General features: G+C 41.9%; 2 protein-coding genes and 1 long non-coding RNA gene across 7 annotated transcripts; 2 read left to right on the forward strand and 1 right to left on the reverse strand.

Moving 5' to 3' along the window:
• Positions 1-9,367: 9,367 nt before the first annotated feature.
• On the reverse strand, positions 9,368-14,031 carry LOC128350156 (uncharacterized). The gene is made up of 3 exons (XR_008319183.1): positions 13,954-14,031; positions 11,340-11,660; positions 9,368-9,773 (listed from the first exon to the last, which is right to left on the reverse strand). It is a non-coding gene; the product is annotated as an uncharacterized LOC128350156 (long non-coding RNA).
• Positions 14,032-14,135: 104 nt separating this feature from the next.
• On the forward strand, positions 14,136-28,256 carry ARGLU1 (arginine and glutamate rich 1). Of its 4 annotated transcripts, none has more exons than XR_008319181.1 (5): positions 14,136-14,728; positions 23,699-23,924; positions 25,718-25,829; positions 26,207-26,290; positions 27,437-27,454. XR_008319181.1 is itself a non-coding variant. In XM_053307886.1 (4 exons), the coding sequence occupies exons 1-4, from the start codon at positions 14,151-14,153 to the stop codon at positions 27,599-27,601; spliced, it is 1,053 nt and encodes a 350-aa protein (XP_053163861.1). In that variant the 5' UTR covers positions 14,141-14,150; the 3' UTR covers positions 27,602-28,256. The 4 variants fall into 4 exon arrangements, 1 of the variants encoding a protein (XP_053163861.1); XR_008319182.1 differs by having other exon boundaries at positions 14,137-14,728; positions 25,718-25,775; positions 27,437-27,576; XR_008319180.1 differs by having other exon boundaries at positions 14,137-14,728; positions 25,718-26,290; positions 27,437-27,502.
• A 9,370-nt stretch (positions 28,257-37,626) lies between these two features.
• EFNB2 (ephrin B2) lies at positions 37,627-106,558 on the forward strand. 2 transcript variants are annotated; one of them, XM_053311833.1, is made up of 5 exons: positions 37,631-38,707; positions 71,633-71,916; positions 99,203-99,295; positions 100,073-100,186; positions 102,891-106,558. In XM_053311833.1, exons 1-5 carry the CDS (start codon positions 38,580-38,582, stop codon positions 103,271-103,273), a joined length of 1,002 nt encoding a protein of 333 aa, XP_053167808.1. In that variant the 5' UTR covers positions 37,631-38,579; the 3' UTR covers positions 103,274-106,558. The 2 variants fall into 2 exon arrangements, with proteins under 2 accessions (XP_053167809.1, XP_053167808.1); XM_053311834.1 differs by lacking the exon at positions 100,073-100,186 and having other exon boundaries at positions 37,627-38,707.
• The last annotated feature ends 22,788 nt before the right edge of the window (positions 106,559-129,346 follow it).

Genomic DNA, 129,346 nt, shown 5'->3' on the forward strand with positions numbered 1-129,346 from the left:
TTGGTGTCCCTAGGACCTACCCATGGGAAACAATGGGGTGTTTCAAGTTCCCCATTGTTCCCTATGGCCAAAACAAGCAGAGTGCACAAATTTTGAAATCCTGCCTTGGAAAACATTGCAGAACAGAAGCACATACAGTCCCTCCCAACACAGAATACCACATTTTGCCGAACACACAGTCCAAAAATGGCCAAAAAAAGAATCACTGAATCCAATGCCAGCCACAGTGCCTTCACTACAGTAACATCATTGGCACAAGTTGCTCTCTCTCACACAAGTATGATTCCTTACTTACTAGCATTGCAACAGCTGCCACAGCAGCACCCTTAGCAGCCAGCAAAAATAGACATAAGCTCAACTAGGACAATGTCTTCAGCCACATTTTGATTGAGTACACCTTGCAATGCAAAATGCAGAATGTAAAGCAGAGCAGTGAGTGAAGCACAAGTTAGTCTCAAGGCCAGACATAGAGCTCATCACAGCAATCACCAAGAAATATTACACACGCATACACAGAGCTGAGCTGCCAGTGTCCATTTCTCACCACAACACCATCTCACAAACAGACAAAATCACAACTAAAGGCAAGTAGGCAGGCAGGCAAGTTCTGCCTTTGTCAGTCTGAGATTCAGCAAAACCAGATAGTTAACAATATAGCAGCAATAGCACAGATTGTTATATTCAGTGCTGAAAAAAGAAAATCACACAGTTATATCTTCCTTGATTCCTTCCTTCCTCCTCTCCTGATGTATCCTCTTCAAAGGCAGACTAAGGGCTCTCTCTGCATCCCCTTCCCAGGCCCTTTGAAAACACTTTTGTTCCCTCTCCCTCCACCCAGCCAACGGGGGCACAGTTGCCTATGACAACAGTTGATTTGTATGATAACAAGCTAACCAAGAAGCAAGGAGATCTCAAGCTAATTGGAAGCTAGTGCCAGAAAACCAATCGTCAAGGGGGGAAGCCCAGCAGAATGGCACTTGAATCAATTTAAACTTGAATCAGGGACCTTAATTCTAATTGAACCCAATTCGAGCTTGAATCTATTAGACTCAAATCAATTTGCACATCTTTAATGTGTACATCATGGGAAGTGGAAAATTCTTTCAAATAATTTTGACTTTCTTAAAAACTATCATTTGTCTCTAGCCTGAGTAATCCTTACAACAACCCAGTAAGGTTCATCTATATTATTCTACTCAGTTATACCCAATTGTTGACAGAGAGTGGCTCTCAACCACATTTCCTATTTTCTGATAATAGTTGAAGGAGAAATATTGTAAGAATATAAAATAAAACAAGAGGGATCAAACCAAATGTCCAACTAGTCCAATATCCTGTTTCCAATTGGTATGTCTGAGGTGAGATATGCCTGCTCATATTTTTAGACTCTATAGCAGAGCAGCTAGAGCTTCTCAAACTGACAAACTCTTAAGAATATTAATGCACCATAAAAGCTGCTTTAGCTTTATAATAATAATAATAATAACAACAACAACAACAACTGAAGTCTAACTATGATCTTTTAAACAGAAACATACAAGATAGGTCACATATTTTCCTTCCACCTGATTTCTACATCATTTTTTAATTTACAGAAGAAAGAAAACAATTCAATTGTTGTTGTACTGATTTTCCAGTCACCCTCAAACATTTAATAAATTACTCTCAAATATTTCAGCTCATTTCCAACCATATTTACTCAGAAATGAGTATGTTTTGAATAACAGCCTTTCATGAAGTTCTGCTTTTCTCTCCTTCTCTCTCTCTAAGATTCATAGAGTTAATTTTCATATCAAATATTCCAGATTTTGATCATCCACATTTCAATAGCTTATTTTGTCACATTACCCATGCCATGAAATGATAATTATGGAAGTGTTTCCTGTAATGTCCTACATCTGAGCACCACAACAATTACCTTAAGATTTAAATCTTTACTTGGGAGTTATCTCTACTGAATACTTACTTAAGTAAACATAGGCTGTAGCATTGGAACAAACTCCATAACAAATTTTGTTATGTGACCATTCCTAGCAGTAATGTATTTTTCTTTCAAAAAAATTTTTTAAACATCTAACCTGAGCTCTGATCAACCATATGTGCCACATTGTGACTAAGGTATCTTTTTCCTACTCCCAGGAACTTAACTCATTTTATGTGTCACCGTATTATTATTCTTTACTTTTAAAGGGGATGTAAAACAAGGCATCTGAAACTAGAAAAGCCTTGCTAGAAGTCTGACTTCTCTGAAGCATTAAAATGCCCCAAATCACCCTTGTTTCAAAATGCATACAAAATCAGTGGATTTTGAAACATTGCATGCCAAACCCTCCTTGGGAAGAAACTATAGAAGCTGTTAGTATATGAGACACTGAAAGGGAAGACTCCTTGTGGAAATGCTGACAGACAGCTCCTAACCATAACTGCTGCCTAAATACAAACACATGCTCATGCTTTGAGGACAATACAGCTCAACCTTTCATATAGCATACACAATCCCACAAGCCTTGCCAGGCAATTCAGGTATTGCCTGGACCTGTATTGGAGTCAATATATAAGCATATTTGGCCACATGGCATGTTTCCTCTTTCCTGAGAATAATTGCAAGGAGAAACATTGTAAGAATATAAAATGAGTCCAGGGGGAATCAGACCAAAGGTCCGACTAGTCCAACATTCTGCTTCCAATAGGTATGATCCAGATGCTTCGTATGATTCATGAAGCTAATAAGCAGGACACATATAGCCCTCTCCTGTTGCTTGTCCCCAGTGTGTGGATCTCTGAACACAGAGTCTCCATTTAGCAATCATGGCTAATAGCTATTGATAGATCCATCCTTCACAATATACTACAAGTGATATGTATACTAAAATGTGTTCAAGGAGACAAACATTCTTTTTTGGGGGGGAACAAGGAACTGTTTTCTAAGAAAGCCTATGTGACTGAAGTGACACGGTGCTAACTTTATTTTCTCTTTTCAACACTTATTTTAAAATGAACTGTTTATTTCCCCAGTGCTGAAACCATATGGCATTCAAAAACTTTCTATCTGATAAGAAAACAACACAACACAGAAATATATCTATCAAACATGGTTTCCATTAGACTTTGGCAGAACCTCATCCTCTTATAGATTAATCAGGACATTCATACAGTAGCAGAATCAAGCCAAGAGGAAATTCGTAGTTACAAAGATGCTGGTTGTTTTTTGTTTTTTAAAGGCCATGCTGTTCCTAAAAGTCTTCTCCTGGGAGTGACCCATAAGAAACCTGACCTCCTTGATTTAGATCATGTTCTTTCTTTTCTGGGAGTGGTTTCCAAAACCTTAATCTCTGCCAAGGAGACCAAATCACATTACTTTCAGGAACAATTTCTAGAATCAAGCTCTGCTGTCCCAACCACCATGTGGTTTTTAAAGGGGGGAAAGTCTCTCTTGTGAAAAAGATGTTTGTTTCCAAGTGCACACATTAGGGTTGTCAACCAATTAACTATTTTACTTGATTAATTATCTGGCTTTTAATAGATTACATTTAAATAAATGTATATGTTGCAGAAAGTTCACTGAGGCAAGGCAAAGGATAGCATGTCACTAACTAATAAAATTGATAGGATGATTGATTTAATATTATTAACTATAGGCTTTTTAAATTTGGAGTCTGGAAGCTTCCTATAAACAGTAACATAACAGAGATAAATATATAACATTAAAAGTCTGGGGTTATGAAGGCTTGCTGGCCAAGACTTTGTTATGCAGATAACTGATGAAGGCTCAGGATCTATGTGATAAATAAATCAGAGATAATAAATAAATTGGAGATAATCAGGCATAGTTTATCTATGTTCTGAATGCAGGGCATAATAAAATGTTGTATGGTGACAAATCATACCCGCCCGCCCCCTGCACGCGCACACACATACACCTCTAAATCATGAGAGGGGCTGATGTGTGAATGAACAAAAGAGGTGTTTTGAGGCTGAGAGGGAGAAACTGAGCTGAAGGTTAATAGAAGGCAACCTTAGCATGCAGGGATATGTATAAAGGTAAAGTGTATCATCAAGTCAGTGTTGACTCCTGGTGCCCACAGATACCTGTGGTTTTCATTGGTAGAATACAGGAGAGGTTTACCATTGCCATCTCCCGCGCAGTATGAGATGATGCCTTTCAGCATCTTCTTATATCACTGCTGCCTGATATAGGTATTTCCCCATAGTCTGGGAAACATACCAGCAGGGATTCAATCAAACCAACAACCTCTGGCTTGCTAGTGATTGCTGTGAGCCATTAGGTGGCTCACGGGGATATGTATATCTAGATATAAATAGCCGTAGTAGTAGTAGCAGCAGTAGTAGTATCTGATGTAATATTTTGCTGACTTGTAGCAGTGCACTTGCTGCTTGCCTTCACCTGATGCTCAGCTTGTACAAATGAATCCAATATTACAAAGACACCTACGTCTCCAAGGATCTCTCCTCTAAAAGATCTAGATAGTACTGCCTCCCTGAAATCTGCCCCATTTGCAGAAGTGGAGAGCACATCATAAAAAATTAAACAATCCTGCTTCACTACCACCACCTTATATGTAGAGTAGGAGAAGCTGATGATGAGAGGCAGCTGACAAGACATGAAGAGGAGCTGAACAACATACTCAAGCATCTGCTACTAACATATTCACTGAGGGCCACTTTGGACAGTACAGAGAGATAAATTCAAGCATGCCACAGAATGTACATTCAATAAGGAGCTGCAAACAATGATGATTCTCAGATACCTACATGATATATGTATTTGCAAGCCTATTTGTCACATGTATACTTCATATGTAAATTTTCAAGTGTACAATGGAAACATTAAGTGTATACCTAAAAACATCAAGTATAAAGTGGCTTTGAGTGTCTCAGTTATTAGAACTGTACCTAAAATGCTATCTATAAAGTGGATCAGTTATTTCTCAAACCTGTGCATAATGCTAGAATATACAATCCAACTAAGCCCATTTGGGAGGTGGAATACTATGTAGCTAATTTAAACAGCTAATATATTCTAACCTTTGACGTTTTGAAGATTTTATCATTTGGTTTGGGTGGATGAGATGCTGAGGCAATAGAAACTACAGCTTTTCGACATCTAAATGTCAAAGCTGAATGTTAATATTTCCTATGTTCTTTAGGAAGCCAAAACATACCACTAGACCCTGTGGAAGTAGCTCACCACCGCAATGTGAACTGTTTTGTAATAGTCTGGACCTGTTAAATGCTGGTGCAACCATTCAGTGGCAGAGTAACAGATCACTAAAGATCTGAAGTGCCAATCTTGGATACATTCAAGCTCAAAACATGGTAAGGGGGGAAATAAATACATTTTATGGGTATCTTTTGTGACTTTAGTCTAATAAGTAAGTATAGCAATGTTATCAGCACTAAACTAACAGGAAACAAGAAATAGGAATTTGAAACAAAGGAATGTGTCTCTTTTGTAGCATACTTAGTAGATAGTCTTGTTAATAGTAGCAATTTCAATGTGTAGAACTTGTAAGATGGCCAGAAATATAGATCCTCCTGAGCAGTGTTCCCTGTAACAGGGATTCCCAGATGTTGTCGACTACAATTCCCATAAACCCCAGCTGAAGGCCATCGCAGCTGGGATGATGGGAGCTGTTGTCAACATCTGGAGATCCCTGTTACAGGGAACACTGCCCCGAGATGTTATATTTTGGGAAACCTGGTACTACTGCTTCTGCGTTGTAGTATTATGATATTGTTGCTTCTGCCTTGCTTATGAAATAATCTGCTCACACGCATAACAATGATCAGGCAAGGGGAGACAGTTGTCTAGGGGGCCCACTGCCTGGAGGAGCCCCCCAGGGGCACCTCACGTGACTCCCCATTGCCCCCTGCCCAGCCCCTCAGCCACTTGCCCTGTTCGGCATCTCTCCTGCTTGTTCTCCTGGCCTGCAATGGAGGCAGCAGACAAGCTGCAAAGAGCTCCTTTTCTCCCGCCTCTCAGCTGATTGGCGGGTGGGCGGGGCTTCCACAGAGGCCTCCTGTAGGCCTCTGTGAAGCCTGAACTCGAGTAGGGCCCAAGCCAGCCAGGAAGGAGGAGGCAGCCAGAGTGGCCACCACTGGTCTCTGCAGCAGAAGACCCCTTGCTGCCAGTTAGAGTGTGAACTCCTTTTTGTGGTTACCTTTCCCGCCCCCTCCCCCCAGATATATAGACATCTGCCTGCCATAGGGCTTTGATATGGGGGGGAGGGACTGAGAAGTCTCTGAATATTTATTTTAAAACAGCTTGGAAATTTTGCTGGCTTAAAAAAAAACTATCTAAAAAGTCCTATAAGTGGCTTGTTTCATAGCAGAAAATTACAAAAACTATTGGAACAAACAGTATTATATTTATTTTATTCATTCATTTATAAATACACTTATGTTCAAGTTGTTTTGCAACCCAGAAGGTCTGAGTGAGAAGCATGTGTTGTGCTTTTATTTTATTTTATTTTTCTTGTGTGTGAACTGCTCCCCAATAACTTGCAGGGACTTCAGGGTAAATCTGGCCAACATGTGAATGCAGCACCTCCATTCCGGAAGAGAGGTGTGTTAAAGGGCTTTAAAAGCCTCCTGTGAAAAACCTCCTGGAATCAAACTTGACTGAATTTGTTCAGAATTCTGGGAAAACAAACATAGGCTCACCCTGCATGGTTGAAAGTCTCCTTTGCTAATCTGCAGCGAGGGGGCCATTTTAATAATTTGTCTTTCTAGTGTGTTCTAGGCATTAAAAGTAGCACAGATGTATAGTACTCAATGTATATCACTATATATTGTGACGTGTGCGTGTGTGTATTCAGTGAAATGTATTTCCAGGCAGCATACTTATTTTGGAATATCAGACTTAAATCCTTGGGGGCCTGGGGTGTGCGGAGGCCCTGGACTTTGAGTGGGGGGGGCATTTTAAAATCTCGTCTCTGGGCCCACTCCAACCTTGCTACACCCCTGAATCTGCTATTTTGATGATATTTTCTTAGTGTATTCTTAGTTATATATGGTGGCTGTCCTACCTTATACAGTATATTGATGTCTTTAAAAAAGAAACAAACCCCAAATAACGTGGTTTTATTGTTGTTCACCACCCTCAGCACTTTTTGCATGAAAACGTGGTAAAGAAATTACAAAAATAAAATAAATAATCCCTCTTTAATAGTAAAATGTCTCCTGCTACATCTCTAGGATTGTAGTCACTGTTTTTACAGCATTTTCATTTATAAATGTTTAGGGAAGGTTCACACAACCACCTGTAAGTGATCCACCACCTCACTTTCCTCTCATACCTACAAAGGTATGAGAGGAAATGGAGGCACAGGGTGTGTGTGCTCCCATCAAGAGTGATGTGTAAACCCACCCAAGTCTTGTTCCTGATCCTGCTTACTCACTTCCACCTTAGACTTTACCAACTTTGTTAAAGCAAATTCAAATCCTGGTTTCAAGTGAGTGCATAAAATCAATATAATCTAAGGCAGAAGTGGGTCAACAGGATCAGGAACTGGACTTCAGGCGCCAAGCTCGATGGAAGCATGTGCTCCCTGTGACCTCTGGTTCCTCTCATACCTACTCTGTAAGTACTTACAGGTGGCTGTGTGAGGCCATCCTTAACTTTAAAAAATCTTGTTCATCCTCACAACAGTGCTGGAAGGCTGCAGTCTCATACATTCCCCCACCCTGCATAAATTAAGCCCTATGCAGATATTTTGACTTCTGTGGAAAGTGTACATGTGGTAGGGGCAGTGGCAGTGTGTCTGCAATGTACCTTGTCTCACACACCAACATGCTCATTGGCCATACCCCCAAGTCTCTGCACATTTGGTACAGAAAACAGCACCAAGCACTGAGAAGGTTTCTTCTCTCTGTTCAATGCTGCTCTCTGTAGACAAACACCAAACACACAGAGGCCTGGGAGATGTGACCAGCAAGCACGGAAGGCATGGCTTGTCAGCATGCTCTCATTTGTCTCCCTCATATGTTGGCTCTAAACAACAGGCATGATACCTTCCAAAGCCACAGATTGTGAAGCTGCATCCCTAGTGGTGGATTTGGTGGCAAACATGTCTCTAAAGAAAATGAAGGACTCTATAAGCAGGGGGAAGCAGCTCTAAAACTGTGAGGAGTTGTGTCTGTGGAACCGGCCATATTTTGGCTGCAAGAGTGACTGACTCTTCTACCTAGAAACAGTAGTGGGGACTTTCCAGTACTGTGTCTAGGGAGAAGAGGCACCCTGGAGGTCTAGCCAAAAGGCTGCAGCCTCCCCAGACACAGGATGTATTCATATGTAATCACAAACCAGTGTTCATTATAAGCACAACCTTTGGACTTGTATGTGCCACAAACTCCCATCGGGGGAGGAAATAAGCAGCTTCTGTTCTGATTTTGCAACAAATCACAGTTTCTTATTTCATCAAAATATGGGGAATTGTGGTTTTGTTCACAGAGATATCAAATCAGAATCGGATTCTAGTTTGATCCTGATTTGTGACCAAACTATCATTTGCACAAACCAGTTTCCCATGTTTGGAGATTTATCTTAATTATCTATCTATCTATCTAAAATACACACTCTGAATTGTGTTGCAAACTATAAACTGCAGGTGCTGGATTCCTCCTTCTGGATAGTAAACAGGAGGGAATTCTGTGAATCCAAGGCTCATGCCCGTGGCATGTGGGTAAGATGGGCATGCTCAACCCACATTCAGTTCCCAGCATTTTATTGAGGGTGGACTAAACACTGTCCTACCCAGCTCCCAGCTCCCAATAATCAATCTCCCCTCTCCCTCCCTTGATCTCTGGATTCATTCCACTGCTGATTGGGGGCATGGGTGGCTCTCCTACCCTGGCTGGGTGTTCCTCCTACCCTGTTTATTTACCATGTGAATGATCCTACTACCTCTACTGCTTATGCCAGCAGTGGAGTTTAGGAGGAGGAGATGGAGAAGCACAGATAGGCAGACACTCATAGACGTAGTTAGAACTACTACGTTACTACAGAAAAATCAGAAGATGACATTGACAATGTTTTAAAACCACATGGTCCCAGTCTCTTCAAGAACATAAGGTGACAATCTGTGCGTGTTTTCCATCTTCAAGATGAGAATTAGGAAATACATTGTACTGTCAACCCATCCAAATTATCACTTGGTCCCTTACAGATCAGCTGACTGGGTTTTGATTTGCCACCCAATCATTGTGTTAAATTTCTATGCTATACAAATTTTAATTTTAAGTTTTATCTAAATCTCAGCAAAATTTTATTTTGAAAAGCGTGGTAGTCCTTGATTTAATCACATTATAAATAAGGTGTCTGCCTTCAAAATAAATACCTGCAATTGCTTGTCACACAAATGTTTCATTTTTACTTCTCTTCCGTTTCATCACAACTTCTTGGCAGTAAGGTCAGTATTGGCATTTGCTGGTGTGATAATTTGCACAGTCAAGTTACTCAGATATTCTCAAGTAAGGATGCTATGCAGTACATGAAATTGTTACTGAAGTGAGTTTCTCCCTGACCAATTAAACATTTTCCCCCTTTTGATGAATCCTTCAGTAGTTTAATGCCTCATGAGTGTTTTCCCAACAAGTTCTAAAGATAAAACAATTGCTTCCTACATCACCACCTGTTCTGTATGTCTGCTGAAAATTTTATCCAGATGCTCTCCTGATCTCACAGATGTTACACTCCTCTTGTGCTTGTGGAGAAGCCAATCAACACATTCATTGCCACAATTATAAAACAGCTGCAAGAAAACACCAGTTCTGGAATTAGGAAATAGTAAATGTTAGGAACAAACCTAACGTAAATAGTCATGTATGCAGCTTGATCCTATGCATTTACTAGGAAGGATGTCTCACCTTGTTCAGTGGGGCTTCCTCTCATAGAAGGGCAATATTTATTTGGTTTTGTTCTTTATAATTGTTCTGGGGTTCTTTGTTCCAGTTTGTAACATATTGAGGCTTTTGCGGATACTGCAGGGAGAGCAGGCTAAGCCTGCTCTCCCCGCAGACAATCTCTGCAGAAGCCCTGAGTGGCTGTATTGGCCGTCCACATGATTGCCAGCTCCATGACGGAGCTGGCGGGGGCTGGGGCCGATTGGCTCCTGCAAGCTTCAGCATGCCATGTGTGAGCGCGCAGGGCATGCTGGTGAGACTTCTGGAGCCAGGAGGCGGCTTTTTGCCTCCCCTCCGGGGGTCTCCTCGTGAGTAGGCGTGGCACGAAGCCACACCACAGCTACTCACAATCTAGAAAACCTGGTTTGCGGAGCGCTTGCTCCACAAACCTGGTTTTAGGGCAGGGGTTCTTGAGCGGGTTACCCGCTCTAGAACCACCAGGCTCGCATCCAAGCCCGGTGGTTCTTACAATCTGCAAAAATCGGGCTAGGCTCTCCTAGCCCAATTTTTGCAGATTGTGAGGATAGCCCCATTGTCTTCTTTTAACATTGTAAGATGTATTCTACCAGTTTGCAAAAAAGCAAGATATATATATTAAAAATTAATGGCATTTCAAATTAGATCATTCAGTAGATGACTACTTATTTCTACATTTTAACAATATTTATTGTAAAGAGGGCTCATAACTTGAGATGTTTTGAAATTAATCTTAGTATTGCCTTGTTCTTATGTGTAAGTCCCAGGGTCCGTTGGCTGCCCGCATCAACCCTACATGAGGCTCCCTGACTAATTGTCCATTGGGCCTGTATGAAGTTTCACCCAAAGCCTAATACTCTGCACAGTCCCCCTGGCACTATGTGGAGACATTTTCACCCTGCAGTGCTGCACTTTTCACAGTGCCAGAAGGCTCCTTTAAGCTAAATGGAGCCCTCTTGAACCCCTGCACCATCTTGGAAGGTGTTCATAGAGTACTGGGAGCTTTTGCCTTTCCCAGTGCTTTCCTCCTAGAGCTCTTAAGAAAGGGGGAAGCACAATACTATACAGAGCTTAGCACAGTGGGAAGTGGCCCTCACATAGAAGGTCTGGTGTTTTGTTTTGTTTTGTTTTGGCCAGTGGCTCCCACTTGGAAAAGAGAGAAGATCACTGCAGTACTGTATCCTAGAAGCTGGTCATTGCTGCAGCACTGTTGCCTCATTTATCTATTCCCCTGCCACCAAGATCTTAAGGTCCCTTCTGTTCTTAGACCTTAGCCACCTTTGCACATAATGCCAAACCAGAAATGAACATGCCAGAGGTTCCATTTCATGTTTATCTGAATGTGTGAAACCATGGTTTCATCACAAAAGTGGCCTGAGGTTTTGGTGCTGAAACCATAATCTGACCCTTTGGTTTGTAGTGAGTTTTGATGCTCCAACCTGAGGTTTGAAGGCAGTGTCATGTTGTCCAAATTCGGCCACCACCATAACCTGGCTTTTGTGCTGTGGCTGCTGCCAAAACCATAGAGAAGGGGGCTCAGCCCAGCCCAGAAATGTGCCAACATTTTGCCTGCTGTGCTTCTCTCTGGGCACCTCTCTGACCACTTGCCCTGCCTCTGCTGTGTCCGCACTCCTCCAGCCATTGCCAGGTAACAGGGATGCCACATTGCCACAAACCAAGCTTCAAAGCATGCAAAAGGGAAACGCTGCACTGGGGCATGCCCACTTTCCGTTGTGTCTCATGTTCTCCCCTTTGGCAATCTGCAGAAAAAGAGGATGGAATAACAAGGCAGGCATTTTGTGGAGAGGTCTCCACAAATCAAATGATTAAGAAGTATTTGCACAAGCACATGGAGTCCCGGTGGCACCATAAACTGAGCAACCCTGTTGTTTCTAACAGAGATAACACATGCCAGGGAAGTAAAACCCGGGGTCTGGGTTGAAAGGAAGCCCCTGGAATTCTTAAGTGTTTCTGCTCGATTTATTTTGGGGGGGTACCAATTAGTAGGGGAAGAGGGGCTGAGCCCCTTCTGCTTGGGTGCAAGCATGCAGTCTCTGGCATACTCATGAGAAGAACCATCTTGAGGTACACTGGGGTGATGTTTCAAGGGCTGGATTGCTAATAATGTGTGATGAAGTCCCTTCTCCCAAGGACTGTTCTCTCATGAGAGTGGCAGTCCATAGAGACACATATGTGGGCCAGAGGGCTGTCACCACCCAGCACCATTGCTAGATCCATGCAAGCCCCGAGCAAGGGTACCATATCAACACCTTTCCAGGTCGTGCGACTGGCAGACAGCAGGAGTGAAAGTGCTCACTCTGGCAGTCTGGTCATCCCTTGACACATATGTATGTTGATTTTTGCCCAGCATGGCCACTTGGCTTTCCAGGGAACGTGGAAAACAGGGGCTCCCATCACCAGTGATTCCCCACAGTGGCTGATCTGCATACACCAGAATACTGGTCCCAGCATGGGAATTTTGAATGTGTACTTGGAGCCATCCCTGATCTTGCCAGACTAAGCCCACAGGGAAACAGCTGGACACATGGAGTGGCCTGGACTCCTTGGGAGTCCGTAAGGGTTGAGTGTAGAGGGGGAGGCAAGGAATATGAGTTATATTTTTAAACAGCTATACCACACCAGCAGGTCCCCCCCCCTGTTGTTGGATTGTGTCATGGCACAGTCCGACAGAGACCCAAAGCTCATGGAGCCTCTGGTCCTCCCCAGTGTACTGGCCCTCTCATCAGAGGGCTAATCTGTGGCCAGCAAGCCCACATGGGAGCCGAAGAGTGTTGAGAGTTCCTGACTTGCCATTACAAGAGCATCCTTTGTCACAGTGGACCAGACCCCAGGATCCTTTGCTTGCCCTCATATACATATTCCCTCCTAGGGAGTCATCATGATCCCTTCCTGGAGTAACAGAAAAATAGTGCCCCTCTCTATTCTCCATTTGCAAGTAATTTTGCTTATGTGAGACTGTTTGGCTGCAGGGCTCTTGCTAAGGTGGCAGTGCAAATGGTGTGAGGAAAAGGATTTAAATTCCATTTAAAAGGGTTTAGATGCCCTTTCACTACCAAGGGCGGGGTGGTCCAGGCTGTAAAGGCACAATTGTACTGGGCACGCCCCCTTAAAGATGGTGGCCAATGGCTGCCACCCTGCTGATGCCTTGCCCACAGTCTGGCATTGCGAGTGGTACAGAGCTTTCTGGGATGCCGCCTCAGCAGGCCAAGAAGAGGGAAGGGCTCCTCTGTCCTGAAACTGGAGGTTGCCTGGCCTGGGTTGAAAGATGGTCTGTGGGACAATTCAAGGGTTCAGGGATTAACCCTGGGTTCATCAACCTGCAGTATTGCACTATGTCCGAAAGGGCCGTTTGTGCTGGCAGTCTAACTCCTTAGAATACTCATAAACATGCCTTGACATAAGTAGCCCTGGGGGTGATCACCTCAGTAAAATGAAAGCAGAGCTCTTGCAGCCAATAACTATGAAGGGATACATTTGCCGCCAGAGTTCTGTTTCATTCCCTCCCCACCACCCGTAGTTTGAAGGCAAATTGGGACACCTGCTATTTCTGTGCAAATCTAAATATGATATACTCTGATATCAGAATATGATATACGTCTCTACAACCAGGGTAACTGTTATTTATTTATTCGATTTATATACCGCCCTTCCAAAAATGGCTCTAACAGATCGTTTAGATGCTGCTTTTGATTTCGCTGTTAGTATACAAATAATAATCTTTTAAATTGCCCTCCACATGTTGCATCATGTTCCTTTTTGAATGAAATCGACGAGTCTAAAAATAGCCTAGAACACACGAGTGCCATAGGACCAAGGGGCTGCTCATCGCTGTTACAGAGCATTGATTCCAAAACGTGACACTGTATGACTCCAACATTAAGGGACACCGGAAGTTTGTTACAGCGTGTGCTGTTCGCACTCTATTTCTCCGGCTGCATGTAAACTCCACGCACGCTCTCTCCGGGTTCCACCCACTTCCCAAAGAGGCACGAATGGCTTCGCCCACACTCGGGCATTTCCGTCACCACTCACTTCGTTCGCACAGCCATCGCGGAGATTTCCGTGAAGACCCGAGCTGTTTCCCCATCCCTGAACAGCCCTAAATCGCAATTTCGGGCATTTCCGGAAAAGACAACGAGAGCTTCTTCGGGTATTTCCGTACAGGACTGCGGCGCTTTCATTTTCCAAGGCGCGACGTTGCGGTGCATTGTGGGCTTGCGCGAGGCATTATGGGACGGGAGGGAGGAGGCGATTCTTCGTCTTGGGAGTCGGGTAGCCGCCATCTTGTCTGGCTGCCGCTGGGCCTCGGGCCTGCTCAGTTGGAAGAGCCGGCGAGGTTACCCTGGTGCGCGGAGTGGGAGAGGGTGGATGCCGGAGGTGCTCTCTCGGCTGCGCTGAGGGCCGCAAAGCCGAGGTTCGCGGAGCCAGGCGAGGCGCTCGGGATGGGCCGCTCCCGGTCGCGGAGCTCGTCCCACTCCAAGCGCGTCAAGAGCTCCAAGCACAACAAGAAGAACCGGAGCCGCTCGCGGTCCCGCTCTCGGGAGAAGGAGCGGGCGCGGAAACGCTCCAAGTCCCGGGAGAGCAAGCGCAGCCGGCGGCGGGAGTCCCGCTCCAGGTCCCGCTCCAACACCGCCCCGTCCCGCCGCGACAGGGAGCGGGAACGCGACCGGGACCGAGAGCGCGCCTCCTCCCCGCCCGACCGCATTGACATTTTCGGCCGAACTGTCAGCAAGCGCAGCAGCCTGGATGAGAAGCAAAAGCGGGAGGAGGAGGAGAAGAAGGCCGAGTTCGAGCGGCAGCGGAAAATGTGAGCTGGCAGGGGAGGGGGAAACGGAGGGGGAGCCGCGCGGGGAGGCGAGCTTTGAAGTGCGGGGGGGGGGCTCCTCCTCCTCCTCCTCGGGATGAAGAGGAGGAGGCCGCAGAGAGGGATGGGCTGCGAGCATCGTCGTTCTCTGGCGGAGGGGCTAATGAGGAAATGGGAGAGCGAGAGGGAAGCCTGTCTTTGGCAAGGAGGCTGTGGGGGAAATCAGCCTTTGGGCAAAAGGCTATTCTCCAAAGAGACACTGGGGAGGGGGTGATGACGGAGGCTGTTAATGGATGCTGGGAATACGCGGAGGGGGCTCTAACTAACACCTGTGAGGACACTGTTCCTGACTGGTCACCTGTCTGATGTACAGGTGTTCATCCTTCTGCACACTATCTTCATGTGACCAGAAACCACCCCCTTAATTCTCCCATTTAGCTTTTCTAGTGAAGGCCTTTTCTGTTACTCAGGATTGACATGCCACTCCTGCACTCTGCTCTGCTCTCAGGAGGAGTTGCTGTCCTCTCTCATGCAAGCATGATCCTTCGTCATTTGCTTTGCTTCCCTTGAACACTTAGTTGTTTAAGTTCTTGTAGGACTCCGTTTTATTCATTAACTTTACATTAGGGCTGTCATAGCTAGGTGAATTTTATTTGAAAGATAGTTATGAAACTGGGGGTAAATATTTTGCTTTTTCTGCCCTAGTTTGCAGAAGTCCTTTTACAAATATATTATTCACAGTATGATCTGTTATACACTTTGAGCTTAATGCCACTGTTGTTTCTATAATGTTCATAGCATATTAGATATTGAAATGGAAATCAAAAGAGATGTGGCCATGCATACTTGGTGTGCAGAGCATGGAGTAGCTCCTGTTGGACGCCAAGGTAGCCCTTCCCCTTTCACTTTGTTTTTAAATAGATTACTCACTGTACGGGAGGTTGCCTGTTGGACCATTCAGTAGCCCATTTCTCTCATGGCATGCAGGCTGGCTTAGCAGGAGTAATGCTGCATATAAGGCCTGGTGAGGAGTGCTTTGCTAAAAGCTTCAGTATAATAAGCTTCAGTCCAGTAGTAGTGTATCATTCTGAGAGCAATATCAGCATAGTGGGACAGGGCTGTACTGGCCACTGAAAGAATCTCTCTGAGCATTTCTAATGGGAATGGGGCTATAGCTCAGGAGCAAGCAAATGCTTTGCATGCAGATGGACCCTGGTTCAATCCCTGGCATTTCCATCCCTGGCATTTCCAGGTAGGGTTGGGGAAAACCCCTAGTTGCTGCCAGTCAGTGTAGACAATACTGAGTGGTTACGGTTCAGAAGCTTCCTGCAGTTTACAAAAGCTGTTGAGTGCTGTGTGTAAGCAAGATGAATAGTTCAAAGAATATAGTAAGAAATAACTCAGACCCTAAAGACCGAAGGCAATAAAACGTTTTTTGTGCAAAGAAAGCTTATAGGTATCTTACTCTGTTTAGCAGATTTATAACCCACCTTTCAAACTAAAAGCTTTACAAGGTGACCAACAACAAAATTTATAACAATAGGCTAATAAAACAAAAATAAAAAAACAGCAGTGAAGTAGCCGTAAACATTTTAAAAATGAGTGGCACAATGGATGTCAAAATATTTAACAGGTAAGATTGTGAGCCCTCTGGGGACAGGGTTCCATCTTATTTATTTATTATTTCTCTGTTTAAACCGCCCTGAGCCATTTTTGGAAGTGCAGTATAGAAATCAAACTAACTAACTAAATACATATTTTAATTAAAAACAGAATAGATATCTTGGCCACACATCTAAATGTGAAAAGGGTAGCAATCTGCAAGCTTTCTTTGGGAGAGAATTTCAGAGCTGTAACACTACCACAGAGACTTTGAGTCTTAGTGTGGGCCAAAGAGCGGAGCTTGCAAGGCTGGTAAGGCCCAAATAGGCTCACATGAGCGTTTAAGTTTTCTAACTTGCATTATTCTAGTGTATTCAGAGTTCCATGCCCAGTTAAATACACATGAGCACTAGAGTTAAATAAGCAATATGAAATAGATTATATGTGCTCAACATTTTGGACAATGGTTGCGTTAACACTATATCAGATGTTATTTCCAGTAACCTACTTGTCTGTACTTTCATGTAAACAGTATATTGTGGGGTAAAGGGTGGGTCAGGAGACGACACCTACTCAACAGTACAACCAACTAATCAAATGGTAGGCAGCAGTAATTTCCATGAGTAGAGATTTCCTCATCTCCACTGTGCCCTGCTCATGGAAGCTACCACTGTTTCCTGTGAGTGTGTAGACCACTCTCACATGTAGTTATTTATATGAATAAGCCAACATATGTAAAATCTGAACTGACTTTGACATGCTAGTAAAGAAACATGTAACTAAAGAAAGTAGTTATAGTACATTATTCAATGGGGTTGTATTATTTGTTGTCTTTGCAAATATACTCATGTTCATTTTAGTTCACTTATCCTTTTTTAGTGAGCTTTACATATTCACACACACACTTACTTTCTCTCTCACTCACACTCTAAGTGTTTGACAGAAGGCCCGCATCAGTCTTATGACTTGTGAAGTGTATTGATAAATGAAATGAAATGCTTGCACTGAAAGGTCAGTGGGTATTATGTCTTAATGAGGAGTAAAGTTTGATCTCTAACCTAAACTGAAATGTGGAATTTGAAAGTGCTTGAGGTGATCTGTTGCTGCTAGATAATTGAAGACTTGAATTACAAAACTGGCTCCAGTTATTCAGGAAGCAATAGTTAGGAGCCAAAATCTATTAATATCTTGATATTGTACAAAGTAGTATATTATGGAGATTGTAGAACACTTTGGTTTATGTAATAAAAACATTTTTAATGAACTGATACTCAGGAGTGAAAAGGGCCTTAGAACATATAATTAGCATTTTAATCAGTTTTAAAATAATGTGCATGTATTATACATACTTGTACAAGTGAATGAGGTCCCAAGCTGACCTCTGGTACTGAAATTTAAAAAGGTTCTCTGGTGGTAGACCTACCCCTCTACCATTAGAGAGCTGCTGTGAGTCAGAATGGATAGTGCCTGCTTGAATTCCCACTCGTTCAGAAGGATGTAATTTCCTACATCATTTCCTTTTGTTTTATTTTTGTTTGCGTACTGTCACTCAATGAATATCACAGCAGTTAACAATATCAACAATTAAAAACAGTTAAAATGATTAACTTGCAACTAAAAGCCTGATACTCCTGCTAACTGGGCAAAGAGGAACCTTTTTAACATGGTGATTTTCTTTATTTAGCAGCGGGAGAGTAACTGACCCTATCCACCCCCAGCACAGTACTTCTAGTGACGGTTGCTGGTATCTATCATGGTTTCTTTTTAGACTGTGAGTCCTTTGGGGACAGGGATCCATCTTAGTTATTTATTTATTATTTCTCTATGTAAATTGCTTTGTAAACCTTTGTTGAAAAGTGGTATATAAATATTTGTTGCTGAAAAAGATGTGTTTGTAAGATCTTGAAAGCCACTAAATATGTTGAACATCTTATTTCAAAAGGGAGCACATTCCAAAGCTTGTATGTTTTCATATATTGGTATTACAAGTGTTTGGGTAGTATATAGGAAAAAAACTGCTCATGAGTTAAGGTTAGATGAGCAGCCGCATTAATTTGTTTAGTGTGCAGGCTTGTCCTTACAAGTTTAAAAGGTCTTGTCTCAATGAGGCACATGACACTCACCCCTTTCATTTAATGTCAGAGTGCTGAATCTACATATTGGGGTGTGAAACACTTCCCCACCCCCAGGCTGTTTTTTTTCACCCTTGCAGTTCCAGTTTTGGAGTAAGAGACTAAACTTGGAGTGTGTTTGTAATCAACCTATATTTTATGCTGGACCATGACCGTAATAAAGATTTATTTGACTTGGAGTGTGTATAGGTGCTTTGTGTTTGTCCCCTTAGAATCCTAATTCTTTTCAACAAAGGCACCCTCAAGCAGAAACTAATCACTTTTAAGTACAATTTATTTCAGTGGGCAAGATTTAACCACATGCCTAACTCTTCTGCTGAAAATAAGTAAAAAGTAAAATGTGCTATTGAGTTGCTGTCGACTCCTGGCAACCACAGAGCCCTGTGGTTGTCCTTGGTAGAATACACATTGCCATCTCCCTCATAGTATGAGATGATGCCTTTCAGCATCTTCTTATATTGCTGCTGTCCAATATAGGTGTTTCCCATAGGAAACATACCAGCAGGGATTTGAACTGGCAACCTCTGGCTTGCTAATCAAGTCATTTCCCTGCTGCGCCATTAGGTGGCCTGGGCAAACCTCGGGTGAAGCAAGCGTGGTGTAGTGGTTAGAGTGCTGGACTAGGACTGGGGAGACCCAGGTTCAAATCCCCATTCAGTCATGACACTAGCTGGGTGACTCTGGGCCAGTCACTTCTCTCTCAGCCAAACCTACTTCACAGGGTTGTTGTGAAAGAGAAACTTAAGTGTGTAGTACAACGCTCTGGGCTTCTTGGAGGAAGAGCGGGATACAAATGTAGTAGTAGTTGTAGTAGTAGTAGTAATAAATAGAACATTACAAATACTTGGGCATTCTCCAGGCTGATAACATTACACACGCTGAAGTTAAAAGAAAAATTGGAAGTATATCGTGTATATTCAGTAGCAATATAGCAATGGAGTTTGGACTAGACAAGTGTGCTGCATTAATAATGAACAGAAGGAAAATAAGAAAAACAGAAGGAATAGAACTGCCCAATGGAAGCAACATCAAGAACCTGGAAGAGAAAGAACACTACAAATACTTGGGCATTCTCCAGGCTGATAACATTGCACACACTGAAGTTAAAAGAAAAATTGGAAGTGAATACATCAGGAGAGTTAGAAAAATCCTAAAGTCCAAACTTAGTGGCGAGAACACCATACACGCCATAAACACCTGGGCTACACCTGTTATCAGATACACTGCAGGAATAATAGACTGGAACCAAGCAAAGCTAGAGACGCTGGATCGTAAGACCAGGAAAATAATGACCATCAATCATGCTCTGCACCCCCACAGTGATGTAGATAGGCTATACCTCCCTTGCAGCTCAGGTGAAAGAGGAAAGCTGCAAGTCCATCAAACAGTAGAGGAGGAGAAAAGAGGCCTTGAAGAATATATCGACAGTGAAGAAGATGCACTTAAAATGGTCAATAACGAGAAACTGTTCAACACCAGTGAAACAAAGCAGGCCTACAAGAAAGAACAAGTCAAGAACCGAGCAGAAAAATGGAGAAATAAGCCACTGCATGGTCAATATTTGTACAATATAAGTGGAAAATCAGACATCACCAAGACCTGGCAATGGCTTAAGAATGGCAACTCGAAGAAAGAAACAGAGGGTTTAATACTGGCTGCACAAGAACAAATGCAATAAGAGCAAAAGTCAAAAAGTCAACAACAAACAGCAAGTACCGCCTTTGTAAAGAAGCAAATGAAACCATGGACCACGTAATCAGCTGTTGTAAAAAGATCGCACAGACTGACTACAAACAAAGGCATGACAAGGTAGCAGGGATGATACACTGGAACATCTGCAAAAAATACAAGCTACCTGTAGCCAAAAATTGGTGGGACCATAAAATTGAAAAAGTTGAAGAAAATGAAGATGCAAAAATATTATGGGACTTCCGACTACAAACAGACAAACATCTGCCACACAATACACCAGATATAACTGCAGTCGAGAAGAAAGAAAAACAAGTGAAAATAATCGACATAGCAATACCAGGGGATAGCAGAATAGAAGAAAAAGAAATAGAACAAATCACCAAATACAAAGATCTACAAATTGAAATTGAAAGGCTGTGGCAGAAAAAGACCCAAATAATCCCAGTGGTAATTGGTGCCCTGGGTGCAGTTCCAAAAGACCTTGAAGAGCACCTCAACACCATAGGGGCCACAGAAATCACCATCAGCCAATTACAAACAGCAACAACAATGACAATAAAATTCAGGGATCCCAGGTCCTTGGGAAGGACTCGATTTCTGGATAAAACAAACCAGTCAATAACACCTTTCTGACTGTGTAAATAAATAAATTAATAATAAAAATTAAAAGATGCTTAATTTGGATAGAATTGTGTCCAAAATATCTGCCCTTCATATTTGCAGAAAAAAGATTGAAAATGTAATGACAGTCCTGTGCTTAAAATTACAGTAGATAAGATCTACATTAATCATTGCATTTGTAAAACTAGATTGCAGTCTGCTAAGAAGGGCAGATATCGCCCCCCCCCGCTCATGATAGACTTCTCATGCTACTGTTTAGTCCACTGCAGCAGTGTTCCCTCTAACAGGGATTCCCAGATGTTGTTGACTACAACTTCCATAACCCCCAAGCAAAAGCCATTGCAGCTGAGGATTCTGGGAGTTGTATGGTGTTTGACCTATTTATACAAGATTGTGTTGTTGTTTTTAAAGTCCATTGTATTAATTTGCCACACTGTATTTCAAAGGTTTTTCAAGCAACCGAATAGTTGAACTGAGATATTTGATTGGGGGTGGGTGGGGAGATCAATAAAGATACTTCTTGGGCTTTAACTGTTATCCTGAAAACAGATTCAAAGTTTTATGTGGGAAGAATTTTTAGGAACATAGTCACCTTAAGTAGTACAGTGGGGAAATGCTTGACTAACAAGCAGAAGGCTGCTGGTTCCAATCGCTGCTGGTACTATATTGGGCAGCAGCAATATAGGAAGATGCTGCAAGGCATCATCTCATACTGCGTGGCAGGAGGCAATGGTAATCCCCTCCTGTATTCTACCAAAGAAAACCACAGGGCTCTGTGGGTGCCAGGAGTCAAAATCAACTTAATGGCACACTTTACCTTTAGGTAAAGCATAGGAAACCTAGGAAGCTGCCATATACTGAGTCAGACCATAGGTCCATCTAGCTCAGTATTGCCTGCACAGACTGGCAGTGGCTTTTTCAAGGTTGCAGTCAGGAATCTGTCTCAGCCCTATCTCGGAGATGCCAGGAAGGGAACTTGGAACCTAGATGTTCTTCCCAGAGCGGTTCTATCCCCTAAGGGTAATATCTTACAGTGCTCACACATCTAGTCTCCCATTCATATGCAACCACGGTAGACCCTGCTTAGTAAAGCGGACAAGTCATGCTTGCTACCACAAGACCAGCTCTCATCCCTAAGAGGACTTCTATTGGTCTACTCAATAAATCAATATAATGTACGCTCTCACATACTTCATAGGTATAATTGCCTAAAAATACTCATCACAGCTTTGAAATACCTCTGTAGCCTGCTTTGTGTCACTAAAATATGTCACTGAGGGTCATGCAACACACAGTGGACTTGAGAGGGAAGAGAAGATTGCTGAAAGTCACCCCTTGCCTCACTCAAGTGAGAGCACAACAGTAGTCTGGAACTTGTACTGCTGCACATCTGTAACTCTAGCCTGAATGTCAGTGAATGTAGTTTTTGAAATGGACACTTTTTGCACCCCACATCACTTTTTAAACAAATTTTTAGTATGCATATACACAGTGTGCACTATCCCTTCTGAAAAATAAATCGTTTACACAGACAACATACTTGACCCTTGATTGTCAGTGTTTATTTCATCCTGACAGTCATCCATAATCAACCTATCTCTCAGGTAGATTCCAGATGGTGTCTCTCGGATATAGGTGTTCTCCGAAACGAGAGCTATTGTATGGTGTCACTCAGCATCCTATCTCCAATGCAACATCTACATGAAACTGCTGGTTGAGATCATCAGGAGATTTGGAGCTGGGTGTTATCAATATGCTGATGACACTCAAATCTATTTCTCCATGATATCATCAGGAAATGGCATAACTCCTTTCTTCTGCATAATTCCAAAAATGCCTGCCTACAGGCTGTAATGGACTCGATGAGGGATAATAAACTGAAGCGGAATCAAAGCAAGATGAAGGTACTCGTGGTAAGGGGTCATACTTCGAGGGACATGATAGACCTTCCTGTTCTGGATGGGGTTGCACTCCCCCTGAAGGAACTGGTACAGACCTTGGGAGTGCTTCTGGACACAGGCCTCACTCTAGTTTCTCAAGTTGTGGCTATGGCCAGGAGTGCTTTCTATCAACTTAGTTGATACGACAGATATGTCCACTCCTTGAAGATAGTGATCTCAGAACTGTGGTAGACTCTCTGGTAACCTCTAGGCTTAACTACTGCAATGCGCTCTATGTGGGGCTGCCCTTGTATGTGGTTCAGAAACTTCCGTTGGTTCAAAATGCAGCGGCTAGATTGGTCTCTGGGGAGTCTTGGAGAAACCATATTATGCCTGTCTTACAGCAATTGCATTGGCTACCAATAGGTTTCTGGGCAAAATCCAAAGTGCTGGTGATTACATTTAAAGCCCTAAACTGCTTGGGACAGGGTTACCTAGGAGAGCACCTTCTTCTGCATGATCCCCACCGCACATTGAGATCAAGAGAGGTCCATCTCTGTATGCTGCCGGCTCCTCTGGCAGTGACTTGTGGGCAGGCCTTCTCCGTAGTCACTCCTGGGCTATGGAATACTCTCCCTATAGATAGTTGTGGTTTAACAACTTTGCCAGCCTTCAAAAGAGCCCTTAAGACACATTTTTTCAGCCAAGCTTTAGTAATCTCTGAATGATTTAAATTTTTAAATTGCTGTTTTTAATATAGTGTGTTGTTTTTCTTGCTTTTTGTTTTTTTTGAACTGCCTAGAGCCTTTGGACTTAAATTAAATAAATATTAATAATAAAGCATTTCTGTGTGTTGTAATTGCTGTAATTGAGGACAGAAAGCAATACATGCATTTCAAATCCCATATTTCTATGTTATTTATTCATATATACATCCACACACATCAGTATAATAATAAAGTAATGCTGAATAAGTGTGCTATGAATGCTAATTGACTGGTTGGCAGTGATGACAATTCTTGATTTTGTACTTCTTGTCTCTATAGTCGGCAACAAGAAATAGAAGAAAAGCTTATAGAGGAAGAGACAGCCCGAAGAGTGGAGGAACTTGTAGCTAAGCGAGTAGAAGAAGAATTGGAGAAACGGAAAGATGAGATTGAGCGGGAGGTTCTCCGCAGGGTGGAGGAGGCTAAGCGCATCATGGAAAAACAGTTGCTCGAAGAACTCGAGCGACAGCGACAAGCTGAACTTGCTGCACAAAAGGCTAGAGAGGTAACGCTCGGTCGTTTGGAAAGTAGAGACAGTCCATGGCAAAACTTTCAGTGTCGCGTTGTGCCTCCTGTTGCGTTCAGAAGGAGATGGAATACAGCAAATCTAATTCCCTTCTTGTGTAAACTTGCATTGCTGCGAAACCTAATTTCTAACTTATTCAGAGGAGCTCACTGATACCAAAAACAGTTACTCTCCTAAAACCTGTGCAAGGATACATGATTTTAATGGAACTGATCTACATATTTGAGAATTGTTTGAAACTTTTGCCATGGCTGCAGGATATATCCACAGTCCTTTCTTACGGGGGGAAGGGGTTAAACAATCTGTGACTATGTATCCCTCATTTGTTTTGTTTTACCTAGACTGTAAGAGGCTCCATGCCTTCAGTCAGGGGGAAACTAGGATCCAGCGCTGAGCTGCAGTACCTCTTAAATAAATACATATTCTTACTTTCCCTTTAAAGCAAACATGCATTCTTCTTGAACACACAGTGGACTAATCCTGGAATGCTGGTTCCGTTCACTTTCTTCACAAAAAAACTTATGCCAAATTCATGAGACCAGTTTTTTCAGTGACTACTAACAACTCCTTCTTTTTCTCTAGACTAGAGAGTTGTAAAAGAGCAGGTTGTCCTTGTCTGAAGTTGAGCTAAACATGTGACTTCTTCTGTCAGCAGCTGGAGCAGAAGCTGAAAATGTCTTTCTGTGAGACAGTAATTTGCTACTGGAGGTTTTAATGCTTGCCAGCACTAATCACTCCAGGATCCCAAAATTTCAATTTAGATTCCTTTAAACTTTACTGTAAATAGTGTTGAGTATCAGACCATTCTCACTCCATACTCTTCCCCCGCCCTTGATGATTTGACTGAGCATGATTAGTTGGTAATAGGAGAAAGGCTTCAGTTAGCCTTTCAAAACCGTTTCCTTCAGGATTTTTGTTACAGTACAGCATATTTAAAATAAGTTAATTGCATGTGCTGTAAATTTAGCTTAATTTTTCATAAATCCAACATTTGGCTTTAAACAGCTGAATTATTTAAGATTACAAAATTTTTAAAAAATCTTTGTTCAATGGATATTGACTGAAATAGTTGACACTTCCCAAAGCGTAGATAATCAAATAGTAGTGGGTCCATATGATAGCGACCAAACTCATCAGGACTTTTACTACACAACATAATCTTGAATTCCTGGAGTGAAGGGTGCCAACCTGTAGCTGGTTACTAGACATAGCAAGAAGTACTTTATTCACATACTTGCTTTGTTTCCTATTAACTATTTTTTTTGTGCGGACCTCAGGCTGATTATAAAAACTTTCACATATTAAAATCCTGAATATTTATTATGGTAACTGAAATTACTTTTGAACCTTCTTGCAATATTTTTTGCTTATGGTTTGCATAACAAAGTTTCTTTAAACCTATAAAGGAAACTCAGTTTCAGATTTTATTTCCATATCATACTTTCCCTGGACTCCTGAATTCCAGTTTAAATTGTAGAAAGACAGTTTGATACTGTCTTTAAGCTTGTCACACTATAGGATGTTCAGTCCATTTCCCCATGAAGGAAGCCCATAGTTCCATGGAGTATGGATTACCATTTGTACTTTTCGCTAACAGTAAATGTATTTTTCTTATTAATTGTTTGCCTTAGGAATGTTTTACATATTTTTGTTCCTTCTTACCGTAAACATCTGCATTCCTCAGCTCAGCCTTCCTTGTATGTTGTTTCTTTATAAATGGTTGAGCTGCTGATGCAGGCATTGCCAAGCTAACAGTACAAATCATTTTAAAGAGGAAGCTGGCGCGTATGGCAGCCGAGGAGCACACTCTGCAGGACACTGGACAAGACAGTAAATATTCAACTTTTAATGCTGATTAAAGGAGTATAGGTAAAGAATACGTAGGTATACATGATTGGTGAGACAAACTATTCACTTTATTTATATTTTATATATTACTCTTTTAATTTGGTAAATACTATCCAGTTTTTGTAGTTGTCCTTGTTGATTTGTGTGATATTAAGATACTAGTAATAAATGGCTAGGCTGCTCTGACTAGGGAGGGTTTAGTTGGTTGCTGTTTGGACTGGGAGGGATGATTTAAATTTAGAGTTAGAGACCAATTTTAGTGGCTGCACAGATTGCTGTTTTGAAAGACAAAGACGGTGGCTATAAAGCTGCCCCTTTAAGTCAGTTCACAGAAGGAATTCCTAGGAAGACTAGTGCAGATGGGTGAGTGAGTATTTTACTTTTCTAACATCTTACCCTGTCCTCCCCTTTAGGAGGAAGAGCGTGCAAAGCGTGAGGAACTTGAGCGAATACTAGAAGAGAATAATCGAAAAATTGCAGAAGCACAAGCTAAATTGGTAAGTAGAAGTATAATTTGGAGATGTATAAATAATAGACTAGAACCAAAGTTAAGTGAGTTTGATCTGTTGGATTGTGGCCCTAGGGGTCCCTGTTGTGCCAGTAGAAGGAACATGTGTGTGTCCGTCCGTTGGAGTTCTGTTTCCCCTCTTCCCACAAGTCCCCAAAACCTGGCTCTAGAGATTCTCCCGAGCTTCGTTGGGGTCAGAGCATGGGGGCTGGAGATAAGGGGGTGGTGATCTGAGATACACAAGCATATTAAGAACAGCATTAATGGCTGTTTTTTCACTCTGGTCAGTGTAAGTGCTGGTAGAAGAGTTTGTTCAGTGATTTAATAGGTAGATCTTTGTGCTTGTGCACAAATTTGTGTAAGCGCTATAAAAGCTCTTTTTGATCCAGAAGGGCACTTTTAGATCAAGTCTGTAGTTCTTACTTCCTGAGATCTTGCCCAGTAAGGCTAAAAATAAAACCATGGTCTCAGTCTTTTAAAAAAACCTGAGAGTTTGAAGGAAAGCAACTTGCTAACTTTGCAAGTGCTTTACTACATTTGTGAAACATGCTGTATCTTTAAGTGTTCAGCTTTTTTTAAAAAAAGTCACTTCATTCTTTGCAATGTGGAAATTCCTTCATTGTTTCCATAAAGTAATGAGAACATATTACCTGTAAAAGTAAGAGCATCTCCATCTCTGTTTACTTTTAGGAAGACCCTCAAGACACACCTGTTTTCTCAGGCTTTTAACTGAAACTAATTTTTAAACTGTTTAATTGTGTTTATCCCATAAAATTGTCTTACTATTTTAGTCTGTGAAATTGATTTAATTGTTTTTACTTTTATATTTGTTTTAAATTGATATCAATTTAAATAAAATGAATAAATAAAATAGCGATACACATGTTTTATATATCATATAAATATGATAGATAAAACATGGACAGTTTTAAGAACATAGGCTTATAATAGAAATATACATCCTGAGGATTTGATCTCTGAACATGGAAATGCATGCTCAGCCATTTAGTTTTCACCTAAGCTTGAAGAATTCAGTGGTCAGTGTTTGACTTTTCTTGGCAAATGTATAAGAGCCTGTACAGTAATGCTGAAGCAACCAATACTAAATCTAAATCCCACTGTTTTCATTTTATAGGCTGAAGAACAATTGAAAATTGTTGAAGAACAAAGGAAAATTCATGAGGAGAGGATGAAACTAGAACAAGAGAGACAACGTCAGCAAAAGGAAGAGCAAAAAATTATCCTAGGCAAGGGAAAGTCTAGGCCAAAACTGTCATTCTCACTAAAGAGTCAGGATTAAATTTCAGCTCTGAACTCTAATGGAAAATGAAACAAACTTTGTATAGTAGCTTCATGTTGAAGTGGGTTTTTTTTGTTTTTGTTTTTTAAGTTTCTTTCGTGGTTTTTTTTTCCCTTTTTGGACATCTGAAAAGTTAAGCTTGTTCTAATAGGGGCTGTGCTCTGCATCTCTTATTTTAACTTCTATTGAGTTAAATCCTTATCAGATCATTGTCTCTTTAAATAATAAATCTATTCTCATCTACTTGATTCTGTGATAAAGTGGCTTATACAGATCAGGTCACTTTATGAATTATGTATGGTCTGATAAGGTTTTTACTGACCCACTGATCTCAGAGTTATACTCTGATGTTAACTATTAATGCTGGTTTTGCTGACTTTTTAAAAAAAAGCTCGGCAAAAATATTGGTAAACTCCCACAGTGTACTGGATCCTCAGTGGTTTGTTATATTGGTGTCTTATGATACTATCCCACTATTGTGCTTGATGTTCCTGATACAGGTAAGGAAAAAGTTGGTCAGTGTTGCTGGAGATGTGTAAAGGGAATTCAGTATTGTCTCTGCTAGAATTGTTTTTATTCCACTGATAAAATTCAACCAGCATTCCCAATTGTGTAAATAAACCAATATGCCGAATAAAGTGAAGTCTTAAATTCATACGTTCTAAGTAAATTTTTTTAGTCCATGTATATTTGTTATTAAATAGCAAATTGTGTTGGGTTTTTTTCCAATCATCAAAAGCACTCTAGTTTTAAGATCACCACTAAACATTTTCCAGCACTGTTCATACTTTCAGTGTCAAGCTTGAACATACAACTGAAACTACTATAGTTGTACTGTTAAGTGTCTGTTGCTGGCTGTTAATGATCGTTTTGTTTTGATCTCATCTTATTTTAGCTGCATCTCCTTTTCTGGCTGGGATCCAAACAATTCATGCTAGCCCAATGGAATTATTGACCGACATTTTCCACAGGGTAACATGGACAATTCAGCATTGCTATCACCCCTGCCTGTGTCACAAACACCACCCACAGTGTTGTGGAAAAGCCTTGTTGCAGTTGCAAGACACACTGCCCATTATTTCTAATGGACATTGTGAAATTGTGACTACACAATTTTAAGTCATACTGGAGCAGGGCTGCTCTGCAGTAATGTGGGCAGTTAGACACATACAGGGGTGCAGGAGATGCTAAACTGTTCTCATTACTCTGTGGAGAGGACACCGTTTTTTTATTTTATCTTTTACTCCTCAGTTTCCGTGTGGCATATTTGAGAACAAGAAGTCTTACCTCCCATGGGCCCATGAAACTAGTTTCACAGTTCTTTGGATCTTTGCCTTTTAGTTTTTTTAACTATAGCATGATGCACAAAAATCACCACACAAAATATTTATCTCTGCTACCATGATCCCAAAATTATTCGCTGGCATATCTGCCTGCATAAAATTTGTGGTTTGTGATATTATGCTGGTAAAATAGTTAATATACTCCATTTGAAGCACTTTTCTGATATAGCAATGGATCATTAGGCTAACTCTGTAACCTTTTATTTGTAATATTGTAATGATGAACAATGGAAAGTTAAGTTGAAAGCAAATAGTTAACATGCTCTTTATTTCAGGTCCAGAGTATTTGGATGCTGCATGCTTTTGTCAATTCAGGAATATTTTTACAACTAGAGTGCAAATTAATCCAACTAGCATAACTGTTCTCATGGAGTTGGGTTTTTTTTTTAATTGGCATGTACTTTGTTTCTACTAGAACTGCAGCATCCATAGTGCATTTTTAATGTCAACAGATTATGATAAAAATGGGTGCTAACCCTTCTTAGTTTTGCAAGTATGTAACATCTTTTGTGTCAGATTTTCAGTATGTAGCCCAGAACTGGAATGGCCTCGTGTCTTGCTTGCCCAGAATACAGGATGAAAAGATGACAGTGAAATACACAGTTGAACAGTCAATATCTTTGAGAATGTTTGTAATAAATTAATACTGTTGTAAGCATTGTGCTGTTCTTACTTCCACCCACATAGTCTAAGATGTAGCAGAACTTCAGAGGAAAGAACCTAGTATTTAAGTAACAGTGTTTTTGCTTTAAACTAACTGCATTGATATTGTAACTTGTAGCACTGGGAAGCTCCTGAGTTGCAGTTGGAATAGAGAATTTTAACAAAACAATTTCTATGCCATTTAAGTATGGTTCAGTGCTTTTTAATGACTTGAGCATCTGACTTTTGTGTTGCATTTGATACATTTTGCTAAGTGATATCTGCCTATCTTAACGCTTTTGTGTGGGAAACCAAAGTCACTGGCTGACATCCTGATTAACAAAGCACTGTTGCTTCTGAAAAGTCCAACTAACTCCAGATCCACTTGGCAATGGGGCAAATTTTGGTCACCTCCATTTCTCTGAGAAGCACTCTGGACCACCCAAAACTATATCCCTGTGAGAATCCTCAGGGACACATTTTCAGGTTACACAGAAGGCTCCCTGCAGAAAGGGAAGGTCATCAAAATACTTGATCACTCTCTAGCGTTGGTGCAGCATTGGTCTGGAAATCTTCATTAGTCAGAAAGTCAGCCAATGCATTTTAACATGTAAAGTAAAATGTATGTCCTCATTATCAAATTAGTTGGAGCATGGGGAAAAACCCCAAGTAGTGAGCAAAAATATTTCACAAAGAGGTTTAGAATCTGCCTCTTGTAGTTACTAGTCCTGGTCTAGAAAAGTAGTTCTCCATCTTTGTGGCTTTTGTTACTGAGATAAGTAGGACCTTGTTTGTTGCTTAGCACTTCTTATGGTGTGTCAAGCTCAGAGAACTAGTAGGTACAGCACTCTGCTGTACTGCTGAGTTGATGGGTGGGTGCCCATGAATGGACACAGTTGAATACAATTTCAGATGTCTACATCAAGTAAAATTTATGCAGAAAGAAGTGTTAACCTGGTTTTACTGTGTGCCAAACATTTTACTTAATTCCTCCGTACATAAAATACCTTCAGCTCTCAAAGTGTATGAAGATAGCACTAGAACAAATGAACGTTTATAATTGGAGAAACTGTGCCACAGGCCCAGTGCCAAAAATGGCACTGATTTAGCTCCATTTTTGTTTAAATTTTTAATTTATTGGTTTTTGTTTTTCCCTAAATCAGTATTCTAATAAAATGCACTCTTTACATATCAGGACAGTAAAACACGTTTACTGTCCTGAGTGAACACGTGAGTGTTCACTCTTGTGTCTGCTGTACACAGTTCAGTGTCAAAGGAAACAGGGTGGAGAGTGGGTCTTGTGGTAGCAAGCATGACGTCCCCTTAGCTAAGCAGGGCCCACCCTGGTTGCATATGAATGGGAGACTAGAAGTGTGAGCACTGTAAGTATTCCCCTCAGGATGGAGCCGCTCTGGGAAGAGCAGAAGGTTTCAAGTTGTCTCCCTGGCTTCTCCAAGATTGCCTGCGACCTTGGAAAAGCCACTGCCAGTCTGTGAAGACAATACTGACCTAGATAGACCAATGGTCTGACTCAGTATAGGACAGCTTCCTATGTTCCTATAAGCATGCTGCTAAACCCTACCCTGAAGCAATGTACATGACAGCTGTGCTCCTGCCCTCCATAGAGGGCACATGTATTTATTATTATTATTAATTCGATTTCTATACCGCCCTTCCAAAAATGGCTCAAGGCTGTTTACACAGAGATAATAAATAAATAAAATGGCTCCCTGTCCCCCAAGGGCTCACATTCTAAAAAGAAACACAAGATAGACACCAGCAACAGTCACTGGAGGTACTGTGCTGGATGTGGATAGGGCCAGTTACTCTCCCCCTGCTAAATAAAGAGAATCGCCATGGTAAAAGGTGCCTCTGCCCAGTTAGCAGGGGTTGTGTTGGCATTGTAACAGTATGCCAATCATACATGGTTACTTAAGTGAACAGGAGTTCAAGCTGGTAACGTTTGCCAACCTTCTTAAGCATGCTTTGTGTAAAATTATAATACACCTTCCACTGTTCTCAAGGAGCTTTTTACTACAAGAAACGATTGTGCTAATTTTAATTTTTTAAAAACTAGTACTACACACAAGACCTTTTGCCTCAGGAAGTATGCTTTTGTTTTTATATTTGCACTCTTCTTGAAAAAGGTGTGCTATTGCAACTTATTTGTTGTACTTATTTGACTCTGTACTGTCTTAGGATATTCTACATTTCCCATATTGCATGCTTTTCAGTGAGTCATAGATAGAGTATGCTCCACCTCTTTCACTGCACTGAGATATAGTTTAGAATGGATCTTCTAATAATGGACCTGCACTCACATTTCACTTCAAAATGTTGGGGAAATTGCCGGTCTCTTATCTGTGTTCATTAGCAAAGCTCTGCTTGCCTTCCTTCATATTTCCCTTGTAGGCTAATAAGAGGGCAGCGTTCTGTCACAGTGCCTTTTTTTCCTTGCAAACTTATCACAGCATATTGGTGAGGTGCTAAAAAAAAAAAAGTTGAGAAGGGATGTAACTAGAAAACAATTGCTTTCTGTGTGTGATCTGGAAAGATTCAAACTGCATCTCCTGCCATGGCTTTGGTTCCTTGGGTTGTAGAAGCCTTGAGGAAGGCTCTGGAAATGAAGTGTTTGGGGCTAGTTGCTGGGAAAACAATACGCTTCTTGAGGCAAGAGTGTTCCTGCTTACCCCTACCTAAAAGGTATAGATGCTTTCTCTTGAATTGCTAATATTCTTGACTTTATTTTCTTCAGTGTACTGTGGGGGTTCTTTTTGGCAGCATATATCAAAGGCTTACCCCAGAAAATGAAGCCAGCTGCCTTCAGGGAGAGGCGTAAGCCTTGCCTTATGACCTGTCCACGGAAGGAGTAAGGTAAAGTGTGCCGTCAAGCCGATTTCAACTCCTGGTGCCTACAGAGCCCTGTGGTTGTCTTTGGTAGAATACAAGACGGGCTTCCCATTGCCTCCTACAGTATGAGATGATGCCTTTCAGCATCTTCCTCTATTACCCGCTTGGGATTCGAACCGGCAATATTTTGTTAGTCAAGCATTTCCCCGCTGCATCAACCTTAAAAAACAAAAACCCAATCGTAGCAGCGAAGCGTTTGAGCCCTCCTCCGTATGCGCAACTAGTATGCTCCTTCCATTAATTTCACCTTAGGTTTGGCAGGGATTCGCCTAGGAACCCAGTCCTGCAATTACTTGGAAACACCCCCTAATGATTGTAGTAGATCTTCCTAAGAAAATATGCTATGAACACTACCGTAAAAGCTTTTAAAGGTCCGGATAACTTAAGAGGGGCAAAGCAACCCTCTACCAGTATGTGGCTGCTGATACTAGTCTGGGATCGGCCAGATTTAATTTTGAGGTCATGTTGTGAGGTAAATAGTTTTTCTTTCTTCCCACGCTAGCCAAGTCTCCAAAGGAGAGCAGAGTTGACTGGCGCCTGAGAAGGTCTCCCTCGCCGTGTGTGTATGTGTGAGTTAAACCAACGGCCCGATCCTGTGCTAGTTACACTGTAAAGAGGAGGGCTCCGGCTTCCATGACGCTACAGAACTGTGTTTTGTGAGGTGGTTAGTACTGAAAGAAAAATGCACGAGAAAGGAAAGCGACTTCAGCTGTAATATAGATATTAAACCGAGTGCCCCGTTGGAACAAGAAGAGCCACTGTCAAGTAAGCGTATAGTACTGCACTACTAGGTTGTAGTTTATTTTAGGAGTAAGTTCCACTGGACAGAGTGAGACTTACTGCCGAGTATTTTAGCCAAAATCTGTAAGAATTAAAGTTCCATGAAGTGAAAGTCCCCGCGTTCAAGGGTTGCCACTGGCTTCTCGGAGCTGATGGAGTCTCTTCCTTGGTTCCTGCGGTTTCACTTCATGGCCCCGATCCCCTCGCTGCACTCCGCCGCAAAGGAAGACGCATTTCCCGAAGGTCGTCCCGAACCCCCGTTTCCCAGGCACAACGTGCCGAGCTTCAGCATCCTCTTTCAAGTAGCGGAGACGCCACAGAGCCGGCGTGCCCTCCTGGGAAGAGAATCCCCGCCGCGGAGTGCATTTCCTTGGAAGTAAGTCCCATTGAAGGGGCTGCACTTGATTCCAAGTAAACCTCTTTGGAATTGCAGCCAAAGCCTCGTTTCCTATGAGGATATAACAAGGTTCCCTTGAAACAAAGGACATAGAATCAAGCCAGTATTATATTATTTCAGCCTTCACACGAAGGGTTTTTATTTCCACACGGGCTAAGATTCGAATCAGCTATTGTTTTAGCCGGTTTCTGTTGTGGAACTGCAGTCCACGGTGCTGGACTCGCTGCCCACTTCCCGCACCCTGGAAAAGTGGCATGAGGTGCCGGTCGCCCCCAAGGCTGCTCGGAAGTGGTATCTGCAGTGGCAAAGAAAGCAAGTTCAGTAGGGACACATCCGAAATCGTGAAAGAGCTTTGGGAAATGGACAGAGGCCGCGATGATCTGACTTCAGCCTATTTTACGTGGATGCGCTTTCCTGGAGATAAGTTTGAAGTTGTTGCAAACTGACACGCTTCTTCCTCTGATTTCACTGGAACATCCAAGGAAATAGACTGACTTGCTTAGAGTAACCTCAGATAAAATCAATAAACTGCCCCGATCCTGTGCATATTTCCTTGGAAGTTACAGGGCCAGCTGCCCCTCTAAGCATTTGAGGAGCACATCCCGCCACTCAATTTTACTGAACTCTTCCCAATCATCCTAGCAACCCATATCCCGCCCCCTCCCCCAGTGTCTTTTCTTTCCCTCCCGCAAATTAAGCTTTTCCTCTGCCAGGATCCCCCCCCCCCCCGCTAACTGGTGCCTGTAACAGGCAAACACTCAACCGGGGAAGGTTTCTCCGTCACCGCGTCTCTACTGGGAGAAGTTGCATCAGATTTTCCAGGCATGCAACTGTGGTAATGCTGCAACTGTCATGTTGGTGTAAAAGCTACGGGATTCTTCCAGACAAAAAGTTCATAATCCTGCTCCCGTATAAACAGGTTCAGAATCGAGTTACTCTGAAATGAGTGGTTTGTTTTTTTAAGTCTGTGAAAATAGAATTGATAGCAAATACCCAGAATTTGCTTTTTAAACATGGGGGTTTAGTGGACTGCCCAAAAAGAAACATTTCCCTTGACTTTTTAAGACTTCAGATGTTTAACATGGCTGTAGCCTGTTGCAAAGTGCAAAAGACCTCGCGGTTCTCCAGCTAAGTCGTAGTTATTGCTTGCGTGCTGAGTTTTTAGTCACAGAGGGTTATTTTAGGCTTTTAAAACGCGTGCCTTTCTTCGAAGGGCGATTCCCTGCTTTGAGTCTGACCCTTATTCATTGATCGGAACAGAAAAGGGAAGAGAAAAAGTCTCTCTTTCCCCTTCAAACTCTAGCGTTAGAGGCTGGCTCTAATTTTGGAAATGCTGCTGATCTAGCTCTCCTGTTTTGAACCTATTTTCGTTTTCCACTGGGAGAGTCTCAACTGTGGATGGTGAAATCGGAACAGAAGGCGATTTTTTTAAAGGACCAGCGAAACCCACTGCAGTTCTAAAACCAAAGGGGCGCATCTTACTTTATCTGGGATCCTTGTGAAAGCCATTGATTAGAATTCCTGAGTCTTGAGAAACAGCAACTTTTCCTTGTGTAAATTGGACATTCAGCCACTCGAAGTGATGCAATTGTGTCTGTCTCCCTCGAAGTTCCCCCTCCCCATTTCCCCTTAATCTCCGAGTCACGTTTTTAACCATTGTCTCCCAGGTGTGTATCGGGATCCCCCTCCCCTTTTCCTCCCCACAGGAAGCCCTCTTGGTTGGCGTCAGGTCTTATACAAATGACACTGAATTAATGGTTTACTCAATACGCGTTAGCAGTTTTGTGTGAGAGACAAACTAAGTTTACTGGTGAAATTCCAGGAGTGGATTTGATCCGTCTCCAATGCGATTAGCAAAGTCCAAGGCAACACCTTCAACATTTCACACATCGTTAATTTGGACAAACGGTGTCAGACCTTTATTTGTGAAATCGGAATCAGATCAGTTTAGGAAGGAAGGGGTTTCACACGGGTTCCTCCCAAGAAATGATGAAAACACATCTTCCCTTTGAAAATAAATAAATCAACAATTACACTTACATGCCTCTCCAGAACCCGATGTCAGATGGGAATAATTATTTTGTGTGAAAATATGTATAATTATTGCGGCGACTTCGTGTTATTCTGGTAAAACGATAGGGGAAAGTTTGGTTTTAAGGAGAGGCAGAAAATGTGGGTGAATCTAACATTCTTTTTCTAAGTTCTTTATTTTTAATGATCATACCAATATTTGGACAAACTTTTCAGCTTCTACATTTGTGAAGAACAATTTGTGACCTTATTCTATCTATTTTTAAACACACATTTTTAAAAAGAACAATCTCCTAATCGCCGTGTAGTCGATATCATACAGCTTTCAAGCACTGCAGCAAAATTATTTGTTATATCCATTACAATCCATATCATTTTAGATAATTCTGAGTTTCCACTCCTCCGCTATGCAAACCTTTAAATTAAAATAATTTATCATTCGTAACATATGGGATGCATCTGGTTCTGGCTGGTTTTTATATTGCTGTGCTTTGTTTTGGCCAGCAGCCGATGAGGTAGAGAAGATCGAAACCAGGACATTTCATCTGTAATTCCCAACTCGTCTTAACTTCCCCTGAAGCCCAGTTAAAAATTGGGGCTGGGGCGTGGGCGCTCCAGGTTAACTTCATGGTAAAGTTGCGTAAGGATCGCAGAAAGAAGAGCCGGACATTGTTGCATTTGGCTGCGGTTTTTTTAGCGACCGCTAGTGGGAGCTGTGGTTCTATGGAATTACGCGCAGAGGGCGGTTGCCGAGAACACGGCAGAACTGGTGACTGGGGTGCACAGCTGGGGATCTTGCAGCGCTCCCGCGTCCCCGGTCCCTGCTCCTTGTGCGTCTCTCTGCCTTCTTCCGCGCCTCCATGTTAGAGGCCGGCTTCTTCAGCGAGTGCCTCCAGACCCGCTCGCTCCCTAGTCCTATCTGCTTCTCGCTGGAGTCCTTCCCAGCAGAACCGATTCGAACAGCGGACATTGCCTATCCGCTCGCGGGTGTGTGGGCTGGCCGTCAAAACGCCGTTGCGGATTAGAAGCGGCTGGGCTGGAGCAGTTGCGGGGGGAAGGACGGAAACCAAACAGAGGCGCGATCTTTGGGGAGTTGCAGGTGTAGTTCAGCCTTTGACCCTCCTGACTCGTGTCCTAAAGTGAGAAAGGGGCGAGGAGGAGCCCTTCAAGCACCAGTTTCTTCTAGCAAAGACTCCGAATAGACCTGTGCGCTGCGCTCCAATCCTCCCCCGACCAATTCCCATCTGAAGTTAGTTAGCGGGACACTTTTAGGATAATAACGCGAGGGTAAAATCCTAAAAAGATCTGGAACTAACTTCCACGGAAGTCATTGGGGGCAAATTCCACCAGATGATAACGGGAACGGAAGTCCTGCCGCTGAATTATTTGGGGAAGGCGCATTGCTGTTCATGCGTAGCGGCGGGGAATCCATCACCCGCACTTTCTAAGGTTGTAGTCCTCAAGAGTATTATTCTAATGGAAATGAAAGTCGCAGTTGGGGGATCAGCCTGATCAGTCCTAAAGGCAAGACGCAGAACGGGGAAGGGTGGGTGGGAATCAGGGATTATTTCTCTAGTGGTGAGGGAGAAAGTAATCGGAAGCGAAGTCTGAAAGCACCGAAAAGCCTCCCTCGGTTTCCTGTCTTTCAAAACACATCCGATGTCTTTTGGCGTTATGGCTTCCCATATTAGATTTTAGTATGCCTATTTCCCCTTGAAAATAGTGCAACTTTGATCGGAAGATGTGCTACTGTTCCCTGGCCCTGTCATCGTCATGTAGGCGACTACCGAGCGCCTCCGTAGGGCGCGCTACCTGTCCGCACCCTCTTTTCTCAGCGCAGGGCCCGCCCCTTTTGGAATGTGGGGGGTGTGTGTCTGGGCCCGAGGTGTGTGTAAGTGACAGTGGCGCCACCCAACCAGCGCAAGAATTGCTGGAGAAAGGGGGGTGGCCGAGTTTATAGCGAGGAGGCAGAACGCGGGAGTGGGGACTCGAAGCCTCACTCTCGCCTTTGGAGCCAAGGAGAAGCCCGCGGCAGGAAGCCCGGCAGGCGGCGGAGGCAGCGGCAGCCGCCTTGAGCTTGGCGAAGAGGCGAGCGCAGACGAGGAAGGGGAGAAAGCCCCACCGACAAGGCTGCGGCTCTGGGGGGGTTGCGTGCGAGCACGCGCGCGCGCCTGCCTGCCTGCCTGCCTGCCTTCCTCCCTCCCTCGGTGCGCCTTCGCCTGCCTTTCCCTCTTCTTCGCCGTCAGCATCCTCTCCTCCTCCTCGTCTTCGTCGCGGGCGCTGGGAGCCCGCCGGAGCCTTCTCTGTGCCTCCGCTGGGAGGCTTTGGACGCCAGGAGGAGCCCAGCTTTTCCTGGTGAGAGAGGCGAGCGAGCCGGGGCCAGCAGCGGCGCGGAGGGCGATGGAGCCCCGCGGATGCGCCGGGCGGGACCTGCTGCGTCTTCTTCTCCAGGTGGATTTATAGAGGGAGCGAAGGAAGCGCCGGCGAGGAAATCGGGCTTCCTGCCTTGCCTTTTGGTTGCCTTCGGTCCGCTCCCTGTTGCGGGTGGCAGCGACGGGGCGGCAGCTGGAGCGCGGCGGCAGGACTAAGCGACGGGCAGCTCTCGTTTTCTTTGTCGTCGACTCGGGGCGGGTAGCGGCGGCGGCGAGGGGTGCCTCTCTCGCGCTCGCCTCCTTCCAGCTTGGGATTGCAGCTCCATGCCGGTGGCCGTGCGCAGGACCCACTGAAGCCGGGAGGGCGACTTGGTTGGCTGCCCGGGATCTGCCTCGGGTTGTGGCTCCTCTTGGTGGGGCGTTGTGGACCTCTTCTTCCCGCTTCTTGGCGCCGCGGAGTTGGCGAGCCTTTGGGGCAGGACCTGTCGGCGGCGCCCCCGACCATGGTAGCGAGCCGGGGTGTATCCCCGCTCGGGAGGTGCTGCTGGGGGATCTGGGTGCTTTTGTGCCGGACAGCGCTGGCCAACTCTCTGGTGCTGGATCCCATCTACTGGAACTCCTCCAACTCCAAGTAAGTACGCATCTAGCACGGATCTCCCCCCCCCCCAAAAAAGCCTAAGTGGATGAACAGCGGCCGGGCGGGGCGGTTTGCATCTCTCGCCTGGCCAGGCCTCCCTGGGGCGACTTCTAGTCCGGGTGCACAAAAGGGTCAGAGAGGGAGAGATCGAATCCCTGGGGGACTTGGAAAGCGGCTTTGCCATCGGGAGCGAAGGAAGGAAGGAGCGCCGCCTTGACAGGATCGTGTGGCTAAATCCTGCACCTTGTGCAACCTGGAATGGGGACTGGGGAGTTCAAGATTCTGGGCCCTGCTGATGGGTTGGTGAGATTGTCAGGTGGCTGGAGATGGGGGTGTTCGTAGAGGAGCAGAGTGCGCTATTTTTATTACGCCCGCCCGCATGCACATTTGTGACACCCCCGCGCGCCGACTCCAACAGGGTTTCCTCCACGTAAGGAACGAAGAATGTGGATACGATCTGGATCCTACCTTGCGTTTTCTTCATGAAATGAGTGGGGCCCAGCGGAAGAAACCTCTATGTATTTATTGGGAGGAGTGAACAGATCTGGGGAAAGAGAGTAGTGGGGGGCGGGGGTGTCACTAGAATAATGATGTTGGGCCTAGTTTATGGGGAGTATGACCGAAGTTTAGGCACTTTGGCAAGAGATGGGCCCATCCGGTTGAGGGCACTGCTGTGGTGTCTGTGGAGAGGGTGTCGGGAAGGCGTAGACGGAGCCAGCTGCTCACTTTCTGCTGCATTGCAAACTCACCTTGACTCTTAGTTTAGCAGAAGCCTTGGCCTCTGAGTTTGGTAGCAGCAACCTGGCTGGTGAGTCATGCCAGAGCATTACCCTGCAGAGTGCTTTTGCTTGTCTCGCCTTTCTCCTTCACAAACGCAGGCAGAACAAAGATTGTATGGATGCCTCGAGAGGGTCAGGACGTCATTTCTACTACACCCAATTGTTGAAGTGGGTGAGATAGTTAACTCTGAAAGTGTTGATGCAGTGAAACAGGAGGTGGGAGTCAGTGGGAACTTCCACAGTGATTTAAACAGGGTTAGGATTATTACCCCCCCCTCGGTACTTAGAGCACAAATTTCCCTATCCCCATAAATCACCTGGGTAAGATGACTGAGAGGGAAAATGGTCTGTTTGCAACATACGATATGTGGATTCCTGAAAGACATACAGCATGGAAGGTTTTGTGCAGTGGAGCAGCTAATGGCGAACTTAAAAGTATTCTTGGAATAAAAAGTCTTGATGAGGGAGAGATAAGGGAAAATATATTTTCAGCTCTAAAAATGTTTTGTCACAGATCAAGCTGTTACTAAACTTTGAAAGCTAGGGAACACTCTTTGCATTAGATTTCTCCAGATTTCTTTTTAAACAGATGAAATCTTGATAGTATCAGCAGAGAAAATAATTTTTAAGAAGCTGTACTGATTGTGCCTTGTCTAATTATTTCTTAGGAATTTTTTTATTTAGAACGAGCACATCAACTTGTATGTCAAGCCTGACCAAGCTTATGGGAGATGAGCAGAATAAAGCTTTCCTATAAAATGCAGACTGAAATGGCTGTTGAAATACCTTTAAATGAATAGAGCATTGGGGAAATGGCCTATAGCTCTTCAGCTGGGTTCTGTATCTTGCTTGGAGGTTGCAGGAGATCTGGCTGAAATGGTGCAAGTTTGGATTTAGATCTAGAAAACTAGAGGAGTTTATTTAAGAAATTGCATTCCGGCTCCATCATTTTTCTCCAACTGCATTATAGATTTCTTTTCTTGTCCTTTTCCAAGGAAAGGAAGATTTACGAGCAGAGTTGCGGTCTTTGATAACCAGCATTTTTTTGTAAATGCAAAAAACAAAAAAAGACCATTTGTTTTCATTAAATGTGGGGACCTGGCTCATCTTTAACATGATCCTGCCACTCTTGTTCAGCTCAACAGTGCTTCCTACCCCCCACCAAGAAATTACTGCTCTGTTTGAGACTAAAACACCCTTAGTTGTGGCTGGCTCTGTGGATACAAGCTTGCTTCAGTTCTTGCTCAGACCCAGAAAAACATTGATATTACATTTTGCTTAAACAAACAGCAAGACAAGATACCTATAAAATGAGCAGCAGAGTTTTGTTAAGTGTGTGTCTGAGAGAGAGGGAGGGAGAAAACATGAGAGAGAAAATCCCACTTTTATGGTTGATGGCATTAAGTTTTTCACTAGAAGAGGGTATTCTCCCGCCTGCTGCTTCAGTCTAGTGATTTCTTTATTCCTACAGAGGTCACTCTTCCAATACATAACACACACTGTGCTATGGTCACTCTTCTCCTAGTTGCTTCCAGGCCTAACCTGCCTTCACTGAGCACCTCCACCCTTAACTGGAAGTTTTCATTTTCAGTCATAGATGGTTTGCTGTGGTCACCATTTATAGTTTATGGCCCATTGACCCAAATTCTGGATTTTGTTTTACTCTAAGCAAATGTGTAAATTAATTTTTAAAAATCAAATATTAGCAGCAGCAGCTTTAACTATGGTCTAATCACGCTCTCTCTTTCTTCATAACGTACCTATACTTTAGATTGGTTCTCTGTGTTGATGTGATTTAAATTTTCTTGGCTTGATCCATTCAGATTTACTCACTTCATTGACAAAGAACACTACAAGATCCACTAAGCTTTTTATTTTTAAATTATTGCTTTGGCTTGTGATTTATAGGCCTCTTTGAAGGAAGTTTAGAAATGTATTAGTGATATTGCTGCTGAGTAAGAGGGGAGAGATCTACAATTTGGAGGCGTGAGAATTTCTTACAGAATTGATTGCCTGAAAATAGTGCATAATTCCTTAGTAAAGGAATCATTGAGAGATCCCATCTTGCCTTCCCCCCATATTTCTTAGGAGAATCTCTAGGTGCAGACCCATATTTAAGACCTTTCTCTAGTTCAAAAAGAAACTACTATATTTGACACCAGGTAGTTTTCATTTTTTGAAAATATATATTTATTGCTGTTGAACATTCATAGGTTTGTTCTATAAGGTAGCAATAAAGTAATAATTCAGTTCATGGAATGGCATTGTAGAAGTAGTCTCATCTTCTAAGCTTGAAGCGTTTGAAAATTACTTTAGTATCCAGACTTTTTAAAGAGGTAACTTGAAAGGGAGAATCAAAAGACAGTCAATTCAGATGATGATGATGATGATGATGATGATTTATTGCGCTAAAAGTTGTTAAGTTTAGTTAAAAGCACCATCACAAAATAATGCATACAACCTTTTACCATGAAAAAATGTTGCACGTAGCATGTTGCATATGAGTTGCAAATAGTTACACAGGTGGGAAGAAACACTGTTCATATGATGAGGCTTTGGACACAAAGGCTGCAATCCTGTTAACATTTACCTGGGAGTAAGTATTGAGCTCAGTCGGACTTACTTCTGTGTAAACATGAATTTGATTGTACAGTTAGGAGAGCATAGAGAAAAGCTCTCTCTAAGTGCGATGACACACATCAGCCAAAGGTTGCTTTTCCAGCCAAGAATATTTCTCTTCTTCTCACTGTTGTCCATGAACAGATATTCGCTCATGTACCTTCCATCTTGTCCTCTTCTCTGGAGCCAATGTGACAGCAACCAACCAATTCAGTACCAAACCTCAAACCGCAGTTGATGTTGTGGGTTTTTGTTTGAAGGACATGAAACATTTCTTATCAATAACATTGGTTAAACAGAGGTTGCCTTCCCAACATGGTGTAGCTCTGCCAGCTAATCATGTTTCTTTTACTCAACCAACACTGAGATGCCTTTTCTTAATAAGATGTAATTTGACTAAGGGAAAGCAAACAAATAGCCAAATAATATCTCTGATGATAACCCATTACACGTGAAATCCGCCACAGCTAGCTTGAATAAACACTAACCTGTCAAGAGACTGATAAAATGGCCTGCAATTGATGGCCCTATTTAAGCCATCTTTTCAGTGGCATAAACCAGCCTGCCTCTCATTGTTTGTTTGTGAAATTCTTATTTTTTTTTGTAGGCAAACAAATGCACATTCACTGCTGACTGAATAGCCCCTTGAACTGTGCTCTGCAATTTGCGTTTGAGTTAATCTTGTCGGTTTTAATATGTGTGTGTGTGTGTGTGTGTGTGTGGAGAACAAAGCACCAGGGGTGGAATTGTTAGTGCTTTCACATCCACATTCCTTGCATTTTGTCAGGATGATAAACTGTAAGTAATGGACAGTCTTGTTTCACAAGAAAACTGAACCTACCGGAGCATAAAGAGCCTGCTGAAATCCTATCTTGCAGTGTGTTTAGAACTCCTCCTTCTTGACAAGGATTTATTTGGGAATCCTGGAGCTTTGCTTCTTAATCTAAACCATTATAGACTTGGGTTAGAGAAATACAATACAGTATACAAAGGTGCTTGGGTCTCACTAGATATGTATCAAAGTTGTTGGGACCCTTCTTTATGAACTAGAAAATCTGAAAATGGGAGGTTTATATATCTCTTTGAAATGGGATGCATCTAGCATGTCCCCAAACATTTTTAACCTTGGCTAGACAGCTGAAAGTTCATAATAATTTGCCTCACAAATTTGCTAATACACAGATTCCTCTCATAATTGAGGCCAGCACTTAAGCAAAGAGCAAGCCAAGTCAATTTCTTGTAGCAGGCAGGAATGTGCAGCCTTTAGAATACAAGCTGCATTTAAATAAAATAAGCACTTCAGATTTCACCCCAAATGTAATTGTCCTCAGTTGCTGCTCAGAAGCAAAAACTTGTCATAAATGCTTTCTTCCTCTTAGAAGTTTCTGATAGAGTACCTCAAGATCCTAAGTCAGGTGTGTTTTGTTGTTGTGGTTGTTATGGCTGGCCTTATTATAGCCAGCCTCATGAAGTTTTCAGCCAGGGCCACATTTCTGACAGTCATTTTCTCAGTCATTGTGCATATGATCAGCCTGGGCATAATTGCTGTGTTGGTAGCAATTATTTCAAAGCATCTGTATATCTTCTAAAGTTTAAAGCAACTTCTAGTTTGCAGTTAGATAGGCAATAACTAAAAGTCAGGCTGAAATCAGGAAGGCCTCCCCCACTTATTCTATCCTATTTTTAATGGATGCTCATGGTGCTAACTTGACACTTAAAATACATCTCCTGCTCATGAAACATTCCTTTAAAGGGAAATAGGTTGAACATTTACTCCTCGAGAAATCTCAGCGAGGTGTTGTGGCATTTAGGGGATCTATTAAAGATGCTACAATCAATATTTTTTGTAGGGATCTAGTCTTAAATGCATCTTGTTAGTTATAAATGTCATGACGCAAACAAAGACAGAATGTTCTGCAAAGGGTAAATGATCAAAACTTTATTCCTGGGCACCCAGTCATTGTCTGACATTTAAAACCCCCCCCCCCCACATTTTTCCTGGTCATTTATTATCTTTCTACCTAGAGTTTGCACTTTGCATGAGGTGAGGGAGACACTGAGAATAGAATTTGGCTGGGTAAAATATTTTAATTAAAGAAAAACCAGAAATATCAGGCTTCGAGCTTAATATCTTCATATTTCCAAGTTATAGATCTTCCTGATTTATGTTGTTAAATGTAAAGTAGACAGAAGGGGATAGCTAAAGTAGAGTTTGAGAAGCAAACTCCTGTGGCTTCATTGTTTCTCTGCAAAGCTGGCGCATACAAAGACATAACGCTATTCATCTCTTCACCCATGATAGAAAATGTAAACCGTTGACATCGTTCCCCTTGTTTAACTTGTTTAATTCTCATTTTAAATTCAGTAGTATAGCGGCCGTGTGAACTCTGAAGATTTCTTTAGTAATCCATTTTGTAGTTCCGAATCAAAAACAAAGTGAAAAGGTCTGACACAATTTGCTTTTATTTTTAGGCAAATCAACCCTGCTCCTAGTTAATAAGGGGATTACAACCCAGACTAGGCCTTTACAGATGTAATGTAAATCAAGGGCAGGGTATAAAGAAAGTGATCCCTTTTGATTGAAGTATGGTAAAAAGGCATAGAGAAACTAGCAGCGGTAATCTGATTGTATGGCAATAAAACCACCATTTTCTGTCTTTCAGATAAAAATAATGTGGTAAATCCATGCAGCTCATAAGATGTAAAGGCAGATAAAGGGGGATACCATGGCAACATATAGATTAGCTTGATGTTAGAAATGACACCTTTATGAAAGGGATGTAGAAACGAAGGGCCTTGCTTCAGGGCTGCAAGGTATTATGTGAGAACTGCAACCCCCCCCAAAACACCAAAATGCCCCCCCCCAAAAAAAAACCTGGGGGGCTGGGATTAGAAAGTATGAAAGGCCTACTTGTGGCCAGGCTGGTTAAAGCAGTGAAGAAAAGCTGCTCAGTTCTTGCTCATTGGTGGCGTATAATATGGTAAAGGTAGATTTCATTTACTGCCTTTTTATTGCTGAGATCTGGGCTGATTAAAACTTCAGATCACTGCAATTGTTAGGAGGTAGAAGATTTTCCTTTTTAACTCCTGGCCTAGCAGCGACAGCCATTCTGTAGGATTAGCTGCACTTGGAGTTTTTTCCTTAATCTATTTGGGATTCAGGCAGGGACATGCTGGCAAGGAACAGAGAGTGGAGGGGATAGGTAGTGCTGAGGTTATCTGAAAAGAAAACAGAAGGCTTTTGATTTCAATCATCTTTCAGACAGGGCTCTCGATCTCACACTCCACAGGAGAAGCTAAAATAAACATTCCATATTGTTGTCCTTCCTCCATCAGATAATTCTTTAAGAGAGTTTTTTTGTTGTTGCTTGTTTCACAACCTCACAAGAGGAGAAAGAAATGGAGAAACCCATCTTTAATTTTTTTCCAGACACCAAATAAACTAAGCAGCTTAATCCAGGTGGTGTTTGTTTCTGAAAGGGTGAAATCCATAGCTGAATGCTATTGTGGTTCTTCTTCATGTTAAAATAAGTTGGACCAAATGCCGTTGCATTAATTTCACTGGAATTAGGCCAGCACAAAAGAAGTTTACCCTGCTGATTTGCTATGTATCCTTAGGGCTTGTAGTAGCTGTAAAAGCAAGAGAAGACGTGGTTCAGAGTTACATGCATCCTTCAGTACATCTGCTTTTATCTGTCCTTTGTAAAATACCTTAAACTTCTGTCTTACCAAAGCCATCACTGTTATAAAAAAAAACTAAGAAAGAAAGAGAGAGAAAGAAGGAAAGAAGAAGCCATAGGCTATTCAACTATTCCATACTGAGCTACCATTATACAAATGAGTAGTACTTGTTTTATCACCGGGCTGTCTGTATGGTAGGAAAAAGAACTTTGTTTGTAAGGCTACATGTAAGAAAACTGCACACTCTTGGCGGATTAGATTATTGAGTAAGTTTGGCAAAAATCCACACATAAGCACTTCCTTGCTAGCTGTAATTTGTTAGCTTTGTGGGTTGCCATGCTTTGAGTTTCAGCATATTCTGAGAAAAATGACTGATAAAATTTTCCAAATTGCAGCATGTTCTCCTCTCTGTGGAAGGCCTTTGAAACATTTTTGACCCATAACTGGATTTCCACACCCAAATAGACAAGCTGTTCCAAGTTGATATGGCTTAACAAATGTGCTGCAGAGAGCTGAGTCTATTTGTGTAATGTATGAAGTCTTAAGCACTGCAATGTTTTCCAGTGTCCCAGCTTAACCTTCAGAAATCTATAGCAAAAGATCCATTTTGGCTGCAGATACTATGCAAAGCTCAGGGGCAGCCTTTTCTACTTTACAGGCTGGTCACATCCAAGCACCTTGCATTCTGCATTTGACAATGATTGCTAATGGGCTATTCAACTAAAGTATTTGCTTGTTCACAGGGAACAGGGCATGATAAATGTCCAGCAAGCTTGCAGCCTCCTTCAGCTTTTCAAATGCAGACTGGTGCATATTTATGGAAGGAAAATGACAAAAGAAGCAGCTGAATTACTCTGGCCTTATGCTTTCTGTTGGAACAAGGGTTAAAGTGATTAAAGAAATAATGCAAAAACCAATGTCATTTGTTTGCTAATCATTATCAAACATTTAGCTTTCGGACCTACCTGTCATGTCACATTTCAGAAATGTCGTAGATAAAGCTGTGCACATTTGGTACAGCATAGGAGAAGAAGAGGCAATTATTTATGTAGTGTTTCTTGTGCAGCGATTGTCAAGCCTTCTTCTGTATGCTGTTCCCTCTTGAAAATCAGTAGAGGATTCGGATCCTAATACAGCACTTACCTGCATACATTTGTTCAAATGAGGACTTGCAATACACTGAGGTTTGCCACTGGGGATTGTGTTTCTGTCGCAAAGAAAATTCACAAAGCACAAAATCAGCTGGCAACATTGGGTCTGTTGCTCTATGCTTTTGTAAAGCACCAAAAACATGGTACTTTCTTCATACCCATTTTTCAAAGCTTAATGGCTAGACTTCTCAGACATCAATTAGGAACATAGGAAGCTGCCTTATACTGAGTAAGACCATTGGTCTATCTAGCTCAGTATTGTCTTCACAGACTGGCAGTGGCTTCTCCAAGGTTGCAGGCAGGAATCTCTCTCAGCCCTGTCTTGGAGAAGCCAGGGAGGGAACTTTACACCTTCTGCTCTTCTCAGAGCAGCTCTGTCCCCGAGGGGAATATTTTACAGTGCTCACCCTTCTAATCTCCCTTTCATATGCAACCAGGACGGACTCTGCTCAGCTAAGGGGGCAAGTCGTGCTTGCATGACAAGCCACCATTTTGATGATACAGAATTGTGTTTCCATTGCAAGTTATATCCATGTCCTGTCATATCATGTCCTGTGAACTGTTTGTGACCATTCTGAAATTGTAGTGGCCTAGTCCCAACTTAGTTTGTGAAGTTATAGGTTCCTTTTGATGTATCATAGCTCTTTGCTTACCATTTGCAACTAAAATGTTTTGTAAAATATATTGGGAAGATTTTGGTCCCAAATGATAGGTATATATCATTATAATATAGGCACTCAACTTTTGGATTTTGATTTCCCCCCTCTTTAGGTAATATCCTTCATTTCCTAACTAGTGAATATCCAGGTGTCTTATGCTCAATGAAAGCATGCTCTGCAGTTCAGATCTAGGTGACTTAGGTCACAGTGCTAGAAGCATAGGGGCCATGTAAATAGTCTACAGCATGTTGCCTCATTTGTGAGCTGATGCAATAGGGAACATTGCGCTTGCCCTATCTATGCTAGGGAGTTCTTCTCATGATCAGTGAGAAGAGCTCCTCCGAAGTCTGTGGGGAGAGTGGGTTTGCCCGACCCTCCCTGTAGACAATCACTCACCTTTCACTGGCTGGGCAGATCACTTGCTCAGATGAACGGTGGCTCTCCTGAAGTCCACCCGTGGCTTGCCCGGCAGCTCCAGGGGTTGGGTGCAGGGAAGTGCTGCCGTGCGGTGCCTGCCCCCCCCCCTCGAGCCCACACGGTGCATTGCTGGAATGCCCTCTTCCCCCCAAGTGCGCCTGCCATGGCTGCAAGCAGCTGCAGCAGACACACAATCAATTAAACGAGGTTAAGGGAACACTCGCTCCCTTAACATCATTTAACTAGGTGGCTAAATGGGCAATGTTGCTGCTGTGTAGGCACCGGGATCAGGTGTGATCCCTGTGGTTCACTCAAGCATGCAAAACCACTGGTTTTGCACGCTTGTGTAAATAGCCTCTAGGTCCTTGAGTCACTTTATTTGTTTTATTTTATTTATATACCGCCCTTCCAACATGGCTCAAGGTGATTTACAATATGAGACAGTTAGACCTAGATTGCTTTTGCATATGGCGTTTTTGCCAGATGTGTAAAAGCACTTTGAGTTATCCACTCTGTAAGAAACCCCAAGCCTAATGCTAGCGTAAGGCAACAAAATGTGTGGCTTTAAGTGGTTTGCGCTGCTGTGCAATATTGTGCAGCCAATGGTAGAAGATCAAAAACAACAGCAGCCTCCTCTGGTCATGTATGGGATGGACTGTGCAAAGGGTAGCACCACTTGCTCTTCCACAGGCACCTAATGACTTGCTGGCACTTGCACATCTTCTGCTAGCACAAGAATGAGTCTGGAATGGAGGTTCCTTCCTTCATGCAATTCCCTTATGTGAGCGTATTATTCTGTAATTAACACATTATTCTATCATTTTCTACAAGAATGCATAATTAAGTCCTTGAGTTGGAAATAAATTAGAAGATGGTTTTGTAAAAGCTGGATTCACTCCTAAAGTTTACCATTTTTAAGGAACGGAAGCACATTAACTTTGATTTCTTGCCTAATCACAGCCACCACGGTTAATTTTGTAGCAGACATGAAAAAAAAAAGTGGCATGAAGTAGCCAATTTATCTGTGTAGCTGATATGGTGCAGTAGTTATGTGTCATAGGGTGTCAACACCAGGATTTGCTACAGTATTACCTGCTGTAGAGTCTCCCATTGCTTATTTCACAAACAAGAGGCACATACGCTTGGTAATTTTTGGGTGGAGTCCAATGACAGTCGCAGGTGCAAGGAAATGGGGTGTGCCCAGGGCACTGGCATTGCTTGCAGTTCTGGTCCGACCCTTGCTGGGTGGCCATCTAACTGCTGGGCTGTAACAATGTAATAAGTGAGCAAAATTTAAACATAGCAGACCTGGTTAGCTAATATTGATTGTGGTATCAACATAATATATTCTGAACTTTATAGTAGTCCTACAGTTGCTTCTTATAGTCTTCTGACAAGAATGGACGACAAAGACCGGTGGGAGATGTTGCCGAGGTCATTGTTCTTGATGCCTAGTTGAAGTACTGAATTTACATAAAATGTATTTGAGGCTGCAGAGGTTTCAAAGGAGAGGAGAAGATTGTGCCATTGAGTCAGTGTTGACTCCTGGCAACCACAGAGCCATGGGGTTTTCTTGGGGGAAAGGCCTGGGGAAAACATAAGGATTACATCCTTTACAATCTCTCAGTCATTAATGTCAAGATTCTTGCTGCATTATTAAAATAGTGTTGAAAATCATATAGGACTGAATTATTATTCTCAAAATGCCGACCTTCAGTTTAAAATGAGTTAAGGGTTTGAAATTTTTCTCTTGTATGCCAAGGAAGTATGGAGATTATAAGTTGAGGTGATCAACTTCTGCACTATATTATACTAGCTTTGTACATTAGGCTCCATGCACCCACAGATTGTCTTGACATTGGTTTGGGGAGGGCTGCATCTAGGCAGAAATTCAGTAGAAGCAGCTTCCCAAATAATGTGCTGGATATGAGCCTGATGAATTTCTTCCTGCAACATCTGCACAAAGGACAGTGTTTCCTCAAAATGTCACCTACTATGGTAAATGTCTAGGCAGAAATCCAACAAGTGCAGTAGTTTTATCATCACTCTTCTACTACAGCTGCTGCTACAACAACAACAAATATTTATATGCTGCTTTTTAACAAAAGTTCTCAAAGCGGTTTCTCCCTTCCATGCAGACTGATGGCAGTGCAAAGGCATTCTTGGCCCTTAGCTTGAATTGGGAGGAGAAGAGGGAACAGCATGTGGATGCCTCAGCACGTTTCGTCTCAAAAAAAGGCAACAGTTCTGTTGCTTTTGAACTGTGTTCCACCCTTACTTAGCTTAACTCTAATTGAGTTAGCTGGCTGCTGCCCCTGTTGCTCAGTGTTCCCTTTTGTCCCTCCACTTTCAGTCAAGAAATGTCACTTCAGTTTGCTTTGTTCTTGAACATAATAATAATAATTTTAAAAAATGTCATTTATGTGTCTCCATTTTCATCTAGTTACATAGATCTACTGGCAAAATAAATGGTGACCGTGGAATCCCTTCCATATGCAAACGTGCAGTTAATATATTATTTTTATCATATACATTAACACACTGTGACAGGGTTCATATACATTAACACATTGTGGCAGCCACAAAGGCCATGTCTGGGGATTCTGGGAGTTGTAGTCCAATGACATCTGGGGGCCCAAGGTTAAGAAACCCTGCTTTATGGTATATTAATAGCCATTTTGTGAGATAAAATGTACTGGTAAACATCCAGGTGATGTTCCCTCTTTCTTTTCCTCTCAATTTCCTCTCAATTCAATTTCTTTTCCTCTCAATTCAAGCTGAGGGCCAAGAAAGACTTTGCACTGCCAGCAGTCTGCATGGATGTGGGGAAAAGGTTGAGTGTAAGCCGCTTTGAGAAACTGTTGTTAATATAAATATTTGTAGTAGTAGAAGAGTGATATTTGCATGAGCAAATATTAAATGAAGGAATCAAAGACTTGATCCAGTTTTCTGTAATTTCTCCAACTGCTGACATATTGGCTGAGGTGTGTGCAGCTGGTATCAATCTTGACTACTTTCCTGGATTGAAAATGCCATTAGAATCTAGTGCAGTATTAATAACAGATTCCCTTAGCAGCCAGTTTGTGGAATGCTGTGAATAATGGCACAGTGCATCAGGCAGAAATCCATCAGGTGCATCTGTAGCAAGCAATTGTAAATGATGCATCTGTTGAATTTCTGCTTGGATGCAGATTTTAGTGGGTAGCATTTTGGGGAATGCTGTACCTAATAGAGATGCACCCAGTAGAAATTCAGCAGGTGCATCTTTAGCAAATGGTTGGAGAAGCCACCCCTGTTTAATTTCTGCCTATTCACATTGCTCCCTGTCATGCCCTCGATCTCAGATAGCGAGGAGGAAGGGGAAGCTGACAGCTTTTCAGCTGATGCAGGGGTGCCTGAGGGGCAGAGCCCGGCTGTCACTTCCCAAGAGATGGCTGAGGAAGGTCCGACTGATGTTTCAGAGCAGGCACAGCAGTCTGAGGCAGCAGAGACAGCGACGGACAGACTAGAAGATGAGCTGTTCAGGCAACCCCCACTGACTCCACAGCAAAGGCGTGTCACAAGGTGAAGAGCACAGCTGGAAACTATCAGGAGGAGTAAATGCCTCTTGCAGAGGGCTGATAAGCCTTGAATCCCTGCCAGCTGAGCGTTATCAGCTTGGACTATAAAGCAGGTCAACAGCTTTCTGTTAGCCACTGGAAGACAACATTTGTCAACCCTCGTTTCGACAGCTTTCAGCCCAAGCCTGATATAGAGAACTATTCTGAGCCGTGTTTCGTTTCTGCAGCCCAGTTTGTATTGTGGACTATCTTCCTGGACTGGGTGGCCAGATTGCTGACACTCCCCAGCCCAATGTAGAGCTGAAAGACCAACATTTGGAGTGGTTTAGATTTTATAACCAATAGAATGTTCAGGGCTTCTAATGATGAAATGCAGGGGTTTTTTTACACCTCACTTAACTTTGTGTGTATGTATCATATCAAAATAAATAAATTAGCCTTATCATAAAATTCCCAAGGAATATAACAAAATACATTATGCAAAAGTACCATAGCAGAGAATTGAAAACCATTAGAAACAGCCTAATGGTAAATAAAGGAATATATTAAATAACCATATCCTCAGACTGGCACAGATGTTCTCCTATGCCATTGGTGTCGGCACAAATGACAGGAGAAGAGTACTGTCTTTGCCTGCCATGAGAGAAGGTGAACCTGGGGGCAATAATGGAGAAGGCCCTTTCTCGGGTGCATGACAACTGAGCCTCCGTTGGGGTCAGCAAGTATGTGGAGCAGAGCCCCTTCTGCTGATCGGTTGTGCTGGCCAATCACCTGAGGAGAAAGTCTTTCAGATAACTTAGTGCCTAAGCTATTGAGGGCTTTTAATATAATCGCCAGCACTTAAACTGGGCCCTGAAAAACACAGGCAGCCAGTGCAGCTCTTTAAGGATGGGAGTTTATAAATATAGAACATCTTATAAACTTGGTTCAAGAAGCTCAAGGTGGTGTGCCTGGTGTCCCCCCACCCCCCATTTTAGCTCACAACCACACTGTGAGGTAGGTGAGGTTGAGAGCTTGCAACCGGCTCATCCCGTGAGTGTTATGGCTTAGTGGGGATTTAAACCCAGGCTCCTTCTTCAGTCCTGGTCCAAACCACAACATCTCTTCTGATGACCCTTCTGTGGAAGCGGTGTGGGAAAGACTTGGGTAATGGCCAATTTGACCTGTCTTGAAAACTGTGTGTTGCCTCTGGAATTGGAGACGTATAGCCTCTGCTATTCTATTTTGGATATTTTGAAACTCTGCCAGATTTCAGCCAGTGAGAGCAGAACTCAGTCCTATAAATAGAAGAGAGTGGCAAGAATGGCTTGTACTGATGAAGCTACAGCAACATCCTATGCCTGGGAAGTGAGGCAAATGCATCCTTGTAGCTTGACTTTTCTTATCTCATTACAAATTGGCATTTAAAATCATAATTTATATAGCACCATCAATGTACACACACACACACACACAACCTTTATTTAAAATGTTTTTATTCCATCTCTCCATTGCTTGAGGCAGCTTACAATGTATCACAAAATGTTTGAAAGACTGTTCCCCTAAAGCAGGTGTTCCCATCCTTGGGTGTGCATATGTTGCTAGACTACAGCTCCCATCACTCCAAGCCACAATAGCCAGTGTGCTGGGGATGATGGGAATTGTAGTCCAACAACGTCTGGGATCCAGGGTTGGGAACTTGTGCCCTAATGGTTACAGACTTACATTTGGACACTGAGGCACATTGTGAGATGATGGACAGATGGAAGGAGAAAGGAAGGAAAGGAATAACAGGGAATGAATAGGTGCAAATAAAATAGGGTTCAAATGCAGCGTGAAGCCAAGCCTTAAAAATGCGCTTTCCCCCCTTCCCTTCCTTTGTGTGAGCTGGAAGAATTCTGCTTCTGATTGTAGTTAAAACGAAGTTAGGATTGGTTATGTCCTCTGAACCAACTGATTTTGATTTATTTCAACCACAGTGCTTTACATAAACCCATATCTGGAGTGCCTGACATAAACCCAAGGTCTGAAGTGAGTTTCAGATCTAGGCTCCCCCCGCCCCTCCCTATCAATCTCTGTGGTTGGAATAAACCAGATTGGTCAGTTTGGATGACATAACTGATGCTGGCTATTTCCTAACTGCAATTGGAAACAAAATTCTTCCGACACACAGAAGGTTAAGGAAGGGGATAGTACATGTTCCTAAGGCTTGGGGATGTCATACAAACCCAAGGTTTAATCTGGACTTTGCATGGTCTGAACTTTCCCAAACTTAGGTGTGAAGGATTTTGCCATGTATTGACTCAACATGGCAAAAGATCTATCCTGCTTCAGGTTCTCTGCAATCTGCAGAGAATGGGGGGAAGGGGGAAGTTGCTTGTGGTGGTGAGGAGTGGTTATCATGGTGACTGAATGTGGAGCCTTGATCTCTACCTGGCTCTGTGCCATGGAACAGAGTTTGTGCAATGCCACTTTGCCCAGTGATGGTGCTTGCTGCAGTCCTGCTGGCCCTGACAGCAATGCTTTGGTAGGGCTAGCCTATTCATGAAACCAGCATAAAGCCACCATGATGTGCTGCAGGACTTGTTGCAGCTCGCTCTAAACACACGTTGGTGGCAAAGTGGCTCATATTGTAAGGCTAGAAAGACTCCAGCCAAGCCCAGACCTGTTTCTGCAACTGCTAGCATCTTCACTCCTCAGTGTCAAATCTGTCATTGAAGCTTACCTGGTTATTGATGTTTGCAAATGGAGAGTGATGCGATTTAAAGAATCTGGGTGTAGAGTCATGCAGGTGATTCTGTACATTACTGTATTGCTGACTCTCAAGTGGGCTACCTTCACTGCAGTTCTGCTTCCGCTGGTATTTGCCATCTGCTTAACTAGTGCCCAAGCAGCAGTTGATCTGCATGCCTGATTGGGTAAAAGTGCCATTTGAAGTTAGGAACATCTTGACTCCTGTGGGGGTGGGGGGCTCTGTAGTCTGATTGCATTTTCTGTCCACACTCCAGTTGTTTTCTCCACGTTTAATTAATTTCAGTTTTAGTTCAGGAGCAGTCTGATTTAATCATTCTGCAGTGCTTAACCTCCACCCGCCCCCCCCCCCCCCGGTAATTCTAGAATTTTTTTTGTTGAGTTGAGCATAGAAAATCAGGCTGGCAGGCAAGACCACAAAGCTATGTAAGAGTCTTTTAAAGGACATATGGTTTTCAAAGTTTCCATGTTTCAGAATCTGCAAATTCCAGTGATTTCTTAAAGAATTGAAAACCAGATCATAATGGTAGTCATTAAATTAATGGAGAGGATATCCAATCATTCAGCCTTGAGGGTCATGCAGACCTCAGGGAATATTTTCGGATGACACAGAGGACTTCCAGGGGAAGGGGAAGTTGTTGAAATTCCCTCCTGCAGATCTGGTGCTGTATTCTTTGGGAGCTCATTTATAGCACTTCATGAAAAACACATCTCACAAAGCACTAGTGTTTCGTTATGATATAGGCCAATGGTTTTCTGGCACCAGGAATCAACTCTTGGTGATATGAAATAATAAAGACTGTGCATTTGTGCAGTAATCAAGAATGACTGTGCCCACTGAATAATCACATCATGTACCTGGAGCTTCCAGCTTGAAGTGTGACTTCCAAACAACCTAGAGTCTCAAAGCCTCTGTACAGAAATTAGCCTCAATCTTTAGCTACAGTATACCTGGCTGAGTACCTTGTCATCAACACTTTTTTCATTCATTCTGATAATCTGTGGTTTAGGGATGTTCTGCATGTTACGCATGTCACATTTTTCAAGTGTATGCTTTACTCATTTTTAAAAACTAATTGCTCATTAAACTCATTGCTCATTTAAATACATTTAACTTCATACATGAATGGGATATATTTGAGAGGATATTTTTTTGGTAAAAGGGTGTTGGTGTATGTGGGGAAGTTTATATATAAGTGAACCTCACCATTCATGGATTCAAAATCTGCGGTTTTGCATATCCGCAGTCAGGTAATTGACACCCAACCTCGGCATACACGGAGGAAAGGGTTAAAAAGGGGTTAATTCTGTGTATCCACAGATTGGGGTGGCTGGAAATGACTTTTGAGGTCATTTCCGGCTGCCATTTTGAGGAGAGGAGCCATTTTGTGGCTTATTTGTATTTTTAAAAAGTCCTTGATTTTTCATAGAAAAAAGCTGGATTTGGGACTTGCGGAGGAGCATTGCTGGAGACTTGCAGAGCACAATAAAGCACAGAGCACTTTTCCTTCACTTTTTTCATCATTTCTCCTAGTTTCCATTGCCTCCAAGAACTTAACCCCTTGAGTCCCATTGAGTCAATGACTCAGTATCCATGGTTCCATTATCCACAGCTGTAGAGGAGAATGGGACCCCTGTGGATACCAACATACCAAAATATGTATATGTAAATAAATAGACTTAGTATGATTCACACATTTTCTAGGCGCTGAGTTTTTTCTCCAGGTCTCCTGATCTGCAGTATATGAGAGGTACTTCTTTCTGCCCTCTTTCATATGGTTGCGAACCCCTTTGGTTCCCTTACTGCATGTACCTGCAACCCCAACATTTGGTATTGCTCTCTCTCTCTCTCTCTCTCTCTCTCTCTCTCTCTGTGTGTTTTGGACCTGTCTACAAGAGAGTTATCGATGAAGTGACTTTGAAAATGGGCTTGCAGTGGAGAAAATGTTTGTATGTATCAGCCGTGACTGTTCACTTTGCCAGTGTTAATAGTGACTGAAGCACGCCATCCTTGCTTGAAACAGCATGCTTTAGAAAGTTTTTGCATCCCTATGGTTTCCTTACTCAAGCAAAAATCACAACGTTCTTTTCTGAACAGAGTGAACCAGGAAACCAGAATCTCTTACAAGGCACAGTTGCTTCTGTTAACATCCCAACCGTGACAACAGCCCCCACCCTTCCTTTTCTTGCCATATGAGCTATTCTGTAAGGGCGGTCAGAAATCAAATAAATAAATAAGTAAATAAATATTACTCTGAACAAGACTGTGCAGGTGCTGACAAATTGTAATCAAGAGAAAGGAGTCTCAAAACTTTAGATTATACTCTGGCTGACGAAATGCTTTCTGAACAAGGGAGGCGGTGGTAGAGTCCAGCAGTAGAACAATCTTGTTGTATTGTCTCTAACAGCTTTAGCTTGTGATTTACTGTGCCCTTTAAAAAGCTAACTCATTGGCAGATGCCAGCTGGTCTCTGTTAGCTTAGTCAGAGCTGAAATTTCTGTGACTTCTAAGAGAGGTTATGCTGTGTGTTCACTCTAACTTTCTTTTCTTCTCCTTCGATGCTACAATACTGCATTTCTTTCCTAATGAAAAAACATTTCCTGCTTCCTAGATCGCAGAGTTCCCTAAGCACATGTCAAATCAAACAGATTTAAATGGCAGTTTTGGTACAGAAAGTTTTCCTTTAAAAAAAGAAAAAAGAAATTAGCAAACTGCAGATAGAAAGACCTTTAAATTGGTCTGTGTAGTATATTATGAACAATGTGTTCACACACATGTGTGTATATATACATACACACCCACACACTTTATTACTACGTCAGGCTCTTCCTGCATTTTGTGACTACAAAACAGAATGCCAGTTCTTATATCAAAGGGAGTAGGCTTTCATTACAGTGAAGGTTCAGTTGCACAGTGCTGTAGGCAGTGAAATTTAATATTATTGTGACTTGTTCAGTAATTTTAGGATGACAGAGGGAAATGGATTAAGTTTAAATATAAAGGCACAGAGCACACATGGGCTTTGTCAAATGGAATCTGAGGTTACTTAAGGAGGGAGTGCCTTCTCTCCCATTGTCAGTATGAATTAGTAGTTTGTAAATAACCAGCCACTAGATGGTAGATTTATTGCCTTAAAAAACAAAACAAAAAACCAACGGTATACAGAGGCATGGACACATATTACAACATTACTAGTGCAGTTGCAGTCTAGAGTTGCTGAACTGGTTTTTGCCCTTTAGGCTTACGGGGCATGTGAATTACTTTGTGCTTCTCATAATTTCCTCTTCTGAAATTTGTTTGGCATGCTACTGTATAAAGACGTGGCTTGAAAAACCACAGTCATGAACATTTGAGACTGTACAATTGATGATACTTCAGTGAACCTCAGATGTAACGTCTCTGCTGTTCATAACAAACCAACAAATCCTCAACTCTTTGAAATGAATTATTTGCCATCACACTTGTTTACATCATAGGCAAATTGCTATAATGCTTCAAAATATAGTGCTTGACAGTCTTTTCCTAGGTAAACCTGTGACTCTGTTGTAGTCCACTGTTATCTGCTGCGATTCACAACAGTTTGTGTACATGCTCAAACCTGTTCTAATGTTAAAGTGCAAAAGGGGGCAGTAAAGTGCTATCCAGAAAATCCTATCTTTTTGAAGCGCAGGATTTTCTGCCTCTCTCTCCCCCCACCTCCATTGTAGATACTCTCAATCTATGATCTCAGTTATTCATTGGTTTGTTATTTTAGGTGACATATTTTTGTGGGATTTTTTTTACATGTGTGCATGTGTGTGCGTGTATGTGTGCAATATACATAATAGAATTTACCACTCTAAACAATAAATGCTGTGGCCATGGATACAACTTTATCTTCCGGGTCTTTTAGCCCCTCATTGCCCTTTCTTAAGACACAGAATCAGAATTCCTCCTTGCACATATTTATGGCAAAGCACTTTTTCAAAGAGCCTAATTCCGTAACAATTCTCTTGTCTTTTGTATAATTAAGAGTTAGTCTCTGTGAAAACAATGAAAAACCTAGAGAACTCTGAGACTAAGGACTAGGATCTGGAACAGTAAAATGTGGAGTGGTGTCAAGGGGTCAAGAGTTGGGCTCTTATCCAGAGGCACATGCATCATTCATCAAGACGTAGCTAGAATGAGTATCTAATTGCAGTGAATCTACCAACAGTTTTCTTCTCCCCTAGCAATTCTACAAATTACTTGTATAGACAAATACCCTTAATCTATTAAAGAGAACTTGGATTTTTTCTCTTTTATTTCCCGAAGGACAACTGAGCAAAATATTACGATGTCATATGCAGCAGTGATTTTTGAGAGCATGCAACTTCTTGCCACATGGATTGGTGGTTTTCTGGTGGTGGCATGAGTCCACTGCAGTTGACATGATTCACATGGCTAGAAATGTTACCAGAGTGATAACACAGTTCTAAAATAGAATGTTCATCATATCCAGAAAGCATTTTTCATTTAGTAGGCGAAAAAGCTGCTGTGTACTGGCTGCTTCTTTGTGGGAACTGAAATTGATTTAGCAAATGGATCAAAACTCTCTAGTGCTGTAAGTACTTACAGCATTCCAGTAATTGCTTTCTGCACCATAATGCAAAAGAAAAAAAATTAATTTTGATTCATTGTACTATGTAAGGAGGTTATTTATGAAAGCAGCATTTATAACTTGTCATTTTTAGCTAAGCCGGCCTGGTATTTATAAAAGAGACAGACAGTCAGTCAGACAAGTGTGGACTATACTTTCTCCATGTGTTCCTTCAGATTTTAAAAATTCTACATAAAACAGCTTTAGTGTATGTGTGGGAGGAGAGCAGGTGGAACTAGATTCTGTATCCAATTTTTATTTAGAAAAACTCCCAACAAAGTGACAGTGGGATTTTGCATGTTGTTTATTTTCTGCTAGTCACTGGACTCAAATTCAGCTGTGAAAGTGTTGCATAAAGTATGAACTTTATGTAGTACCTACCAACAATGTGCATTTTTTTCAAATGTATTGTTTCTCTTTGATATTTAGCAAATAAACAAGACCCTGTTGTTCAGCAAACATTACCTATCAGTTGTAGCCTCCTGCCTGTAAGTATTGATAAGGCTATCTATTGATAAGGCTTTCTTCATGAGCAGCCTAACTTTGGCTTGGGCAGCCCAGCCTAGGTTAGGCTGCTCATGTTCAGCACTGGGATCTTACATGGATCCCGGTGTTGCATGCCTGCCTAACCTCGCTTTGGAGCCTGGCCTTTAGCTGAGGATTTGCTTTAGTTCAAGAGCCCTTAAACCCGGTGCCAGGATCATGTGTGAAGCCTGAGCACAAACAAGAGATGAGTGCCTAGAGCACCTGTCTCATGGGGGTATCCCCCAATGTACCATGCATGTCGCACAGTGCATTGTGCCTCCGGAGAGTTACACTGCATGCAGCAGTGCAGATCCTGTGGGAACTTGGTCTGTGCTTCCCACCACTGTTGCGGGCTCGTCTGAAGGGAAGATAAGTTTCAACCTTCCACCCACCCACCTGCCCTCCCCACTTCCCTGTCATGTGAATGGCCTTGATACCTCTTTATTTAACTGCTTGGGTAGGGGAAGAACGACCACAAAATAATCTTATTCCTCAATGCAGTATTCATGTGGTAAAAAGGTCTTGTAATAATGGCACCCCAGTGTGGAAAAATCACATTACTCTTCTATGAGGACAGGGAGAAAGTTTTCACACACAACACTAAAAGTGCCTTTTGGCGCCCCTCATGTTGTTGATAAAGTGGGATGAGCAGAAGTTAACCATCTTGAAATAGGATATACATTTAGCAAATGTAGGCACGAAATTCTCATTACAGGTGTGGGACTTTTAGTGTCACATGTGAAAATACTCTGCTTGAAAGGGAAGGAATTTGGTGGCTAGATGCAGTTACTATGGAAACTAAAGAACAATAGGCAGGTCCAGTTGCAATGTACCCTGTTGGAGCATATGGGTCTTAAAGTATAAGCTAAAATAAACATATTATGAGAGCTGACACTTGTACAGAAAATATATTTTTAAAGATGTGGACAAGCTTGTCACTTTAATGTGGCACATTTGATGCCCCCTCCCTCTCAGTTGCAGGTCTGTCCCAGTTTATATGCCACCACGGATGAGGTTATTCTCTCTCTGGCTCACCACACTAATAACATCCATGTGAACATCCAGTGATATGGAGGCTAATCTAAATGGGGGCTTCACTTGGAGTCCCTGAGCCTCTTCTCATGATCAGTGAGAAGGGCTAGAGGGCAGTTTGCGGGGAATGCAGGTTAAACTTACCTTCCGCACAGACCACTGCAGTCTCATTGCTGGGTGCTTTCCCCATGTGCACACCGAGGCAGCAGGGAGGGTTGTGGGCCGGAATGTGTTGTCCGGCCCCTGGAAATACCATGATGCACTATGCGAGTGTGTAGTGCATCTTGGGGACCCCCCTCCCCTCCTGTCCCCAGGCTCCCCACAGTATGGCAGCCACTGCTGTCTCATGAGCAAAAAAATGAGGTTAAGGGATCCCTCATTCACTGAAACCCGTTTTAAAGGATGGCTGTTTTGGCGGGTTTGCTTCTGTGGAGCCGCTGGGATCAGTCTGATCACAGTGGTTCATACACACATGCAAAACTGGGCTCCTTTAGCCCAGTTTTTCGTGTGTGTGTGTGTGTGTGTGTGTGTGTGTGTGTGTGTGTGTGTGTATAGCCTCCCTGTCTCAGTGGTTATGTCATCTGCATAGTTGAGGTGAGGGGGACATTCTTGTCCTCCATGTGAATGCCCCAGGTAACGGATTTACACAGGGCTCTGTTTCTGTAACACTGCTTTTCAGAACAGAAGTAACAAGTCTACCATTTACTTACACTGGATAGTTTTTTTCACCTGGAGAACAGCTCTTTAGAGTTTGAAATTCATTTGGAATGTTGGACTGAATACATCTGTATACACTCATAGAAACATCTTGCCTTACTTTCATAAATTATAGGTATTATGAAAATTCCTAAAGTAGCAGGTGTACTCATATGTTTGTAGTTGATCTTGAGGATGTCTGTTGCAGTTAAACACGTCTCTAATGTAAGGAAGTAAATTCAGGTCCAAATTGTGGTTTGTCCCCTGCCTTACTTTCCAAGTGTAAAAAGGGAGAACAGGGCATGTTCTTGCATACAGGAGGTCTGTCTAATTACAGGTGGCCCTTGTGCTTCTTCATCATATTTGGCATAAGGGAAAGGGGGGCTGTTTCTTCTATTCACCTAGATGAATAGAACATACAGCAACACAAAACAGAAATCATTGATTAGATTGTTTAGAAGTTGCTGTTGTAATCTCTTGTTGTTGACAGATGTTTCTCTTGTGCCAAATCTTGACCTTGGCTGGGGTAGTTTAAGAATTTGTGTTTGACTAAAATTCTAGGACTGAGTAATTTTACTTTCTGTAAAATTAGCAGTCCGGCCTGTCCTCCTACTCTATATGGTTGTATAAAGAAAGAATCCCTCATACTTTGTTTTAGGTTATGAGAAATAAGAACTTAGCTCTGGAGAACCTTCAAGCTCTGGAGCGTGATGATGATGATGATGATGATATTATTTCTTGTTTACACAGTCAGACATATGTTATTGACTGGTTTGTTTTATCCAGACATCGAGTCCTTCCCAAGGACCTGGGATGGCTGAATTTTATTGTCATAGATATCGTCGCAGAATATACGCTGTTCCCAGTAAAGCTGCTTTTTGTAATTGGCTGGTGGTGATTTCTGTGACCCCTATGGTGTTGAGGTACTCTTCAAGGTCTTTTGGAACTGCACCCAGGGCGCCAGTTACCACTGGGATTATTTGGGTCTTTTTCTGCCACAGCCTTTCAATTTCAATTTGTAGATCTTTCTATTTGGTGATTTTTTCTATTTCTTTTTCTTCTATTCTGCTATCCCCTGGTATTGCTATGTCGATTATTTTCACTTGTTTTTCTTTCTTCTCAACTACAGTTATATCTGGTGTATTGTGTGGCAGATGTTTGTCTGTTTGTAGTCGGAAGTCCCATAATATTTTTGCATCTTCATTTTCTTCAACCTTTTCAATTTGATGGTCCCACCAATTTTTGGCTACAGATAGCTTGTATTTTTTGCAATGTTCCAGTGTATCATCCCTGCTACCTCGTCATGCCTTTGTTTGTAGTCAGTCTGTGTGATCTTTTTACAACAGCTGATCAGGTGGTCCACTGTTTCATCTGCTTCTTTATAAAGGTGGCACTTGCTGTTTGTGGTGGATTTTTCTACTTTTCCTCTTTTTGCATTTGTTATTAGTGCCTGTTCTTGCGCAGCCAGTATTAAACCCTCTGTTTCTTTCTTCAAGTAACCATTCTTAAGCCATTGCCAGGTCTTGGTGATGTCTGATTTTCCACTTATATTGTGCAAATATTGACCATGCAGGGGCTTATTTTTCCATTTTTCTGCTCGGTTTTTGACTTGTTTTTTCTTGTAGGCCTGCTTTCTTTCATTGGTGTTGAATAGTTTCGTGTTATTGACCTTCTGAAGTGCATCTTCTTCACTGTCCTTGATATATTCTTCAAGGCCTCTTTTCTCCTCCTCTACTGTTTGATGGACTTGCAGCATTCCTCTTCCACCTGAGCTGCGAGGGAGGTAGAGACTATCGACATCACTGCGGGGGTGCAGAGCATGATCGATGGTCATGATTTTCCTGGTCTTACGATCCAGTGTCTCTAGCTCTGCCTGGGTCCAGTCTATTATTCCTGCAGTGTATCTGATAACAGGTATAGCCCAGGTGTTTATGGCTTGTATGGTGTTCCCACCATTGAGTTTGGACTTGAGGATTTTTCTAACTCTCCTGATGTATTCACTTCCAATTTTTCTTTTAACTTCAGTGTGTGCAATGTTATCCACCTGGAGAATGCCCAAGTATTTGTAATGTTCTTTCTCTTCCAGGTTCTTGATCTTGCTTCCATTTGGCAGTTCTATTGCTTCTGTTTTTCTTATTTTCCCTCTTTTCATTATTAATTCAGCACACTTGTCTAGTCCAAACTCCATTGCTATATCGCTACTGAATATACGGACAGTGTTTAGCAGTGATTCGATTTCTGACTGGGACTTTCCATACAACTTCAGATCGTCCATGTACAGCAGATGGTTGATTTGACTTGATGTTTTAGATGTTTGGTATCCGAGGCCTGTTTTATTTAGTATTTGTGAAAGTGGGGTCATGGCGATTACAAACAACAGAGGGGATAGTGAGTCCCCTTGGAAAATGCCTCTTCTAATGCTAACCTGTCCAAGTGTCTCACCATGGATTGTTAACTGTGTATTCCACATGCTCATTGCTTTTTTTATAAATATCTGAATGTTTTTGCTGACACCAGTTGTTTCTAAACATTTTAGTATCAATGTGTGAGGCAGTGAATCGAAGGCTTTCTTGTAGTCAATCCATGCAACACTTAGATTTATTTTTCTTCTCTTGCAGTTTTCTAAAATCATTTTGTCTATCAGCAGCTGGTCTTTTGTGCCTCTGGTGTTTGGGCAATTTCCTTTCTGTTCAACTGGAAGCTGTTTGTTAGTTAATAAGTGTTGCATGACTTCATCTGCTATTATTCCAGTTAATAATTTGAACATGGTTGGCAGGCAGGTGATCGGTCTATAATTACTTGGAACTGCACCTTTTGCTGGGTCTTTCATGATGAGATGAGTTTTCCCAGTTGTTAGCCATTGTTCAATATCACCTCCTTGCAAAATGTGATTGAACTGTTTTGATAGTTGTTTATGAAGGCTTGTTAACCTTCAAGCTCTGCAGCATGATGATGATGATGATATTATTATTATTATTATTATTATTATTATTATTATGAAGTTTTATTTATTCTGTTAAAACAGATTTGATAACTTTTTTGTTGAAAAGTGGTTTGTAAATAATAGTAGTATATGTAAATAAGGAAGCCATAAAAGTGAAGGTGGCCCTTATTATTCACAGTCACGGCACCTGCAATTTCACATATCTGTGGTTATAGATCATAGGGACCACTGTTCCCTCTAAGGCATGTGCATGTGCACGCACTCACACATTTTCTGATGTCCGCTCAGTTAGTTTTAGATCCTATTTAGGTTGAATCAGGAAGGCACCACTCTGAATTCACATACGCACACACTTCCTTGATACTGCCACACAGAACAAAACTCATTCCACACACAGATGAAAATAAATTAGAGAGAACACTGATAGGGACCCATTTTCTTTATCCACAGTAAAAAAAAAAAATAGGCAAAATTTGCCTATCCACGGTTCCTGGGTGGCTGGAAATTACTTCTGATGTCCTTTCCAGCCACCATTTTCCAGCACAGAACAATTTAAAAAAAATTCCCCCAATAATTTTTGAGAAAAATCTCAAATTTTTGGAGGATCTGTGGGTTTCAGGGAGCCTTTATGGAGAGCTGGAGGCCTGAGAGCTTTAGTTCCTTTATTTCTGCTTCTTTGGACTTTTTTAAGCTCAAGGAACCTAACTCCCCCTACAATTCCCATTGACTCAAGGTTTTATTATTTGCACTTTCCATATTTGCACTTGTAGGCGAGAACGGAACTCCCTATGAATAACGAGGTCTACCTTATATGGACTAAATGGCTGCGATATGGAAACTCTGTTCTAACCCTTCCGGGGTATAAAAAGCGGAACATTTCAGATTATGTCAGAAGAATACTATAGAGTGGCTCAAGGGTGAATCAGGAACTGTTTTGCGCTTTGGAGAGTTTGAGGGATTCTAGGGTGAATTTAATAGAATTCCTGTACAGGTCTGTTAATGTCAATGACGTTTTTTCCTTTGGTAGTCCATGTTATGAGGGACAGTCCAACAACTATAACCTGATCAGCCTGACCTACTTAATAGTGCCCAGGATCTTCCATAATTAGCAGTACATTTTCAAGTGAAGTGTTTCAGAGAAAACATATGACATCCTGGCTACGTGACTGCTTCTGAAGCTATAAAGTAGTTAAGCAAGGCAAATTCTTAACAAGTTGATATTAGCTTATATATTTTAAAATGAAGGCACTTGCACATACACTTTGAATGTAGAAACCCTAGCAAATACAAAACTGCTTGTGCATGCTATGTGACTAATCCAGTGTCTGCATTTGCAGATGAAGTTGTTCCAGATCTGATTATGCTCTATTTTAATTATTCAGAAGTTTTGACCTCTACTTCTACAACAGATTCAAGACCTGTATATAGTAAGATTGGTAAAAATGGCAGATCGTCAAATGAGATGTTTTAAAAAGGCATCTATGTAAGCATGTCTTTGATTACCCTGTATGAAGCTTAGCTTTTAGGACACCACCCTTCCGTTCCTAGTTATTTCTGTTGCAGCAGCCCTCTGAAAGGAAATATATCCTGTGAGTTTGTCCTGACATGCTATGATCATATTCATTTAATATATAAATTAGCACAATACACTTTGAAAGAAAATGAAATTCTTGGAAACCAAGTTAAGATATATTTTTAAAAGATGATATTAGTTCTGGCAATGAATTAATACTTGAAGCTGAAAATGCCACCAATTGCTTCTCACTTTCTAGTAGTAAAAACAAGGAATAAAAATAGGCTTTTTTGAGGAGTTGACTAATCTGCTTCTAGCAATCAAAAGCAGTGTATTTCATGATCAAGCCATTTGCCCTAGTATTTCAATACAAAAGTTGACACTATGCTTAAGCAAAGGGTGTCATCGGGCTGTGCCTCTTGGCTGCTGGAATGGATCCTAGTAGCCATATGCAGCTCCATATTTTCTGTCATAGCAGCAATGAGAAGGGCAAGTAAGGCAGACAAAGGCAGATTAAAACCAATTTGGTTCATCAACTCCATCTGGTCTTGTATACAAGCCCTAAAGGTAGTATGTTCTGTGTGTTCTCCATCTTGCATATACTGTATGTGCATATGATTAATAGCATGGCATTTGCTTGTTTGTGCCACTGATTAATTTCAATGGTTTCTTGTTTCAATTAAAAAACATGTTAAGAGTGAACAATAAAGCAGTGGAGGACTGCTTTTATAGCTGCAGGTTTTGCATTTGGACTTGGCACTCTGCATCTCACACCTTTGCTGTTGAAGGTGCCCATCTGCTACAAACATAACTAACTCATCCTTGATGTTTCACTTCAAGCTGAACTGTTTAAAGGACATGGTCTTGGCACCATTGGTTTAGCACTAGTTAAAATTCTGTTTGAACTGAAGCTTTTTTCTTAGCATTAGGGCTTTCTGTCAATAAATTGGACTGGATTTTGGGCATGTGAAATGCCTTAACTTAGTATCCAGTCCATAATACACACGCAGGGATGCTGATGTAGTAGCAGCAGCAGCAGCAACAGTAGTAGTGGCATAGCCTTAGGTCCGTGAATTCAAACCTTCAGATTTTCTTAACACTACAATCCACAAACCAATCAAATCAGAGCATTTATATTTAAGATGAATGAGTATGTGTACCTGATGGCTTGTGGTCATTCCCACAAAAATAATGGCTGATATTCAGTGCAGCATTACATCTGTAATGCTGTGGGGCTGTACACACTTCAAAGGCAGTACTGGAGTTGTGAAAAACAGGAAGTTGCACAAGCAGTTTGCCCATTGTCCCGAATGGGAAAACCTGCAGAATCACTGCTTGCACAACTACCCATTCTGTGCAACCGTGCAGTACAGCATTACAGAGATATAATATTGTGCTGAACATCAGCCAATGTCTATAAACTAGTGGTTTCCAACCTGGGGCCTTTCAGATGTTGCTAAACTACAACTCCCATTAGTGCCAGCAACACTTTTTTTGTGGCTGGGGTGATGGGAGTTGTAGTTCAGCAGTACCTGGAGGCCAACTAGTCTTTTGGACCTCTTTATTTTGAGTTTATACAGTTGTCTTATTTTGAAGTTCGCTACAAAATATTTATAGCCAAATTTTGTTCCTATGAGGTCATTCACACACAATCAAAAACTGTTCTACCCAGGTTAGGGAACTGTGTGTGCGCTCCCAAACATGGGTAGAACATAGTTCTTGATTCAATCAATCAATCAATCAGTTAATCATATTTATTATGGTCCAAGGCCAGCATAAGATAGTGTGATGCAGTAATTATGAGGAGTACATATATTAGGATAGGACAGATTATGAAGCAATAAAACCATATTACATTAACATCATTATAAACGATAATTACTATTAAATGCTTACTATAAAATTACTAGTCGTTGTTATCAAACTATAATTACTATAAAATGCTACTCTGTTGTGAGGAGAACTGTAAAGCTACTACTACAGTTCAGCTTAAGTATAGTAAAATATATTAAAATACAGAGAACAGAAGCAAACGTATGAGTACAAAGTCACTACATTTATATTTAAAGTTATATGCACTTGTCTATGAGAGGCTAAAATGCAAGATATTTAAACTGTAGGATGGGGCGACTAAAATACGTAGGACAGGATGGCCTGGCAGATCTTGTACGCTGCTTCACAGAACTTGGCAGTGTTATACATGAAGGCCCAAACTTCATCTGAAAGCAGCATCCTGGTGTAATCTTGACTAGGGCGGCCAGGGTACTTGAGGAGCAGTGGGAGTATAAGCTTGTCACAACTGTCCTTATACAATACAAGGGGCAAGAAAGGAGTACATGCTCTGTGTTTTTTACCTCCCCATTGTCACAGGGGCAAAGTCTTTCCGTGATTGGTAGCTTTCTGTATTTGCCTTCCATCACTGCGGACGGAAGGGCATGACAACAGGCTAGGGAGAAAGCACTTCTGTGGCTTAGGATTTCCAGCTGTGTCAAGTACGCAGTGGGGAGACAGTGAAAGTTATTGATTGTGTGAATAACCTCTGTGCCTTGTAAATGAATGCCATTATTGAAAACAGCACCAAAAAAAAAGTGACACAGTATACATTAACATGCCTTCTTGTATAATTTTTAAAGAATACCTTTGTAGTTATTTCTTGTCAGGTTGTCTACCATTTTGCTACAGATACTATTCTTTAATCAACATTGTTAGGACAAACCTGACATTGTTAGGCTATCAACATTGTTAGGACAAATGTGACATTCAATTTGTGTTTAAACCAAGCCGTCACAAATTGGAAATCTGGGGTACCATATCAGTTTGTGGGCAAGTTGAATTTTATTGTTGACTGATATTTCTGCCCCCTCCCTTATCCTTATCTACAAGTTTGGTGGGCTTATTTAACCAAATACGGGATAAAGGAATCTTTGGTTTAGAGCTTTACTGTGAACCATTGATATATGATTGTGCTTCTGCTTGTGTATGACAGAGACCTTGTTCTCTAATGCTAGCCGTTGGATAGAGCCATTGATTAATAACCATTGGTTCAATCTTCAGAGCCATTTTCTAATAAGGAAGATCAGGACTGTCTTTAGGGCATGGCAAGTAGAGTGACTGCCTTGGGCCCCACTCTTTTAATGCCCATTAAAATTCACTACCAAGCCGCCTAATGGCGCAGCAGGGAAGTGACTTGATTAGCAAGCCAGAGGCTGCTGGTTCAAATCTCTGCTGGTATGTTTCCCAGACTGTGGGAAACATCTATATTGGGCAGCAGCAACATAGGAAGATCCTGAAAGGCATCATCTCACACTGTGCGGAAGATGGCAATGGTAAACCCCTTCTGTATTCTACCAAAGACAACCACATGGCTCTGTGGTCACCGGGAGTCGGCACACTTTACCTTTAGAATTCACTGGAAGGGGTCCTGCACTGGCTGATTGGCCCCAGGCCCCGCACCCCATCAGGGCTTTCTAAGGACAGCCCTGAGGAAGATCTTTGCTATAGGAAGATCTGTCAAGGAAGATCTTCACTGCCAAAAAAGATTTAAAAAGGAAAAAAGGGAGAGTTTCAGCTGTAGGTGTTAGAGGGATGTTGTAGCAATAGTTCTAAAGGCCATTTCCCAAACATTAATTGGAACACATGCATCATGGGCTGTGTGTGTGTGTGTGTGTGTGTGTGCGTGCAGATTAGCTAGGAAGAGCAGTGGGCTTTGTTGCTTACAAAAGTGTATCTTTTATTTTTGCAGTTGAATTAATATAACAAACAAATAATAATAATAATATAAACAATATTTATACCCCTCCCCTCCAATACACTACTGCTCAGGGCAGCTTAACCACATTAAGTAAACAAGTTAAATGTTAAAAGTCCGGTTAAAAACCACAATCAGTATTAAATTTCAAATTAAAAGTTATTTTAAAAGCTAAAAATGGAGAATTATAAAAAATAAAAACCAAAGAACCTAACAGATATAACCAAAGATTGAGCATTAAAAAGCTTCTTTTAAAAAGAGTGTTTTAGTTGTTTTTTAAAAACACTGAGGGAGAGAGCAAGGCGAAGCTCTTCAGGGACGGTGTTCCAAAGCCGAGGGGCCACATCCGAAAAGGCCCTGTCTCTAGTCCCCGCCAACTGGATCTTTGTTAGTGGTGGGGCCATGAACAGGGCCTGAGACGATGAGTGGAGGGCCCTGCCAGTCCCAAGTCATGTAGTGCTTTAAAGGTCAAGACCAGCACCTTGAATCTAGCCTGGAAGTTGAATCTAGCCAAATTAAGCTGCCGCAGGATGGGTGTGACACTCATGAAGTGACTTGCACCCACGAGCATCCTTGCAGCAGCATTCTGTACCAGTTGAAGCTTCTGAACAGTCTTCAAAGGCAGCCCCATGTAGAGTGCAATGCAGTAGTCCAATCTGGATGTTACCAATGCATGAGTTACTGACGTTATTGTCCTTTGAAAACATTTATTGCATTTAAGGCACTATATTTTAATAAAAAGCCAGTTCCAGGTGTCTGTTTGATACCAGATGGTAATGAAATGAGTATACACTGTTGAATTGCCCTGGTTTTAAGGGATGGTAGAGCTTTTATTTTTGTAGAGGGAAAGAGATGAGTTGAAACCTGCTAAAGGGTCAGCAAACAGAGACTGGTGCTGTTGACAAAAGGGGGTCAACTTGTCCATAGGGTGGTCTGGGAAGGGAATTGCTAGCAATTCTACTGCAGTTGAAATTGCGATATAAAACATAATTTAGCAGTGGTCACAGACACCTTTCCTGTGACATGACTAAAAAGTTATAATTCCCCACCTATTCTCCTGATTTTGGTGGGTTTTTAAAAGTCCTTATTATTATTACTCTTTCTGTTATTAGTCTTTTTAGTGCTTGTAGTGATGGGAGTTGTAGTTCAACAACTGAAGAGCTTCCAATTGTATTTCATCAGCACTTACATTAACACTTTAAAACAGGGGTGCACAACCTGAGGAGTTGTAGTTCAACAACAGTTGGAGTGCTCAGGTTGCCTACCCTAGATTTAAAGAAACTAGGAATGTGCACGAATTGCGATTCAACATGCAATTCGGAACACATTCCCTTTACCTTTAACATGGAGGAGAGCAGGTGCATACCTGCTCATCCGCCATTCACCATCACTTCCTGGATTGGCGGTGCTCCTCCCAGCTATCTTCAAGTGCTAGCAGCATTCTCCTCCAGCTGTCCCCATGCGACACTGGCACATGCATGACCACTGCACGGCGGCCATGTGCGTGCCGGCAGCGTGCGAGTGCAGCTTGGTTAAGAGCACCACTGGCACATGGATAGCTGGGAGAAGCCCTGCTGATTCAGAAAGTGGTGGTGACTGGTGGAGGGGCGCCTGCTCTCTTCCATGTTAAAGGTGCAGGGGGATGTGTTCTGAATTGCGTGTTGAATTGCAATTCATGCACATCCCTAAAACAATCAGAGGCGCAGCTACCGTCTAACAGAAATTGTTTATTTCAAAGAATGTTTTCTTTTTAATTTGCAGGATTACAAATTGAACTTTCTTCCTCTTTTTAATCTAGCAAAAGGGGTGAAGCAGCTTTTGCCCCCTTCAGAAAGGCTTATCTCTCTGCACGATGGCTCACAATAAAATTTAAAAACAAGATTATAAAAAAGACACATTAAAATATTGAGCTAAAAATATAAAAACAAATCTGATTTTTAAAAAAAAATTAAAACACAAGCATAAAAACTACAAAATACAAGAAGCAGCAGTGGAGACAATCATATAAAAGCCTGGATAAAAAGCCACAATTTGACATGCTTTCTAAAAACTGTGATGGAGACTGAGAAACCAAATTTGATCATTCCTTCTGATCAGTTATTTGTTTGCCACTACAGTATTTGAGTGTATTGTTTTGCAAGCTGCATTTGTTCCCTTCTCCCTTCCTCCCAACTTTTTTTTAAAGTGACATGTTTGTGAATCTTTTATCAGTTGTCTCATTTGTATCTTTTTCCTGATTCTTTTAGATTCCTTCCTGGACAAGGACTGGTACTATACCCAAAGATAGGAGACAAACTGGATATTATATGCCCAAAGGTGGAATCTAAAACTCTTGGCCAGTATGAGTATTATAAGGTCTACATGGTTGATAAAGACCAAGCAGATAGCTGCACTATTAAAAAGGACAACACACCTCTACTCAACTGTGCCAAGCCTGATCAAGATGTTAAGTTTACCATCAAGTTTCAAGAATTCAGCCCTAACCTTTGGGGCCTTGAATTTCAGAGAAACAAGGATTATTACATCATATGTAAGTGAACAATGATTTTGTTTCCTCTCTTCTGTCTTGCTGCTTCTTAATTTATTCGTTGAATTCAATCAAGTAAGAAGCTTAAAGGATTTGTATTGTTTTCTTTTAAAGTATTTTCATGGCAGCTTATTATGAACAACTTCCCTACTGTTTTAGATCCTATTTCTCTCTCTCTCCAGGTTTGTGGTAGTGATGCTAGTAATGTGATTTGTGGAAAACATGGGATACCTTAATCTGGTGCCAAACAGTGTTTGGAAGAGGAAAGCTTGACAAATGCTAGAAATGTGCAGTGCTGTTTTCAATAGATCAAGTAACCCTCTGGTCTAAAATTTTGTTTTAGCACAGCCTTCAGACACATTATTTATGTATTTTTTCAGTACGATGGTATTTCTTTTCTAAGATATGTCAGTTAATCAGTGGTGACACACCTACATTATAGTAGAGCATCAACTGTAAAACAAAAAACAAATCATTATACTATTAAAAGTAAGCAAACAGAAGAATTGGGCAGCAGGAGGGAAAATAGACTGAAAAAAGTAAAGTAATATTTCTATATAGAAAAAAGAAGAAACTTCTAAAAGAGCATAAATTGTAGTTATGTCAGTAAATTAATTCACAAATTGATTGTTTATGTGAAGGAGTGGCTTTAGTTTTTACTTGTGTGGCTTTAAGTGCTGGGAGGTTCTGTGGTAAGAACTGGGCATGTTTTATCCATAAAGTTGTTAAAAAGCTGAGCACTTGCAGCCTCCCTATTAATATTTTTGGAAAGTGAATCCACTGATTTCAGTAAGATTTATCCTAAGCAAGTGGGCATCGGATTACAGTCTTAGTATGTCATGGCTATAAATTATAAGTGGGACAATTCCAATCCTGCATCCTGCAAGCAAGACTGTCCCACTTATAATTTTCCTCCTCTCATTGTTTATCAATTTACATTTACATCTCATATTTAAAACACCTGAAAGCAAGAAAATTGAGTCAGACTGAAAAAATAAATAAATAACAGTGAAAATAAAAATAAAGAGGTATATTCATTCTGATTGTTTCTAGTAAATTCATTTACAAATAAAATTAGCAGCAGGAAGGAAGTTTAGTAATTTAAATGTAATTAAAACTGTAGCAATCAGAAAATTGATGAAATCACAAATGTAGAATGCTTAAAATCGCTATCTGCTGAATATAATGTTATATTTAAAATATTGCCACTTCGTTGGTGTAAATGCAGAAGTGTTCGGTGCTGTGGTATGTGATTTTTGAGGAACACTTACCAAGGCATTCTATTTTGCTATAGTGAAAACAGCAGTATTGAAACCAGGGGCAACTGCCAGTAGGCCTGATGAAAAAGTGCAACATAAAAACGTCTGTCCGTGCTCAAATAGCTGGTTCTGAGGATGAAATATTTCAGTTATCTACTGCTATGGGGATTAATTCTCCACAGTAGGCCAACTGTGACATAAATGGCACCATTTTAATTATGACTTGAGAGTTATGGACACAAATGGAACTTCATGGTAGACTGTCAGCTTTGTCGTATCTGTGTCAGTAATCCCTCTGAGTAAATCCATAAGTAGGACTCATTTTCTTCATTTTTGTATAATTATTTCATTATGGCAATAAGGTATAATAGACATTACATTTCCGGGAGGATTATAGCATTCTTTAGGGGTTAAAGTATTCACTGTCCCTTCAGTCCAGTGCCTCAGAAATTTTACTAGATTTATCATAATAACTCGGGAAAATACTGCTTGAATTAGGAATGCCATGACAGAAGGTTACCTAGGTTGATGGTGCTTACAGGGTCTGATTTCAGATTGTCTGGGAATGTACAGCCCCACTCTGAAACCAATGAGACCTCTGTTCTTATATATAATAGAAAATGAGGCATCAATACATTGACTGACATCCAAAGCAACGGAGCATGGATGCAGTGGGAACGGCATCCTTGCAGCCAGAGTCTTCCCCACTGCTCCTGTGCCTCTGTGTGTTTGTGTGTGTGAGTGAGTGAGTTATTTGGGGTGATCCTTCCCTGTGCCCTCTACCCTGTGCCTTCTGAAGACAGGGAAGATAACGCAAAACCACACATCCCCCTTGGCCCCCCCCCCATGTGTGGTTGTTGTGGCAGTGAGGAAGGCACTGGCTGCATTAAGCACAGCCTCCCACTGTTAGCCACTTCATTTAAACTCCCTCCTCTTTTCACTTTCAGGTGTCCAAATGTCAATTTATAATCCTGTTTAGTCTGTTAATATTCTATGTTATATACAAATGGGAATTACAGTTATTTTTAGTTGGTTCTTGATTTTAACTTGTGGCTGTTACCCCTAAGTGTTTCCACATATGTTTTAAATACAAATTGGTTTTGAATATTTCATATTCAGATTGTTGTATAGTGACCTCCTGTATTCAAGGGCAACATCTCTGATTTTAAACTGTTGACCTTAAATTCAGATCCTAAGCTGTAATGCAGAATCACTTGCTGGAGTGCAGATGGAAAAGACAGGAGATTTGTTGTCATATTCAAAACCTTTTATTATTATTATTGGCAAGCGAGGAGATTTTTTGATGGATGTCCTTTGCCTGTATCCCCTACATATTAGGGTCCTCTTCTGCAGTCTCCACATATGGCTCCATAGCTAGGGCAAACAATGGGGGGTGGGGAAAGACATCAGTCCTTTTCCTGAACCTGGATATAACGTGGATCTTTTGCAACATGGCAGTTACTGTTTTTGTGTGTGTGACTTCTATAAAACGTGACATAAGTGACGGTTAAGACTCAGTTGGATATTTATATTGTGAAGTGAAAATGTGAAGTTGTAATTGAATATCATCTATAATGTAATGAAAAATTGGTTGCTTTGGGCATCTAGTTTGTAAAATTAAAACCATTTAATATATATATTTTTAAAATAGTACTGGCAGTAGATTATAATATTTTTGGTCACTGTGATGTGAGTCATAATGATTCTTGCCAGTAATAGCATATAACTGTAGGAATGGCTGGTACTGGAAAGAAGGGCCTTGTACCGCTTGCAAATAGTCTTTTTTTGTCTGTCACAATTATTCAGGTATTTGATATATGGATATTTGAGCAACTCTTGCTCAATACTTTGATAAAGATCACTTCTACATTGTTTGAAAAAGTTATGCATAAGCTTAGATCCAAACACATGAACAGGATGCAACAAATTAACAGGTAGAGTCAGGAAAGCTATAAAAGAGAAGCAGACATCCTTCAGTAAATGGAAATCCTGCCCAAATGAAGAGAACAGAAAGGAAGATAAACTCTGTCAGAAGAAAGGAAAGGAGACAAAAAGGGATGCTAAAAGAGTTTGAGGAGTATTATAGCATATAACTCTGGAGGGCTCTCACAGCCCTTCCATAGCTTGCAGTTGAGTTATTTGAACCTGTTTGCTCAATGGTGGCTCCACCCATGTGGTTGACATAGTATACTTGGACTTCCAAAAAGCTTTTGACAAAGTTCTGGACCAAAGGTTATTGAGTAAACTTCACAGTCATGGGATAAGGGGACAAGTACATGTGTGGATTGGTAACTGGTTGAAGGACAGGAAACAGAGGGTAGGTATAAATGGAGAGTTTTCACAATGGAGGGAAGTAAGAAGTGGGGTCCCTCAAGGATCTGTACTGGGACCAGTCTCTAATTGTTCATAAATGATCTAGAAGTTGGGGTAAGCAGCGAAGTGGCCAAATTTGCAGATGACTCTAAACTATTTAGGGTAATGAAATAAAAAAGAGATTGTGACGAACTTCAAAAAGATCTCTCCAAGCTGGGTGAGTGGGCAACAAAATGGCAAATGCAGTTCAATGTAAGCAAGTGTAAAAAATTGGTGCAAAAGTCCACAACTTCACATATAGACTGGTGGAGCCAGAGCTGTTGGTGACTGACCAGGAGAGAGATCTTCTGGTCGTGGTGGAAAGCTTGTTGAAAGTGTTGACTCAGTGTGCAGCAATGATTAAAAAAACAAACAAACCCAAAAATGCAAATTCCATGCTAGAGATCATTAGAACGGAGTGTATAGTTCTGGTCACCATATCTTAAGAACAACATTGTAGATCTGAAAAGATGCAGAAGAAGCCAATTGAGTTGATCGGGGGCCTCGAACACCTTCCTTATGAGGCAAGGCAACAGCATCTGGGGCTTATAATTAATCTCTGGAATTCTCTGCCACAGGATGTGGTGATGGCCACTAGCTTGGATGGATTTAAAAGGGGCTTACACAAATTCATGGAGGACAGGTCTGTAAGTGGCTACTAGGCTGGTGGCTATAGGTCTCCTCCAACCTGAGAGTTAAGATGCCTCTAAATACCAGTTGCAGGGGAGCAACAGCAAGAGAGCGGGCATGTCCTCTTGCCTGTCAGCTTCTCAGGGGCATGTGGTGGGCCACTGTGGGAAACTTGATGCTGGGCTAGATAGTCCTTGAGCCTAATCTGGGAGTTTCTGAGGATAATGTAGCCAAATTAATGCTTTTCCACGTTCATTCCCTGGAGAAAGATGATGTAATTAATAATCAGGAAGGGAGGAGGAGAAGTAGAGGGTGTAGACGAGTAAGAGCATAAGAAACAGGTGCCTCTTGCCATCCTGTGTGAATCTGCTGAATCGGAGTGAGAATGCAGTTGATTTGGATGTTTGCAAAGCTGTTCAGACTAATTCATCCTGCTTCATCCCTTTGCCAAGCTACTGCTGTGGTCTGGCAGCTTTGTTTGGCATCAGTTTCCAGGTTAAGAAAGCTGTTGAGCTGATTTCTCAGCTACTGGAGACTAAACCTCATGAGGCATCATTTGGAGGTTCATATCCAGGCAGCAATAGTTGCTGAAAGGGACCACTTGTGCATGGAAGGAATCGCAGCAATCCTTTGTCATGTTTTTAATCAACATGGAGCTAGGCTAGCTATAGAGCAGATTCTTCCATTAATGAGTACTTTCATGAAGGCTCTTCATGATACTAGGTTCCAAGAACAGAATCTTCATGAAACTAGGTTGCAGGAAGGGAATCTGGCAGCAGAAAACACAATCAGAATTTATGTGTGTCTTCAAACCAGCCTGAACCCAGGGACAGGGAAATAGGCACCATTTTCTCCTCAGCTTTCTAATTCAGAATTCTATGTTAGAATTCTGCGAGCTGGTTATCTTTTTCTACCATGACACGGTTCCTGATTTGTGGTGGTGGGTTACTTTGAAATTGACAGCTTTTGTTACAATTAATAGGGCATTTTATTGTTCATATTCACTTCTTATTCCTTGTCTTTCTGGCGGAGATGAGAATAGTCATCTTGTTCAGATTCATTTACTCTAAAATCAGAGTAAAATCATGTTACCCAGCATGTCATAAATCCATAGGCTAAATGATGGCTCTTGACCAAAGAATTATTGAAGCTCTACAGTTAATTCAGTGTCAGGCATTTGGTTGATGTGGCAGGGATTAATACAAAATCTGAGGAGAAATCTTGCCATTAGTGATGTAACAGATGCCCAAATTCACAAGGTTAAAACCCAGTCTCCATTTAGTAACATATTCTGGAGTAAAAAATACTAACTGACCTGCCTTCTGAACATTAACTGAAGAACAGAGAGATTTTAGTTTAATTTTGTGACCATGAGGATATTTTTAGGCTATCTTGCAGAATAAAAGATACAGATTAATTTGGTGCTGTGAGTGATTTCTGGCTATACATGCTATAAATAGAAGACAGTTTCATCCTTCTACCTTCCTTGTTTGGATGTTTTCATCCAATAGCAGTATAGCTTAATACAATGTTTTCTTGAAACTTCTGATTCGGATTCCGAGATGCCGCACAGTTGCATAAAGCCAATATCTCTAAACCAGAGTCCAGTTTCATTATAGCGGTTTTGCTGTCACTTTCTTTTGATGTAGATCTAGTTTGATCCCTTAAACTGTGAATCAGAAATCCTATTTAGATACTGAGGCGCTTCACATGATCAAAGTGAAGCACCTAGAGGTGGTTTTGAGGGAGAGCGGGCTTAGCACAGGGAGCTGTCCCTGGGTGGCTGGATCGGCCACCCACACAACTACTGGCTCCGTCACAGAGCCAGTAGGGGTGGCAGGGATCAGAGGCTGCCTGGTCCCAGGATGCCCCGTGCAAGTGCATGGGGCATTCTGGGGAGACCCCCGAGGCTGGGAGGCTTGTTGGAGCCTCCCAGTCAGGGGTTTCCTGATGAGTCGACGCGGCACGGAGCCATGCCGTGGTGCCTCAAAGTCACCAAAACGGGGTTAGTGGAGCGCTTGCTCTGCTAACCTCATGGGGCGGGGAGATTAAGCGGGCTAACCGCTGGGAGCCAAGTAGCACCCCTGCCGCCTCTGAAATCCAAAACTGCCCCGGTGGCCGAAACGTTTCAGAGGCTTCTATAATGGCCTCCAAAATGTTTCGGGCACATCCTTCTTCTAGTCTCCTTATCAAAAGAGTGTATCTAGGGCTGATTCTGCATTAAGTAAATAATGTAGTGAGAATCTTACTAACAAAAAACACCAGTAATAATTATTTGGTTCATACTCTTCCACTATGGGCAGAATTCATATGAAGTTGTTAATGACTAAACATGGTTAAAATAAATAAGACAAGTTAATCATGGTTAACTTAATTTCATTGGAACTTCGTCGTAACTAATAGTCTAGATCCTACCCTATGTAAATAAGTACTGAAAGGATGGTTGTCCATTGCTAGTTGGAAAAATGCAGTGGAATATGACAGCTTGCCTGCGTACCTATACTTTCCTCACCTGGAAGAAAGAATGTACAAACATACCTCATCATTCATGGGGGTTCTGTTCCTCGCACAGAACTACAAGTAACGAAACCGCGAATAACGAGTCATTGCGCCTATGCAAATTGGGGGGATAGGTTCCTGGAGGCTTGAAAATCATGGGGGAAATGGCCCCCCCCCAAAAAAGTTTAAACGGGTGAAATAAAGTTCCCTACCGTGTTCTGTGGGCCTTCAGCTATACAGCAATGCCCCCTAGAAGTCCAAAATCTTCCTTTTTTTTTTTTTTTGCTAAATGAGCCACAAATGGCTCCCTTTTTACAAATGTCAGTCAGAATCTCTGAGGTAATTTCTGTCTGTCTCCAAACCATGTATATTCAAACCTACCCCCCCTTTTTTTGCTGTTTTCTCCTGTGTCCTCGAATGGGTGGGGGAAAGGCTGTGCAGAACTTACTTTCTCTCCCCCACCCCGATGATCATCCACATGCTCTGTCTCTATTCCTGTTGGACTGCGTCTGGCAGCTCTCCTGTTCCCTCTGGAGAAAATGGTTTCCAGCTGCTGGCCAGCTGGCCAGCAGGTCCTTAAAACTATCTGTATTACTGGGTCTTATTCATTACATGGCTCTCCGGTGGCCAGGGCAATGTGTCCCAACCTCTGGATATCCCACAATGCACCATGCAGTGAGCACGGTGCATTGGAGGATACCCCCATGAGACAGGTGCTCTATCTAGGTTCCTGTCTCTGTGTCTGCTTGGGCTGCTTTCAGCCTGATCCAGGCTGTGGGGCTAAGGGAGTGCTTGTGCCCTTTAACCCTGGCTAACAACTAGGTACAAAACTCAGTTTTGGCAGGCTGGCAGTTCTGGGATCCTCCAGATCCTGGTGCTTCACACACACAGCCTAAGCCTTATTGTTTTCCCTTGTACTCAGATGGTGGGAGGGAGCATGTGAGCCCAGGAACCCATGTTATCATAACAACAAACGCTGGTTGGTTATATCTCAGTGTGGCCAGTTGTGTTATTTTTATCTTGCACTATTGCAATAAAGTGAAGAGGCATTTTGTGAACTTGGAGAGGTCATTCACACAATCAAAAACTGTGTTCCCAATTTTTGGTTGTGTGTAAGCAAGGTAGGAGGAAAACCTGGGTAGCTTTTCCTACTTTCTTCAATTGAAAATTGGAAGTGCACACTGCTCCCAAACCTGGGTAGAACACAGTTTTTGACTGTGTGAATGGCCTCAGAGTATGCATAACCTGATTATAAACATTGTTATAGGAAACCTCCAGAAGTGAAGGAGGTGTAATGCCACTAGTGATAGCTGCAAAATGCTGGCACATGTCCTGCCAAGTGTGTGGGAAATAAATATTGCAGATGCTTAGGACTTGGCTTTGGCATGGCCCTTTGAAAAGCCTCTTGTATCTTTTGGTCTGATTGCAGTTTTCTGTAACTCAAGTTGGTTTAGAAAAGCACCAAATTCATGAATGATTCAAGCATATGTGTGTTCTTGCCTAACATCTGAAAGGGGGAACTAGTGCATTGCTGTCACGGTGAGATATAGGAGCATCAGATACAGGAGTAGGCTATACATCCATCTGCATGTACTGTCTATTTAGACGATGTACAGCATTCCCTCTTCTAACATTGTGGCAGAAGCATATGAAACAAATGAACAAGAAGTACTTCAGTGTAACATCTGTCTGCTTTCTCTTAAGATAATCATTGGCTTTGATTATATATATATATATATATATATATATATATATATATATATATATATATACACACACACACACATACATACATACATATATATATACACACACACACATACATACACATACACATATGGTTTTCCTTCAGGGTTTCGTCCCCCCCCCCACTTTTTCAAGTAACCTAGTTATGTAATTGACTACTGGCTAACATTAAACAAAAGGATAAAATATTATACATTGTACTGAATTTTCAGGGGAAAATTTTTTTTTTAATAAGAAGTCTGTGGCTATTATCCTGAGCAGACTTCCTAGCAAGTCTGCTAGTCTGAGACATTTAACTTAGAGGAACTTAGTTCTGACTTGTGTGGGTCAAGTTGAGTGGCATGAGGGTATTTTGTGTTTTGTGTCTCAGTTGGATGTTCAGTGTTTTTAGCAATAGAAACTTTCAGCTAGCTGCAAAGTCTATCTCTTGGTCTACAGTTTTAAACTCCAGTGCCTGATATCTCCCTTCCCCTAAGAGATTTAGTAGCTTGAATATTTCATAATTTTAGTTCCCTTAGGGAAAACTTCACTTTTGCAAAAAATGTATTGATTTTCCACAACAAAATATAATTTACTATGGTCTGAAACTGACAAAAACTGATTTTATTCACATGCTTTGTGCTTTGTACACATTTTAAAAACTATATGTCAGGAGAGAGGCCCAGTTGTTGGGTTGGCTTTTTGTTCTTTGTTTTTTGGGGGGCAAGGCTCCTGCTAGAAATAGACATGTCAACCCACCCAAAACAATTACTTGGTCATTGGGCTTCCTTGTTCAGTTGCATGTCAGGGGATATGCCATTCACAAAGGAAGTATGCACCACACCACACATAAAACCTTCTGCACACTAACTAGTTCATTCCTTATTTATATTTAAATAATGTGTCTAAAGTTAAAAGGTTCTGCACTTTTTCTTCCAAAGGTTGCTGATCCTGTTGGAGGAGGAGGAGGAAGTAGTAGTAGTAATAATAATAATAATAATAATAATAATAATAATAATAATAATAATACCTGTCTGACTGTGTAAACAAGAAATAATAATAATAATAATAATAATAATAATAATAATTATTATTATTATTATTATCATCATCATCTCAGTTTTGAAACTGTTTTTCTATGCTTCTGTGGTAAACTTTAAACCAGTTCTAATATTTACAAAGGAAAACCACCCTTCCACTTTTGCTTTGAATACATAAGCAAAAGATAATTCTGTCACTAAAAATAAATGCATATTGTAAGCTAAAATAGTGTTGTTGCAGCCTTCCCAAGATACAACACTCACCTCTCTCCAGCCCTCTCTTCAAATTAACATTTTTTGGTGCCTTGTTTTGTTAGGTGAGCTTGTTTGCTGGCCTTGTTTGGTGTTTTTATACCTGCTTGTTTTAAAGGAATAACATTTAGTTTTTAAAAAGACTACATTCGTGGCTCTAACTTATGCTTCTTGTGGTCAACAAAAACTCTTGTCTTAAGAGTTACCTTGATGCTGACTGGAGATAAAATACTTTATTTGCCCCACCCTCCTCCTCCTCAGAACATTAAATGAATTACCGTTACTTTTCTTACTGTAAGATGATATGCAAAGGTCAGGTTTTGAGTCTTTTTAAAGGGACTCTTGTTTAATTCAACTCTGCTTGAATTCTTGAATTAAATATAAATCATACAATTAAAATTATTGGAGTTAAAAAACAAACCAAAACCCTAGCTCTGCAGAGTTTCAGATTCTTGTCAGTGTGTAAGGCGTGTAGGGCTAATGGATTTACAGTCCATTGGGATTATGGACCCAGTCCACATGGGGCTTGTAAACTTACAAATGTGGCTATTGCAGATTGATTGTCTTTGTTCATATTCAGTGCATTACCTAGGCAGTACCAGCAGTTTATCTCATTTTAAAACTAGACAGAAAGGTACTACAGCAGGAAATCTGTAAGTACCACTTCTTTATTCCCAAGGGCAGCGGATGAAAGAACAAGATGGCTCTGCTTCTTAATAGAATGAGAGCTAGTGAACAAAAATGAACCCTCCCTCCCCAATGTGTAGTAGATATGAAAGAAGACAGGAAATGAGGAGTGATTGCTTAGAAGAGAAGAGGAATTATTTAGGAATTGCTCAGATTGAAACCTCTTTAATATTTTATAATATGTAGTTGAATATTTCCAGCGACTGCTTATTTATAGCATTAAGCACCCACCACCACCACCACACACATTCAGCTTTGTAAATGATTTAACAATACCCGGGATAAAATACTGACACAAAGGAGAGCCATTTCTCTGCTTAAGGAGCTTTTATATATTCATTATGCAGATTAGCATTAAATGAACTAAAATGCTTTAAACATAATAAATAACTTAAGCCACTGTGTTACAAAGGCTTACACACTAAGGTTTAATTGTATGTATATAAAGCATCTCTGTGACTTAAGTAGGACTACTCCCATGTGTAAAGTTAACTACTGGTGTAAAACTCTGCAAAATGAGTGCCCTAAGGCCCTTTCCCTCTTGCTGTGGGATTTGAAGAATTCTCATTAAATCAAAGGGAGCAATTTGCATCCTGCTGAAGAGTAGGCCCATTACAGAGGAGACAGAATAAATTTAAATGAGTAAAATTGTACATTTTGGAAACTTAATTTTTCTTATGTATATATGAGTAGGCAAAAGGCAAATATGTATCTAATTGTACAGGTGGGACAATTATAACGCTGTCACGTGTATCAGCATGATAGCAAACCTTGTCTATAGTTTCCCATTGCTGCTTTAAAATATACAGTATATATTTTCTCCCTTGTATTTCATTTTAAATTTGATTTTATGGAGTAAGAAGTCAGAGCAAAGAGAGATAAGAGACACCTTAGTTGTTTGTTTAATGTGTGGTACATTAAATAAACAGCATTTCATTATTTATTTGAAATATGGGGATCAGGGTTATTGATCATATTTTATCAAATTTTGATGTTCTGGAGAACTTTAAAAGGATTAGATAGCCTGATTTCTTTGTTTAAGAATGCTAATTGCAAGAGTAAAATGAGTAAAACTAAAAAAGCAGGAAGCAGATTTTAATTCCCTCCGCATTATGGGGACTAGAAATGTGGGGTAGGTTGTACATCCTGTTAAGTTGAGGGTCAAGCTCTCTTTGAGCTAGACAGCACCCTTATTCTGCCTCAGACTGAAAGATGTTATTTTTCAAGCGCTTTTCTGTGACTCTCATGGTATACACTAGAGGAGTTAACAACCACAGTTGTTAACAATGCAAGGCTGACTTAGTGCCCCTGATTCAGGGAGACATATGTAGTGGTATACACATTGCTGTCCACAGATGACCCATCAGTGCCCCCTTTGAAAATAATAGATAGAGGAGCCTGAATTCCCTCAATAGCAAAGGGATGGTTTAAAAAAAAATATTGGAATTATACCTCCCCTTCTGACTGAGTGGTCTTCAAGGCAACTTGAAATTGATTGCAGTAATAATATTTTTAAAAACCACAACAAGAGAGAGGGAGAGAGTTGAGCAGCCCTTAACCCTCTGACTGATAGTAGGGGCCAGAGAGCTACTTCCAACTTTGGAATCCTGGCACCTGGAATGTCAGAGTATTCCTTTCTGGCAGGGAGGGCAACAGGCTCCCTTCAACTGCTCCTTCCCTGGTGAGTGGGTCAGACTTGTCTCCTATTCAGCCTCCCACTTTCCAAATCAAGTGACTGATGTCAATTTTGACTGTTCCATTCACTCATTGGTACTGTGTAGATCCCAGTCCATTACTGGGAAATCTGCCAGACGAAGGAAGCAGCAGTGCTACATTAGAAGTAGCAGTGCTCCCAATGATTCCCAGCTTACACAACACTGGCTGTCATATGGGGGTGAGGGTGAATTTCTGCCTTTTGCCCAGAAGCTCCCTGTGTCACATGGAAATATGTCCTTGAGGGTTGTGTGACTCTCAGGGACATATTTTCATTTTGCACAGACAGCTTTTGGGGAAAGACACCCTGCACGGTTGCTACTGTGAGTTAGTCAAAACCATCAAGAATGCTGCTGCTTCTCATGCAGCATTAGCGCTGCCTTAATCTGGCTGTTGGCTAGTACACTTTTGTGTTAACAGTTTCCTATGCTGGGAGCATATGTTTATGAAGAAGGCTGCCTCTGCCTTCACATTTCAATTGCTGCATTGGAGCAAATAATTAGGAAATTTGTTTTACATAGATAGATGCTTAAAGTGCTTCTCATATATTCTCCATATTTACTATTACTGCATGAGTCTGACTGGAAACTTTGATTTGCTCAAATCAGGCCCTATTCCAAGTTCTTCCTTCATCTGAAGTTCACAGGGTGGTGACTGCTGAGAGGACCTTCTTGCTCATGGAATTTGCCTCATGCCTACTATGTTTCTTTGGGCCAGGACAAGATCATTTTATTTGCCTGGGCTTTTAGTTTTTTTAATCTGTTTAGTGTGGAATTAGGTCTATGGTATCTTACTGTATTTTTTAAAAAAATTGTTGTACAGAGTCCTGAGATAATTTTGTGAAGAGCAGATTTGTACAAAATGTTTCTATATAAATAAGCCAATAAATGTAACTCATTTTGTACTAGTACCCATTGTGGGCTGGGTCAGGCAAATGCTGGCCACAACATGTAATCAGGATGGGGTCATGCCGAGAGCATGGCAACCCTGATACTACAGGAGGAAGTCCTGATGCACTGTTGGGTTGCCTCTTAATCTTGCGGGTGTGTGTGTGTGTGTGTGCGCGCGTTAATCTGAATTGCCCTTTTACATGTGCTCTAAAATGTGTAGAGCACATGGCTTTGGAGCAGGAGTGCATGTAGAGCGGCAGTTCAGATGAATGTCCTCATCATGCGATTAAGGGACATCACTTAAGAAATCAAGGGATATCCTTCTGTGTCATCAGGAGAGGCATGCTCTCGACATGTCTCCAAACTGATCGTGTGTGCCAACAGCACTTGTCTGAACTGGCCCTATGCTAATTAGTAAGGCAAGGCTTTCTCCCTAAAATACTTAGGTACAAGCTGACCCCCACACAGAGCATCTGCGCATTTTTTGGGGCTGGCTACCTCTCTCCCTCCCGCCCCAGTCTCTGGCCGGGCCCCCGCCGCCGCCAGCCTCCCCGGCCGGGCCCGCCACCACCTCTGACCTCCACCACAGACGCGCCTCAGCCAATCAGGTGCATCCCTCCTCTCCGCTGCCCAGCCAATCAGCTGGGTTGCCGGGACGCATCCCCACAGAGGCTGAGGCACGTCTACAGGGATTAAATATATAGATATGGCAACACAGAGTATACCATCAACACCGTATACTGTTAGTCAAAATTAATATGCAATACACAAGGATTGCATTGTTCACAACAGCTTCCACTAAATTTAAGGAAGTGTCCAGTGGACTGACATGAAGCTGAAAGTGCGTGATGAGGGAGACTTGTTCAGTAATGCCTTCTCTCTGCAAGGAAGTTTGCTTTTGTTAATGTATTGTTTATTGTCATATTCTATCAAGGTTCTTAGGCTAATAATGAAAATATGAATGCACATTCAGTAATCCTTACACTGTTTTGTAGGCCTAGGACCATGTGACCTTAAAAACTGCTTGCTTTTGTAAGAAGATAAATAGCTGCTGACATTGGCAGTAGAGGCCCTACTCTCTCTTCCACCACTGAGGGAAATTTGGCTGATGTCTGCCAGGAACAGAGATTTCTCAGTGGTGGTAGCACACCTGTAGAACTCCCTCCCTCAGATGTTAGACCCTACTTCACTATCTTCAGCTGGAGAGTAAAGATGTTCCTTTTTCAAAAAGCATTTAGCCCTTTGTGAAAATAACTTGATCTTGGCTTTTTAGCACAGCTGACTCATCCTCTTGCGCTTGCGCAACTTTGCTTATTCTGCACATAGTTTGTTGCTCTGGATTTTGGTCAGTGGAAATAAGGAAGTTTAATTGGGGGGGGGGAAACACTCCTAAACTCATAACAGGTTTCAGAATGGAACCAATATGGGACAAAGATTGTGGCACTGGTCACGGGAACCGTCCTAGGCACCAGCAAATCAATGTCTATGATTCAAGCAACCTCAGTCCACCCAGCACTCACAAGTGCAAGCCATAGCAAGGAGATGGAGGAGGCAAGAGAAGGAAGAATGAAACAGAGGTTAATTGAAGAAAAGTTCTGTTTCTGATCTGGAAGGGCCCTTATGGTGGACCCACCAAACTGTGCTTAAGTATTATCAGTATTTTTAATGCACAGTTATTGTTCATGGCACCTTACAGAGTTATATAGGCATCACAGATGGGTCCCTGCTCCCAAGGAGTTTAATATAAGGATGGAGAGAGAATTGAGAGGAAATAATTTGGGCAAATACCATTACACATGTTTTGAACTTGGTTACAGTTGGGAATGAGGACTGAGGCGGCAATTCTATACATACTTGGGAAGCAAATCCTATTAAAGTCAATTTGACCTTTTATGATTATACATGTATTGGTGGGTTTCTCTGTGATACCACTGGACTGCTCATGCAATATTATTGCTCTGAATTCAAGACACTTCATTTTGTCCAATTTGAAAGCCTGCTTCCAATATTTTATTGGCATTATTGACCTAATAAAACAACATCTTGCTCACTTTATTTTCCACCTTTTGTGTGATTATACTGCTTATGTTTCATAATTTCTTGTGTATGGTTCTTGTAAGCAAACTAATGGAGAGCATGTCATTTATTTTCACCTAGAGCCAACCTACCAGACAGTTGACTTTACCATTTAAAAATAATCTGAAACAAAGGATCTTATATATCAATTGCCCTAGTCTCAAGTATGCTATTGGAAAGAACCCCAGAAAAAAACCTCTTCACAGCCTGCTCTATATTTTCTTAAACGTTCAACTATGCTATCTAATTCTATTAGTCTATTAACCAAGTTATACTGATTGGTTAATAAGTTTAGCAGTGTTCAGGGAACAATGGCTATTTAAATATAGTCTGGGAAAATACTGTTCCATTTGCTCAGATTGACCCTTTCTTTTTTTTATCTGCCTCCCCAAGATCTCCTACATTTTGTAATTCAACCTGTTGTATGAGAAAGGTTAGCATTAAAAGTTCCTATTGGAGGTGGGGGAAAAATAACAGACTCCTTGTGCAGTCTACTGTCACTAATTGCATGCAATGATATTAATGACCTAGTAATTGCTGTAAGAGTGGCACTGAAGTGGAAAACATCATATTGAGGCAGGGTTCATCTCTAGGTGGTAGGACATCACCATTGACTGGCTTAATGCCTAGTGACATTTTAGAATATAACACTACAGATGAGAAAATGTGCCACTCGCACAGCTCTAATGGCTTAGATGGACACAGTGTTATTTGCTGTGACCGTCGAGATTCTAGGAGTAACCCCAATGAAGTGGCACAGTCAGGGTTTGCCCTACAGATGAACCTCATTCCTTTCAGGGGAGACGTATTCTCTGTTATAACAATCTAGTGCAACTTTCCACATGTTCGCATCAATAAAATAATACCTTCATCTTCTACTTTTACTTCTCGCACAAACAGTACCTTATTGAACAACACAAAATATTTAGAGATCTGGCCATTGTCTATAACAAAACATGATTTCGTTTTCCAATCAGTTACATAGCCTCTCAGAAGTTTAATACAGTTGTAGTTTTATAGCTATATACCAAACAGGTGTGTGTCCAGAGTTTATATTAAGTAAATGCTGTATTTCAATTAAGATAAAACATTTTATATTTGAGTGTGCTATTAAACTCTTGACTTCAAGGCATCATTATTTAATTGTATTTCCCAAGAAGGCAAGAATTCTAACCTGTTTTTTCTCTAGAAGAATAGTTATTTAATTTTATTTATATCTGATTTATATCCCGCTTTTCTTTTAAAATCCTAACATGGCTTACAAAACAAATGATAATGTAAAATCACAATTTAAACTATTTAAATATACAAAAAAAACAATTTTAAAAATTCACAGCAGTAGAAGAGTTCTGCCTCATGGGGGCAACAAGAGAGCACCTCGTTGTTGGCGGTGGCGCAGCTTCTTTGGACCTGGAGGAGCTCCGACGTCAATGCTGATGAGGTGCCCTCTCACTGCCCTCATTAGGAGTTCTGTTTTAAAGGCAGGGAGGGTTCTCTCCCCCGACTTTGCTTGTAAATGGGAATCCTCACCAGATTTCCCTTTACAAGCAATAGCCCTCGAGCCAATTCGAACCAGTTCCAAACATCAGTAAGAGTACCAAACATAAGTAGGGCTACCTTTTCTTCCACAGTGTTGACACACAATTTGGCAGGCCTTTTGTTATCCATTTTCTTCTTCCTTTTAAATATATGCTTCTAAGTGAGGGAGTCCTCCATGTCTGGAAAATGTGAATTGGGTGACTCCCCCTTTGCAGCCAGACTATTCCTTCAACAAAGTTACTTGCACCCACATCATCTGTGTGGGACCTAAGACTTTGGTATCAGAGCTGTACAAGGCCCATTACAGCTATCTTAGTGTTTAGAGACTCTTCTGTTTGTTCTTTCTATCCTGAAAAGCTGTTGTTGTTTTAAAAAAGATTCCCTTGAGCACTTCTTGGGAAGAGAACACATGAACTGAAACAATACTGCAGAATACTCTTCACTCTAATTAAACATTTAGACTGTAAATTGTCAGTTCTAGTAAATAGGGCTTTAAAAAATGCTCAGGCTATTTTAAAAAGCCACTTAAAGGAAGGCATTTGGGGGACCACAGGCAGGACAAGAAGAAAAAGGTGAACAAGAACTTAAAATAGCATGTGCCATTGTTGGGAGCTTTGATCAATCTGTGGGGCTTGTATGTTGTTTTTGTGCTTTATAGACATGAAGTTGTGGAGGCGCAACTGTGGTGTGAACCCAGGCAGATAATTCTGCTAGATACTGGGGCGCGTCACACGATTGTCTTGGGTGGACTGGGAGGATGTGGGGGGAAGGCTGAACTTAATCTACCTTCCCCCCCAGATGACCAAACTGTCTGTTGTCAGCACATCTCCCACATGCCCACACAAACAGCCCTGCTGCATGAACCTTGGAGGGATTTGGGGGATTTGGGGCCAGAACTTGTTGTTCCAGACTCCAGGCATCCCTCAATGCAGCTCACAGCACAGCCCATTGCATTGGGATTCCCCCATGAGACAGGGGCTCTATGTGTTCGTATCTGTGACTCCTTGGGTTGTGTGCAGCCTGAGGAATCATACCATGCCTGGTATTGTATGGTTACCCTTAACCTTGGCTGAAAGCCGGGTTTGTTAAGGGGGTTAGGCAGACACTGCTTCTCACAACCAGCCTAACCTTGCTTGGGCAGCCCAGGCAGGATTAAGCTGGTTGTGAGAACAGACTCACTGATTCAAGGGACGATAACAAGCAAACTTGTTATCTTATTTATTTATTATTTCTCTGTGTAAACCGCCCTGAGCCACTTTTGGAAGGGTGGTATAGAAACTGAATTAATAATAATAATAATAATAATAATAATAATAATAATAATAATAATAATAATAATAACTAGTGAGACCAGTGGGGACCTACGTGATATGTCACTAGGTCTTTATATGCTCAGTTAGGACAAGAGTTAGCCTCTCCACATGAGCAGTGTGGAGAGCCTTACTGGGTTCTGCGGGGAGAGTGGGCTTAGCCTGAAGACGAGCAGGGAGACATACCTGGGCAGCTGGCTTGGCCGCTCACATGACTACCAGTTCCATCACGGAACCGGTAGGGGTGGTGGGGACTGGGAGCTGCCCAGCCCCCTGGAAGTCCCAGGATGCCCCGCGCGAGTGCGTGGAACATTCTGGGGAGACCCCCGAGGCTGGGAGGCTGCTTGTAGCCTGCCAGTTGGGGGTCTACTCGTGTGTCGCCACGAAGCCACACTGCAGCGGCACATGATCGCCAAAACGAGGTTAGCGGAGCACTCGCTCCGCTAACCTACGTCCGCAGGAAAGCAGGCTGGGCTCCCACAGCCCGTCTTGCGGTTGTGAGAATAGCTTCAGTGATGGTGTGAGTTGGCGGAACCCTAAGCACTAGCCTAAACTGGTGACACCAACTTTAAAGCATCTCTTCCAACCTACATCAAGAGCTGCTTCCAAACCTGTTAGAGAAGGTGAGTGAGCATGTGCTGCTCTCCCTCTGCCCAACCTAGTGCCCGTGAATGAGGTCAGGTGATTCAAGGGAGATATTGGTGGTGGTTGAGAGAAAGTCAGTGCTTGCAACCAACTCTTCAAGATCATTTGACAGGGCAGCAAAGCACAGCAGGTGGGTTTGCAATGCCCAGAATACAACAGCCTGCTATAGACACGCCTCTTTTCCTATTTTTCTCACCTTCCCAGTGAGTAATCATGTAGCCTTTTATCCTGAAGGAAATGAGCATACGTACAATCCTGAACCACCCCAAGTTTAGAGATTAAAAATGGAAAATCCCCATCTAAAGGTTTAATCTTAGGAAAGCATATGACAAAGGGCAAGGAGTAGGGAGTAGGAAGGTGTTGCTAGATGCCGGGATGGGGTTAGTTCTCAGCTGAAGCTGGGTCCAGATGCAATGGTAGGGTGTCTGGCAGTAGCCTCCGCTCTACAGATGGCTTCATATACCGAAGTTTGATGCTATATGGATTCTCTGATATTATTTATGGGTACTTGGGAGGAGTGAATTTACTTGATGGTTATATGTGCATAATATTACTTAGCAACATACAATAACAGATATGTGTTTGTGGGCAGCAAGAACTATATTTGGACCCACAAAGGGATTGCATTTGAAGACCTTTTAAAGCAAGGATTAAAGATAATTTAAGTGTCAAGTTGCTTATTGCTTTTATTAGTTAAAGAAATAGACTTCATCCCCAATATAAATTTGTCACAGATCAACAAGCACAGCATCTAGGGCTTCCCTGTGCTTTGAACCCTATCTGAATGAATTTCCTCTACTTCTTCCAAGCTCTTGAAACTCGGATCAGAGGATTGGAGTAAAAAGCAACTGTAATACCATTTGATTAAAACACTGTGCTTAGATCGCCACAGCTGCTTTATTTGCAGTTTCTAGCTGTTCCAGAAACAAGCACCTTGATTTGTGGTTTTTCGGGCTATTTGGTTCTTGGTGTTCTTAAAGCTGTCTTGTAAAATTAGATAACGTGTATGTAAGAAGTACAGTAGTAATTACTTGATACTTTTTCAAGGAAGGTATTTAACAGAGGCAAAAGCAACTGACAGCAGCTACAGCACAAATATGCGATTCTGTGGCAAACAAAATTTCATCTTCTTTTTAAAGGCCATGCGCCCTATAATCCTGTGAATTCACATTAGATCAAGCACAGCTTTGCATTAAGAATAGCTCTTACTGCTATTACTAGATCTAAAGCTTTGACTTTTTGCTGTTTTTCCTCTCTTGCTTATTACGTGTCTTTAAGGATTGTATTTGGTGAAAGTTGGATAATAGCTCACATTTGCAGGGCTGCTTAACTTTTAAGATCCTTAATTTCTGAAAATGCAGCTTTGAGTAATGAGCTTTACTGTCTTTGAAGGAGTCCGAGGATGGGCTGACAGTTCCTCTTGTACTGCTTACGTTGTTGTAATCCCACTGAAGTCAATGAGACTAAATGGTCTGAGCAGGACAGCCAGAGTGGCTCTATGCTTGGTCAGCCAAGAGGAGCCTTTTGACCCGGTAGCAATTTCCTAGACTCGGTAGCTTCTGTACAGTTCTTCTTTCTGACCAATATGAACTAAGCTCAGGGAATCTATAGCCCTGTTAAATGATACGTTAGGCTGGAGGCAAATGAGATGCTCCACCCACTACACAAACACCCACTCACCACCCCATACACAGCCTGATTTGAAAGGCTGTGTATGGGGGTGTTTCTGCTTGTCCCACTTTCACATCTGATTTGACAAAAGGCAATATCACAACTAAAGAACTGTGGTATCATGAAAGGCAATTCCTCTCTTGGGCTACTTTGAACTCTTATAAAAGCCATTGTTTGTCATCAAACAACAAACAAACATATATTTATTTAACACTTTTTGACAAAAGTTACCAAAGTGTTTTAGATAGAGAAAACAATAATAAATTAATAAGATGGCTCCCTGTCCCCAAAGGGCTCACAGTCTAAAGAGAAACATAAGATAGACACCAGCAGCAGCCACTGGAGGGATGCTGTGCTGAGGCTGGATAGGGCCAGTTGCTCTCCCTCTGCTAAATATAAGAGAGTCACCACTTTAAAAGGCACCTCTTTGCTCATTTAGCAGCCTTAGTTCCTGAACCAAAAAGCATGGCCTTTTCTTTATATGAGGTGACAATTTGAAAATTAGCTGTAGGCATATTCTTGGGAGCAGTGGGATACTAGCAATGAACGCTAGGCTGCATTGGAGTTGTGGTGGTAACAATTGTGGTTGCACAAGATCGCAAGAGTGATTTGTTGGATTGAGCCCACCATATGCACAAAGTGATCATACACATATTCCATCTAATGTTTAGCAATGGCTGGAGGTAAAAAAATATCCTTGGCAGCAAAATAAAACAGTGGCAACTATAGGCAACTTCTAGGATAATGTAAGGGCAACTGACATATTTGGCACTTTCTTTGTACTATGAGAAAATGCAGTCACTTCACTGGGTTAAAACACACAAGACTGGGTAGGCCTCAAGGACATATTCCTGACAGACAAATAGCACTTTTAGAGAGAGGGGAGAGCAGTGAAACTCACTCCCACTCGGTGTCTATTTGGCTGCTAGTTAGTGCTCTGGCTGAATTCTGAAGTAGCCTCTTGTGACAACACTGCTCCTCTAATGGTCCATTGACATGGGAATGAAGGTGGGTGGGTAGGTGGGGCTTGAAAGTAAAGGTAAATTATGCTGAAAACACACACATATATATATATTTAAAAACCCATATACATCCTGTAATGGAAAATATAGTGGGCTAGCTGGAGACATTTCAAGCTGTCTTTTCCACACTTTACAGTGATCTGAAATGTAGCAGTTATTTATCAGTATTTTTTCCTTATTCACAAGAGGTTATTCATAGGATAATTTTCACAAGAGGTTATTCATAGGATAATACGGAGCAAATATATCATTCATGCATATTATTTATTTCTTATGTTGAATTATTAACCTGGATTTTTTAAAATTATGTTTTTCTGTCCCAAAGTATAAGGTCTTTAAAATTATATTAATATTGGTTGGAGTGTACGCTTTGGGGTGCACACAGTTGGAGTGTACGCTAACCATTAAAGCCTAAAATTATAATTGATAGCTGATTTGGGATCCCTGGGTTTCACTGCCACAAAATATTCTTGCTTTAAAAAACACAAACCTCCAATTTTGCATTGTTCATTCAAGAGAATGAACTTGATTTTTGTGTATATCTATGTGTGTTTGCCTTCATTTCTAATCTCTTTGTGAATGAAAGGCTGTATCCAGGCACAAATCCAGCAGCTTAATTCTCCATCTGATTAGAGCAATGTTACTAACTTGATAGGTTGAAAACAGCCAAGATTCAGGCAGTGGCTTAGCCTCCTGGGAGGCAGAGTAATAACAATCAAATGAAGACATATTAAAATGTAATATTACTTCCACTCCATGGGAACGGTATAAAAATCACAGCCCAGAAACTCTTTTTGTCTGTCTCACTCACCAGTTTTCCTTTCCTCAGCATTTAGAGTGAACATATTTCACTCCATAATCGGGGATTACTCATTTTTAAAGCAAATAAATGTAATGGATCATATATTAATTTATAGCATTTTCAGAGCTTTTAATGACTGATTTTACTTATGGAAAGCCAAACTTGTAGAGGATATTTGAGGCAAGTAAACTTAGTAGGTTCCTCCAGTACTAGGGGTCCTCTAAAATCTAGTTAAGTTCTGCTTAACAAAATAAGTTTAGAATGTAGCATACAGTTGCACTGCATTTTCTTGAAAATTGCACTGCATTGTCTTAACAATAACACAAAGGAAATTCAACAAAGCCCTAACTTCACTTGCCTTATAGAATTATTACTTAAGTGAGGACAAGTAAAGACACAGAAATAAAAAGCTCATTTATGAAAACATGTTACACTGTGAGTAGATCAGGTCACACAATTTAAGATCCACCAAGCTGAATACAGCCCTCTTCTAGCTACGGTAACAGGTTTGCCAGATGCTTTTTGGCTTGGTAAGACATAAGTTGTTTAGGCTTAGGGGAAACAATCAGCATCAGAATTAAGTTTATCAATCCAGTCAACAGACCATAATAAACAGAATAATTCTATATTATCTAATATCACAAGACATAATAAAAATCTCCATACAAAAAGGCCATATACCACTGAGCATACATTATAACAGCAGAACTAGATATACACCATAATGATCACATTTGATCATTTTTAATTTTGGCTTGTGTCCTAATGGCTGTCAGTAAATATTTAACTATAGGATTTCTGATACAGAGTTGTTATCTGAAAGGAGATAAATTCTGCCTTGCAGGTGGAAACCTTACTTTTATTTATTTATTTAGCATATTTCTATACTGTCCAAAACCTGCATCTCTTTTGACTTCAGTGGGGGCAAAAATGACTTTCAGAACTTATGAAAAATTATTCGAACATTTTTTGAATGATAGGCATATTGGTAATATTTACCAATACATTTTGTTTTCACCTGTTTAAAGAATAGTTATTAAGAAAAATATTGGGGGGGGGGGATGAAATTTTAAATCCACATTGCAGACCTGAATTGTCTCTTGTAATGTGCCAAGTGATATTGGCAATGAGACTGGCAATCTTAAACAAACTATTGGTCTTGTAATCTGAGGGGGAAAGAAATTTCAGGTATCCATCCTGCAGTTTTTATGATTTTGCTATGGTAATGACATTACCTCTCAACAGGCTCTCCCTTTTTATCACTTCTCAAAATGTGCTTTGTATTTTAAAAAGGCGGTCTCTCCTAAACATACAGTCTCTCTTAAACATCTTTACAGCAGCCATATGGTGTAGGTCATTAATGTCCATCCCATAAAACTGATTTAAATATATATAATTTATTGATTTAAAATATTTATACCCCGCCCCTCCAGTGCACCACTGCTCGGGGCAACCAACAACAATAAAATAGATAAAAGATGCAATAAAAATAATAAAATTAACCAAATTAAACAAACAAAAGTCAGATTAAAAACCACAATCATTATTAGGTTCAAATTAAAAATTATTTTAAAAACTGATAATTATAAAAAGCTAAAGAACCTACCAGATATAACAAAAAATGGAGCATTAAAAAGCCTCCTTAAAAAGGTGTGTTTTAAGATGTTTTTTAAAAACACTGAGGTAGGGAGCATGGCATTATATATATAATGTTAAATATATGACCATTTTCTGCCCATTAATTAATGCTGTCCCAAAATCTTTAGTTTAATGGTAGGGGCAGCCCTGATCTCCAGATTGTTCATCGTCAAAATTCCTTTACTTAAGAGCTAGAAGTTCTATTTTCTTTGTTCTTGTCCTCCCCCCCACTCCTAATGGCCTGTGCGATGATATTGTTAGACCTTTAATGAAAGGGATTAAATAATTTCCTCTCAGAGTTAATTGTCAACTCAATACTTTTTCACTGCAATATCTTTTGCCAAATGTTTGTCATTCTTCAAGATCATAGTAAATTATTTTAGAATTTCAGCAGGTAATTGTGAACACTTCTGCAAAATCAGATATCCAGCATCAAAATTGTGCTTCTATGTAAGCAAGGCAGATTAAGATCTTTATAAAAGAGCACACACCAGCATCATAACAGCTCCTTTGGTGGCAGTAGTTTTGGGTTCCATCTTTTGTGGCCTTTTTTGCAGTGTCATATGGAGGTTAAGATTTCACAAGCTAAGCAAGACAATAATTTTGAGAAGTGGAATAGCACTCACTGCCCTCTGAGAACCTGTTCTCACGATCATAGGGGAGTGAGCTGGAGGGGAGGCAGGTTCCAATCCTGTGCCTCCCAAATGACCCAAGCCCCCAGTTGGATTTACTTACCCAACCCCCACACGATTGAGCTGCCACGCACTCCGGGAAGGAAGTAAAACCCAAATTGGGTCTGCCAGTATCCCACAATGCGTTGTGTGAGCAGCAGAGAGGCAGCCCTTAGTACGGCAAGAGCTCTCCTCTCCCTAACCCCACTTTCCATTCGACTCTATGGTTAAGATGGCCACCAGCAGCTAGTTTAAAATACACCGACACTACAGACAACCAAAACTAAGGGTAGGACAGGCTCCATCTGTGTCATACCACGTTATTTGTCATACATAATCTGGGTAGCAGAACTGGGCGACCCAGGTTTGGAAATGCTGGGTAGGGAGGACTCCCACTGCACCAGATGACCCTGCTCCAGGATCAACCCTCTCTTGACTTGCGAGCCAAAGATTGCCAGTTCAAATCCCCACTGGTATGTTTCCCAGACTATAGGAAACACCTGTATTGGGCAGCGGCGATATAGGAAGATGCTGAAAGGCATCATCTCATACTGTGCGGGAGATGGCAATGATAAATCCCTTCTGTATTGTACCAAAGACAACCACAGGATTATGTGGTCACCAGGAGTCGACACCAACTCGATGGCACACTTTACCTTTACCCAGGAATCTGTGGTCGTATGAACAGGCTCTGACTCTGTTATTTCATGATCGGAAAATAGTAGCTAAACCAAGGTGAAGTCCCACAGCATAGTGTTAAGAAAGAAGATGCTTACTGCTGCATTAGCTATCCTAATAAAGTGAAGTTCAGTTGCAGTATTTCTGAATACTGTTTGCCAGTGTACATGCACAAGGACTGAAACAAAGAGGCTGTTAAAATACAGCAAAGATGCATTTGATTTATGTCCAAAACTGGTTCTTGGTATTGATTTTCTTCTCAGGGAGGGGAGGGGGAAGATCCTGCAAAACAAAACTATATGTCTCCATTATTTTCTGAGTCTGGCACTGAAGTCTTACAGATCAGATCTATTTTTCACTAAATTACCTATTTTAAAAAACCACACACGAGAAGTTGGAAAATGAAGAGATGAAGTTTTGCTGACTACTTTTGTGCAAGATGGGAAAACAAAATTAGCAGGGGAAGCCTGGCAGGCTCAGCTATAAGGAAAATATGAGCGGGAGCTGCAAGAAGGGAAGTTCACGTAGTGAGGAATTGAGTTACACACACACATGCACACACATGCACCCACTCAGAGGGAGAAGTAGAACAAAAGCAAGAAGTGGATCAAAGGGAAGGAAAAAGTTCATAGTTTTTGCAACTAGTGAGAAGATTAGAGAAAGAAAAATATCAACATGGGGCTGGGAAGACACTTAATGAAGAATAGTGTGGGCCTATGAAGGAAATAGGAAGTGTACATAAGGTATATTTAAAAAAAAAAAACACCCAAAAGAAAGATGTGAGAGAACTAAAATAAAGCGAAGACTTATGGGGCCCTATCTAAATTAGTTTTTCAGATGAAAAGGGAGATTCTTCTTAGGGCAAGAAATGCCACTTAATCGCTTTTTCTCCATAGGAACCCCCTGCAAGAACTTTCATCATGGCCTTTATTTCCCCCTTTACTATTTTAATAAGTGGCCAGATGTTGGTGCATATGTGCCTTGAAAGACAAAAGGACATGGAGGAGGTACATAGAAAATATGTTGTTGATATCGAATTTAGCAGGTTTATAATCAATTACCCCTGTTAAAGATTGTATTGATATTGATTCATCAGGCCAGACGATCTGTATAGCTTTCTGTTCAATATGAACAGACAAATATATGAAAGATTATGTTTCAGTATGAAAAGATTATGTTTGCAGCTTTAAACCCTTTTCAGTAGATACCTTAGCTTCAAGATATCATAGATGGTGGTGGTGGCTTGAAGCCTACTGGGGACTCCCAAACATCCTCACGCCTCTCAGTTGATTGAAATGCCCAGGAGCCATCCGTAGGTTATTTAAGAGAGCACCTTCTTCTTCATGAACCCCACTGCCTGTTAAGATAATTGGGGGAGGTCCAGTTACAGTTGCCACTGGCTTTCTTGGTGGCGATCCAACACCGGGTGTTCTCTAGGGTTGCCCCTAGGCTTTGGAACACACTCCCAAATGAAATCAGAATCTCCCCATCTCTGGTTGCTTTTAAAAGACTCTTGAAAACACACCTGTTTTAATCAGGCTTTTAGTTTATGATGTTTGAAAGTTTTATATATGGTAATTTTAATGGTTTTAGTTGCTGTTTGTTTAAATGGTAAACTGCCCTGAGATTTTATATAGGGCGGAATATAAATGTGACAGACAAATAAATAAATGCAAACCCTGTTTAAGCAGAGGGGTTGTAATGTGTTTAGAGCAGGAGTGGGCAAACTTGGCACACTTGGCCTCCAGCTGTTGCTGAACTACAACTCTCATTATCCCCAGCCATGATTTCCTGGCAGCCCATCAGGATTTGCTTTAGTGATATTGGTGTGTGTGTGTGTGTGTGTGTGTGTGTGTGTGTGTGTGTGTGTGTGTGCGTGCGCGCGCGCGCGCGCGCGTGCATTTTCACTGTGTTCCCATCCTCAACATGTGAGCCAGCAGATGCTCATCTGAACCGGCCCATAATGCCTGAATAGGGCTAGTGAGTCCTGTTGAAGTGGTTTGAAAAAACTGGAGGTTCGTTTCCCTGTTGAGCCTGGCAGGACTCCTTTTGCAGCCAACTCACAACTTTTCAGGGGAGTGGAGGTGTGGATGTGAGGAGAACACGTCTGTTTTGCAGATATTCTTGTTTTGTGTAACTTCACTTTTGCACATACTGAAATCTTTTGCTTTGTGTTTTGTTTTCAATCAGCAACATCCAATGGATCACTGGAAGGTGTCGATAACCAGGAGGGAGGGGTGTGCCAGACAAAAGCCATGAAGATCCTAATGAAAGTTGGGCAAGGTAAAGACCATCTGTTTCATCAAACAATTTTAATCAGACCCTGGGCCCCACTGAGTGCCTTGGCTTGTGCTAATAAGGTGAAACAGCACACTAGTAGTGGAGTCTATATGAGTCTGCCTTCCTTTAGATTCTAAAGGTAAAGCCTATTTTCTGCACCTCAGTTACTGACAGATTTTACAGGAAGAGAGGTAATGCAATAAGATCTCTTCATTGGAGAGCTCTACTTGGAAGGAAAGGTCATCCGTGAACAACATGTGCTCCAATTATTCTTACTTGTATTCTGAATATTAAAGTGCAGTTTCACAGCTCAAAATTATTCAAAACAAATGAAAGGGAGAGGGAGCTAACGTTTCCATAGTTTGCTGTTGCGAAACCTCACTAAAGAAGAGTTTTTGTTCATTGTCCTTTATTCATATACAGATAACCTATTGTGCAGGGGAGAAAAGAATTATTCTTTCTAATTAGAGGTTGGTTTAGTAGTCAATCAACTTGCCTGGCTACAGTGAAATGTCATCTGCAAAGGTTTTCCTGCCAATTTCAGGAATCCCCTTCATTTTCTACTGATAGCTTCACCATCTAAACCTATGAAATAACTATATAGCATTTTCTTACATTTTCTTTTTGTTGTTCTAAAGGGGAAAATTAAATTCTTATATCTCCTTGCACTCCTACATAAAGGTTCTTCTGTTCAAAGCCATTCATGCCTCATGAAAATTGATAACCAGCTTATAAAGCGCATTATTCTTAGTTTGTAGTGAATCATTTGTGTTCTTTCAGTTCCCAATTCTGGTGGGTCCCCAAATAATGCTGATCCAACTAAACGCCCGGAACAGGAAGCTGGTACCAACGGGAAAAGCTCCACAACAAGTCCCTTTGTAAAGGATCACTCAGGTAAACAGGAGGGCTTTTAGATCTTGAGGCTATATTAAAGGCTATTTGTCATACATTTCCCCTCAAACTGTAGTATATTAAATAAATAATAAAAACAAACATTTGCATAGAGAGAGGAAACAAAAGTGTGTCCTGATGCACAAGTTTGTGGAAGATCAAAGATTATTACTTTGGCAAAACAGACTCTATTTGCATTTTATACAACCTTAATGGTACCATGTAAGAATACTATTCAGTTGCAGGAAATAGGTATTGCTCAAAATTAAATTGGAAGAGCTGATTTATAAGAGAAGATGGCTTTTTGATTAGGGGTGTGCATGAACAAAAAAACACTGTTAGCTTCAAATAAGAATCAATTTGAACCGAACCGCTTTGCTCCAAACTGGTTTGGTTGAACTGACCCACTGGTCATGGTCCATTTGATCGAACTGGTTTGATCGGTGCAGGTAGCCATTACTTGTACAAGGGAGTCCAGTGAAGGTTCCCCTTTACAAGTTCAGAGAGTGGGGGGGGGACCCCTCCAAAGCAGTGACCAGGCGGGGTGACGAGAGAGGGGGAAAGGTGCTTACCTGGGTGGTATGTCTGCCAGCACTGCTGCTCCCCCTCCCGCCCCCAAGTGTGTTCCACCCTCCTTCACCAAACCACGTAAAGGAGGAGGAAGCGTGCTTGGGGCCACGCTGGGAGAGCGAATGGTGGCACCGGCACCCGCGCCTCCTGGGTAAGCAGTTTCCCCCCTCTCTTGCTGCTCCTGCCCAGCTACCCCTTACTACGCCGAACCAATCTGCCCAAATCGCTCCTGGTTCAGTTCAATCATGGACGAGCAGCCCCCTGTTCAGTCCATGACTGAACCCCCAAACGGGACCTAGTTTGAAGCAAACTGGTTTGGCTGGAACTGTTCATGCATACCCTTATATATAATCATTTATTGCAGTTCAGCACATAGTTACACTAGTTGATGTCAGTAGGGCTTAAGTATCCTAAACTGCATACTGGATTGCAGCCGCTGGCTGACATCCTGGATAAATTTACTCGAGGAAGTCCCCTTGAAATTATTAGGACAAGTTAGGTGTGGCTAACAGCCTTTTAATTTCAATGGGACTGACTTGGATAAATTTAATCAGGATTTCAGCCATTGTCTTTAGATTCTATTATGGAGAGGTTTTTGTGAGTACTTTATAAGACTAGCTTTTGTATATGTATAATTATTGCTGCAATCCTTTGCCTGTTCACATCAGTAGCCTGAAAAACACACATGCATTCTATAAATGTCTGAAATGATTCTTGGATTATTATTTATCTTAAATTCAGAATGAAATATGTGCAACATATAAACAAGGTTTTTTGCTTTATTTCACTCACTTCATCTGAACAAGAAAGCGTAGACTGGAGGAGGCTGTGGGAAGAACAGCAAATTGCTGTCAGTTGACTTTAGGGTTCTGAGTGGTTGTTTCATGTAGTATTTTCTGTGCAACGTTATTTGCTACCATGCTAGTGAATTGTTTAGTTAGCACTTACTGAGCAGGCTTCAGGGATTTGTACTAAGGTTATAACGTGCAGGGCTTTCCCCACCCAAATTTAGTCTTCACAGCAATATTCCATCCTGAAATAGGCATCCAATTGCAGTGAAGTTATTTCAAATTTTCTCCGTGAGAAAGCGCCAAATTAAATTAATTGGTTTACATCCTCTGGCAGTATGATCTGCAGCTCAGTTTGCACAGTTGTTTCTGCTGCTATAGCTTATGCCCTTGCTGCCGCATGGGAATCCTAATTCCAGCAAACCCCCTTGTTACCAGCTATGGCCAGCACACACACATGCTGGCTTCATCATGTAGTTCCAGTGGGCCAAAGTGCCCCACTGGGTGCTGCACAAAAGGGCAGGAGGGGACCCTGTCTCTCATTTCCAGCAGATGAGTGTTTTCTGCATCCTGAACAGGGGCTAGAAAGCTGCTGGAGACAGCTACTGCTCTGAGGTTGGAGTAGGGTCTCAGCACTGGTATGAGAGAACCAGATGTCCCTTCATGTCAGTGCTAGGAGCCTACAAACATCTGTCTTCTGCACTGGCTCATCGAACTGGGTGTAAGGCAAAACAGTATGAGGCTGAACTTCACACTGAGACTCCTTTTCCTATTTGAATCGATGTATGACTTAAAAATTAAAAACAAACAAAAAGTAACTACTTAGATCCTGAACATGTTTATCTGCCTTCCACCCTGCTTTAATCTCCTGTGATCTATTTTAATAAAAACTGCATCTCCAGATAAGAGTAGGCACACACAGTGGTCGAGGTTTTAGTTCAGATTAATATCTGAAAAAGAAAGTGGCAAGGCTGCGGCGAGTCTTGAGAATTTCCATTTCCCTCTTTATCCCCATTAGCTGCCTTGAGCTGACCAACATCTGTTAAGACGTGGCGTGCATCAAAGGCTGCCTTGTCAGTGCCAGTCCTTGCTGCTGATGGGTGATGATAGATGAAAAGAACACAGTGTGGTTTGGGAGCAACATAAAAGCAAGAGCAACAGACACAAAGTCTTGCTTTAATAGGAATGGCCGACTTTGGCTGGTTGCACCTAGCTATCTTGCAAGGTAATTGGTTTGTCAAAGTTCAGTTGACAGTTAAGTCTTTCAGTACTGCAAAGTACTGATGGGACAGTGATGATTCTGAACGCCGTTCTCTCTTTACAACATTTCCTTCTAAATTTATTCCTAGGTTCCAACACAGATGGAAGCAAGGCTGGACATTCCAGTATCCTTGGTTCAGAGGTGGCCTTATTTGCAGGGATAGCTTCAGGGTGCATCATCTTTCTTATCATCATCATCACTCTGGTGGTTCTGTTGTTGAAGTATCGAAGGAGACACAGAAAGCATTCGCCGCAGCACACGACAACTCTGTCACTTAGTACGTTAGCCACCCCAAAACGCAGTGGGAACAACAATGGGTCTGAACCCAGTGACATTATCATTCCTCTGAGGACTGCAGATAGTGTCTTTTGCCCTCACTATGAAAAAGTCAGTGGTGACTATGGACATCCCGTGTACATAGTTCAAGAGATGCCCCCTCAGAGTCCAGCAAACATTTATTACAAGGTCTGATGAACACTTAGCGTGGTACCTTTTGACACTCTCTCTCCCTCTGTCCAAATGTTATCCATGACACAAAGGGTGGGGGTTGTTATGAGCCCCTGTTCTGGTTCCTGGACCAGATGCAGCGGAGGGAACAGAAAGCCCCACCCTGTTACAGAGAGCCTCTTTGAGATGGACAGCTCCTCTAGTCTGTAGAATTCCTGTCTTGGTGAACAAGCATTTGCCTGGAAGCTGGAAGAATTTACATAGAAGATACCTGTACCAATTGCTGTACATTCATCATCCTCTAAGCCATGTGCTGCAGGCATTCAGGCACGTACAAAAAGCCCAGGAAGATGGAGCAATTCATGGATACTAATTGTTTTAGGCATTCTGGGAAGAAGTCTTAAGTCATCATGTTTGAAATTGCAGCCCTGTGACTTTGTGTGTGCTTCTCTCTTAGTGCTTATGGATTTGTCTTACAGACCTCGGCTTTTAAGTAAGACTTTTAATAATAATTTTCTTCTTTTTAGTCAGTCCCTGATGCATTTTATTTCAGTTGGGTAGCATTCTGGCATTCTTTACATGAGAATTCTTTCACTCCACATCTGACATCACTGAGAACATTTAATGTTTTTTGCCATTCCGTTACTCCATCTGTTTGTGATATCAGCCTCATTTGAATGGATCATTTTTGGAAGAAACTGGGCTTGCTAATAAAGGAATCTTCCAGCTGAAACCTAGCTTTGTCAGCAGAGTTGAGAGCAGAATATGAGGTGGTGTGTTGGGGGAGGGCTGATAGAATGCTACTGCCTCTGGAATATCAACTGGACAGAGCCAGACTATTTAGGTAGCACAGCACTTTCATATTTGGAGTTCTAAGGGGTAAGTTAGGAAAGCAGTGGATTAGGTCTGCACTTGAAGAATGCCAAGGTTATTCTCAAATAGCAACAAGCGGGAGAAAATAGTTCTCTCCCTCAATCTAGGACAAAGAGTGCAAGTAAATGAATGTGCTTGGAAGACAAGACAATAGAAGGCCATTGGTGATATATTAGGGCAGAACTGCTGTAGTACTGTACCGGCAATAAAGATGTACAGCTTTGAACTAGCTGTAGCAAGATCTTGGTCTGCTTCAAATGATTTAATTTTTAAAAAGCAGACTCAGCTGCTATACATCACATTTTAACTAATCACAGGGAAAAAAGTGTTTGAGAAAACAGCAACATCTGACATAGAAAAATCACAAGCGTAACTATCAAGAGGGCTATAATTCCATCACTGAAAAGCATCCACATCTCTAAAAATTGATCAGGATCCCCCACCCCGGCCTCAATCAACCCTTGTAGCACTTTGGTTTCTGGCAGTATGTTTATAAGGCGGCCCTGTGGACACTGCCATTCCTGTGGCACCGGTCTCTTTCAGAATTAAAGCACATATGGTAAACTGCTTATGGTCCATAAAGATGCAATACATTCAGACATTAGAGAGGGGGAAAGAACATAAGACTTATTTATAATAGGTGTATAGAACCCAAGGGATATAAAGTAGCAGATTTTGTTATGATTACTAATATATATATATAATAGAGAGAGAGAGAGAGAGATTGCACAGAATCTATACCAGAAGATGTGAAATTCATCTGCGGCAATGAAATTAATCTTAAATTGTCAGCATTAAAGCAAAACAATTGGGCAACTACCTATTTCTGGGGGGAAAGTAGCTTCACTCCAAAAAGCAAAAAGAAATACTGTGAGAAAAGATAAAGCAATGAAGCCCTCTAAAGCCGTCTTGCATAACAGTAGACTAGGAAATTACAAGCCCCCAAAATATCACATCATCAGTGTAACTACATCGTATATTTTAACAAGAAGATATTCTGGTGTTTTGTTTTTGTTTTCTGTGTTGTGCTTTCCCCCCCTTGCCTTATGAGATGGAGTATTTCAGCTGGTCACAAATAGGAGAGTTTCATTTTTAAAGTTTCTGCTTGAAGCATGGTTGTTGTTCTCCCTCCACCCTCTATACCCTGGGGAAAAAAATCTACTTTTTAATGTGCTATGCAAAATAGATGTCTTTTCACATAGTCCTGTTACCATAGCAACACTTCACTTTCTGGACTGGAAAGAACATGTAACTACAGCATTTTAAGGTTCTCAAACCTCCACTGAGCACGTGCAGAAATGTACTGTCATAGAAATGATTACTCTCTGTATTTCCTGATCCTGAAAATGATGTTGGTCCAAAAAAGGAGAGACTGAGGGGAGGGGAGGATGGAGAAGCATGGTTCGGTGAGAAGTTACCATGGTAACTAACTACAATGGAGATGTAGTTCTTTCCTAAAGCCTTCCTTTCTGTGAATCCATCCATGCAAGATTTTTCTTGTATGTCATTAAGATTTTATTTTGGGGGAGGGGGAAATATAGATGGGCCTGATTTTTTTAAAAAATAAAAAAAAATCAAGAGTATGTTTAGTTGATTGGTTACAATCTGATTGTGGACTAAGGTTGAGGTGGGGGCAAGAATATTGGATGAACCAATAAAGAAGAGCAACCTGCAACCAATCGAAAAAAAGAAAAGAGCCCCATGTATCCATGTTGTGTGTTGTGCATAATAATGACAATCTTACCAACTGTTCCTTTAGTTGGTGTTGGTTCAGCTTTGAAAAGTTACTGTAAATGCCTTGCTTGTGTTACCCCTTGATCACCTAACTTTTTGAGATTTGCACCATCATGTCCAAGAGTGAAGATGCTGTAAATAAGTTCAGATTTACTGTATATGGATTTTGGGGTGTTACAGTAGCCTTATTCACATTTTTAAAATAAATATAAAATTAAAATACACATGGAAACGAGAAAAAACATCTTTTCTTAACCAGATTGTGTATATAGAGCAACATTGGTTTTTTATAAAGTCTAAGCGAGATGTTTTGTATAAAATCTGACTTTTGCTATGTATTTAGCTACAGCTTGTTTAAAGGCAGTGTCATTCCCCTTTGCACAGTATCCAGGAAAAAAAAGATAACGTATAAAAAAGGTTGCCAAATTGCTGCATATTTGTGCTGTAATTGTGTACCATGAATATTTATTTAAGAATTCCTTTGTCCAGTTTGTAAGTAACACAGTATTATGCTTGAGTTATAAATATTTTTTTCTTTAAAAAAAAAAAAAAACCCCTAGACTGTCATAGTTTTGAAATCTGCTTTTGTTCTACATTACAATTAGCCCCTTCCAGAAAACAAAATCTATGAAAATTCACATTCCACATCTGTTTCAAACTGAATTTGTTCTTTAAAAAAAATAAAATATTTTTTTCCTATGGAAATAATGCCTTCTATGGATTTTCTTGGGTTTTCCACCCACCTTGTTCCCTCTCTCCTGCTCCAACTTTATAATTTTCTCTGTATCTGCCTGTCAGGGAATCTGCCAGTCTCTGTCGTCTGCCTAGAACAGAAAGTAGGTAGGCTTGCATTTACTCAACAATGTTCACTGGAACTGGATATTGTTTGGTCAGGAATTGCAAGGGGTCAACTCTACATATCACACCTTGAGTACAGTACTGTGTCTTAGCCCAACCATAATCCCAAGGCAGCTTTACAATAAAAGAAGATCATGAATCCAATACAATCTCTCATAACTCCATGGAGCACAGAGCAAAAGGTGTCAAAGTTAGGCACTACAGGCAATACAGGAATATACAGGCAATACAGGAATAAAAGGTGAGTGGACCACTCTGGAAAGCTGTTAACGAGTGGGCAAAATTGTCCAACTACTAGAACTTCAGGACAACAGGCTCTAGAGCGAGAGGCAGGTGGCTTCCCCAGTCTGATGTTCAAAACCGTAGCCCCTTCTGTTTGCTGTATTTTATTTAGGGATCAAGAAAAAGAGGCTGCAGTGGGTGGTCTGATCTAATGAAGCACAGAATAAGAGAATGACGACTCATGCCCCATTCCCTCACATGCGGCCAGATGCAGGACAATGAAAACTTGGGGGTGGGGACTGAGGTAGCAACATAACTTGAGAGCCAGTCCTGGACCTAAGCAAATGAGGAAGTCCATGTTATTTCACCCAGATTGGGCTTTCATTTCACCCCTGATTTAAATGTTGACCTTAGCAGTGTGGAACCTTCTGTGATGTAGTCTGAAGCTATGGAGCTTGTAAAAAAAAAAAATTGTCGGGCAGGTGGCATAGTTGCTATTCTGGCGCTAGGGTAATTAAAGCAGGCACTGTCAGTCTTATCTGTACAGGCATGCATGTAGCATACGATAGCTGAGTTAATAAGGTTGTATTTCACCTTTACTGTACGGTCTTCCTCTGACATTCACAAAAGGGGTCTTCATCTAATGAAGGGTCTTCATTGAAAGGGGTCTCCATCTAATGAAGCAGCTTTTCTCACATTTTGCATTATATTTATTGCTGTTGAGTGTTGTGTGCTTTCATAGACAATAGACTTCTTCAGGAGTTAGTATGGAAGCTTACCGGTGAGCAGAAGTGTGAAGGGGAAGGAAATCCTGTTCCTGCTGCATCGCTCACTTCCATGCCCGGTTGCTCACAGGTCTAATGGGGCTTGTCTGAAGAGATAAAAGCCTCCCCATGATGGCAGGCAGACATGTGATTGTGAGGGTGGAGTGATCCATCATTTCAGACAAGCCCCATGGAACTGTGAGTTACAGGGCAATGGATAAGTGATATGGCGGGGTGGGACTTCCTTCCCCTAAGCCCTTCTGCTCATGGGTACAATGAGCCATCAGACTAAGGTCTGAAGGAGCCTAATATGTTCATCATTCCCTGGTGATTCTCATTTGCCCATGGATGCTTAGGGTGATACAAAAATTAAACAAAGATGGAGAACAAAGGCAATGGCAATACTGGGGCTACATCATATTGCTATTGCAATGCTACTCTGTCCCCTTCCCAAGCCTACTACAGCATCAGTAATCAAAACCGTGGATGCACAAGACACCTAATGTCATGGAAAGGACCATGTAAGACCATGTGAGATGCTGCAGGGCTGGTGTACCTATTAGAATGTTCTCCCCAAGAAGTCTGTTGGATCCAATAGGATTCCAAAGGGCATTGGAGGGTTTTGGAGTTGGTTCTGCCGATGATTCTGTGGATGCCCTGGTGGATACTTGGAACAGAAAACTTACCAGGGCAATAGACATGATAGCTCCTAAGCATCCTCTCCGATGTGCTTCAAAATTAGCTCCATGGTATACGGAAAAGCTGTGGGAGCTGAAGCAGCAAAGTAGACGACTGGAATGCAAATGAAGGACTCAACTTGAATTTTGATAAGACACAGCACAGAGACCATCTGAAGGTTTATGCTGTGGCAATATGTGCAGCAAAGAAGTGACTTTATTCTGTATGTATTGCGTCTAGAAGTTCTTGTCCAGCAGAACTGTTCCAGATTGTTAGGGGTTTAATTCAAACTCCTGTTGTAAATCTGTTTCCAAAAGAATGTCCCATGGTGACACATTCAATGAGTTATTTGCAGATAAAATCTCTTGCATTCGGGCTGATCTGGACTCCAATATTTTTGCAATGCCAGTTGGGGGGGGGTGTCCAACAATCCCTCTTGTGAGATTAGATTGAATCAGTTTCAGTTTGTGACTCCTAAGAATGTGGACAAGCTGCTTGGAGTGGTATGATCTACCACCTGTTATTTGGATCCTTTCCCAACATGGCTGATTTCATCTTGCAGGGAATTTGTTGGAGCTGGCCTGGTTTATATCATTAATACCTCATGAAGGGAGGGCAGGATGCCATCTTGTTTGAAGGAGGTGGTGGTCTGACCCCTTCTTAAGAAGCCCACTTCGGATCCCTTGGTGATGGATAATTATAGGCCTGTCTCCAACCTCCCATAGTTGGGTAAGATGATTGAGAGGGTGGTGGCTGACCAGCTCCAAGCAGCCTTGGAGGAAACTGATTATCTAGACCCATTTCAAACTGGCTCTAGACTGTGATATGGGGTTGAGATGGCCTTAGTCAGCCTGATAGATTACCTTCGCCAGGGATTGACAGAGGGGGTGTGACTCTGCTTGTTCTTTTGGATCTCTCAGTGGCTTTTGATATCATCGACTATGGTATCCTTCTGGATCACATAAGGGATTTGGGGATAGGAGGTAGACTTTAAGAAGGCTGGTATATCAAGCAAGCAAGCAAGCAAGCAAGCAAGCAAACAAATAAATTTAAATAGGCCTGCTGACATGGTCTTCAGGATTATAGCAACTCCAGTCTGGACAAGGATTTCAACACACAATATTTTTCACATGCTTTCTCATTCACAGCATCTGTATCAAGAGGTTGCTTATGCTGTGATGGAGAAAATTTCTGAAGAAAATGCTACAAAAACAAGGCATTATGTGTAAAGTAAAGGTATATATAACATATCCCAAATCCAGCCTTGTACCTTTTGACCTTTTAGATTCAGTAATCTCCCTCCCAGATGTAAGCTCTGAAGTTTTCTGAAGAAGTCCAAAACATGACCTTCCCTCCTGTAGTCTGCTGCTGCCTTAATACATGTCAGCCACAACTTTTGGAAGTGTGACATGAGAGCCTCTCCATTTATTTAAGAAAATATTGTGCAAAGGAAACTTACCAAATGGCTTCCAGAATGTATTTTTTTGAACATGTGTAGAATTCAAAACACGTTTATCAGGGGTCCCAATTAGATGGTCAACCAAACATGCACATTATAGAACTTGTTTATTAAAGACCAGAGAGATAACCAGAAGACAAGGAGGCTGTTCTCATGAGCAGCCAAGACTGGGCTAAGGCAGCCAAGCCCAGGCTTGGCTGTGCATGAGAACCTCCAGGAGGACACAGCTCTCAGTGGCATCTTGGTGGCAGATCCGCCTAGAGAGCTCGCCTCTTAAACAAGGTTAAGGGAGTGAGTGCACCCTTAACCCCATTTACCTGACCATATGTTAGTGCAGGCTGCTTTCAGTCAGTGCTGCAACATTGACGGGCATCTGCCTCTCGCTGGGGGAATCCCCACAATGTACCACACATTTACATGGTGCATTGTGGGATTTTTAGGGGCCAAGACAACAATTCCTGGCCTCAGAGCAATCCATCCTGCTCTGCGCTGCATGGAGCAGGGCTGATCATCTGGGAGTGTGGAGCGTGTTCCCACCAGGAAAACAATGATCATCTAGTGAGAAGACAAGATTGGGGAAGCCTTTCACCCACCCACTTGGTAAGCCTTGTGAACGGCCCCCAAATGTTAATCAGAATCTTGTTTGCCAGAATGTAACCTGAATCCACCAGAAAGGTGGACCCTGGTTACTTATTTAAAATATATTTGCATGTCTCCATGACAAAAGGTCCCTAACAAGCAGAAACCTTTGCTTAGGCATACATTGAGGTGAGTCTTACGATCAGTGAGACCTGTCAGAGGTCTAAGCCCGCTCTTCCCACATATGATCACTACTGCAGCCATCATAGAGACAGTGGGGGCTGCAGGGATCAGGGGCCACGCAGCCCCCAGAAGTTCCAGGATGCCCCACGCAAGGCTGGCAGCCTCCCAGCTGGGGGTCTCCTCATTTGTTGCCTCAGCACGGAGCCATGCCGCAGCAATACACTATCAGGAAGCCCGGGTTAGCGGGCTCTGCTAACCCGGACTAAGGGGAGGGCTACTTTTGCAGGCTAGCCGCCAGGGAACCACTGGGCTCACCTGCGAGCCCATTGGTCCTCACGATGACTGGAAAGCGGGCTAAGCAGCCTGATCATGAGAATACCCCCAATAGCTACCAAATAAGACTGGGATGGAGTACATGTTTGCGACCCTCACCAGAGATCTGCCACAGCCACCCTTAAAAGAACAAAGTGGTTAAATGTATCATGATACTAATAAAGAATTATTTTAACTCAAGTGCTTTATGACATTTCTGTAAAATCTAGCTGCTTAATAATAAAATCCCAAATGATGTTCATGTTATGATAACAAATATAATATTAGACAAGGCTGCCCTAGTTTTTATCAAACATTGTCAACAGCATCTTCTATTTGTCACATCCCTCCCTGTGACAATCACAACATGGTATAATGCATTTAAGCCATATTTATAACCCAAGCACACCCTTGTGCATTATGGACACTTCACTGGCGTCTTGAACTTTCAGTTGATGATAAACAAAACATATAATCAGAGATCAGTCATCAGAGAATCAAATGTCGTTTTCAAGTTTCCACCTCACCTTTGGATTTAGTAACTGATATCCAGATTAAATTGCACATGAATAGTCCCACTGAATAAGTTATTCATAACTTATTAATTTGAATGGGACTACTCATGAGTAACAGTCTGGATGTCAGCTAGCATGGGTAGCTCAAAAGCCTGTCATGAAAGTGTAGATTTCAGATCTGGAAACATGCTGCTCTTTCTAATGATGAAAAGTTTTTGTGGCTGTAGACAACCTCTCCCCTTCCTTTTCTTTTCTTGTATGAAAAGGGATAGGAGTTATGCTAAATTTATAAAGGCTTATATGAGTTAGAATTACAAATTCATTTAGTTCTTGATAAACAGGATTTTAAAAATTAGCAGTAACTTATGCTTTTGATCATTTTTAATATAACATTAGGCATTTGATATTGTATCCTAAGAATGGATATATATATTCTCTTGCAGCTGTATGTCCAGATGTGTCTTTTATATTTTATGTTTTATGCTTAAACACTTTGGATTGTGAATAATTTAAATATTGCATCTTCTATTTTTAGCATTTGCCTAAGGAAGCGTAAGTAGCTCAAACACCTACATGTTCAACAACTTATAATAAATATATCTTTTTTTTTAAAAAAAACCTTGATTCCCACCCCCTCTTTTTTAGCCTCATGAAGAATAGTTTTCTGAGATCACCTTGCTGTGTGTGTGTGTCCCAACAACTTCACAATGCAAATTTCAAATTGGTCCAAATTGGACCAATTTGGACCAACTTTGGTAAAGTTGCAGTGCCACAGAAGGCACCTCAATGGCACATTTTGTGATGCCATCATCCATCTAACTAAATTCAAGATGGCATGCTCTTGAAAGTCAAAGTGGACTAACTTGTGAACTGTCTAACTGATTTGCAACAAACTTGTTATACATGTTAAGATTAGAGAGAACATTTGTAGCCAGGACCAATAAACCCAATGAGCAGATGTGGGGGAGGGAGTGTCAAACTGCTTTTGAGGCATCAAAAGCAGCCCTCAGTAAAAACCCCATCCTCCAAGCCCCAAACCTTAAAAGAACTGTCACTCTGACCACTAATGCTTCTGAGAGGGGCATTGGGGCAGAGATGATGCTGTTTGGTCCAGACAAGTCCCCTCATATGGGTGTGGTCCTTAACCAGAAGCAGTCAGTGGGGGAGAACCACTGGCGACAAGGGGCTCAACTCAAGAAGAAGAGGAACATCGTGACAGGTGCCTTGTCACAGGGACCCTTTGAAGACTCCACAGGAACATAAAGGACCCTCTGGGAGGATGGAGGTAAAAGGACAAGAGACTCCAAATGTTATTTTGACATTTCATTACTGTTTTGTATTTAGATAGTAAGACAGGAAATTAAGCTTTCGGTTCCCAAAATCTTTTTGAGATAGGAACTGTCAACTCCTGTTTCCAGCCACCAGTCTCAATTTAAGGAGAGGGGTGTAGTGTCCAGCCTCCCCTCCCTCTAAAGAGTTAACAGGAAGTGAACCCTGTCTTGACTGATAGGCTGGTGAACTCCAGGGATCAGCCAATCATCACACCAGGTGGGTGGGACCTAGAGAGCTGTTGCAGGAAGAAGGGACTTCTTTGAGGGTAACGCTAGGCTGGAGGTGCACAGGAGGACATGTGGCCATTGTGATTGGCTGCAGGAGGATAATTGTAAAGCCTGGGAAGACAGGATTACAGGAGGCTTGAAGTCTCATCAGGAGTTTTGTGAGTTCAAGGAAAAGGGAAGTTTAGTCTAGGGGAAAGTTTGTTTAGTCAGATTTTGCATTAGGGAAGTTATATTTATTTGGTTTGTGTGTGCTTTTGCATATTCCAGAGGGGGATTCCTCTGGTGCAAACATGTCCTCAAATGTCCCTTAGCTATCAGTTTTCTCACCAAGTGTAGGCTGGAATATTTTTCTACTTGTCCAAGAACCAAATTAAGAGTTGTTCTGGGTTATCCCACTCCAAGCCCAGAGAGTTTTTGTAGACAAAAGGGATGGTGGTGGCAGCATTTTGAACCTACCGATAATATAAAATAGTTTTAGGAGATGCCTAGCTAGGCAGCTCAGCAGGGATGATTCAGTATTTCTTTCCCTCATGTGAGCTTGCTCTGAGACAAAGGCTTTAATCTGCTACAACATTAAACCTTGATATTTCATAAATGAATTCCAGAAATCATTTCAAGATGGTAGCTGTGCCCCCCCCCCACCAACCTTTCAATGCTTGGACCCATTTGTATCAGATCTAGTACATTTGTAGACACATTTTGATTACGTGTTTTTAGCCTACTTTCCAGTAGGCTTATGAGGTCACCCGACATTTTGTGTTTGTGTCCATCCCTTGTGCCTGTGTGTCCATCCATGTGTGTGTCCTCCTCATCAATTTCACAATTTCTGGAACAAAATGAACAAAATTGGGTATAGTTGTAGGTACACATAGGGACACCTCAACAGCATAGTTTGTGATGATATCATCCACCCTGATTCAAGATGGCTGACGTGTGAACATTTGAGGTTCAAGTGGGCTAACCTGTGGGCCTCCTAGCTGATCTGGATTAAATTTGGTACATTTGTAGTGAGTGACATACAGGGACACCTCAACGGCATGGTTTGTGATTATGTCATCCACCCCAGTACAAGATGGCAGACACATGAACATTTGAGGGACAATTGGGCTAACTTGTGAACCACCTCACCGTTTTTAACCAAATTTGCTACAAGTGTAGGGACACATGGGGATGGCTCAAGGGCATAGTTTGTAATGATGCATTCACCCTGATTCAAGATGGCAGACATGTGAATGTTTGAGGCATAAGTGGGCTAACTTGTGAACTGCCTAACTGATCTGGACCAAATTTAGTCCAGTTGTAGGGATAGTGAAAGGAAAGTAGGCAGATTAGTTCTTACTAGAACACCTTGTATATTGATGTCATTATCTCTTTGCCATTCTTCACATATGCAAGATGCACCTTGTTCTTACAGATAATTACTGTTTTACTCTACCCTGTATGTTCCATTTATTTATTTATTATCAAATTTGTAGACAGCCCCAAACTTCCATCTCTGGGAGGTTTACAACATAAAACAGATTAAAAATGAAAACCTTAAAACAAAAAGACCAACAGAGTCACACTTCCTCTGTCAGTTCCTAACTGGATATCATCCATCAGGCCAACCAAGGAAATCTCCACCTCACAGCCTTCCAGAAAGCCAATGGGTCTAAATGGCCCTAGTGGCCTTTAGTTGGGGATTATGGGAGTTGAAGTCCAATAACATCTGGGGACCCAACATTGAGAATCCCTGGTCTAGATAATCAGTTTGCTCCAAGAATGTTAATGGAACTGCCCGGGGTGATTGGTCAGCACCCCAATGTTCAGGCTTTGTGGAGGAATTAGCTCTTAAGGGGGCAGCTCCATGTCAGTTTTAATTTGTGCAGATGTTTGAAATTAAGAAATGACTGGACTGAGACAAGTTTGAAGTTTCAAAATAATAAGAAAAACATTATTGTAGGATGGGGTACAGAAAAGAGATTTATGTGGTTAAGGCACTATTACTATCAAAAATACATTTAAATTGGCAATGAGATTTTTTGGCTTAGAGTCCTAATTGTATAAGTTCCCAAGCAAGAGAAAAAGGCTTTTAGAGAAGGAGGGGGTTAGATTTAAGAAAGGGATAAGGTGGGCCCAGTTGCCAGGAAAACTTGCGATATTACCTGTTCTGGGCGACGAGACTTCAGGGCTCCTCAGATGGCTGCACAATCTTGCTCTTCATAAACAGTGTAGTTGAAGGCAGGAAGGTTGGAGATGTTAGTTGGTATAGTTGATTCCAGGATGATGTTTCCTCTTTGGACCCAGTGGTAGCGAGGTAGCGAGGAAGACTGGGCAAGTGGTAACGAGGAAGACTGGGCAAGTGAGCCAGTCATGAAAATGGCACAAAATACTGAACACCACCTTGCATGGTGGCCGGTAGACAGTAAATTGACCAGAAAGCTGATGGAGTAAACAATGGAGTCCCAAGTGAAGCATACGAGGGAGTACACTGGATCATGTAATTGGGGGTACTTATACCCCAAAACATATCCTGGGGGTGAATTCCAACTAGCCGTAGTTATCTAACAGATGTGTTGGGAAGGACTGGCAAGGATCCCATTGTTGCTGATCTCTCTTCCTGAGTGGAACAATGTGGGAATTGCCGGGGAATGCCAAGGCCAAGGGGAATCTGCATAAATGGAGAAGTCTAGTAATCTAATCAGTACTTTTGATGGATGCATATCTTAGGCTCCTATAACTTGCTCAACCTCCTTTGTGAGGGGGAAAATTTACCAATGCAGGCCTTATCTGTAGTCTTCCTGTTGAGCTAATTGGCACATTCACATTTTGTGGAAGGATGGGGAAGACAAAGTGGTTCACCCTGAGTGCAGAGTGGTCTTGACAGAGACTTAACCTGCTTTTAGTTAACTTCTGGGGTCTACTCAGGAATAGGGAAGGTGTGCATCTGCTCCCTTTACAACTTGCTTGTTAGGAGCCAAATCTAGGGGCGACTGGCCCACTGTCACTAAGTGACCTGTCCCCATGTGTATAGATGGAGAGCTCATGATGATGTGAGGCTCCTGAGCATGTACAGAGTGAGATCTCCAAGACTGGAGATTCAAACACAAATGAAGGGGCTCTTGGGAGCCAACAGAAAAGCTCTGCCAGTAACAAGACTGCCTGGAGCTCAAAGGCCACCACCCTCTCAATTACCTTGTCCAGCTATGGAAAGTTGGAGGCAGTCCTATAGTTGCTTAACTCTGAGGGATCCAATGCAGGCTTCTTCAGAAGGGGGTCTAATGGTTGCTTCCTTGAGATTAGGAGGCATCCTGCCATCCTTCAGAGAAACATTTATAATATCTACCAGGCCTTCTGCAGCAACCCCCCATGTACAGGTCATGTCGGACAAGGGTTAATAGAAAAGGTGGTAGGTTACACTGTTCCAAGCAGCTTGCCCACATCCTCAGGAGTCACAAACTGAAACTGATCCAGCTTAACCATTTAAGAGGAGTTGCTGGACACCTCTGCATCACATACTGCAGTAATTTTGGGGTCTAAGTCTTAAGTCAGCCTGAATATGAGATATCTTATCCATAAAGAACTCATTTAAAATGTCACAGCGGGTTATTTATTTATTTATTTATTTATTTATTTATTCTGTTTTTATATCACCCTTCCAAAATGGCTCAGGGTGGTTTACAATTAAAACAGAAACCATTAAAACCAATAACAAAACAAAAATATAAATATGAACATCAATTAACACATCATAAAAACAATTAAACAGAACAATTAAAACCCTGAAAACCAGGCTACAATATTAAAACATTTAAAACTAATTAAAAACCCTCAAAGGCCAGGCCAAACAGATAGGTTTTAAGGGCTCTCCTGAAGGCCAACAAAGAGTTAAGATTGTGGATTTCTGCTGGGAGTGCATTCCACAGCCCAGGAATAGCTACAGAGAAGGCCCGCCTCTGAGTCGCCACCAAATGAACCAGTAGTAACTGGAGACGGACCTCCTCAGATGACCTTAAGGTGCAGTAGGGATCATGTACAAGAAGGTGCTCGCTAAGATAACTCGGACCGAAGCCATTCAGGGCTTTAAATGTAATAACCAGCACTTTGTATTTTGCCCAGAAACATATAGGCAGCCAGTGCAACTGTTTCAAAACTGGAAAAATATGCTCTCTCCGGGTTGCCCCAGAGACCAATCTGGCTGCCACATTCTGAACTAAATGAAGTTTCCGGACTACGTACAAAGGCAGCCCCACACAGAGCGCATTGCAATAGTCAAGCCTGGAGGTTACCAGCTGATGCACCACTGTTTTGAGGTCATCCTCTACAAGGAATGGGCACAGCTGTCAAATCAGCCGAAGTTGATAGAAAGCACTCCTGGCCATGGCCTCCACCTGAGATACCAGGGTGAGGCCTGGGCCCAGGAGTAGTCCCAAGCTGTGCACCTGCTCCTTCTGGGGGAGTGTAACCCCATCCAGCACAGGAAGATCTAACTCACCCCTCAGATTCTGAGCCCCCACAATAAGCATCTCTGTCTTGCTTGGATTCAGCTTTAGATTGTTATCCCTCATCCAGCCCATTACTGCCTATAGTCAGGCATTTAGAGAATGAGTGCCATTTCCTGACAATGAAAAGGAGAAGTAGATTTGGTGTCAGCAGCATACTGATAACATCCAGCACCAAACCTCCTGATGACCTCACCCAGCGGTTTCATGTAGATATTAAAAAGCATTGGTGAGAGTCCTGAGGGACTCCATATAACAGCTCCTATTTTGAGGAGCAACTGTCACCAAGATCCACCAAATTCTGTTTCAAGGAAGGAGGGGCATGTATGTACTAGGCCTCTCACAACCCTAAACAATTCCGCCATACATGAGCTGGCATTTGGAGTTGAGCAACAAAATTTGGTTATCAGTTAAAATTATAGTGAACAGAAATTAGGCAGATTAGTTCTTACCAGAACCTCTTGCTTCTTGTGCATTGGGGGAAAAAACAACTGCCCTCTTTCAGATTTGAAAGTGAGTTTCCTTACAAGCACTCATATCTAAAAAAACATATATCAGATTGAATCATCCTGTCAAGTGATAAGGAGAGTTTGACCACACTTCTGCACCTGTCAAGAGATCTGGGAGAAAGAGATGATGGTCAAATTCTTCTTATCACCTATGTAACAATACAAACATCTTACCAAGTGATTAGATGCACACTGTGTTGTTATCATTAGATGGTTGCTTTTATGTATTCATCCATCCATCCAGGTGTCTTGCAACTTAACTTGCTTTGCAGGAATGATAAAATGAAGCTGTATCCTCATGAAAGGGCAGGAAAGAAATACAGATAATTTTTAAAAAACTTTTTAAAAGTGCAGTAAAAATTAATCCAGTGCATGCCACAAGTTTCTAATCACAAATCCAGAGTGCTTCACTGTATTCTGTATGGTGGACAGATATTTGATTCCAAAGAAACGAATACCCATGAAAGCTGCCGCCAAAAGTCTGCCATTTTCTTCAGAAGAAGAAGCTTGTAGACAGAGCATGGAACTTATGGTTAGGTGTTTTTTTGTTTTTTTTAAATGTAATTCCAAACAGACTTTAACCCCAACAGCGACCCAGATGGCCCCCCTCCCCCTGATTGACTTCTGCCACCCCCATGGTTTACATTTGAACCATCAAGTACACAGGTTTCAGTCATATGGTGGGTGTATCGTTGAGTGTAGCAAGACAGATATATGGCTGGTTCAAATGAAACTTTGCCCGCCAGTCAAAGCACACACAATATGGACATTTAAACTAGTATTTCGGGTGTGTGTAGACTGCTGTGGATTTGGAAGAACTGTGCCTGCCCCTCACCCCCCACCTCCTGGATTAAGGAAAGTTACCTGGTGTGTCAGGAGGGTGGGAAAGGTTGTGTGTGTTTACAACATGTGCACACTTCTTTTTCATGTATGTTGGAGTGAATGGACAAAGTTCTGAACCAGTCCATAGTTAAAGATTGCCTCCCTTAAGTGGTTCCAGCTTCACTGCACCTTTGCAGTCTGCATGACAGATGTACACATATCAGAGAACTAAATGCTGGTTGAACTGCATGTTATGCCCCTGTTTCCATAATTCAGGCATGTTCCTCTTTAAAAAAACAACACTCCTTGTGTGTTCATCCATTCATATGTCACTGCCTTGATTTTTTCTTAAAATATTATTTGTTTAAAAGTGCAACATTCCTCTAAGAACTGGTGGGGAGCAGAGGCGGAGCCACCATTGTGCAGAGGGGTTCAAAGAGCCCAGTCCGCCACGCTCAGGGGCCACACCTCATACCCCCTGTATCTGACATCAGATGCAGGGGGCATGCTGGGACTGGTGGAGGCCTCTGGCCGAAGCCTGGACAGGGGACACCTCCCTCTGTATGCCACTGGTGGGGAGCTTCTTTCCACTTCAATTGACTGGCAGGAAATTCAGGACAGACAGGGGAAAGAGCTTCTTCACCCAAAGCATCATATGCCAAAGGATGTGGCACTAGTCACTAGCCTAGATGGCCTCAAAGGGGGATTAGACACACTGATGGAGGAGAGACTTGTCTCTGGCAATTGGCTCTCTCTGTGGTCTTCATGTTCTAGAGATAGTGTTCCTTTGAATATTAGTTGCTACAAGAGGGCCAACAGCAGGGGAAGGCAATTGCCTTCCTGCCCTGCTTCCTGGAGGTATTGCTTGTCCACAGTGGGAAACAGAATGCTGGACTCCACTGGTCTGATCCAGTAGGGCTCTGCTGATGTGACTTCATAGGAGGGCAGTCAATCAGTGCTGTGCAAAATCCATATTTGCTACAAACTTGCAGAAATGCTTTGCCTCTAGAGTGTGACCCTGGAGAGAAAAGCTATCATGTTTGGATTGACCACAATGAGGGCACTTCTAAATCGGGTGTACTGTTCTAGTAATGTTTCATCTGTCTTCACCCTGGTAGAAATCGGTACTTTAAAAGTCAGTACTAACAAGGTGAGGGGAACATTTGCTATTCTTACAGAGCTGTGCATTTGCCAGGTAGACACCAGCAGTGAGCTTATTTATGTAGCACTGTCCCTTCAGATCTTATGACCAGCAGCAATAAAACCCAAGTGTGGCTGTACAGGACACCAGCCAGAGATTACATACAACCCATTTATACCAACATGCTGCTCTTCCAACCTAAACATCTATTCTCCCCCCTCCCACACACACACAGTTGTTATCCTGCTCTGCAGCAGTAGGGTATTTTATTTTTTGTCATTTCTTTCCCTAGTGTAAATATTTTTAAGACAAAGAAGCAAGGGCTCTGTATGCCAAAAATGTACTTACACAAGCATTTCCATTTTTCTGTTGCAGCTGGTAGCAACATGGTATTTGCACACTGTTCCTTTACCAGACACACACACTCACACTTTTAAAGCCTACTTACCATGGTGTAGCTCTAGGAGAGCATATATGTGTACATGTTGTTCTCACAATATATCTAAGCTGTTAGAAATTTTGAATGGCAACACTGGAAATTTGGCAAATGCTGAATCTTTGTGAATACTCCTATCAGCTCTACACTGGAATTATTCACATAGAGGCCATGAATTTGGCACCAATGTCCTATGCCAGGCATAAACAATGGAAGTTAGGCCTGTAAGCCATGACTGAGCTGCCAAAGCGTTTCCCTGGAAAACCTTCCCTCCCTCTGCTTTCCCCTGAAACAATTAGCCCCCATGCTAGTTGCCAAACAATTCTATTGTTGCTCTGTGCCAGATACAAAAAGGGAAATGTCATATTTCCTTAGGCGGTAGTGCAATCATTATTCCAGTTAGAATCCACTTTGTTACCAGAGCGGCCACCCAACCAGAATTCCACTTGCTTGGCTGCTTCTTTGGTGGCCAGAATGGCTGCTGGACCTGGATTTTGAATAAGCCAGTTAAGTCTGGCGTTTGTTTGGAGAGAAATGGAGTTTCAGCTAAGCCATTAGGTTTTAAGGGATGTGAGAGTAGGAGGAGAGGTGAAGGGAGGTGGCAGAGGCAGGCAGTGGAGGAGAAAGAGAGGTACAGAAGTGTGAAAAAGGAAGAAGTGAGCAGAAAAGCTGATCAAGTGTGGAGCAGGGAGGAGGCAGAGCGGGTGGCAGAAGAAGAGAGGGAGAGAATGGTGGGAATGGGATGGGAAATATTTTAGGAAAGTAATATTGGGAAGTATGGAGCCAGGACTAAGAGGCAGAAATAAGAAATGGGTTTGGAAGAGAAATGTTAATTTGAGTCATGGTGAAGACCGGTGGCCATTTCAGACGTTATCAAAAATGGTGTAGTACATGTTTAGACATGCCAAAAGTGGGTCAGAAGTCCTGCCCCAGCCCGTCACTCAATGCCTCCTCTGTGCCACTCATGGATATTTCAGTGTTCATTTGAAGAGTGATCACTGTATCTGTGATGGCGGGTACTTCTGGGTGCCTTAGACCTCTGATCATGGAAGTGCCCACCATCAGAGATACAGCGTTCACCTCTCTAGGTGGGCACCAGTGTATCTGTGAGCATCGTGGAGGAGGCATTGTGTGACATGCCAGGGTGGGACTTCTGATCCACTTTTGGCGCATCTTAGCATGTATCACGCCATTTCTGATAATGTCTGAAGAGGACTCTGGACTTCAGCTGTCATGTTTGGGTTTTGCTTTGGTCATTTGAAGACAGACACATCTGACTGAGCATGAACAAAGTACATTCTTCCTACTAAGTAACTATAGCTATATCCACACGTATATAGAACTGAAGGGCTGGGTTTTGAAGTTCCACAAATGTGGTCCATAAAGCAGACTTGATTGCACATACCTTAATTTCTTTTAAATGAATGAACTACTGGCATGGAGAAAACAATGGTGGAAAAAAGCTTGCCTGCTGAAAAAAACTTGTTTGCTTTTACATTTATATCCTGCTTTTCCTCCAAGAAGCCCAGAGCGTTGTACATGGTTATGTTCATCCCCACAACAGGGCAATGGGGTCTGGGAAACACACCAGTGGGGATTTGATCCAAAAGCCACCTGCTGTCTAGGCAGGTTGCTTCCCCGCTGAGCCATTAGGTGGCTTTTCCTCCTTAATAAAGCTGGATACAACTCTTGTGAGAACTAGCAAATAAGAGGGTTTTTTTTTAACAAAAAGTGTTTCCGATGGACATGATAGCAATAATAATTATTTCCTAAGATTATACAGGTCCAGTAATGTCTGTAAAGTTAGTGAGCTGTAGAAACTGCATCCCGCCATTATCCTATTTGTCTCAAAATCTTAACTAGTTGTCCAAACTCCCTGAAGTTTGGCACACAATACCTAGATAACAGGTGCTACCATCTCTCCAAGTTCCATTCAGGTTTGTTGAGAAATGACAGAGATATGGCAACGTGAGCATTGGTCACTAAGAAGCTGTTTGTTCAAGGGCCCTGTTTTCAGCTACATGTATGGTAACTTTCTGGGTTTCCCCCCTTGCCCTTTTAGATGTTCTTCACTCCTGGGCAATAGAAGGAGTTTGAAAGAAATCTTCTGACTTATTTAGGTAGTCCCTAGTTGCAAAGTTGTGATGATAGCATGAAGTACACTGCAAGGTTACTGAACCATCTTTTCAATTGTTTGAATCTCGTATGGAGAGGTGTGTTACTTCTGACTATGTGGCTATTACAAAGAAAAAAGTGGCAACTCCCCCAAGACCTAGCATGCCTATTGAAATGCTACAGGAAGCAACAGCAATCATGGAACAGAAGTGGGGCGGGGGGGGGGCATCCTTGTTATTGGATTTCTTTCTCAAACCAGACTTAATGCCACCTGAGGAATACAACAGATTGTGGATTCAAGAAGCTGAAGCTGCACTCTTGTTTGATGAAGAGCAGCATCTGTAAGGACTGAATGCCACTCTTGTTGCATTGCTTTGTGTTTGACAATACACTTTAAAATGCTTGAAGGGCTCTGTTAAAGCTGTTGATCTGACCTGTGGTGGACTCTATATTGTGATGCATAGATAGCTTTTGTATTTAAAATATCCCTATGTTTCAAAGACTTTAGCATTAAAAGAGACACACATAGGGACATTTCTTTTTAATCATTATAATTATGTGAGGATTAAGCGTTTTCTGTTGTATTGTATTCAAAAAGCTGGGGCGAGGTGGGGGAGAAAGCACATTTTTATTTACATGAGAGGGGGCAAAAGAGGCACAATACCCCAAACAACATGAAAGTGCAGTTATTATTTGGACACCTTTAATTACTGTCTTGCTTTTGCATTTTTCTGCAAGAATGAACTGGTTCGGCTGGTTTATCGAGAAGGATCGCTCTCTGGCAATTAAATCAGTTTCAGAAAGCACATATGCAATATAGTACTAAGTAGAAATACCATTTTGAAGGGGCTGAGAGAAGTAGTTTCCTTCTACAACTGTGAGGTAACGAGGCCAGAGAAATAGTTTTGCTCCATGAAAGTGAAATTTATTCAGCTGAAGACTGAACAGACTTAAAGAAAATTCCCTTTAGTTGGAACAACATCTGCCAATTGGGCAATCAGGCAAGGTTGAGGAGAAGGGTTACAGGAAGGAGAGTAGGAGAAGGAAGCAAGAGGATAGAATCCGAGAGGAGAAGGAATACTGGGAGAAAGAACATGGCTCCATGGGAGAACTGTATCACCAGTAACTACAGAGATAAAGAAGATAATCACCCATAACTACGATAGAGAATCATTGATCAAACGTTTGGCTGTAGGTCTCTAGCTATGATTTACAGTTTAGGAATCTCTGGTCTCTAAAGGTATTCCATAGTAATGTGCACATTGTTGAAAGCATATTACTGAGTGAACTGAACATTCTAGAAGGCGTTTGGAAGGGAGAATTTATTTTCTACTGCTTTGAAGGCAACAGATGACTGCCATGGCTCATTAGAAATCTGAAAGGTCTGGCTGGGACCAATTAATAAGCCATACAAGGACAAAGGCATCCTAAGACTAAGAGATGCTTTGGTCTTGGGTTAGGTATCTAGTGCTGAGGTGCTTTGCCTTGATGTCAGATGATTTAAGGCTTCCTGCATGAAGGACAATTGTGGTTTCTAAAGGCCACCCTGCTGCAAGGGGACTGCTGTGAATGATTAATGGAAGTGCTGCTAGGGAGACTGAGGAGGGTCCAATGCAAGGTATTGCCTTACCTACTTTGTGTGTGTCTCATAAGGGAGACAGGGATTGTTTTGTTAGTAATATCAGTAGGAAGGTCTTGAAGGAAAGTTCCTGAGATGTAAGAAGTGACAGCACAAACCTCTTTTGCAATCCCAGTCAGGGTCTTCCCCCAACTCTAGCTGATTTCCATTTGAAGAGAAGTAATTATCCACCACATTTTCCTCTTAGTGCCATGAACTGGTGCACAGCAATCCTCTTTTTGCTGAGTGTTTCCCATGCCCTGTTGTAAAATTGCCTGATTCCAATTGGCTCTGCTTCTATACCTCTATCAGTAGCCTGATATGCAGAAATGTAACATATCAGCTTTTTCAGAAATGTAGGTTTTTTTCTGGTAAGAATATGATAAGCTGTCTTCCACTGAATCAGTAACTGGTTCATCTTAGCTCAGTGTTGCTTACACTTACTGGCAGAGCCTGTCCCAGATTTCAGGCTCTGGTCTTTCCCAGTTTTGCCTGAATGCTGCCAATATTGAACCCAAGACCTTCTGCATGCCAAGCATATTTTCTACCACTGAGCAGGGCTGTCCGTAGAGGGGTGTGGGCTGGGGGGAAATCTCAGGAGCATCTCAGGAGCTTTCCTGAGCTTCTGGCTGATATTACTAACAAAACAATCCCTGTCTCCCTGCAAGGCCTCCTTAACATAGGAACATAGGAAACTGCCATATACTGAGTCAGACCATTGGTCTATCTAGCTCAGTATTGTCTTCACAGACTGGCAGCGGCTTCTCCAAGGTTGCAGGCAGGATTTTCTCTCAGCCCTATCTTGGAGAAGCCAGAGAGGGAACTTGAAACCTTCTGCTCTTCCCAGAGCGGCTTCATCCCCTGAGGGGAATATCTTGCAGTGCTCACACATCAAGTCTCCCATTCATATGCAACCAGGGCAGACCCTGCTTAGCTATGGGGACAAGTCATGCATAGTGACTGATGACATACTGTGTAAGTAGTGTGAGTGAGAAGGTTTGTTTTAAGATTGTAAGCTCCTTTGGAGCAGAGAATTGGTTTTTTTAAATGCCTTTTGGTATGTAAACCACTTTGAGACTTCCACAAGACCATTTGCACAAGTGCATACCAACTCCAACCAACAAAAAGAGCCATCTCAAATCTTGTAAGCCTTTAATTTGAAGTATTTTGTAATTTGTAAGCCTACAAATAAATATGTAGGTTTGAACAGTCATGCCATGCTAGCTTTTAAATTTTTCCTTTAAATGTTTAATGATAATTTCCCCTTGGAATTAAATAAGTAGGCAGGACGTTACAAAAAGCTCTTGAGTTCAAGATAGTAGTTTAAGAGACATACCTGCTGTCAAAAAACATGTGCTTTTGTGTACAAATAGATGCATGTGGCTTTTGGGGTGATGTTCCCATAAGCACATGAGTCCTGATGTCACAGGAAATGGTCAGAGGAGGGCCTTGCATAACAGGAAACAGTCAGAGAAGGGCCTTGCATCACTGGAAATGGTCAGAACTGGAGCTATGCCCTCACCCTGAAAGTTCTGCACCCCAGAATATGACCTGTAGTGACCAGCCAGCCAGCCCCTAAAGAGTTAACCAGAAGTGAACCCTGTCCTGACTGACAGACTGGTGAACTCCAGAGCTCAGCCCATCAGTACACCAGGTGGGTGAGACCTAGAGAGCTGTTGGGAGGAAGAGAAAGTTCCTTTGTTAGAAGAAGCTGGCTGGAGAAGCAGAGTAGGACATGTGGCCATGAGCTACAAGAAAATGCCTCTGCAAGTCCTAGGAAGCCAGGAGGGCAGAAAACCTGTATCCTCTCCCAGAGGCTGGGTGAGTTCAAGGCAGTGAAGCCAGGATTTTGGGCTTCAGGAAGTTTAATCTAGGGGAAGTTTGTTTAGTCAGATTTTTGCATTAGACTGGTCCATTATCGTTTATCTGCATCATAATTACACTAAGAAACACTAGCCTTTGTCCATCCAGCCAGGGCATTGTAAAAGACTCGGCAAGTTTTAATTGTGCTTTTGTATTTTCCTACATACCTGTTCCTTGCAACTGGACAACCACGATTTTTAAAGTGTGCCACCTCAACTTCATCTGGAGTGCTTTTTGAAGTATTCTGGAAACTTACTGAGTGTTTTTACCTGTAACTAAAAGCTGAAAAAGCCACAGACGGAAGTAGTCTGTAGCATTTGAATTAACTTGATTTTCTTTTTGTTCTTTTCTTTACAAGACTCATCTGAGAGGATTTTTAACTCTGGGAAAAGGGGAGGGGCTGAAAGGGGGCTTTTCTCTATCTTGTGAAACACATGCCTCAGGAGCTCAGCAGCTATTAGTTTTCTCCCCACTTGCAGGCTTGCACGTGGAAGGGTTTTTTTGAGGGGGGAGGGGTACTTTTCAAATAGCAAAAGAAAGAGAGTTTTCCCTGGGATTTCCACTCCAACCCAGGGAGGGTCAAGCTCTGTAATAGAGAGGGGTGTTGGTGGCAGCCATTAGAACCTACCAAGAATCACAAGAAAGTTTTAGAAGTAGCCTTTGCCAGAAAGCTCTGCAGGGATGAGTCAGCATTTCTTTCCCTCACATGAGCTTGCTCTTTGATAAAGGCTATAATCTGCTACATGACCCCTCTAAGTACAGGCCCTGTGGCCGTGTGCTTAGAGATGGCCATTTTACAGTTCTGCAGCGGCCATGGAAGATGTTCGGACTCTGCTGCAGCCTGTGGGCCTATCTTTGCCAGAGGTACCTGTGAACATTAAGGCTATGACACCTGGGAACATTAAGCCTACCCTCCAGCTGGCCTGAAAACTCACCAGATGCCATGCACGGGCACCATTTGCATTGTCTGCAATACCATACTGACCACGCAAATGGTGCCCATGCATATGCAGACACTATGAGCATGTGCGGATGCCACACAGGGATTCTTGGGACGCACACCACCCCAGCAGGAAGCTACATGGGGCGGCAGAGAGCAGGTAAGGATCCAAACTGTGCTCCCGAACTGTGCTCGAACCATGGTTTGTGCACATCCCTAACAAACATACCCTAGTGCTATGTAGAATGGGATATTGGTCCACTTACCTAAGCCCTATTCAGACATTATGTTGTATGGGTGTACAGATGTCTGCATTCTTGCACATTTTGTGTGTGGATGTTTGTTTACCTGTGTTTGTTTTAAAACTGAACCTGGGTACAGATCCTTCAACACCAGGAGCAGACAGGAAGGGCATTCCTGTACCTGTGTTCAACACTATGAGACTAGTCACATGGGCTGCCCAGCCTAGGTTGGGCTGCTTGTGAGGTGCTCTAGGATCACTCCCAATCCCGACACTTCCAACCCCACTAGCCCAACTTTTTAACCCGATAATTAGCAGATATTAAATGAACCTGTGGTTTGTTTAACATTGCCAGGTGATCATTTAACCTCAGCAGGCAATTGAGGTGAGCACGATTGCTGCCAGGTTAAAAGGATCCCCCACCTCAGCCCTCTGCGATTTCCGGCAGTGAGCTGGGGGGAAGAAGTAGCTGTGCTGAGTATGGAGACTGCTCCAATGAGAGCAGCTGCCGCGCTTATGGTGTGGGGCACTCTGGGATGTGTGTGTGTGTGGGTGCTCCTGCTCCCAGCTTTTGCCTTTGCCATAGCTTGTGTGGGTGCGCAGCACAGTGAAGACAAAGACGATGACTGGAGAATGCAGGCCAGTTTCTGCCTTCCCCACAGACCTCCGTGAGTGGCAGCAAGAGGTCAGGCAGTTGGGGGTGACACAGAAAGCATCCCTCTATGCAATTGGAACTGTCAGCTCACTGTCTCCACCTGTCCATATCTGGCAAAGACTCACAGCTGGTTGCTTGACATGAGCAAAGCTTGTGGCAAGGTACCCCAAGGTCATAATAGCTAAGATTCCAAGGGGCTATCCCCAACCTCTCTCTTTATATAGAGAGATGAAGCCAGCAAGTAGACCTAATTCCAAAGGTACACCTCAAGGGAAGAAAATAGTCCCTTTTCACAAGAGAGATATCATTACCAGCACTCTCTACCGCAACCCAGATAAGAGCAAGCATTTCCCAACCCACCTTCAGTAGCGTAATTGGCTGTCAACAACCAGAGCGGAGGCAGCCCATTAAAATCTAAAAACATATACCTTTGCACCTGGAATCTCAAGATAAGCCTTACGTCCAGCTATTTACATCTACATGTACACTTCCACAAGCCACTCTTGCCTTTTTGTTTGGCAAAAAGACTCCCAAGACTGACCAGTCCATGCAACAATGAACTTCATTGTTTTACCTGAGTTTCTGCCGCTCCAGGGAGGGAGCATGGCTTTTGAATGGCCTCTGGGCATGCTTTGGAGTATAAGTACCTCTGGCCAAGCCACATGGCCTCTTAATCTGTATGGACCCTGCTGGTTCTCAAGCATACAAATGGTAGCCATTTGCTCCTTGCCCTTCTTCTTGCCTTTTACCACCAGACTAAGGTCTTCTTTTCCCTCTAATTCTGCCTCCAAGGGCTTTCTATGGAAAGCCTTAATCAGCTATTTGGGCCCTAAGCTAAATAAGTGAGATTCTTCTTAAGACTATCAGTTAAGATGTTATTTCCTTCTCTAAACAAACATTTTGTCCTCCTGTACCCCCGTTTATCCTAAATAAATTTGTTGTATTGCGTTTCTGCCTCCTCGTCTTTTCCAGTTACCAAACTTGCACAAATTCACTACTGAAGCCAAACTGCTCCCTCTAGCCAAGCCTACTCCCCACAGTAAGCCAAAAGCACAGTTGGCGTGTCTAGCCAGCACTTGGAGCAGTTCTGGTAACAGTGTGCATGACCTCAACGTGAGTAGCTGTACCTGTGTACAGATAATGTGTGAATAGGGGAGTAGACTTTAAGACAGGGGAAGCAAGAGAGAAAACTGGACTATTATCCTACCAATTAGACTATGGAAATCAGGTAATTGTATTAATTCTGACAGATAATTGCTCCTCACTAAATGCACACCCAAGTATGAAAGCCAGTTTGTCTATGTCACAGTACTTCTCTGGTCTCCCCACCCTTGTATTTTGCTGTCTCCCCTCAGTTCCTATGCTGGACATCTCCCAATGCTTCCTTCTCCAGGCCAATCTCTGTACACTTTGCATTCTAATTCAAACTGACACTTTCTCACACATATCAGCATTTCACTTAGAAGAATCCTAAAATGTCAAGCATACCATCTTCTGTGTATTTTTCTCTTATCCCCACAGGCATTCATTCATGCTTCTA

This window comes from Hemicordylus capensis, chromosome 3 (genome assembly GCF_027244095.1).
Source record: "Hemicordylus capensis ecotype Gifberg chromosome 3, rHemCap1.1.pri, whole genome shotgun sequence".
Classification (NCBI taxonomy): Eukaryota; Metazoa; Chordata; class Lepidosauria; order Squamata; family Cordylidae; genus Hemicordylus; species Hemicordylus capensis.

Excerpts from the sequence above, each read along its gene's own strand:
- ARGLU1 (XM_053307886.1), top strand. The coding sequence starts at position 14,151 with ATGGGACGGGAGGGAGGAGGCGATTCTTCGTCTTGGGAGTCGGGTAGC. Across the intron at positions 23,925-26,206 it reads CTGCACAAAAGGCTAGAGAG|GAGGAAGAGCGTGCAAAGCG; the intron begins GTAACGCTCGGT and ends CCTCCCCTTTAG. Across the intron at positions 26,291-27,436 it reads CAGAAGCACAAGCTAAATTG|GCTGAAGAACAATTGAAAAT; the intron begins GTAAGTAGAAGT and ends TTCATTTTATAG.
- EFNB2 (XM_053311833.1), top strand. The coding sequence starts at position 38,580 with ATGGTAGCGAGCCGGGGTGTATCCCCGCTCGGGAGGTGCTGCTGGGGG. Across the intron at positions 38,708-71,632 it reads TGGAACTCCTCCAACTCCAA|ATTCCTTCCTGGACAAGGAC; the intron begins GTAAGTACGCAT and ends TGATTCTTTTAG. Across the intron at positions 71,917-99,202 it reads CAAGGATTATTACATCATAT|CAACATCCAATGGATCACTG; the intron begins GTAAGTGAACAA and ends GTTTTCAATCAG.